This window comes from Lonchura striata, chromosome 2 (genome assembly GCF_050655825.1).
Source record: "Lonchura striata isolate lonStrDom1 chromosome 2, ASM5065582v1, whole genome shotgun sequence".
Taxonomy (NCBI): domain Eukaryota; kingdom Metazoa; phylum Chordata; class Aves; order Passeriformes; family Estrildidae; genus Lonchura; species Lonchura striata.
Window position 1 is genome coordinate 139568527 of NC_140704.1, and position 122109 is coordinate 139690635.

General features: G+C 39.2%; 1 protein-coding gene and 4 long non-coding RNA genes across 6 annotated transcripts in view; 3 read left to right on the forward strand and 2 right to left on the reverse strand.

The window, feature by feature from the left end:
• Positions 1-131, reverse strand: part of LOC144246802 (uncharacterized) — a 2458-nt gene extending 2327 nt beyond the window's left edge. Inside the window, exon 1 of one of the 2 annotated variants that reach the window (XR_013340513.2) lies at positions 13-131. This is a non-coding gene — a long non-coding RNA (uncharacterized LOC144246802). The other variant, XR_013340511.2, reaches the window with a different exon arrangement.
• Positions 132-63386: 63255 nt separating this feature from the next.
• Positions 63387-78708, forward strand: LOC146768450 (uncharacterized). Its single transcript, XR_014953025.1, has 2 exons — positions 63387-64608; positions 72031-78708. It is a non-coding gene; the product is annotated as an uncharacterized LOC146768450 (long non-coding RNA).
• A 997-nt stretch (positions 78709-79705) lies between these two features.
• KCNV1 (potassium voltage-gated channel modifier subfamily V member 1) lies at positions 79706-91654 on the reverse strand. Its single transcript, XM_021546437.3, has 3 exons — positions 90603-91654; positions 88328-88854; positions 79706-80570 (listed from the first exon to the last, which is right to left on the reverse strand). Exons 1-3 carry the CDS (start codon positions 91082-91084, stop codon positions 80059-80061), a joined length of 1521 nt encoding a protein of 506 aa, XP_021402112.2. The 5' UTR covers positions 91085-91654; the 3' UTR covers positions 79706-80058.
• Positions 91655-93611: 1957 nt separating this feature from the next.
• Positions 93612-113576, forward strand: LOC144246800 (uncharacterized). Its single transcript, XR_013340508.2, has 3 exons — positions 93612-108364; positions 109380-109425; positions 109973-113576. It is a non-coding gene; the product is annotated as an uncharacterized LOC144246800 (long non-coding RNA).
• Positions 113577-113707: 131 nt separating this feature from the next.
• LOC144246797 (uncharacterized) lies at positions 113708-116598 on the forward strand. The gene is made up of 2 exons (XR_014953026.1): positions 113708-115526; positions 115629-116598. It is a non-coding gene; the product is annotated as an uncharacterized LOC144246797 (long non-coding RNA).
• The last annotated feature ends 5511 nt before the right edge of the window (positions 116599-122109 follow it).

The window sequence follows — 122109 nt, forward strand, 5'->3', positions numbered from 1 at the left end:
CCTGCTACTTACACTGCTTCTGCTATTTTGTAAAGCAATGATTTGATCTGACAAAGAGCTTCTAGCAAAAAATATCCTGTTAATAAAATCAGAACCACTGTGCTGCACCCTTTCAGAGCGAATGTGGGCAGAAACCAGCAGCAGTTCAAGGCATGAATAAATGAAGCTGAAGTATATAAAAGCCTTGGCCATGGTAGTGCACGGTAGTATTTGCTGCCCTTCCAAGAAATTCTTGTGCAAGTATATTCAAGCAATGAAAATAAGAATTGATTGTTGACTAATTCTATCAATTTCTTAACGTGTTTCTATCAACTCCATTGAGGCTGTCTCAAAGACACTGTGAATCAGACATGTAAGTCCTTTCCTGGAGTACTATACCCCTTTTGTGAGGAACACAGTTTGTTTAAAATTAAAAGGATGCAAAAACAACTGTAAGGAGATGGTCTGAATCAAGGAAAATGCAGTGTAAAATTAGGAACACTTTTTTGTTTTTATTTTTTTTTCATTAAGTCCATGATAGTATTTGAGTAATTTAATTCCATGAAGAATAAATCAGTGGATTCTGGTTTGGACAGTGCCATCTGTCCCATGGCAAGTGTCACAGCTGGGACTGGAGAACTGGAGAAAAATATCCATACTTTTAATGAATCTACTCCCATGCTTTGAATATTGTAAGTAGAAAGAAAGTTGATTATACTGACATTCAGCTTTTTTCCCTCTTTAGTAAATATTCAGAAACTCCTAGGTAATAGGGGGTAAATAGATATGAAAAGTATAGGGTAGCAATGGAGTTAATTGCTATCCTACTCTCTAGAGACACTTATCTACCCCAGTTCCTTGGGGATTTTCCATATCTACAGTCTAGGTAGCTCTTTCTATTTTGGGGGATTTCCATTTTGTTTTCTTTGTCTCAGGAGTGCTTTTCTGCATTGCTTATGTGTGTGACTGCTTTATTGCCCTTTTTTATGTGACTCTCATTCATGTCCTTCTTTTCTGGCCACTTGCCAGCTAGAGAACAGCTTCCCATATCCCATTTATCTTCCTAATAAGTCTCTTCTAGAAACTCTTAGGGTCCCCATATAAATGACTCACAATCCCCCTGGGGAAGTAGCTGCTGTCTTAAGTGCTTCCTTGACTCAGGTGTTTGATCTTGTCTTTGTCAGATCTCTTTGGAATACTTTATTAATTCCAGAGGGAAAAGATTATCACCTGAAATCCACGTTTCTTCTTCAGTTCAGCTCGATGTTGTCCTGTTTTCAAGCAAGAGCATGGAATCTCTTGAAGCACACTGTTAAAACCAACTAATTGCTGACACTTGATCACAAGAACCCTTCCACAATGTAAATATGAATGTTTAGTTTAAACCTACAGCAGATTTTGAAAAATCACTGGGAAAAATCATGGCAGTAGGTGCCTGCACTTATGCTGGAGAAAGCTGGTTTATATTAATGACATTGATATCAAAAGGAGTGTGTTATGGAAAGGGATTAGCTCTGTTCTAATCTCTTTAATATTCATAGAATCATAGAATGGTTTGGTTTGGAAAAGACCTTGGAAGATCATCTAGTCCTCCCCGTATGAGGCAATATCATATAAAGGTGTTTATATACGAATTAATGTTCTTCTAGAGTATTTTTTTTAATCGGTGCGGGGGAGACTGCCAAGAACGTGTCCCGCACCCGCGGTGCCTGCGGGGCAGAGCGGCCGCGGCCGCGCTCGGCTCCAGCACCGCGGACAGCGCCGCGCCCGATCCGCGCCCGCCCGCTGCCCGCGCCCTTCCCCGGCGCCGGCCGGGCCCAAACCCCGCGGAAGGACGCAGGGTGTGTGCATCCCACGGCCATTAGTCTTAATGGATGCAAAGCAGACTCCAGGCTTACGGGAACCGCGCTTATGCAAGGAGCATGATTGATTATAATGGGAAATGGACTCACCCTTGGACAACTGAATAGAAGAGCTGAGTGATTTGCACCTCTCTGAATGTAACGTCGAGAGGGCTTTGGAACAGCAGAAGACACATAACATGGCAAAGCGTATTATGTATAGGCTGAGGTCCACTCAGGGTTACATTAGATAAATTTCATCTGTGGCGTAACCTGAGTATTTCACTTAGATGAGTCAGAGAGTGTGCTTCATAAAACTTATGCTCCAGGGTAGATGGCGTGAATGCAGCAATGAAAAGATATAAGCAAAATCTTATTTACATCTTATGTTGTTTAAAGGGCTGAATCTATATAGCAAATGCCAGAGTTATGATGGCTAATAACACAAGTCAACAGAGCCAACAAATTAACATGAAAGCTGATCAGATAGTCTTTCTGAAGCTTCTTGGATGATTCCAGTGCTGCTCTGTTGCTTAGCAGATGGGTAGAAGGACTGATGTTTTCTCTAAAAGCCCTGCCTTTATTGCACATGTACCTCTGGCTGTGGACCATGTCCATGAGAAAATCTCCTGATTTTCCTGCTTCCTAGATTTTGGCTCTTGATGAAAGCTCAGAGCTCATTGTTGTCATATAGTGCATGCAGAATAATTTGAGCCCTTTCATCTGAACTCAAGTATTATTGGGGCAAAAGTTAAAACAAAGGGACAATTCTTAAAAATCCATGCAGGCAAGATAGTTCAGTGGAAAGAAAAAGTGATTTTTTCTAATGTAAAAACCTGAATATATAGTAGTCCTGGTTAAGAATATATGGTCTTGATTGCATGTGTTTAAAGCAGTACTTGATATTATTATTGAAGTTTTCACATGCATGTTAAATTGGCTTTTTATGCATATGGTTGTAGCTGCTTCTCCAGTCTTGAAATGGTTTTCAAAAAAGCAGACATACTTCTGAGTAAGTGCAGCCTGTCAAGTTCTGTGCATAAAAAGGAATCATCCTATGACCTGCTTTTCTGTTCAGTGTGTTAGCTAAAATGCTTTTGGCACAAGAAAAAGAGAGATGGCTCCTTGGCTCCTTGCCATATGTATCTTTTTCATACCTGGAGCCATCAACTGCTTGACTCCCCTCCCTTTCTTACTCACTCTAGCCCTAGAATACAAAATACTCTATAAATATACATTTGCTTGTGCATTAATTATAATGGTTTCCACACCCCAATGTTAAATTTAATGTATATATGAAGTTTTCAAAAATGGGTGGATAAGAAATCCTGTCTGTAGGCTTTTGGGCAGAAATGAGATAATTCACAGTAGTATTTTTAGAGGTGCATGTGTTTAAAGACTGTTATTTTTTTCCCTTGAGCTTCACATAGTCCAAGGATGCACTGACACAGATATTCTTAAACACAGCAGTGATACGGTACTTTAACAAGCCATGATCTATGCACAAACTGAACAACAATCAGTTTGCCCTGTAGTGTTTGTGAGGGACAGAGGAGGCACGAGGAGCAGTGCCCATGCACCCCACCAGCACTCCTGCTGCAGCTGCGGCGAGAGCAGAGGAAGCGGAGCAGCCCGGCATCTCCATAGCGACGAGCGGCACTGCTCCTATTCCTATGCAGCCTCTTGCCTCAGGAATTTTTCTGTGCTGTCTCCAAACAGAACCGTGCTTTTCCCCTCAACCATCTGGAAATACAGAGATTGCAGAGCAGTCCTGTACTGCTAGACAAGACTGAATAAACAAAGGCAAATTTTATGTCGAAATGCTAAGCCACCACAAACGTAAAAGCCATAAATCTACTTGTTGAAAAGACTGTACAATAAATACTGCACTTATTGAATAAAGACTTAGGTGACACTGCATGCTTTTAGATTCTTCTGTTCCCTCCCCACTCAGGAAACTCAACTGTAAATTTTCCTGTTACTCAGTGAAAGGAGGTGGATTAGACAGTATGTTACCCACAACCATCTCTGTGAATCACTTGGAAAAATCTGTTGTTTTTTCATCAAAGAGGAAAGCAGAAATGGGATCAGATTAAATTACCTGGAATATAAATGGGGAAAAGGTAAATTCTAAGCAATATTGTAAAAGCCTCCAGTGATTTGGGACCCAGTTATTGGTGGGTACATCTGTGTGGCTCCTTGTCATCATGCTGAGCCTGCTCTATGCACACACCAGATTTCTCCACTGTTCTCCAAGCCAAGTAGTACCCAGATAACTAGTAGTGTGAATATATACTATGGTGCACTTCTCATCAGTGTTTTATAGCACAGACTTACTGTCATGCTCATCATGACTTCTGGGGTGCAGACAATGTAAGCTCAGTGTTACCATAGACAGCTGAGCAGATATACCACAAAGAATTTAATATACTTTGTTCCATGGTTAGTGCAGTAAATTTGTATGCAGAGACCACATTTCACATAACACATGCCTGAGATCCAAGTTTGCACGCACCAAGGGCTGAACATGATGCAAAACCCCACAGGTCAAAGCATGACCTTTCTCTTTGCTTATGTTTCTGAATATAATGCTTATATTTAGAATATAGGAAGTGTGACTCGTTCACCTCCACATTTTTTCCAGATTTTGTCCTTGTACTGGCACCTTTCTCAATTTATTCACCAGCACATTAATCTCTTTTCTCTCTCTGTGTACTGTAAGGTTTTCATTATTTTACTATTTGTATTGCTTCTTTTTCTGGGATTTCCTATTATGCCTGTATAGAGAATTTGGCATGGCAGAAGGATTGGAGTCCCTAAGGCAGGAAAATGTAATCTGATTTGCATAGTATTTTTCTGTAATGGTGAATCTTCCACTGAAGCATCAAAAAGAGGATTTATATATGGTCAAGGATTTAACCCATAGTTCCTAGATATGATGGTGATAAATATGCCAGAAATTCACCCCCAAAGACATTATTGCTAATATGTGCAGGAAATTAACTATTTAGAGCTGCCTGTACTAGTTCCTTCTAATTACTAGATTCTGAATATTTTCCTGGCTTTAAATGAAATGTTTTAATTACATTTCTTTTTTAAGCCGTGTGTATTTTTTTTTTCCTGAAAATACCAAGTGGTGACACATGAAACTGTATGTCTTAAGAAGTGAGAAGAATAAAGAAAAGGTTTCTGAGATGCTGTTTTTGATACTAACATTTACTGACAAGTTTGTTACACTACCCAGCAGTGCTGACCTTATTATGCCAGTCTCATCTTCAGGCAGCCTCCGTGCAGCAATGGGAAAAGAGGGTAGCCTATTTTTATAAAATACAAAGTGTTCACGGATCACAATTCTCTCTGAAGCAAACACATCTTATGATGACTTTAAAGGAATAATAATAATAATATTAATAATAATTGGGTAGTTTTTTCTTGTAGGAAAAAATCTGTGACTATTCAAAGCACTGTGCTGGATTATTACCAGGACAGATAGGCAGCAGTTTTGCCTGAGAATTCAATGAATAAGGCATTTGAGAATAAATCTCTAAGCCAGATGTTATTAGCAGCAGTATGTTTGTTTATGTGCCAAGGTCTTGGGAGCAGGGGGGCTGAAGGGATGGCTTCTATGAGGAGATACCAGAAGCTTCCCCCATGTCAGACAGAGTCAAAACAGCCACTGGCCAGAGCTGAGTCCTTTAAGCTTTGTTGGTAGTGCCTCTGTGGTAACGTGTTTAAGAAGGGTTAAAAAGTGCTGCACAGCTGTTGTGAGAGACGGGTGAGAAAATGTGAGAAAAGCAGTCCTGCAGACACCAAGGTCAGTGAAGAAGAAGGGGGAGGATGGGCCCCAGGCACTTGCAGCCCATGGAAAGGAGTGGTGCTGCACTTTGTCCCCTGCAGCTCGGGGAGGACGCTGCATGAGAGAAGGGGGATGTGCCCTGAGGGCCACTGTGGCCCATGGAAACCCCACAGTGGAGCAGATTCCTGGCAGGAACTCTGGCCTGTGAGAGAGGATCCACGGAGGAGAAGGTATTACTGGCAGGATGAGTTGAGGGCCCACCCAGGAGCAGTTCGTTCCCAAAGGACTGTTCTCCATGGGAAGGATCAACACTGGAGGTTTCTGAAGGACTGTATCCTGGAGGATGTGCCCCATGCTGGAGCAGTGGAAAAACAAGAAAAGGAAGGAGCAGTAGAGACAAAGTTATGAGTTGTGAACTGACTCCAACCTGCATGCCCCATTTCCCTGATCTACTTGGGGCAGAGAAAGTAAGAGTCAGGAAGAGCCTGGGAAGAAGGGATGGTGGGGGGGAAGGTGTTTTTAATTTTGTTTTTATATGTCTCACTTTTTTATTAACTGACAATAAATAAAATTATTTTTACTGAAGTCATGTCTCTTTTGCCCATGGTGGTAGTTGGTGAATCATCTCCCTGTCCTTAGCTCAATTTATGAGCTTTTCTTTGTTTCTTCTCCCTGCATCCTGCTGAGGAGAGAAAGATGGAATGACTTGCTGGTTATCTGGTGATCAGCCAAGGTCAACACATCACAGGGTGCTTCAATTTGAGCAAACACATTTCACACTAGCAAGTTCCTTTTACCTCTTTTAGGGGGTTAGCATTCTTAATGAGCTTTAAAAAAGTAACAGATATTCATAGGTTGCAGAGCCTTTCTGTTCTTTGGAAAATCTTTGGTCTAGCTCTCACTATCTACAGGTCTTTTCATGTCCCACTGAAAAGCGGTTCACGTTCTCAAGCTGTGTGCCACAAGTTTTAGCCCTGTCTCAGAAACTCATGGGAGATGGCAGGGAAATTGGAAATGGATGATCTTCAAGGTTTCTTCCAAAGCCAAACCATTCTATGATTCCTTGATACATTTATCTGTTTCCCAAGGTGCTTCCTTCTGCAACAGGTTCACAGAAAAATTGATCAAGGATAAATACACATCCATTCACTGCAAGCTGAGGAGCTAGCTTCAAACAGGAACATGGAATTCAAACTTCATCAGTAGTGCAAAGAGAGGATGGTTTTATATTGAAGGGCAGAGGAAAGACATCCATTCTCTCCCTTCTTAACTCCTCTATATCATGTGATGTTGCAGCCTTGTTTAAGGGAGTTAGTAGAAATTCTGAATAATTGGGTAATTTTGTATGAGTACTCCCAGGAGGCAACAATAAACCATATAATGATTGAAAGTTTGACTTACAGACTAATACAAGAATTAGTTGTTTTTTTATAAACTGATTTAATGCCTACCTGCAGATAGATTAGGATAATATGTTGTAACAGGTGATATAGAGTTATCAGAGCTTTATCACATATGGCAAGAGGACTGTCAGAAAAATTGTAATTATTAGCATACATCCTGCCAGTGAATGAACAGGCAGAAACTGAGTAACTCTGGACAGTCTTGGTGCAGTATTTTCAGTTAGAAGCACTATACCTGTGACTGCCTAGTTCAGTCCCCTAGTGAAGATCACTGCTGGATTCTCCACTGACATTGTCTCAACCATTTCCAGCTGACTTCTATTTTTCATATTTTTCTGCCATTACTGCAGCTCTGATGTAGTTCCATGATGAAACTACAATGGACATGAAGCTCCCAGAGCTTGGGAAGCTCAGGCTGGTGCATACTACCACAGAATTAGTGGCAATGAGCATTACAAACCCATCAAAGAAGTTTCAACTCAGTGCTGACTTCCCACAGAAAATCACATCAGGTTTAAAACATTTGTCTCTCTTTTCAAACTACTAAAAGAGTCTAAAAAATAATTTCACTTTCTAGGTTTAACACAATGACTGAAGATAAAGGAACAAGCAAGTGAAACAAGTTAATCACCTATGCTTAATACAGTACAGTACAGAAGAACTTGCGTTATGACCGAGAGAAAAAGGATAAAAAACATGGACACACTAGTTACAGTCTGGCTTGCTGCAACCCTGAGTCTGGTCCAGCTGGGGGGAAAGTGGGAACAATGGACTTGCCCAGAAAATAAAGAACTTTAATAGCAAAATAACAAACGTAGAAACTGCATGATCTGAGGGGCAATATCCAAAGACCAGGGGGCGTGGTGAATATAACAATATATAGGGGTATTCTGAGGGCAGGGCTCCAATCACAAACATGAACTTAGAGTATGACCTTATATGTGACAGGTCTTGAACCAACTGAGAGCAAGAACCAGAAACATGTCCTATTATAGAATAATTAACATACATTCACATCCTAACTCCCATGACCACACTCTTTTCACCATAACCTGACCAGCTATCTCCCCTTCAGGATCCTGCTTTTCATGGTCTCACGTTGATGCCTCCTGTATATGCCACCAAGGCTAAACCACCATTCATCCCAGCTGGTTGTGTTCCTACACACACTTGCTGGTAATCTCAGTGGAGATGACATAAACAACTGCCTTTTGTCACCAAGGCAGTGGATAAGTGAACCATGCTTGTGAGAAGCTTCCCCAGTAATGGCTTATCTTATATTTCAGTGCAAGAACAAGGATTTCAGTTTCCACAATTGTCAGTCTGATATGTGTTTTGATGTCTCATTCCTCCTGATGGTAGTAGCCCTGCAGAGCTTTCATATTTCAGTTTGACTCAGATCAAACTGATGTTACTGACAAGGAATGAGATCTTTAGAATATGATCTTCTGCTCTGTGAGCTCATTTTATTTGAAAGGGAATCATAGAATTGTTGAGTTTGTAAAAGACCTGTAAGATCATAAAGTACAGCCAGTAACCTAGCATTCCTAAGTCCACCACTAAACCATATCCTTATGTGCCACATCTGTTAATTATCTCCAGGGATGGTGACTCAATTGCTTCCTAGGGCAGCCTGTTCCAATGCTTTACAATGCTTCCAGGGAAGAAATGTTTCCTAATATCAAACCTAAACTTTCTTGGACACAATTTGAGGTGATTTCCTCTTGTCCTATCACTTGTTACTTCACAGAAGAGACCAAATCCCACCTTACTGCAAACTCCTTTCAAGGAGTTGTAGAGAGTGATAAAGTCCCCCTGAGCTTCCTTTTCTTCAGACTAAACACTTCCATCTCTCTTAGCTGCTCCTATCAGCTGCCAGCTGTCAGTTTCAGCATTAGAGTAGATTTATACTTTTTGCACACTAAAGAACAAAAGAAAACCTGATTTTCTGGAGACTTCAATTGCTTTCTGTTAAGAAAGCTGGGAGTCTTCTTGTTACCAAATTTACAACTTGTGCACTTCTTTGAATGAGTCAAAGTGAACTTTGGTGCTACTGCAACCAAACATTTAAAATCAGATATATGAGAGATAAAAATGGTCTAAATTCCCATAAAGCACAAACTGTAAAACAATATGTGAAAATATTATGAGTTTAATGAAGATGCATGCATACAAAGAAGGTAGATATTTGCTGTAAATTTAAGAACCAAAGTAATGAGAAAAAAAGAGTGAAATACTGAATTTACTTAACCTTCATTTTCCCAGTCCCTTTAGAATTAAGGGAAATGTGGTATATGTTTTCCTCCGATGCCAAATACTGTTGTGAAGTCCTAGTGAGACTTCGTGAGTATTGTCCAGAAATAAATTTCCCCTCCTATTTCATAAGTAGATTAGAAAAATACAAAGCTGAATAAATGTACCTTTTTGCCAGTCAGGCGCATGGATGCACCTTACCCCAAGTTGCATGTTTGAAAGAAACATTGCTTAGCTTATCTATAATTTATCATGACTACTCTGGATTCCTGTGCTTTTTATATGAAGTGATGGTGATGGCATGCTAGAAGTATTTTACTGAACTTCAAAGAAACCAGGCAAACAGAGAAAAGAGAGTGAGAAAAGTTGAACACTGATCAGACTTTCTACCTGTCAGCAGTTAATTTTAGATCAAAGATGTTACTTATGTGCAAAAACTGTAGTCCATCTCAGTAATCAAAACCATTTCTAACACCACAGTGAAAACAAAGCCATATATTTTCCCAGTGGTTTTTCCAATGTTTCAATAGGATTTCATCATCCCTTCTCCATTGACAGGAAACAGGAACCCTTCAAGAGTTCTCTTTTTATCTTCTCATCATTCTACAAAATGTCTGTGTTCTGTGAAGAAAATCTCTAGATCCACCCTCATGCAACCTCCATTGTATTCATAACTGAAAAATCAAAACATCTTAGGTGTGTGGATGGTGTCTCTCTTTCTTCTCATTAAACCCTTTTTTTCTGGTGTAGTGTAACAGACACTTCTGAACCTTATAACTCTTGGTGTGGGTTCTGCTGTGTGAGCTGATCTGAAGGTACTTTCACCCAGACAATCTTCTTACTGATTCTTCTGGGCTGGTTTTATCTGCAGCCAGTTTGTTTCAGCAGCACTTCTATTTCTACTCATAAGCATATCAGTTCTGTATATTATCTGCAATTATCAATTGCAGAATGATATGTAGCTGGTATTTCGATTTTAGACTAAAGTGTATTTTAAAATATGAGACAGCATTTCTTTTAAATTATAGTGTGGTGGCCATCCTTGATAAAGGGTTGTTCTGAATTCAATGCTGAGTACTTCTGCTCTTACATTCACAGTTAATATGAGAAAAGTAGGGTAGCAGTTATCAGACCATAAATTTATCTATAAATTCCTACTCTAACCATCACCCTGTAATCTAAAAAGTCTTAATGGAAGACAGAAGTAGCTGACAGTAAGAAAAGGTCACAATCACTAAATCACATTCCATTTGTTCAGGCAGTCTGGCTTTCCTCAAGCTTGTCATGGGGGCTGATTTTCAGTAGAGACTGTATTTTCATGCACTGTGATGCATTGAGGGACATCAGAACTCCGTAACTCACTTTCATTTTCTCACTGAAATTAAGTATTTATGCTCCTTTGCTACAGAAGAATTATAATAAATTCATGACTAGGCAGATCCTGAGAGCTGTTCAAAGCAACCTTGACTTTCCAGTCTATCTCTTTGGTTTGGCTGTGAGGTTATTATGGACTACTTACGCCTTGCTAAAGGCACTTAAACAGGTTTCCAGCTATTCTATGACCCATTCAGCTCATAATACAGAGCCATTAGGCTTGTCAAGTGTGAGGTACCTTGATATATCTGTGCTGGCTGCTCCCAGACAAATTTTTGTGCCTGGAAATGTACTCCAGAAAACTTTGCCTCCTAATTTTCCTGTGGATAGATGTCAAGCAAACAGGCATCTTCTTTTCTTGCCCTTTGAAGATGGGTGCTACATTTGCCTTTATTACAGTCACTGGGATTTCACCTAACTTCTGTGACCTTGCTATGATGATTTAGAGTGGCCTTACAATAGCAAATGGCAGATCTGGTACCCACAAACATATCTCATTGAGTTCTTTAGGCTTTTTTTACACCCACTTTTTAAAAGTGATCTCTAATTTTGTTCAAAAAGTCAGAGACAACTGTATAGTGGGAAAGTATCTTCACAGATGATCTTAATATGGGAACATTTACACCATTTTCATTATACTTGGAAGTTATAAAAGCATCTGTAAATCCAAACCAGCTTAATGAAGGATTGAAAGGGGTTAATTTGGGCTATAATAATACCGCTCCACAATCTTTAATTTAAATCAGACTACATTTATTCTGGTGTGGATTTCCTCTTACATAAATTTCAATTTTGGTGTTTTGATTTTTTGGTTGTTTGTTTGCTTGTTTTCTTGTTTGTTTGGGTTGTTTGTTTTTTTCTTAATTTGAATCTTTCTTCTGGCAGATCTATGCAGACAAAACAACTATGCCTGACAGAGTTACTCAGTAAATGTCATGCATTAAATCTGATCTGAAAACAAGTGTCTTTCAATACACAAGATAACAGGAGCTTTTGAATGTTCACTCCTTCTAAGGCATTTATTGTCTTAGCACACATCTGAATGCAATGAATAAAAATTTAATAAAATTTCATTAATTCCAGCATAAAAATGTATGCCATGCTTCAGGGGGCAGCATTCTAAAACCATACTGTGTTTGTCAGATTGAAGTTGTTAATGTATGGTGGTATGAATATAAATCCACATAGGACAGGACCATTCTGGTTTGCATGCATGAATTATCACTTATTTCTATTTTGTCAGGAAATTCAATCTTAACTAAATAACTTCCTTGCAGAGATTTTTTTTTGTGAGGTCTCTTTGTTTATTTGTTTGTTTGTTTTTTGCATTGGAGATTATTGGATTATACATGGTACTGTTGGATTCAAGCACAGCATTGCCATCTGGTCAAGGGAGGTGATTGTCCCTCTGGTATGTCCCCACCTTGAATGCTCTGTGCAGTCTGGGGCTCCGCAGTACAGAGTTTTAGAGTGTCCAGAGTAGGGTCACCAAGGTGGTGAAAGTCCTCAAGGGCAAGATTTACAAGCAGTGGCTGACATCACTTAGCTGGCACATCTTGAAGGAAAGAAGGCTGAGGAGTGACCTTATCACAGTCTGCAACTTCCTCAGGGAGGGCAGTGGAGGGAGAGGTGCTGGTCCTCTCTGGTGACCAGCAAGGGGACACAAGGAAATGGAATGAAGCTGAGTCAGAGCGGGTTCAGATTGGACAATAGGAAAAGTTTCTCCACTAAGGAAGTGGCCAATCACTGGAAGAGCCTACCCAAGGAAATGGTCATGGCACCAAGCTGGCTGGAGTTCAAGAACTACCTGGAGGGTGCGCTTAGTCATATTTTAAAATTTTATCTAGTCCTGCAAGGAGCAAGGAATTGGGCTTGATGATCCTTATGGGTACCTCCCAACCCAAAATATTTTATTTTTCTATGTGTCTAAATGTGTCTAAATAATAAGCAAAATCTTCTAGGCAGACTGATTTCCACAGGATATGCTTATACCCAGTTCCTGGGATCTGGAGAAATTTTGGCAATGCCTCTGAGCTCACATACTGGGAGCTACAGGAAAGCAGAGAATTGGTCCCATGGGGTGCTGAGCTCCTTCAAATCTTTTGGGTGTCTATGAGATTTGGGTTTTGGGAATTACAACTGGAATCTGTCTGGCTTCATGGTTCTTTAGAGACAAGCGATTTTAAGGACAATTTGTGTCTCCAAATGAGGGCAAATGCTGACACCCAGAGGCAGGATAATGAAACACGTCACAGTGGCTCATGCAAATGTGAACACTGCACATCAAAAGCTTCAAGAATGGCTTCTGGGGAACCTTTTCACATATTTACAGCTGTAGTTCACGGTAATATTGGTATAAACCAGCTCTGAGCACGCAGTCAGACTATACACTTCATGAGGTACCTTCCAGCCTGAATTGCTCTGTGATTCTGTGACTGAATTCACACAACATTGCATGTTAAGAAAAGCATTGGACAGGGGACTACTTTCAGAAAACTTCGCTTAATTCATTAGCTTAGCACCATTTTGAGGCAGAGATAAAGGAAGACCCAGCTACTTACATTATCACATAATTTTTTTCTCATTCATGTAGTATGAAGTAAGAATAATCTGCAAAAGTGCCTCTTAGCCTGAAATGGAATCAGTCTGGAAGGCTGTAAAATATGAGAAAATATTGGACCATAATGTATGAAGATATTTTATTAAAAAATATATTTGTCCACAGTAACAAGGCTAATAAAGTACCTAATGACCATTCATTGCTTTTATAAACTAAAGCTGCTGTGAGTTTGTTGGTCTGCAAAAATATTTCTAAATATTGAACAGTCTTTGCCTTACAGAAGAAGTGAGGGAAGCCTGATCTAAGGTACAGCTTCCTATTGTCATAAGGGGCCTGAATGATGATTGCCTTAGACATTGCTCAGAAGTAAATATGCATCACATAACTCTTAACTTTGTTATTATGCTTCAGTGATGGCCTTTCCTAATTTCCAGGTGCCTTATTTTATATTATTAGCAATATTTTCTTCTGATAAACATATTATCACATAGGATGAGTGTAAATGTTGGAGTTATTAAATTCACTGCAAAGACTTTAGGGATTTTGTTTTCCCTGCCTTTTTCTCACCAGAATGTTCATCTTAAAAACATTCAACTTACATATTTCTGGTTTCAGTGCACTGTGTGCACGGACATTCAATTTTTTCCTACTTGATGTGAAGCCTTGGGTAGACCCTGCTCCTGTCTTGCACCACAGCTCTTTTCTATCACTGCTGAATAAGAAGGCAATGCTTCAAGTCTGCCTGTGGCTGCTCCTGGTTTCTCCTTGCTCGACATTATCCCTTCCACTTCTACATCACTTCATCATTTCCTTTAGAAAAATTACAGAAGGAAAAAAAATCAGCTATTCTAGATGGGTTTTAATTTCTGGTTTGGTACATTGCCCATAAAACATATTTCTAATCCAATCTAGTCTTCTGTTGTCAGTCTGAACATCTTCCAACCTGTTGACAGGAACATTTTATTTCAGACTTGTTGCCAAATACTGGAAATGGATGGAGCACCTGTTACCGTGTGTGCTCTAACACATAATCATAGAATCATTTAAGTTAGAAAAATCTTTTAAGGTCCTCTAGTTCAAGCATGAACTTTACACTGCCAAGTTCACCTCTAAGCCATATCTTTAAGTACCACATCTACATATCTCTTAAATACCCTCACAGATGGTGATTCCACACTTCCCAGGGCAGTGACAAAAGGTGTCTCTGAACATCGAGAGGGAGTAAACTCATAAATGTGGGATGGGGAGTGACTTGGTGCTTCAGTGCGTGTCAGACTGGGACAATGGCTTTAACTAGAGCAGAATTAAACTTTTAGGGCCACAAGATGGCAGACGGGAACAAGGCAAGACTGCAGGGAAGGGATTTACACAGCTCTAGGTTTTCTCACCTTTGAGCGAAATAATAGTTATGAACAGTGATTAATTTACCTTCTGGGCCACAATGTGATCTCCATAACAAATAAAGGAAATGTCTTCATTGATGCTGAAGGGAAGCAGGTGGCACTCAGGACACAGCTGACACTGAAAAACTGGCATAATAATAACTCAGAGACTAAAGATGTCAAGAATCAAGTAGCATTTTGGCTTTTATAATGATGGTCTTTAAAAGAAGTCTGTTTCATAGGTACGAATTTTATACTCTCAAGTAAGACTATGTTCATTATAAAAAAACCTTTTTTTCTCTGATTTTGTATTTTTATTTTTATTTTTATTTTTATTTTTATTTTTATTTTTATTTTTATTTTTATTTTTATTTTTATTTTTATTGTCTCAAATAAATGTAGCCATCAGGATGCAATCCCTGTCCTTATCGCAGGCCATTCCCTTTTCCCTAATTTAATGCAAATAATTATGTCTCCTTTGGTGGCCAAAAGCGTGAGCAATCTTTTCTTGTTCCTGGGCTCTTCCCTGGTTAGGGCAGATAATGTTCCCAAAAAAGCTGAGGCTTTGCTGCTCTGAGCAGCTCTGGGCACCCTGGGAGCTCTTGCCCTGCCGAGGTCCATGCCATACTCACTGCCACAAGCAGCACTCGCTGGGACCTGCACGGTGCCAGGGCCATTGCTCTGCTAAGTGACTCTTGCTAACAGTCCTGGAAGCAACTAACAGTTACTTTTGCATCCAGTGCATCTGGCCTCATGGCTTACCAGTGCTTCTTTGGTTTATTTGAGGGAGGGTAGTGGCTTTGTGCAGATTTGTCACTTTGCAACATAAACAAGGAGCTAAACAGCACCAGCCTGACAGCTCTCCAGGGCACAGGAACACTGAAGTACAAGTGAAAGTCAAATACAGCAGCTTTTAGCCATTGCCCACCATCTGAAGTGGTCCTGCCTGAGGACCCTGTCTTTGTGTCCTCCATGCCCTAGGCATGAGCAGTGTGCAAAGTGGAGGAAGTGGGTGTAGTGGTGGCAAGACTTAACATGACTTGGTTTTTAGTTAGAGGCATATTTGGGACGGGCTGAAGCCGGGCCAGGGGCTTGCAGACAGGCCCTGTGTCTGGCCAGGGCAGGCTGTGGTGCTGTGGGGGCTGCAGCTCAGCCATTAGAGCCCAGTTGAAAAGCAGCTGCCATAGGCCAGGCTGGGTGATGGCCAAGCAATCCCAACGGGATGGGGGCTGCCTCAGCTGCTCCAGCTAGAGCTGGCCCTGAGTCCTGGGAACAGCCCTCCTACCCTTACCACTGCAACAAAACTTGATATTCCTATTGCTATTTTAGTCCTAATGCTTCCTGATTGGGATTGTTGCCTCCTGGCTTTCAGATAGCACTTTAAGCTTTTGATTTTACCTAGTAAGTCCTAAATAGTCAGTTGATGGCAGTTTGAGGGATGACCTGTGTTGCCACATGTAGTCTGGCTGGGAAAATGGATTCCACCTTCATATATGGAGGCTTGACACTTGTTTCCAACCAGGCAGAGTGGAAATTAGAGCAGTCTTTTATGTCCCAGCAGAGTGATTAAAAGTCCAGACTGGAGAGGTCCCTTTGGCTTGTCTAATTGGGTTGATGTGCTATCTGTTAATAATTACATATTTGTTATACCCTTGGCTCTGCAGCACTTTCCTGTTCCCCATTCTGTATTTTCACTGGGTGAAAAGTGACTGTCACTGGTTAATTGCTCAAACAATCAACCACTTAATTGCCCATCACCAGAGACTACAGTTGGATGTTGAGCAAGATAAGGGGACAGGCTGATAAGAGGAAAATCCAATGAAGTTGGATAGTGCTTTTTATCATGCCAAGATCCTTAGTGGGTCATTGCCAAGGTCCAAGTGGCTCAGCTGTGAAAACTCACCTATGGAAAAGTATTGGCACATTCACATGTAACCTGACTGTATTCACCTCTGCTGATGACCAAAAATGGTCAAGAACTGACTCTGCTGATGTTAAGAGGCATTTTAGAAGGTGTCATAACCGTCAAAGGCTCCCAAAGTGTCCCATGATCCGAAGTATTACATCATCCAGTATAGATCCTACCCTAGGAGAAGTACCTGGGTGTTCCTGAGAAAATATAAATCCAGTGGACTCTTTGTTTCATGGGCTTCTGCCACTCCCAACGGATCAAGACCAGGACCCTCACCACCAAGAAGACAAGAAGAAGAGGACAAATGAGATGCTGTCAGGATTCACGTGGTGGTGGGTATTTTTTCTATTTAATCTGTCTCTCTGTCACTCTCATTTTCTTCTCTCACTCTCTTTTCCTATTTTTTCTATCTTTCTCAGTCTATGTCACACGGTTAAATAAAAATCCACATTATTGACTCAAGCATATGGTCTCATTTGAACCTTAATTTGGACAGAGGCATCTCTCTGATAATTTTTATAACCAGTGCACACTGTACTGGTTCTCTTGGCTTGGCCTCTCATCTGAAATCTGGACATATTTAAGGAGCCCATGCAGAGATGCTCTTCAGGAAACTGTATTAATTCTGAAGGAACATTAAAGTTTTGATGGAAGCAATGAAAGATTGTCCACCTTTCTGTAAACAAATTAAAAATATTTTAAGGATGTTTTGATAGAATGCCCGTCAGATTAAGAGTTGGAGAATGACAGTAGAACTATCCCTCTTGTCTATTGGGCTACCTTGGAACCATTTTAATGTTTAGCTTGAAACAGATTTAATTTCTTGGTCCTCAATACAGGCTTTACTGCCTTATCTTCCTGTAGTGAAAGGGCAAGAATATGGAAAGATAGAAGATTTTGTGGAAACTGAGAATGAAACTCTTACTGTTTTATTCGGAAATAAAACAGTTTGTTACAGATAGATAAAGCCTCACTGAATACTGTGGAGTAGAAAAAAGTGTTGCTTTCTTCCATCTATAGATCTCCATAAAGAGCATGCTTCTATGACTGTTCTCTTTTATGTTTCCTATTTCCCTGAATATTTCATGTGGGATTTCTCCACAAGAGAAGTGACTCAGTCCATGCAAACCACCAACTCTCCCACTTACCCTCTTGTGAAGGAATATTTATTTTAGCTAAATTGGGTGATTACAGTCAGGGAGGAGAAATGTTTGCCTTTTCAAGTGGAGGAAAAGTCAGAGAACCCTTAGAGTTCTTAAATGAGATGAATAGCATCTTCTAGTTGATCCCCTTGTACCCCCAAAGAAAAAACAAACTTTAGGCCATACTGGATGTACTCTGACTTCAAGCCAGAGCGAGAATTCCTGCCTTTGCTCCTATTTACAACTGTGTTCATATATAGCAAGGAAAATATGACTCAAAACACTCTCTGAAAATTTAGAAGCCATATAATATGGACATTGGAAGACATTGAAACAGATTAGGCATCAGTCTGAAATATCTTGGCAAAAAAAAGCCAGGACTATATAATATTTCTTCTTTGATGTCTGAATCTGTGTATTCCAAGCATGGTACACTTAACAGTCATCTAGAAGTATATTTGCATGCAAATATAAGTGTATATATATGTGTATATATATATATATATATATATATATATATATATATATATATATATAAAAATATGTGTATATATATATATATGCACACACATATGAACACAGACATGCACGCAAATATCTCTCTATATGTACACATATGATGGGAGCCACATGAAATATCTGTTCTGGTATATGCATGTTGTGCTTATATTGTGCATATTGTACCTATATGTAAGTATCTGTCCATAGATATATATGCACACACTTTTTACATGCGTGTGCATACTCATATATATATATATATATATGTGTGTGTGTGTGTGTGTGTGTGTGTGTGTGTGTGTGTGTGTGTGTACACATCAATATATGGTGAATATAGATTATCTACTTGTATGTACACATACAGTATTTATGTGATTCCTAAAATTTAAGCCTTTTATGATAATATGTTATTCAGTCACCATAATTAAGCTCTTTGTTGCCTAGAGACTGATGTCAAGAATGAAAGCACACTGCTCTTAGTCTCTTTCTTTCAGGTTATCTATGAGAGAGAGACACAGTACTGAGGCAGAAATCCTGATTTTTGAGAGCCCACATAACTTTCATATTGAATATTGAAATGCCTATCCTAGTAATCATCCCTGTACTGTACTATAAACAGGATTTTTGATAGTAGTTACATTCTACTGAAATTTAAGCAAATATGATGGGCAATGAGGCATTTCTTCTGTGAAAAGTTGTGCAATTGTATCAGCCCTGAAAAAGCCAGGCAATGCCATTTCATGTTGTCATGTCCACCTCACTTAGTGCCAAAACCTATCCTCGTGATGACTTTTTAAATACCAGGACTATAGCTAAAATGTTCCAGCAGAAGAGCTGATTGAGAATCAATTTCATGGCTTTTCAACAGCAATGTGTTCCGGCACTTCAGATTTCCTGCCAAGAAAAGGAAATGGAATTTATTCCTCCTGGGCATGCAGGAAAAAGAATATTCTAGGTTGTTTTCCAAAAGAAAGATTATTATGGGATTTCTCTGTCTGTTACTTCCCTTCATTGCTGTAGATTTTAAATCTAAAGTTTAATTTCAATCATATTTAATGTTATTCTACTCCCCAAACTTTAATGAAAAATGATGGTAAGGAAATGAGAGAGATAAAATTAGTGTCTCTGATGAGAAAAAGGCTTAAGTCTGAACTTAAGTGATATTTCTCTTGTGGTTTGCAGGTTAGTCATTCAGTGTTTCATGTAGCGAGTCAGTCACCATAGGCATAGTTGGAATCAGCTGGGAGTTAGAAAAGGAGAATTGTGAGACTTCAGATGTGGGGAAAATGTACATAAATTTCAGTTTTTAAATTAAAAAAAGAATCTGTTAGAGGATAGGCTTCAGTAACTACACATATTCAGAAACATTTTTCCATATGTGATTAACTCAAAGATTTGTTTTGTCACTTACCAGCCCCATGAGTGTCCTTTGCAGCATAAGCTGGACAGAGATGCAGCTTTAGCATTAGAGAGCACTCAGGGAGGCTGTTAGGCCAAACCTGAGTCGTGTTGTCATGCCACTTGCTATAGCTAGCCACTGTAAGTGACAGCATCCTTTGTGCTATTTTCACATTCTTTTGCATGCTCAGTTTGTTAGCTGCTTCTGGCAAGTCATACAGCAATGGCTTTAAAAAACTCCTAACTTTTGTCACCTTTTCACAGCATTTAGTATAATCTAAACTGCCTTGATTGATGTTTCTTAATCAATTATACTGGAATACAGATTTTAATAATCTACAATGGAAGTGTCCTTGCAATTTTTTTTAATCCCACTATCTTTCAGAAGCTATTTTTTGCTGATATAAAAAGGCAAGGGTCAGATACAAGTAAAATATTTAGGGGATTAAAAAGCTTACAACTGACAAACACCAGAGTACATGGAAAGGATGGTTAGCAGAAACTCCATATAATAGTCCAAAAAAGCTACAATATTAGAAACTGTTCACAGCCAGTGGAGTTCTAGATAAGAGGCTCTTGCAGTGGTGCCACAACTGTCCCAGCTCTCATTTAGAGTAAGATTAAGGTTTATAAGTATTTACCAGGACAATTGCTTCTATTAAAAGCTATAGTATCCACTTAGGAACATAAGAAGGACAAGTCTTTATAATTAATCTGATTTATGTGATACCAGCTCTTTCCCATTTGAGTGTTTATTTATCACAGGCTTGTTCTATACAAGCAGATCATGCAGGCCAAGCTTTACCCTTTGCTTGTGAGGGCAAGCAGCACTTTATAGCCCACATCTATTCATTTAAATTATATCCCCTCATTAGAGGATCACCTGGTTTATACAGATAATTGGGGAGGGTTTGTTTTTCAAGCTATCCCCTGAAACATGCTCAGACATTCCTTTCTGGTAGTGTTACCAGGTGGGATAAACCAAAATCATGCAGGGCACATGTTAATGGTTAAAGAATACAGTCACATTTGACTGTTTTAGTGACACTTTGACTAGTAAACAGACAGAAGTTGTTTTTCATATATCAACCACCTTCAGCCTGAAACATAGAGCAATATAAGCTATAGTCAATACCCACCATCTTTACAGAGAACATTTAAATGTGGCATCTTTGTTGCATGACAGGTGTATAACTGGTCACATGATGAGCACATCTGTGCAGTTTCTGGAACACAGATTGAAGATGGCATTTCTGATGTACAAAGTGCATGAACTTCTGTTCTCCGGTCCTGAGAAAGACCCAGACTAGCTATCTTCAAGAGGAGTGCAAAGGAGAATTATGTCCTAATAATGTGACAAAACTGAAATGCATTCAGTCATCTCACAGCATTAGGTTGGATATGTTAAATACGTGACAAACACAATGCTGTTAAATATGGGCTTTAAGTGTGTCTGTAAATGTCTGCAGTTTGCTGAAGAGAGGGATTTCTAGCACCATTTTTTCTTGGCAATTTGGACTTTGTGCAGAACAGAAAGTGCCTATGGCTGCAAGATGCTGACACAAAACATAGGGACTAATCTAAGAAAAAGGTTTTATGTATTTTAGTTATTATAAATAAGCAGATAATGAAACAAGATAGACAGACTTTCATATTTTGATGTTTAGGAGCAAAATCACCATTATCTAGGTTTCACACAAAGAACAAAAGAAAAGTTTATTTAAAGACTGCAAAATATTTGATGTGACCCTCGAGTCTGGAAAAATCCCCTCTGCAAGAGATGAGGCAGCAATGCTTTGAGGGGAAACAACTGCTATGGGAAGGGTAGTTCGAGGGGCCAGTTTAATTCATAGTATTAATTGAAGGAGTTATGATCACAGGGAGATAAAAATAAGTCATTTTCTCAGCTGCTGTCACAGATGTGAATCTTCATGCAGCAAGAACACTTTAACTGGTAACAAACAAATACAGAGGTGACAGCAAGTGCTTGGAGCCTTATTTAATTGAGCAAGAAGAAGAAAGCACCTCTGGTACATCTGCAGGGTACTGCAAGGTCAAATTTGACTTCTCTAAGTGGAATGTATTTCCTGCCAGTAGATATTTTTCAAGCATGAAGGATTCAGGAGGGTACAGTTCCAAATATTAATGTCATTCTTAGTACATGTTTCAGTTTAGCCAAATATGAGACTCATTAATAAAATGTATAGTATTTTTTTAAGTGATCAGCCTTACAGAAATTGAAAGATAAAGCCACACCCTGGATATAAGTACCACTCAAATGTTATCTCTAATTACATGTGTCAGAAGTCCAGAACATTTATATTGTAAATGTGTAATTAATTTGCTTACTAAAAATATTTCAGGTCCTAAAAATATCTTAAAGATTAATTATTGAAACATCATTTAAAAAATGTAGGATTCAAGAAACAGACAAAGCTGGATCAGAAAAGTATTATCATGAAAAATTTTACTAAGATTTATGTTGAATAATTAAACACCTGGGAGAAGAGAAAAAAAAAACCTCCTTAGAGAGTTTATGCTTTCCCTCATGTTTATTGCTCTTTATATTTCTGTAGGGAAGAGGCAAATTATAGACATCACAATGCAAGGGTTTTTCAGGACTTTTCTACTGAAAAAAATGATAATATCTGAATATTTCTAGCTCTAAGTATTTGAAAGATAGCTGGGGTCTGTGGTTCTTTTCAGGACATCCTTTCCACACCTAACAGTCACACCCATCTCAAATTTGTATTAAACCAGAGACAGATTATTCTCTCATATGAATAAAATTATTTTGCCCTTTGAATTACTTCTTATTTGTGACTTTTCCCAGCTAAGACACAGATAGAATGTTTCTCTTATTACCAGAAGAAACATTCAGTTGGCTTTAATTGGATGATGTCTGTAAGGATAGATACATAAGAAGGAATGATCAGGGCACCTCTGAACCTAGAGGAGGAGAGAAATTAACTTTCTTATAATATTCTGTGTTTCTACACATTGACAGTGCTTCTGGTGGCACTTACAAAATATTTCCCCTCTGTACTGGGTAGTGTAAAATGAAGGCCTGCTAGATTATGAAAGTAGTGAAAGTCACAAAAAGATTTGTGGGGCTAAACTCATGTACTTATGACCCAATTTTACCTGCGGTCTTTTCACTCTTTCTCAGAATGGTGCAATGAAAATTTGTGAAGTCTAAGGCTGGGCATTTCTAATATATTTCTTCACGTGATTCCCATTATTATCTAATGACATTGCTTGTATTGCTTTGATGTTGAGACCTTAATGGATTTTATGAATAAGAAAATTTCTCCCAAGGTCAAGATCAAGAAACATCTTTACATTAGAATTTAAGCATAAATTTATGGCTGCTTAAACAGAAATTTTGAAGAAAGCAAATAGGGTTTAGCATGTACTTTGGAGATAATTAGCCCTAATGTTCTGTAGAGAGTGCCATGATGTTATGCCTCAGTGCAGCCTCATCAGCACTTTCTGGGACTCTTTCCATAAATCTTAGCTTGAAGCTCAGTGGTTCATTTTCATCCAGATCTGCTGGGTAATGTTGCTGAGGTCTGTTCCATAGGAAGCAGAATGCCAGCTCATCTTCTTCTAGGACAGCCAGGTGCTGAGCATCCCCTCTGGACTGGAAACTGCAGAGTGCAGCAGCTGCTCCCTGAAGGAGCAGATACAGAGTTTCCTGCTGGAATTGAGAAGATAAAATTGAAGAAGAATCTTCAAGTTTAGCAAAATTCATCCTATACTCCTTTTTCACATTTGGACTGTAACTCATTCCATGAGCAAACTTGTTGCAGACCAGTCTTAAAACACTTAAATTGATAATTAAAAACAGAAGTAGCATAGGCATGCAATACCACTGATCAGATAGTAATGATTACTGTTGGTTACTTGACTGACTTCAGAAATAGGCTACTGAGAACTGCCTCTTCTTAAGGAACTAAAAGCTGGTTTCTAAGGAGCATGCAAAATATCTCAGTGAAAGTAGATGAGCTACTTTTCTGGTAGCCCTCAGTGCTGTTAACCTTCAATGGGGCACAAAGCATCTCCTCACATTTCCTCGAATAAAATCAACTAGTGCCATTTAATTCAGCTATGCACTGAGTCAGAGAGGCAAAAAAACAAGAAAAAAATCAAGTTATTGCATTGAGAAGCTGGTTGTTATCTTCTCTCTAAGCAAACTGTAGTTTCATGTCTTTCCCTTAACATATTTAGTCTTTGGTGAGAACAAATGTCCCATTAAGCATATTACTGAAGTCTTCTAGGCACAAAAAAGTGAATAGTTCTACAGGTGTGCATTCAGAAATATTTTCACATTAGCTATTTGGAGTTTAATTTCCCCTTGATAAAAAGTAACCAAATTGAGAGAGCTCTGAATTGAACATATTTTGCTCAACAAAAATCTTCTTTTTTCTTATTTATATGAGAAGCTTGGCTTTGTTTTTATTAAATATCATTAAGAAACAATACTTATACTGTTTTATTATAATTTTATTTTCTTCCAATTTTGTCCTAGGAGAAAATATGCCATGGTAAATTCAAAAAGACCTTAAGGTAGCCTGATCTTTTTTCTTCCTGAAATGGCTTTAGTATTCCTGCCAAAGGCATAATCAGCCAATTACAGTAGGAAGTACACTAATGGTCAAAGCTTTTAAGTGCCTTATTGTCACAGTTCTGAAGTTCCTAGCTTTTCATTTCCTTAAAAAGGAAAAGGCAAAATAAAAAGAAAATAATGCAGCATAAAACTGTTTCTTTGGTTATAGTGGTGAAGGTGTTAAAGTTACATATGTTCAGTTTGTTTCTGATGTTTTGTCAGATGATTTCCTTTTCAACATCTCCAGGGGTGGAATATTTCTCCTATGCTTTTATTTCATCATTGCCAACTTGAGGAGTATCATTCATGTAATTGCTGCATCTACTGCCTGTATAAATTTGGGATATTCCTCATTGATAGAGAACTTTTGTCTAATTAGCTTTTTAATTGAAAACTGAAATCGACAGTCTCATTTCATATCTTGATTTGTTGACACCAATGTGAGATTTAACCAGGGAACTGTAAATTACACTGGAAGTTTGGAACAACAGAAAAACTTTGTCAGAGGGACACTGTCATGGCCATTTCATTTTCTCTCATTTTCTCTTCTCATTTTCTCTTCTCTCTTCTCTTTCTTTCTCTCTTGGGAGATAGCTGTGGATAAAGGAACATGAGTGTATTAGCTCTTGATCCAAGGTGAGTGCTACCACCTTGCTTGTTCCAAAGACAAGAACTGCAGAGAACTCTGGGAGCTAAATAACCAAGTTTGCCTATGTGTGCCTCTGTCATACAGTAATTCATGTGTTGTGGTCTGCTTATGGTCTACTTACAGCAAATGAGGAGAAATAATTCTCTCTCTGTGGGTCTAAAAGGACATATGTTGATCAGGGAGTTGCCTGAAATAATCCAGTCTATAGATGATGTTCAGAATATCCTAAGTCTGCCTGGGGTTTCTTTGTCCGAATAGGACACCCCTCTGTAAACACGTACTAGAGCCTGTACTCTGCTGCCAAAGGAATGAAGAACAATGCAGTGATAATGTCAATAGTGGCACTATTTTACTGTCTTGGACTCCAGTTTGTACTGAAGTTCCAGCATGTCTGGCAGAGCAGCACCTAGAGGTGCTGGGGTTTCATTCAGGTCCCTGTCAGTCTCCATTCTCCCTTGGACTTATGCACTGCCCATGGAGGGCTCCTAAAAGGTGAATGGGTCTTGCTGTCCACCCCCTGGCTCTCTAGTCCACAAACCATGTCATGAATGGGGGTGATGGAATCCCAGTGGATGGAAACCCCAGTGAGGAGTCCTCTGTGGGACTAGGCAAGGTATTTAGCTGTCTTAATTTCCTGTCCTTAATTTCACAGCAGATATCCCAAAAGTCCAACAATGCCCTTTTGGGTCTTTGAAATGCCCTCTCCCAAGTTAATTTTTAAGGATATCTGGCACCTCTAGGTTAGTCACAATCAGTTTTTTTTGCCATTCATTTCCTATCAGGCTAACTTCAATTTCCAGTACAGACAGCTGTTGGGATCCCCCTGCCAGACCAGAAATAGAATGGATTCTGTTCCCACATATCTTGATGGCATAATTTTTGTTTTTGTTGAAATGTTTTAATAAGCTAATGTCACTGTGGCTAAATTGGTGATTGTTATTGTGATACAACTCCAGTGAATGATAGTGAACAATAATTCCCTCTAAAAGCTTTGATAAGTGTCAGATGATGTCTAAAAATAACTGGTATCAATCAGGCAGTTAGTGGCTTGTCCCATCACATTTACGTTTTTCCACAGGTCTTCTGTGATATTGAGCTGAAGAATTGCTCTATCAAAGATGGCTGAAGAGCAGATACTGCATCTGGCAGCTGATTATCTGTTTTCAGAATTTGTTCCTTTTAATTTACATTCCAGGTGGGATTAAGGTGGGAATCTGGAGTGTGAAAACATTTTTCCTTTGTTTTTGAGGTTAGTAGCTATTTCTGTTTCAGATCAGATCTAGAGATAAAAAAAAAAAAAATAAAATGTTTCCATGGAATAAAATTACCTGATTTAGGCATCTTCAGGTAGCATATTGATGCTTTTTTAAAAATTCAAGTTAATAGTAGGGAATGCTAGTATTTCAGCTCTTCTCAAGCATGAAGATAATGCACCATGAGTTGTAGGCTTCTAATCAGTACAAAAGCTGTTGCTTACTTCAGTGCTTGTTACTTCAATCTTAGTCTTGTGATCCAGAATGAAGGGCAAACACACACTTATACAGAAAATCGTAAGTCCATTTGCTTATAGTTCTTATAGACAGGTAGCTGTAAGGTTTGAGGCTTTAAGTATTTATTCTGAACTCAGGAGTTTAAACTTTGACAAGAGTTGTGCAAGACTCATTTTTAACAAGTGAATATTTTAAAAATGCCTACTGAAGTTAATGGAGCTGTCCATCAATTTGCTTTACCTTGGTCATCAATGTAATTTTTAGGGAAGCATTTCTCGGACTACAGAGGACTGTTCATCCTGGCCTAAGATTTTTTCTCTTTTCTTTGGTTATTGAAAGAATATAAGCAATTACCTCTTCCACCTGAAGATTCTGTCAGCTCAGACACACGCTTTGGGTTTGAAAAGGGCAAATATTTACGGGACTGGTAGGTGTGTATTTAGGTGTGTGTATGACAGGCAAGTAGCATCATACTCAGCACTGTTTTCTGTAAGACTACTTTTTTGTATTTTAAACACATCAGAGGTCATTAAAATTATTGAATAGAGACACAAATCAATAGCAATTACATTAAAAATAACTCCATAGAAAAGATCATAAACATGGTTCAGAAAGCAAATCTCACTGGGCCAACTTGGAACTGTTACAGTGTGCTCATGGGCACTCTGTTCCCCCTTCCCCAGGACCCTGTGACTGATCAGATAACCCTGGACCCCTCCTTCCTGCCCCAACGGGGTTGGTGGAGAGCCAGAGAAGCCCACCCTGTCCAAAGTCTATACAGACCCCTGACATTTCCTGTTTGTCCTCTTTTGCCCCGCTCTCCCCATGGACATCACAGAATAAAGAGAGCTGCACCAACCTGTATTGGGGTAAGAACCTCTTTTGGAAATCTTTGCCTGATATTCCTCCCCCCACAGCCTGCTTACCTCTGAGCTAGCCTAGGATATTTTGGGGGCTGTGCAGGGGGGGCGGGGGGGAACATCATGGAACATCTGGTCAATTGGCTTTAATAGGTTTTTTCTGTGTTTTTCCTGCTGAGAAGTCTTCTAAGTCCACATGCAAGGAGGTTAGGCTGCTAGCTGTGCTATTTAAAAATTTCATCATTAGCATTCCTGAAGAGTTCATTTTGACACACTGGAATGGATATGATGATTTATCAGCAATATAGAATGGAGTCTCTGAAAATTTGAATCTCTTTCCATTTACTTTTGGCATAGGTAAAGCACTATCCATTTACACAGCTGAATTTCCCATGTGAGCACTGTGACTTGAGCCTGGTGGAGATGTGCCCTGCATTGCCCTCACATGCTTTCCTAGGGCTGTGTAGAGCAATTGCATCTGGCTAGCAAAAGCTATTGTAGATAAATAGTACCTGACCTCAATGATGAGCACAAAAAGAAATGTAAGTTCAGAGGAAGTACTGGGCACAGTCACTTTACACAGTGTCTGTAAGGGTGGAGAAAGGAAAAAAAAAATAGGATTTAAGAAAATCTTCCCTAAGGAAGATGCTATCATTTCTCAACCACATTCCTTTTTCTGCTCTTCTCCTCCTTGTATTATTCCTCATCCTTTCCCCACTCACTTTGTCTTTAAACATACATGGCTGCCTCTCTGTGCCATTTACTGGTGACTGGATAGAATGCAAAACTGTGGTTTTTTCATTTAGTCCCAAGTTCTAAAAGCATACTTTTTGTCTTTCAAGCCTTTTAGGTCACTGAATGTATATTTTATGACTGTTGTTGAGAGTCTGCATCTCCAAGGGTACCATCCAAAGGCTTCTAATCAAACATTCATGCCACCAAATGTTCTCTTTGATATAGATATTTGAGACAGCAATTTTATGTTCTGAAAATAAAATTGATAAGACCCTTTAAGAAATTTAAGGGTTTTAGCTTTATCAGGAGAAAAATACTCATAAATGTTGAAAATTAACAAATGTGAGTTTCTTGTAATTCAGTGGATGGCAGCACTGTATAAACAGTGTAGCTGTGATTCTTGGACTATTTGTAGTCTTTTAAGTACATGTTCAGGGTAATATTTCGATTTTTTTATTGGATTTACATTTACTAACCTCTATCAGACTAAATTTGAAAATAAGAATTTTTGCAACTGATTTTTTTTCACATTTCCCCCAGATTTCTCACAATGCCAAATAAAATGCAGCACTTGCTTAGAAAAAAAGGAGAATATCTTGTTCCTTACTCTCACTCCAACATGTTTTCAAAACACAGATTAAGTTATTCTAGGCTCTCACTATGTGTCCTACTTGCTTTATTGATGTAAATCACTTCATTGTATTCCTGGGAAACAGGGAAGGCAAGATTTAATGTCTAGAAATAAAAAGAGGCTGGTGAATTATTCTTAGCAATTAAAATTGTTTCAGACTTGTACGGTTGCACCAATAATTGCGGGTGGACAGACAACATTAATATGCAAGATTTTAGATTGCTCCAGTCATAGGGGATGCAAAGATTTATTGCCTGACTAAATCAAGCAGAGTAACAAAACATCACATGTGGTACATGGAATGAGTATGCGCTTTACTTGAGGGATCCATTATTGTATCTAAATTTGTTTTTATGTATCTACCTTACGGATCTAGGGTACTTAGGAATAATGCAAAAGCTATACATTTATCTCTTTATGCAAAAGCTATACATAGTGCCTCTAACTGCATTATACCTTTTCTAGACATCAGTGCTGGTATTTCATTTAACTTGTCAAAAATCCAGTATGGTGGGGTTTGTCTCCCTTTTTCCTGAAAAGCTCTACTTGCATTAAATCTAACTCTTGCTATTTCAGGAAAAAAACCCTAAAAACTATGAATGAATAGATCCTAAAGATCTTATTGGGCCATAAGAACTACTAAATTTACAGTTTTAAACCCATTCTATTTCTGTGTTATGCAACGATTGCTCTGCATGCGATCATTCAGGGGTATTCACAATATTTCTACCATACCCCAGGTACCCAAACCTGTGATTGCTCTCTCTTGCACATCCTTTTGTCTGGCAGAACACTTTCACAGGCACAGTGGACAGTTTGGTGCTTAGTTAAATCAGAAGTGTCTGGGTCCAGCTTATGGCATTTCACTTTAATTTTTTTAATAATTCCTTTGGCTATTTTAAACTTCTCCAGGTTAAATTTAGTCATTTTCATATGCATTTTGATGAGTTAGCCTTCATGATGAAATCTAAGGAAGTATTTCTGTGCCCAAAGCTAGACATATGCCAGAGCATCTAGGTGATTCAGTTTTGTAACTAAACATGTTCCTTCTTAATATATAGCTTAACACGAATTCATGAATAAATTAAAAAGTAAGCTTTAAAAGTCTCTGGAAATCTGGGATTTTAAAATCAAGTCTGCAAGTCAATTTTGCAAGGCATAGTGTAGCTATGATGTGTACTACTGAAGAGCAGGATTTGTTCATTAGATATATACAATTAATCATCTACACAGTCATCAATGGAAAGCAATGAGGCACCTCTAACCTTAAATGTGTCATTTCCTCTGGTGATTGTGTAGGAAAGATAGGGTGAGTTAGCTTTTGCAGGTTCCTATCTTGGGTTCTTTAGTTACACTGGGGCCCTAAGTAAGTAGTTCAGGGTTAGTCAAGCACTAATATCTGATGAAATTTCAGTCTAGCACAAGGGTTTATTAGAATAGCTACACTGAAAGTACTAGGAATGTTCTCTGGCACTGACTTCTGCTGCTGTAATGTGACTGGTATTTTTACTATTGAACATACTTTTATTCTAAAATGCTGAAAAGTGATAAAAACCTGATGACTAACCCCTAGACACATGAAAGAACTTTATAGAAAGCTCTGGCTGTCACTAACCTGATAAATGCTACTCCTGAGTGTAATTAAATTAAAATTCTCTTCACAGAATTAATGAAAAAAGTAAGAGATTTACTGGTATATGGACACTGTTTGATAACAGGTAACTAGTAAAGGAAAAGGATAAAAATGGGAAAAAGTAGAAATAAGAACAGTAGACAGAAGAAGGGGAGGCAATGGTACTGTAAAACATGGGCTGGTGCCAAGGACATCATCTATTGTACTCCCACGTGCAAGTCTGTTGTGCTCTGCTGCTCAAACTCACTTTCTTTTTTTCTTCCTAGAGTAACTTTCAAGACAGTCTTTATACAATCATATTTTATTGAGTCAGCTACATCAAATGTATTTTAGAAAGCTGCATGAATTCCTGCCCTATTTCAATTACTGAAGCCACAATATATTATTTAGAGGTCTCTGTGTTCATTTGTTTTAGTAAATCAATATATGTGTATCAAAGAAATGCCATTTTGATTTGAGTGCTTTTGAATAAATAGTATTAAATGTTGCTCTCAAAAAGAATGTTTAGAGCTTGTAAACAATAGGTGTATTTCAATAATCTATAAATGGCTCTTTCCTGTTTTGTATGATAGCTTAATTTCACAGGAAATATATCCTGTGCAATATAGTTGTATGATCTAATCTCTGGGCAGTGTAAATTTAACTTGTGTTGTTTATCCTACAGAACACAAACCAGGGTTTCTGTCCTTTATCTTGGGTTTTACATGCTCTCGGAGCAGGTAACTGAGCCTAGGTACTGAAATGAGAAGGGACATTGCCATGGAGAAGGTCTACACACTCAGGAGGGAACTTTCCCTTCCTCTCAGTCTGACAGGGGTTCTTTTCCTGTCTTTTGATACCTGCTTTTATTAATGTGCCAGAAGTGGTAGTGATGAGATTAAGCAGACCAAAAGCAATGTTTCCAGGCTTAAAGCCTTTAGGAAAATTTCAGTTCCAGTGTTCCTGTGGAAAATGGGGGACCTTTGGTGAGTAGGAGAGGAAAAGAGACTTTCTGGGCTTGTCAAACATACCAAAAGATACTGAAACTAGGAGCAAAAATGTCATGCTGGGAGGAGAGAGAGCAAAATCTAATTGGATAACTGACGTGATATAGGGATTCTTGTGGTCACTTTGACAACAAAGGAGCATTAACTTAGAGCGACATCAAACACTGCCCACTGTCCTTTCTTATGAGGGAGGATCTAGACCTAAGGCAAGCTCTTCTACTGTTACATCCTCTTACAGCCATTGTTAGTCCTGCCCTGAACAGCAATAATACATTTTTGAGGCGGCTGTCCTGGCAATTTCCATTCTATAATAACTGCTGAAAAATTTTGTTGTTATTTGGAGAAAGTGATTATAATTTGTAAAATTCTTGTAGCAGGGTAGTAATTTTTTCCTAGTTTTTCTGGAACAAATCAGTTAACTGGACTTTTAATGCAGACAATAGTGGAAGGGCAAGTCCACTTCCTTCGGTTCTCCAGTTTTCCTGGAGTAGGGACAAACTGTTAAGTACTCTGATGAAGTAGGAATATTCCAAGTCCTGGTGCCTATGTGTTCATGTACATCATGCTTTCCACCTGCCTTTGCAACAGGGAGCCAAGATCCATGTAATAATGGAGCAGGTATTGCAGTGTCTCCTTGGTGTAATGTATTCTGTGAGCCATTTAGTCTTCCAGGTGAGTTGGAAGAGTGGTAAAAGTCTGTAGAAAATATTTCTGAGAAGTGTTTAGAAGACCTATAGACTTTTTCATACTGGAGTGGCTTTATTGGGAATTTCCCAACCTGATTCACTATTTTTCACACAGTTCATCAAGTGTGCAAATGTCTGAGGATTTTACCTTAAAATTATAATTAACTATGCTGAAGGGAAGCTAAAAGGTCAAACCCCGTTTTCATCTCTTGTTTATCAGTTCCTGTCACTTGGATCTTATTGATTATACTAAACCAAATAATTAGGGAAAGAAGCATATTTTCTGTGAATGAATTGCAGGAGTTATGTGTTTGTTTGCATCTCTGTTTTCTAGACTTGCTTTGTTTCCTTGGTCTTACTCATGTGACTTTAGTAGGTTTGAATTATAATGTCTCTTAAATTTTAATAATTTACAAAGCCAAATAATTTTCATGGTTATAGATATTTGTGAATAACAGTAATGCCTGGTATTTTCTACTGAAAAATTTCTTTCAGGAATCAGCAGATGTATATTTATTGTGAGAAAGTGGAGGACTAGATGAAGCAGGAAAGCTAAAGCCCTGATAGAGTAAAACCTGCCAGGAACAACAAAGGCAGCAAGTGAAGCTTCTAAAGGAACATTGGTGATAAAAAGATGACTATGGAAATGTGCATCCTCTCTGGAAGGAAATGGGAAGCTTGATTACCTGGGATATGAAGAAGGCTGAGGTAATAAATTATTTTTTTCCCTCAGTTTCCACCAACAAGTGCTCCAGTTTCACTGTCCAAGTTGCAGAAGGCAAAGAACTGGAAAACTGGGAGAATGAGGAACCACATACTCTAGGAGATCAAATCTGAGAACCTAAGGAGCCTCAAGGTTCACAAGTCCATGGGACCTGTTGACATACATCTGCAAGTTGTGAGGAATCTGACAGATAAAATTGCTAAGCCGTTATTCATCATATTTAAGAACCTCTGTTCCTGGTAAGACCATGGAGCAAATCATCCTGGAGATTATACTAAGGTATGTGAAAAATAAGGATATGATTGGTATTACAATCAGAGAAGTGAGAGATGCCTCTGACTGAACTAAGGTGTAGACAAGACCATATGCTGAAGTCAACAATAGAGATTTTATTTAATAAATGTGAGGTAGAGAAATAGAAATAAATAGAAAATAGTGGGGAGAGTGGTAGGGAGAGAGAGAGATCAAGAAGAAGACAGTTCTCACCCATGAATCTGGTGGCATCCTGTTAGTACTTCTTCACCCTAGGTTTCTCAGTGGTGGGGGTAGGATGGAGTCATTATTCTGGGAGTACCATCTTTATACAGTTCAAGTCCTGGGTATCCATGGAGGCATATTCCTAATTTATAAGTGAAGTGAGGATTGATGTGCCTTCATTTGCATGTGAAGCAAGGATGGGCACGTCCTTCTGCATATTCTTCCTCTAAGATTTTGGGGGCTTTCAGTGGTCATTGGTGGTTGCAGATGCCATTTGTCCTAACCTTCAGGTTATCTTTGTTTGACTAATGACATGTGTATGAAGAGGTTCTTCCTTTTCCATGGTTTGGCACAGTGGCAAGTTTTGTCTGGATGCATTAAACAGGATGTGCTAACCAGCTCTCACCTCTGGCAGGCATGGAATCAGCATGTTTCTGTTGCAAATTCCTCCCTTCTGTGTTTACCTCAAGCCTGCTGTGGTGGCTTATAATATGACAAGTTCCTTCTGTGGCCTTGACAGGGTTTGAGACAAGGAACTGTGCTCTTTAAATCCTTACAGATGGGGGTGGTCAACATGGCTTCACTGAGAACAAATCATACCTGACATATTTGGTTGACTTCTGTGATATGGTTACGGTCTTGGATGAGGGAAGATCGACTGACGTCATCTCCTTGAACTTGTGCAAAGCATTTGGCACTCTTCCCCTTGACATGCTTGTCTCTAAATTGGAGAGACATGGATTTGATGGAGGGACCACTCACTGAATAAGGAATTGGCTGGTTGGTCAAATGCAGAGTTGCAGTCAATGGCTCCATGTTCAAATGGAGACCAGTGATGAGTGGTTCTTTCTCAGAGGTCAATACTGGGACCTGTTTAACATCTGTTTTGGTGACATGGACAATGGGATTCATCCTCAGAAGGTGATGACACCAAACTCTGTGCCGCAGTTGACAGGCTGGAGGGAAGGAATGCCATACAAAGGGACATGGACAGGCTTGAGAGATGGGACCATGTGAACTTCAACAAGGCCAAATGCAAAGTCCTGCACTGGGACAATCCCAAAGAAAAATACAGGCTGGGTCTGACACAGGTCTGAGATGGACATGGGTGTATTGGTGGACAAAAATCTTGACATAAGCTGTCAATGTGTGATAGGAGCTCAGAAAGCCAAATATATCCTGGGCTGCCTCAAGAGCAGCATGGCCAGCAGGGTGAGGGAGGGGATTCTCCTCTTCTACTCTGCTCTGGTGAGACCCTACCTGGAGTTCTGTGAACACCTGTGGGGTCCCCATAACAGAAATTATATGGACCAGTCAGCGCAATCCAGAGAAGGACCATGAAGATTATCAGAGGGCTGGAAGAGTTCTCCTATGAAAACAGGCTGAAAAAGGTGGGATTGTTCAGACTGGAGAAGCGAAGGATCTGAGGAGACCTCAGAGCAGTCTTCCAGTAAAGAAGACAAAGAAGAAATCTGATAAGGTGCTTTTTCCAAGGGCAAGCAGTGATAGCACAAAGGGTTTTTAAATTGAAAGAATGTTGGTTAGATATTGGATTGGATATTAGTAAAATATTCTTTACTGTGGGTGTGGTAGATACAAGACTGGGTTGTCCAGAGAGGTTGTGGATGGCCCATCCCTGGATGTGTTCAAAGCCAGGTTGAGTGTGGCTTTAAGTAACCTGGTCTAGTGGAAGGCATCCATGGCAGAGGGGTTCATGGCACAGGTGTTGGAACTGGGTGGATCTTTAAAGTCCATTCCAACCCAAACTGTTTTATGGCTCTGTGATTTTATTGTAAGTACCATTCAACAAGGAGAAATAATTCAGAGCAAGGTCAGCCTGTTTTGTTTCCGAAACCTCAATGCCATATTGCCGTTATAATTCTACTAAAATGTTTTTTCTAAATGAGAACATATGTGTTTTTCTTAAAAGTTAACATGGAATTCTACAAAGCTGGTGCTTCATGATCTTAAAATAATCTATGATTTGGGCTGGCACACAAAGTGAAATTCCATTCCCTTCCTTCTCTATAAGCAGTCTGTGGGAGTTGTTTTGCTAGTGGAATATGTATACAATAAAGGGACATACAGGAATTCACTGTTTTTGTAGTTACTATGTTGAATATTTTAACTGGGACAGGTTCACACCTTAGGCCAGTAGCTGACATAGCCAGGAGTATTAATTTGTTATTTGTTAATTTAAGACAATGTAGTAGCTCTCATGTAAACCTTCAGGCAAATCACTCTGCCTGTTGTCATTAGTCCACAGTGTGTTGCCATTAGTCCACTGTGTGCTGGCTTTGCCTTGTGCTATAAATGTTGTCACCAGTATTATAAATGTTGTCTTGACTAAATATTTTGATGTATTTAAAACCTTATTTTAGACATATAAAACAAAGGAGAAATAATATTTCCTTAGCTGAGCATGTTTTATAAGGTGAAATATCAAGGGTTGAGACTCATCAAGGCTAAGGTAATGGCAGCAAAGGGACATTTCCTCATCCACGTTTTTTTTTTTTTTTTTTTCTTTTTTGTTTTTTTTTTTCTTTTTTTTCAATGCATCAACAGCTTTTCTTGGAGAAAAAAATCAAAAAGATCTCTCAGAGGAAAATTGACAGAATGCAAAATTATTAACTCAGAAAAAAAACCTGTCCAGAAATTATACTTCATATATTTCTTGTTCGGTTGTGGGCCAATGGTAACTGGGTAACCATGTTTTATTAAACTAATAGAGGTATTTTTTAGTAGATCCTGCTGTCCTTGCCATATGGCAACAAAATAACAAAGAACACTACTTAATGGAAGCAAGAAAACAGGGACATATGCACCTGCTCTTAGTACTGCTTCAGAGGTAAAATATTGCTACTTTTGCCAACCATGATGACATTAAATAACAGTTTTTCCATGAGAAATCAGCATTTGCTTTTTTATGGTTTAAATAAAAATGTAGTGCTGCTCTGAAAGCCTGAGACACTGTATAATTACAGGATACAGAGATGGGGACATCTTTCTTTTATCTTGTAAAAACAAAAAGCTTTTCTCTTAGCTCTTTAGGTGGAGTATTCACTGGGGTATCTTACTACAAAGTTTTGAGCATTAAAAAAGCTGTGAGTTGAAGAGATTCATATCATTAGAGCATTGGAATCATCCCTACCTTTGGTGGTAACTTTGAAAGTAAAAACACAGAAAGGAGCTCTATGTTTTAACCTCTCCACAGTGCAAAGCAGCAAAACTACTCCTTTAGTTCTGCCCATTTCCCTTCTGCTGGCACCTGAGCCTGGCACTGCTCAGCCGTGGCTCTCTGGGCACAGACCACCCTGCTGCAGAAGCTAGCAGAGATGCATGCTGTCCTGGAGACTTCTCCTTCACTTGCCCACCTCAGCCGTGGCTCTGTCCCGGCTGACCGCACTGGTGAAGCTCTCTGTTGGAGTTTGTGTCTGCAGGGGTCTTCCTCAGTGCTCCAGAGGCATGGGGCAGATGTGTGAGAGCCACCATGTATTCTCAGAGCTTGTGTATCTGGCTCTGCAGCTCTGCACTTGCATCTTGTCACTTCAAGGTGTTTCACCACATACTGCAAGTTTGAGCTCTTGTGTATGTTGAACATGTGGTATTTCACCATGGTGAGAACGCGTGGCTATGCAAACTCCCGAGCACTGAATTCAAGCTATAAACTGTTAGTATATCAAAAATGTCAGTGTGTCAAAAAGTATCAATCATGTTTCATGATGCTAAGTTCCTCTTGAAAAGAAGGAATCAGACAATTCTGCTTTCAATCAGCTAAGCAAGGTCCATAAATGAATTTCAAAGAAAATAAAGTTTCACTGCAGATGCTCTTGCTGTAATAAAAAATACACATTTTAACTTGGGACTGAAAAACAATGTGAGAATTGATTTTTTAGGACATTCTGAATGGAAAAAAAACAAACCCAAATAATTATTTGTGGACATTTCTGCCATAAGACTGAGGTAATTATTGTTGATAACATATTTAAACACAAATACTGTGTGTATCAGCCCAGAGAAGCTTTAGTCATGGGATGGATTGCAGAAGTGCATCCCCACCAACTCAGGCTGCACTGTGATCTGGGAAATGCTCCTTAGGCTTTGGCCCTGATGAACTGCATTTGGATTAAATCCCTCTTGTATGTTACAATAAAGCTGATAAAAATCCAATACAAAAACAAATTTTCAGATCCTGCTCAAACTGACCACATTTTGTTGGTATTGTTTAGCATCTAGACTTGAAAATGAGCAGTAGATTATTGCAATCTCTTTGAGCACAGTTTATGACAAGTGATGGTTAGGGAGACTTAAAGTGTCAAAAATCAGACTCTTGTGTTTAGATTGGTTTTGCTAAGCATATTAGAAAGTCTTTTTTCCATGGCAGGGCAGTGGGAGAAATTACTTCCTAAATTACTTTTTAAATGAAATATTCTGATGAAAGCTATTAATTTTGAACATTAAAGTTTCTAATATTTCTGCAAATATTAGATTAACTCTGAAAAGCTTATTCATAAGCAGAAATTCTTCTAATGTTTTATTTGTTTGATAGATCCTATATAAACAATTAAGGAGATAATGATTTCTCTTGCCTTGGATGGCTTGAATGAGTTTGAATTGTAAGTGGAAAAACTGTAAATTACAATGATTTTTAATGTTTGCTATAAAATCATCTTGGTGATTAACTAATAAGAGAAACAAGCAATCAATGGTGTTCCACTGGAATTCATTAATCTATTCCAACAGCTGAACTAGCAGGAAACCGAATTGATTTTTTGAGAATGTTGTATTTTAAAACCCATTGGAAATTAAACTCCAAGCAGGGTATTTCCCTTTCCCCGTCCCCTCCAGTGAGAAAGGGAAAAATGGCAGAGATTATGGGTTACGATAACAATTTGCTAGAAAAACAGCGATGAAAAAAACAAACAGTAACAGCAACATTACTAATAACAGTGTATAAACGAGGGTGGTTACATGCAAAAAACTGCTTACAGAAGATGGACCTGGTGCTACCATAGCCAGTGACACATGGCTTCCTGGGACAAAGGAGAAAATGGCCAATGTCACCGCCGGTGCTTTCCCCACAAGGCCAAGGGAATGAAATCCAACAATGGACACACCCACCAAGATGAACCGTTTGTGTCATGTACAAGAAAAGGAAGAAAATGGGGTTGGTTCAGGGTCATGTTCCACTTTTCTTTCACTCAAAGCCACATCCTCAGTGATGAAATGATGGCATAAAATAAACAACATGCCCGCACAGCTCCAGGCTCCAGCTCCTCATGGCAACTATGATAAAATTAACTCCATCCGGTCCAAAACTAGGACAAACACTAAAATTCCAGCATCAGGCAATTGGAGAGACATTCCATGTCAAAACCCCCTTAGTCATCCCATTGTAAAGGTTTTAGGCATAGCCAGCCTGTGGAAAACATCCCACATTTTGTGCAGCACAATGTACATGATTAGTTAAACAAAACACAAACATTTTAAAAGGCAAATAAAATCCAGCTACCTGTGCGTGTGTTATTGAGTTTGAAAAATTCTTAAAAGACTCATATGAAAATATGCCAGTGTTTGATGACACTTCCTTCTGCAGCCCCACACACAGCCTAAGAAACACACATTTGCCACAGCTTAGGACATCGACGCTCTTGTCATTCACCTCTGTGTGACCAAACCAGGCTTCTTGCCCTTACTTTTCAACTTTTTGTTTTCTCGTGAGTTTTCTGCTCGATATTTTGATTACCTCACTCCCCAGCTCTTATTTTCTCTCAGGTCTTCTAAGATTTCTGTGCTTGATTAGCCACATATGTGCCTGAGGTTGATTTGTCTCAATTGCAGTTACCCCTAGTGCAGTAGAAGGAAGGTTAACCACTTCACTTTTGAGCCAGTGACTCCAAAGAGAAGTCTAAAAGCTCAAATCAGTAATGGAAAGATATCTGACAAGGGCTATGAGGAATAAGCAGGTAATTTTATATTTACTTTAGGATGCTGTATTTCATATTTCATCAGGAAAATGTACAATGATGCCTCAGTAAAAAAATATGTTCTCTTGTCTGCAGTCAGTGATGGTGACTTATTGCAAACTAAGAACCTTATTCCAGATAGTTGACGCCCGCAAAATGCTTTCTAGAGTCACTGGAGTAGAATGGCTATAGAGCTCATTTTTGAGTAACTACGTCAAAGACAAGCTCAAGATTTTATTATGCTGTTTATTTTCAATCTATGGTAAAGTCCTTACATTTAAAATAACTCAAAATAAAAATGATCTGATGAGATAGGACACAAGAAAAATAACTTTTGAAACAGTTGGAATAAATTAGTTTTGACTCCAAAGTTCTTTGACATTGGTTTGTGGACCTGGGAACCACTCATTGCTGGCTAGGCTGGAGTTGTTCTGTTCCTCGGCCATCTGTCTCATCAAGCTGAGTCTGCAGTGGCAGGGGAGGAAGGAAGGTTTCCAACATACATTCTTTTAAATAAATATATTTTCACAGGACATTATGCTTTATACAAATCAATAATTGCCTATCAGAAAACCTTTCCACTGTAAAATATCCAGCTAGCCTTTTATTTTGAGATGGCAGAAGTTGTCTGGAAAAAAACCAGGACAGTATCTCTAGAGTATGTTTGAGATCTTCATTCAGGTGACAGTGTTCTAGTGCTTTGCCTGCTCAAGTCTTTGGGAAAAATCAATGCAAGAGTATTCTCAAATGAGTATTACTGGCTCAGCACAGGATGTAAAATTCAGTCTCTTTGATAAGAATGTTACTGTATTTGGATGATAATATTCTTCATGTGGCTAAATGATGGACAGCATAGACACAATTTTAGACTAGTGCAAAGGACATTATATCTGTCCATCTTCTGAAAATGGACATCTTCTGCAATTAAATGTCCATCTTCTGCAAAGGACATTATATCTGTCCATCTGAAAACTTGCTGCAGATGTGCCTGTGACTGTATGTCAGTGAGGTTAATCAGCTGAACCACTGACATCTGTTTATAGGAAAACTACAACTAGGGCATGGAAAACCAGCTGGAGTATAAAATCTAAAGTGCTTGTAAAGGGTCATAATTCATAATCAAATCAGAAGCAAACAAAGATGTTAATACAGATTTGAACATGCAAAGAAAGAATAAAAATAAGCTTGATGCATGGTAGGGGCATGGAGCAGCTCAGTGCAAATGTGCACATTCCTTGCTTGTAGCTTTTCATCTTGCATGTTCCTTTTCCCTTAATGGCGACATTGAAAACTAGAGGGATACATTGTGCTATTGGCAGAATCATCCATTTAATTTCTTCAATTTCTTTGTTTTTAACGTAAATAGATCAGATCCCCTTTCAGCCTCTTCTATGACAAGTGTACTAAAAATGAAGTAATGAAGCCACTGCCTGCACCCTGTCCAGAGATGTATTAGAAAGCATTCACAAAACTGAAAAAATCGACATTTTTCTGATGACTACAGGATCAGATCTGCACAAGTGGTGATGGGTTGATGTCTCACCATGCATAGCAGAATGATTTTTATGCCGAGCTGATAGGGCAAGGCTCTAGAAATGCTGAGCTGCTTTATAAATGCTACCCAAACCAAAATGCTTCCTGTTAAGTGTCCTGTGCACACTGTGGAAACCTTTGTATATATATATGAAAACAATTGCTGCCCTGTAATCCCAGTTCAAGTGTCCAGGCCCCTGAGGCCTTTGCACTTCGGATACAATGAAAGCTGTAGCCCTTTGCAAGCAGCCACACAGTATAGTAAAAACATGGCAAAACCTGGATGCGGGAAGAAATGATGGTCTGGGTCCAGATCAGAAGGCTGAAGGATCTGCTTTATTAAAACTATACTATATGACATTAATATATTATTTAAAGAGATACTATACTATTCTACATACTTCTTACTTACCTATCTAACTAACTACCAAAACCCCTGACTCTCTGCTGAGTCCCAGACACAGCTGGATCCAATTGGTCATTGAACCCAAACAACCTTCACCAAAATCCAATCAAGCAATCACTTCAAGTAAACAATCTCCATACCACATTCCACATGGGGAAAACAAAGGAGCAGAGATAAAGATTGTTTTCTCTTCTTCTCTCTGTGAAATCCTGAGGGACAGAATTATGTCTCTCTGTCCAGAGAATGTGAATGTCACAACACAGAAGTGGATTGTAGTCTTATATTTCTTGCTAATTGCCTATGAAACTGATATAAGAGTTTAAAAGAAGATTTGTGGCTGCAAACTTGCAGCCTGAAACTATACTTGTCAATAATTGCACCATAAAGGTTCTGTTTCCAAAGTCAGGCTCATTAAACAAGTGACACAGAGTGACAGGTCCTCAGCATATCTGACACTAGGCCTCTTGCAAAGTGCCAGTGCCTTCACTTTTAACCACAGGCATTGAGCTTAAAAGTCTGGGACCAGAGGCACACAGTATACATAAAAGTAGCTCTGCCTGAGTTCAGGAGTGCATCATCCAAGACCTGGCACACTGGCCATTCTAGTCCCTCAAACATACCAATGTTAAATATCCTTACTCAACCTAGAAGAAAGCTGTGAAGCCTGGTGTACTAAAAAGTTCACAAGGTTATCTTAAATCCCTTCAGAGGCTATAAAGAAATGGAGGGAAATATTTTTCAACAGTCACATTTCCCCTCTTAGTTCTTTGGAAAAAACCCCAGGCAGTTGTTGATAAAGAATTGAATCACATAAGGCAACTTATTCTGCATTTGTAATCTCTTGGTGAGTATAAATCAGGCTTTTTTTACAAGACAGATGGATAGCAAGACAGATGGATATGAAGTCTCTATGTGCTTCACATAGTTATGCTCTTATAAATATCTTCAAATATAAATATCCAGTAGCATAAAAGAAATGGTAAAATTATTGTCACTGATGGAGAATTTAATATAGACCAGTATGTATACATGTGTATGCACACATGTGCCCCTATTTATACACACAACAGAGTAGATAATATGTATGAATAGAAGTCAAAATTTCAGATTAGAGTTTTTCAGATAGCAATTTGTTGTTAATCAGAAATCCCTTGGCAAAGAATTACTAGACCAGAGAAACTGTGGATGCTCCCTCCCTGGCAGCTTTTGAGGCCAGGTTGGATGGGACTTTGAGCAACCTGGTTTAGTAAAATATGTTCCTATCCATGGTGGGGAGTTGGAACTTGATGATCTTTAAGATCCCTATCAGGCCAAGCTGTCTTATGATGCTATGAACCCTACATTAATAAATGCTTGATGAAGAAATAATGTATTCTTCTTGAAGAAATAATGTATTCTTCTCAGCATCAGGATATGTACATTTATTAAATTATGATCTTATTCAGAAGTTAATCTGAGATGCAAGTTACTGATTTTGTTGCAATAGCTAGTAAGTATCCTAATTTAATGGGCAATTAAAACACATTAATTTACATTTTGAAGGCACAGAAATATTTTTTTTTCCTTCTGAATGAGGTTTGTAAATATGGTTTTAAAAATAAATTTCCTTAATGAAGCAACCAAATGAATATTTATATGAGTGCATACTAACTATTAAATATTACTGCAACAAGTAATTGAAACAGCTGTGGAAGGACTTATGTTTATGACTGAAGTTAACTTTTATTTTTAAGCCTATTTTAAGATCAAAGATTGCAAGGTAATGATGTGAAAGTTAGTGAAACGTACACATTTGAATTGCACTGGAAGTTTCATGTTTGTGAAGGAGCTTTGATTCATATTGAAAGACTCATTTGAGAGAAAGACGAAACGTTGAGATTAGTTGATCCCTTGTCTCTGACTTAAGTCAGCTGCAAAATGGCCTAGAGAAGCCAGGCTGTTCAGTCTGTTTCAGAAAAGGATGACCCTCTCGGACATGGCACGAAGGCTGTTGGTAAGTTGCCTAAAGCAGCTGCTCAGGGACCTTTTCAGCACATCAGTTCCTTCAGCATGCACCCTTCACTGGTGCTGCCTCTGTCCAGGGGCTGCTGTGGGGTAGAACTAGCAGCTTCTCAAAAAGAAAATACTCAGATTGCAGAGCCTGACTGCTGGATATGTCAGGACACAGAACTGCAGGTGATTCAGGGCAGTCACCTGAGCATGGCCTTCCACTTCACTGTAACCCCTACAAGGGCTTCCAGAGCTAACTCAGAGGCTTGCTGCTTTCCTTGCACACATGCTTTAGTGGTCACTTACATATTCGTGCTCCACCTGAATTCCCATTGCTTAATCATGGATTCCAGGTTCATTCATTGTTTTTCCATACTCAGGGAGTCCTCTGGTATTCTGTCACTGTGAAAGCAGTGTTCCAGTTTAATCTAATTACAAATCAATTTCCCAATAAATTTAGGAGGATAAGCCTGAAGAAAAGAACAGGTCTGTCCATGGTGAAGCAGTAGCCCTAAGCTTCATTTCAATTTGTAATCCATAATATAAATTCTAGATGCTTTCATCACATACTGAGTCAACCAAGAAAATCTTGTGATTTAAAAATTGACTGTCCCCTTACTGTCACACAAACAAATAGATGGGTACAATCCTATTACAGGACTACTCCTATATGGTTGCAGTTGTGCTTCTCTAGACCTCTCAATCACAAAATTAGGTTTGTCTCTTTAACAGCAAATTAGGTATTATTGTGTACAAGTTCTTTCCTTTATCTCTGAAGGAAAAAGGAAACTGAAAAGAGGTAACTTTTTTCTTATTTTTATGTTTATCAACATTTGTTTTCATTAAAATATAATTTAGGGACATCCATTGTTTTATGACTATAGCTGGTACAGCACTTTATAAGCAAAACACATCAGAGCTGTCATCAGCTAAAGAATCCTTTAAGCAGAACTCCCAACCCTGCTTTGATATAAAGTCTGGCCCTGTTGCAGAAAATTTGTCTGCTAATACCATTTCTGGTACTCTTTTAGCAAAATACTGAAGGTCAAAAGCAGCATAAAAAAGTATGGATGCTTTAATAATTAATTGCTAGATGTGGTCTACTCTGGTGTGAGGTTGTGAAGCCCTGAAATACCAGTTCTGAAAGAAGCACCTTCCCAACATTCTCCTTTTGGAGTCTAATCTAAAATATCACAAATCAGCACTTTTCTGACCTGAATTTCCATTTTCAGCAGCAGGAAGTTTCAGAAGCAGGAGGTTTCAGAACATTGCTATTTGAGATAATGCATATACCACAGCCTGAAAAGAATTTGATTGCTTTATATGATATTTGATTACTTTTCAGTTATAAGATATGATATGACACACCAATACACAATGTCTTTCTTGACAACACAGAGATGAAATGTGTGGAATGAAAGGGATTAATATGTCTTCTGAACATGTAAGGCTGGCTTTAAGCTTCAGCAGAATAATCTAATGAGAAAGAGCAGCTGGTTTTCCTTTAAAACAGCTATGTAAAGCAGAATGGATGCAGAATGTACAGAATAATCTAAAAATCCTTACAATTCTTAAAGTTCTGTTGGAAAAAAATATTTAAAAATAAGTTCTCTTTAAATCTGTATTCTGGAAACTTCTTTTGATGGGACATACATTCACAAGTTTCAGCTAACATTGGTATTTCAGGCTCTTGTATGCAGATACCTGTAACTATTTCCTCAAGAAAGAAATTAGTGGTTTGTGGAGCTCTGTGGACAGAAGGACGAGGAGAGGAGGGGAAGGGAGGGGAGGGGAGGGGAGGGGAGGGGAGAGGAGAGAAGAGGAGAGGAGAGGAGAGAAGAGAAGAGAAGAGAAGAGAAGAGAAGAGAAGAGAAGAGAAGAGAAGAGAAGAGAAGAGAAGAGAAGAGAAGAGAAGAGAAGAGAAGAGAAGAGAAGAGAAGAGAAGAGAAGAGAAGAGAAGAGAAGAGGAGCCTTGCTACCCAATTCTTTTCAGTCAAAATTACAAGCAAAATGGAAGGAAGCCAAATAGAGTACAGAAAAAAAAATCTGCAACTTTTTCCTGCTGTCTTTACAGTCTGCATATTTTAATTGCTTTACTATCATCATGAAGAGCCATTATTACTGGGTTAAAACTGCCATGTCTTGCATCCATCTCTACTCCAGCCATGTATTATTTTTGGGGAAAAAAAAAGCACAACTGGATCTATATTTTGTTTTACATGGAGATTTGCAAATCTGAGGCTGGTTGGAAGGAGATTTCTCCTTCATGAGTGCTTATAAATTACAGGGTATCTTTTCATTTAAAGCCAGGAGAACCTTCTACAATTTTCAAGGGAATGGAAACCCCAGACTTTAGACCATCTTTAGAGGAATCAATCTCATCCCAAACTTCAGTCTTCTGTCACTTTGAAAGACTGAGCTTGCCTAATTTGGTAAACCAGCTTGGGAACGATGATTCAGAAACCCAGTTTAGGCACTTAGTCAACTGAAGTGCATGGCCTCAGAGTGTGTGAGGGAGAGGACATGGGCATCTTCTGCAGTTCTCATTGCTGGGGAACTCATGGCCCAAGGCTGCTCTATGGACTGAGGGGCATGGGGGAAGGGAAAGGAAAGTCACCATTTGGGAATAAGCAGGTGACTGTGTCCTGTCTGTGCTGTGTTGCACACTGTCTGTTTGGCCTGTAATGACAACCACGGAAGAGGAGCAGACATGAGTGAGTGCCTGGGGAATACCTGAGCCCGTGGCACATCCTTCCCTGCTCTGTCTCTGCTCCAGGGCATCTCCCTTCCAGCCCCTGGGCTCTTTCTCAGCCTTTCAAAACACAAAACTGAAAAACACTTCTGCAAATTCTAAATCATTTCTGGTTTCCATAGCCAATAACACACACACAAACAAACAAACAAACAAAAAAAAAAAAAAAGGAAAAAAAGACAAATTATGTTGTGATGTTGTGTATTTTTTCTCGCAAAGTAGGAGAGTCCTTACAGAGAAAGTTGGACTCCTCTTGGCTTCAAAGGGGTCTTCCTGTCCAAGGTAACTACTTCATCATCCAGACAAAGAAGAAACTGGGTGGTGTGGAGCAGAGTATTGTGCACATTTAGCCTTTTGTGGGGAAGAAGACTGGTTCTGGAGCTGGTGGTACATATTTTCCCTTTGGAAGAGAAATGAGCCTGTCTAGAATTCCTCTTTCTGCTCTGCTTTTTTCTTTCATTCTCTGATTGTTTCATGTAATTGCAGCAGTGGTCTCTGGGGCAAAGCCATGAAAAAAGGGGACTCTTCTGACATTGATTTTTAAGAAGAAATTTGTTTTGTTCATCTTAATTCCTTCAAGGTGTCACTACAGAGCAAAGTTAAGGTTTTTTTGGTAGCTCAAATAAAATATCCTTGTACTTGGATAAAACCCATGTACAAGGAAATCCTAAATCTAATACAAGAAGCAAGTCATTGTCTACATGCACCTCTACTTTTTATGATATCCTTGCTCCTATACTGGTTGATGATTTATTAACTATATCAGAGTTATTAAAAATTGAAAGGCTTTGATATTGCTTTTAGCTGGTAGAAATTATATAACAGCTATTCCAGATCCTCAGCCATGCTGCAAAATTGGTCCACCATAAGGCCCAGAATGAAATTAAAATGAGGTGTAAATAGTGAATGTTGCCAGGTGACCTTCTGAAATATTTAATACAGCCTGACTTAAAGTTTATTGCTTTAAACCTGAAATGTGTGTAATTTCACCCAGGCAGCATAGTCTTGAGATAAAAACCTGATGACTTTGAAAAAGTAGCTTGATTTTGTACATAAATTTTGAGTGTCAGTTGCTTTTTCCTCAAGGGCTGTGTGAAGTTTATTGTTTCCTCTTGGTCTGCCCAAGTCAGGTGCTCTGAGGTTTATTTTTGATCTCAGTGTTTCTAATAACTAGTGTAAGAACTGGCTAGAAACACCACATTTCTCCTTTAAATATATCAGATTTTCATGAATTTTAAGGAGCAATTTCTCCAATTCCCCATATTTTCTTAATTTTTCTTTTTGTCCTCTGCCTTCCAGTGAACCCAAAACACTCTTGCAGATTCAAGATGCCCTGCAGTTCTAGGTACTCCCATGGAAGGAGAGCTGTAGTAAAAATTCTCCAGCAACAATAATGTGCATGAAATTCTTTCATAAACAAAGCCCTTATATTGAAAACAAAAATACCATGAAAATTATTTGTACCTTCTTTCCAACACTTTTATGTGGCTAGAGTGGTGTAAAGATTCTATCAGGTAGCTAAAGTTTAGGAATCTATAAAATATGGATATCTATACAAAAGTATAGGTATACATACACAAAATTTTCTGGGGTTTCAAGAAATTTTTTTAGCCCTCACCCTAACATCTCCTTCCCTTTTCCCATGCTGCTGTCTGATTTCTGTCAGCACAGCTGCCAGGGCTGGCAGAGGGATCTGGCTGAAAAAGAGGGATTTTTCTTTCCTGGTTGGGATCTGACTGCCAGGGGACAGAAGAGCCCTAGGGCAGCCTGTGTGATGAGCAGGGAGCAGCTGGTCAGAGATGCTGACAGTGGGGGAACATCTGAAACCAGAAGTTGAGTCTTAATCACTATTTCAGGATGATGTTTCTTTCCTGTCATTTATAGCCTGGAAAGACTCTGCTGATCTTAAACAAAGACTATAATATATTTAGTGTTTATTTTTAATCATAGTTTCGTTTTTGGAATCTATTTTATGTACCTGAATACTTTAAAAAAGTATTAATTAACTTTAATTAAAGATATTTTATTTAGCTTTAAGAAAGTATTTAAAAATGTCAGCACAGAGAAGAACAAATAACAAAGAAAGAATGGTTAAAAGCTTTTAGCTACTAAATATTTAAATATGACTTCACTTAAAAAAAAGATCATGTTTCCATTTTGGTAAAAAATGCCTGAAAATAAAAGCCAGGTGGTGTGCTGAGAAAGATATTCATAGTAAATTTTATTTCTTTCATTATGACTGAAACCCAAAAATATCTATAGGCAAGCCAAGTATGAAAAATTGATATTTTAATGAGCAAGTGAGGTCATTTATATGGGAAGACGCATGAATCACTGACTGGGTCTATCTGGTGGACTCACTGTCATTCCCTTCAAGTATTATAAAGCTGTTAAATGCATATGCCCTATTGAATTAATATGAATAACCAGTTTCATCCTAATACACATAAAATATATTAATATTCTATTAGATTTGCTAAGAAGATTGGAAACAGATTTTGCCTATTGGACTGAAACATCTTTCATATGCAACTATAATTTGAAATCAAACAAACATTAATAAAGCTGAAGTTTTCAGCAATTTTTAAAATGAGGGCCATAGTTTCAAAATGATAATCACAATGTGTGTGTTAAATCTTTTTGAGAAGATATTAATCTCTGATCTCACATTCACTGCCATGTTCAATCCATCATAAAAAGGACTCTTTGCTTATAGTTATTAATATGAGAACCCACAAAGTCCCCTATTCCCTTGGGATTAATCCGAACACTCTCCTATTTTGCATATTCACACTGCTTTGAAAGCAGTTTCAGCCAGACAGGAAAACTGCTAAAGGCAATGGACTTTCTTCACTGCCAGGATTCCCTGCCCTCTGTTATTAACAATAACAGGAGCCACACAAGTTTTCATGAATGTGGAGGACTGTCAAAGCAGCTTTCGGAGCACACAGATGCAATGAGCCCTTTTGGGGTCAGGTCGTCCTTGCATGAGCACAGGAGTGGCTGCTGCCAGCACAAATCCATCACTGCAAAGAGCCCCAGGAGCTGCACAACCCAGCTCTGTCCCCTGCTGCTCACACAGTCTTCATCTTGACCACTGTGTCTTCTTCTTCCTCCGCTTGTCAAGGTCTGCCATGCCTGGCTCCACTGCTTTATCCCTGCTGCTCCCTGCACTGGGCTCTGAACCTCCTGCCTGGCCATGCTCTGCCTTGTCCCCACAGACCCCACCAGGCTGTTCTGTGCTCCCTGCTTCTGGTGGCCCTACACTCATGTCCTTCTCATACTCCTGCTGCACAGGACAATGGATGGTTATCAGTGTCCTAATCATAACATGGAATGTTCCCTATATTCAGTAAAATACATTTTATCCAGCACTGGCCTGGTGCCTAAGTGAAACTACTGAAGCTAAAAACAAGCTAAAGTTTAGGAGAATGGAAAAGGGCACCAGGCGATCACAGCAGTTTGTTACTGGCTCATTACTTGCTCAGATCACCCTGAGACAGAGATGCTGCAGTTACAGCAGAGAATTCCCAGATGCAGAAGTTGGGTGTTCGTTGCCAACCTATAAAATTTTTAATGTAAATATTCATATCTGCCCTCCCTTGGGTTTGTCTTGAAGAAATAGCACTACTGACTGCTTTGTATCCACACAGCCTCTCCAACAGATACCAATCTTTTATCAATTACCTCACTCGAATGTTTTCACATGAACACTGCAATGTGAATTACCATTGCCTCTGTAATTGTGCATGAAGGAGAAACTACTGTTCATCTGTCCTTTCCTGAAGCCAGCAGGAGAGCAGTGCTCATTTCAGTGGAATTATGTCAGCTGACCCTGCTGAAAACCAGGTGCTGTGATTTTATGTGTCCAGAATAAGCTTAGTGTGTAACTGTGGTATTAAAAAGATGTCAAGATGCATACTAATAGTTTAAAGGGTGGATAAAATGATCCCTGAGGATCCTTCAAAACTGGTATTTTATGGTGTTTTATAATAGTGGTAAATCTATCAGTGTTCACATATCTCCATATTAACTATAAGGAAATTAATAACTTTTGTGTTTTGCATGTGAAAGGCCTTCTGTGTTAAGGATGATTTATTTTTTCTATTTAATGCTCCTGGGATTCCTGAACAGCTGTCAGCTGTACCAGAGCAGAAGAACATGCCTATTAACACATTGCCAAGCAGAAATTGCATTATACACCACTGCATCTGTTAATTGCATTTGTCAGTATTTAAAATTCAAATAATATAAGCATTCAGAATGGTGTTGTTAATATGTGGTAAAATTTCATTTCTTCATTTGTCATTTCAAAATATGATTTTGGTCTTGGTTTGGTTCATTTACTGTAATGTTACTTAAATGGAAAGCACCTACAATTCCAATCTAGTTTTATGATTTAGTTAAGAAAATAATGCCAGTCAAATACAATCCTAAGATTAGTCTTAAGCAGTTCTTAAAGAACATATGGAATATAGTTGTGGCTTAGAGTACTATTTGAATAAACAGCTGCTTATGGCCCAGGTTTACCCTTGTGACCTGTCATTTCTGTTTCAATGAAGCTGGCTATCAGAAATGGACTGAAAGGTGGTGAAGCTGTAACATATAACACACACCAACATAATTTATGCTGTTATTTAGTCAGTACAGATGCCTGTATATCCATGACAGATACAGTGATGCCACATGACTACTTTATTCTTTTTCTTCTCAAACCACATGAATACAGAAATATTTCTCTAGACTTTTGCTTAACCTTCATCATCAATGAAGGAAGAGAAAAAACACTGTCCTTCGGTGGACTGGTTGGTGCTTGAAGCTTCAAACTTTGGCTAATTTGAAGGATGCAATCTTGGAAGTTGCCACATTTCTAAATGATCATACATAGAAATTACAGATAATACAGAGATGTCTTTTAGGCATATTGTCTAAAAACAATACATAGAGACATCCTGCTTGCATCCTGCAGCTCCATGCGTTTCCTCGAGTGACTGAATTCTCTGGATGATCAAAAAGTCTGTCTTGGGAGGTGACCAGACTCTCAGTTTTTGTGCTGTGAAAGTTAATTGTTTTGCTATTAATAAAACAAGTTATGCTATATGAGGAGAAAAGGATCAATTAAATATTTTTAATTAAACTCTTGAGTTCAAAAATTCTATGCTACTATTAAGCTAAGTTAAAGCCTCATACAATCATAGAACAGTCCAGGTTAGAAGTGAAGTTAAAGGATTATCTGGTCCAACATTTTGTGGGAAAGGAAGCCTTAATGAGATTACCTAGCATTGTGACCAACTGCAATTTGAAATTGCATCCAAAGAACATTTCCATCCACTTCAGTTTTTAAAACCATGGAAGAAGTTCTCACAATCTTCTACTAATTTAAATGGAGTCAGGATTAATTCATAAGAAGCAGCACTCCATCATGGGGTGTTTAGCAAGTGGTAATAACTTCTTTGGGAGTTCCAGAGACAGTGGAGTCACTGTCTCTGGAACTGTTTAAGAGGCATCTGAATGTAGCACTTTGGACTGGTTAAGGGGTGATTATAGTGTGCTGAGTTGATGGTGGAACTAGATGATTTTAAAGCTCTCTTCCAACCTTTGTGATTTTGTGATTTTTTAATTCAACTTTAACATTGGAGGTTCTAATTAATCATGTTTTCATTCAGGAATGTATATCCCAGCTGACAATTTTCTGAATGTCATTGCACATGAATGTCATTGTGATTTCAGAACATCTCAAACTATAGAAATTACTTAGGCTTACTCTTAAAAATTCCCTGTGGACAGCAAACTATTTATCACTTTGGTAGTCATCTTCCTGTGCACTTGAATAAGAAATTTGTGTTGCAAATTAGTCAGTTTCATAATGTTTGTCAAGATCTACTTATGAGAAATTGTACAATAAAACCTGTTGATTATGTTTTATAAAGTTTCAGTGTGAGAATTGGATGAAAATCCTTTTGTTATAATTCAGACTTAGGAGAGAGTGGAGCAGGATGACAGTGTGACCTGTGTACATTTCAGACAATGCTTTGCCACCAAGGAAGTGGTTTTCACCAAGGAAGTACTCAAAAGCATTGTAGTGAAAGAGAAGACAGGCTTAGCCCAGAGAGTGGTTAAGATATGAGACACTCCCTCTTAAAAAAAAAAGAGAAAAAATTTTAGGAAGCCAGACCTCTCTTACTCTGAGCTTCATTAGTGGTTGTAGACATCAAAGATACTCCACACCTAACTAAATCTGCACAGCTACACATGATGGGAATTTTAACAAGTGCACCAATGGGAATTAGACCATGCACTTTGTGATGTTTAATTAAACTTAATATTTCATTTTGCTATGTAAAATGCTATGTCAGGTTTCTTCAGTTTGGTTTTTTTTTTAAGTAACACTGAAAATGTTAAATTGTGTGAAAATATCTATAATAATGTATCCAGAGGTGCTGTAGATTAAGGGCATTTTCCTCACCTACTGTCAAACAGGAGAAACAGCGCTTTTACCCAGGATTTGTCTAGTGGTTGTTGAGCCTCCCCATAGAACATCAGAAATGGTGAGGCAGAGGTGGAAAGATATTGCTGCTTATTTCTCTACTGTGTATGAGCTGGAGACAGATGCTAAAAACTATTTTGGAAGCTGTAGAGGTCTGAAGGAGGATTGACTGCCTTCCTACAATAGTTTTGCTACTCTCCACTTCCAATGGTTAAAGTCACTACAGATAAATTAAGGACATTTAATTTATTGCAGGAATACACAAAGCTTTCTAAGGATTGGATATTTACTTGGTTTCAGAAACTGCATCATTTTCAGGTTATGCTATCCCTTTACACAGCCTGTGAATGTAATTTGGAAGATTCTGGAAAGAGGAGAAATATACTTTAAAAAGTTATCTGAAAAACGAATGTTTAAATTATTAAATTGAATCACCTTTGTGAGTACTGTTGCTTTGGTTCCCCAAATTTGGACTTGATATTTCTTTCTCGCCAAACAAATTTCATGGGAAGACATAATTTTACAGCCTAAATTTTATCCAAGTGCTTTCAGAAAGGCTTAATGAAGGAGAAGCAGTGGTATATGGACATAATTGGAATTTAATAAATTTTAATATGCCTCTCAACTTATGCAACAGACAAAATATTTCCAGCAATCCAAACTTTCTATTATAAATTTCCAGTAACATTGGAAGAAACATTGTGACCACAAAAATTTTCTGCAGTAAAGAGAAGGCGGAGTGGATGCTCATTTTGAGGTGGTCTGTAACTGAATGATTTGATTCTTTTTCACCTCTAGAAAGAGCTGGCAAAATTTGAATGTTACCCTTATAGTTTGGGAAATTAAATTCTCTCTAGGAACTCCAGATGAACAAGAGGCTCACTGTGCTGAGAAAAGTCTAACGTAAATATTATACAGACAGTTGAGAAAGCATATTTAAATATTTTCTGAAAGCTAAGTCACATTCAGTATCTAATAGATATTTTTTAAAATAAAAATATCTAAATGAAGGGATGAGGGAGTTAGGCCAATGTTACTAATGCTGTTTCTGTGTTCCAGTTTCAGGTAGGAAAAGCTGCTCTGTGAGCTGCAAAGCAAATGTTTATCTCTACTGACTACATGTTTAGATCTACACACATCTACTGATGTGTGGCTTACTCTCCTCAGTACTTAATTTTTAGTAGAATGACCATTAGGGTAACAAGTGCACTTTTTAGACACTTGGGTGTAACCTCATTCTTTCCCTAAAATTACTGGTACCTGTAAAGAGATGTAGCCCAATCTGTAAGGCACAAGATGGAAAGGAATAGGTCTTTCTTATCACCAGCATCAAAGTACTCCAAAGAGGTAAAGGCACTCACCTATTCCTTGGGTGCCAGGTATGAAACAGATCCCATCCTACTCAAGTGACAGGCCTGGAAGCAGAGGCTTCCACCACCAGGGAGAGGAGAGACCTGTGCAGGCTGGAGCTGGTGCTCAGCAAATCCTCCAGGATGAAAGAAACTCTCAGCAAACCATCTTGTGAGAACACAGACCATCAGAAAAATGCAGTTCGTCATTGCTTGCCTCTTCTTGGCAAGGGTTCTCTTGGTGGGTTTTGATTAAAAATTGAGTGAAACTCTGGTTTTGATACTCCCCACATATATTTTAAATCAAGTTGATCTATTTTTGTGCAACTGGAAACAACTCATTTTTAGAGCTATGGGATATAAAAGTATGTGAGTCATATTTGTAGAGAAATTGCACAGTCCTGTGCAGTTGAATAACTATTATCAAGTCTATTATAAACTGTATGATAAACTATTACAAAATCTAGACAGGATAACTGTCTCCTGAGAATGAAATTTAATTAGGTACTTGGAGACAATTTGAACTGGTGGATCTTAAAATGAAATTAAAACTAATTATGAAACACTCACATAGAGTTTTGGATAAAGTGAAAGAGAAAGTTTAATTGACAAAAAATAAACTAGGAGAATGTCCTGGGAACACATATTTTTAAATAAAACCCAAAGACAATTAGAATCTTTTGAGGTACAAGAGAATTAACAAAACATCGATAATGTAATAATTACTGTAAAAACCATAAGTGCTGGTAAAGTGTTTCAATAATTGAAATATTAAAGCTTTTTGAAACTGAAGATATGTTGGGATGTCTTAAGACAGGTTCTTTAAAGAAATATTGACCTAATTTTTTTTGCACAGCATTTTTTGAGTTCTGACTTACAATACCTTAAAGAAAGGGGTTTTCAGAATATTTTAGAGAGCTTTGTACTTGGGCCATTTCAAAGTGGTGCACCTCAGAAGTGTGCCAAAGCAATTGTCACTCCTCAGAACATTGATCTTCTATATGAATTTTGTGTTTATCTGTGTCCTCAAAGTGGAAATATTTTAAAATTCATTCTGGGAACAATAGTGCTTCTCTCCAGCTATGCCAAACCAAAGTGAGTCTGGGCTGCAATCCCAGATAGCCAAGACATTGTACTGTAAAAGGTACTGCAGAGCAATGTGTCTCTGAGGGTTAACTCGAGAGGAAGAGTAGATTTCTTAGGATTTAGGTGAAATTTCACACCTAAAGTAGTATGAGTAAGGGAGGTCTAGTCAGAAAAATCAAACCCACCATTCAGACCATCTTAACATAAACATCAAATGCTTGGCTGTACAAAAGTTCTCTAGATTAAATCACAGTAATACCTTGTGATTTGATTGTCTAAATATGGTGACCCATCATTAAGGTGTCCCACAGTATCCTGTCTAACCTCCTGAAGTATTTGTTGCAGAAGTTCTTGAGTCTCATGTAACTGCTCCTGTCACATCTGCCAGTACTGTACAGATATCCTAGAGACACCTTGAGTATACAAGAGCATCTCAAACAGCACAAGATCCTTCTTATTAGGCAAATAATTAAACACCTACAAGTCTGCTGACACAACAGCATTTCAAATCTAACATCAGATGTGTGATATGCGTGTTTTAAGATCTTAATTTATTGACAAATCCCATACATTGACTGGTGTAGCTCAGCTGGCTATGTGTAGGTGGCCATTAACATCTGAGGACCCACTGGGTACCCGAAATGTTAATGAAAAGCTGCAGTTATGACACAGCTCTCTGAGAGGCCACCACTTTTCCCCGGTGACAGCTAGCAGAGAATGGTCTCAAGAGCCCAGGTGCATCAATAAGTCTTAGTGGTCTTGACTTAGCCTCACCTGAGACCTCCACCCTCACCCATGGGCCCAGAAGCATTATCAAGTGCAGATGTGAAGTTTTGTTCTCTGCCTCAGCTAAACTGGAGTGCTGTTTTCCAGCCCTGCCATAGCTTCGCCCTGCCTGACCTTGCAGCTGAGTCCTGCCCCAGAGAGGTACACTGGATGCTGTGTCTGCTCTCTGCAATTACATCAGCTCCTTTTAGCAGTAGGTCACAAATGGCCTAAAAGCCTTTTTCAGGGGAAGCAAAAATGTGAATCCAAGGAGAATGTTTCCATGATGGTTGCTGTTAAGAGTGACTTCTCCCCAACTCTTGGGAGTTCTGTCTGTCTGTGTTCAAAGGCACCCCAGAGTCAGTGAAGCTCCATTATCAAGATGAAGACTTTCTGATACAATTCCATAATGAAAAATCTGTGTTGTGAGTTGTTCAAAAGAGTAGGCTGTTTCCAGCTGTCTCTGGAGCACTAGGGAATTTAAATGATAGCATTTTATCCAGACCTTATGTTTGAAAATATCCTGTTTTCTTTCTTCTTAGAAGGGAATACTAAGATGTGGTTAATTCAATTCAAAATCTTCTAAACACAGTCCATCACATGATACCTGACATCCTTTTTTGTATAGCTCAAGAGTACAGTGACACCTCAATATACTTCTGCACCACAGAAACACACCTTCAGGAGTGATACAGGAGACAGTGAATGGTTCTGTTTGTTAAAAGGGAGGGTCAGCTATGGGCTATCTTACACCACTTTTTTTTTTTCTTTAAATAGTTCTGCAGCAGAGAAAAACATGGAGGATTATTTACAAGACAAGCTGTTGTAGCACACTGACTCAGACCCTGTGCTACTGGCAGCTGAGAAAAGATGTGCAGCCAGCACTGAATCATCTGGTTACAATTCTCTCCATTTGTTTCCTGTCCAGCATGTTTTTGAAGCATGTCTTTAGTACAGCTGGCAGCATGACTTCCACTGGGTGCCCTTTCCCAACCACAAAGGTTGTAGAGGAACAAGCCTTTAGGCTCCAAAACTCAGAAATCTATAGTAAAATCTTCACTAAGTAGCACTGCTTCTGTTCCTCAGAGCAAGCCTGGCCTTGCTGTTTGGTGTCCTTGCCCATTTTCTGAAATTCAGTGGCCCACTCTGTGCTCTTTTATTAGGATGCAATTCCTAAGTGCTCCCTTCAGGTGTCTCCTGGAAAAGGCTCCTTTTACCTTTTAGCCTGTCCATTTGGTTGTGCTTAGCTCCATTTTTCCATCTCAGCAAGGCAGTGCTTGGGGGTATATCCTGCCACATAAAGGAGCACAGGTTTGGAGCTGGGAACTGGGCATGGGTGAATAGGGACAATTGCTTTTCATGGACACCCTCACACGTGTCCATAAACACTGGGTGATTCGGAATCCTTCCTCCACAGCTGGGCCAGTTGCCTGGTGCCATAGGAGACCCTTTTATCCAAGGACACTGGCTAACAGCTGTGCCTGGCTGCCTCACCAGTACTGCCAAGGGTTTCCAATTTGTGGGGGGTGCATGTGGACAAATGGCAGGTCCTTCTACTCCAGCCTTCTTTTTCTACATTTAAGCATTATCCTCTATAGTGAAGTGCTATCAGTTCTTTTATAAATTTAATTTTCTTTTAATTTTTGCTGTATAAGAACAGGACAATAAATTGCCACAAGGCACCAACCTGTTTTGATTCAGTATCAGACAAAATGCTTCCCACTGGTGGTGCTGGTGTTTGTTAGAGTAGGTGCTAAAGGCTCACCCCTTCCATGCAGAGGGACATGGGGGCAGAGGTCAGTGTGGGGGTTCCAGTGTCCCAGTCAGAGACAGGAGCACCAGCCCCAGCCCCCAGTGCTGTCCCAGGAGCATCAACCCCACAGGTCAGGTGAGACCCAGCATTTTGGGTCCCCAGAGATGTGACTCTCTGGGGCCCTGCCCAGACTGCTTGGGGGAATTCTCTGTTCTGCAGGATGGAATTCATTATGGGATGCTGGGAGGAGCAATCTGAGGTTGTGCAAGAGGACGTAAGGGGCCAGCTGCCTGTGGACAGCTTGCTGGCCAGTACATTTGTCTGGCTATGGCCTTGGCCCAGCCAGCTTGGCCAGTCCTGTCATCTCATTAAGCTCCAATACTCACTCCTTTCCTGGTGTGTGCTCTCTGTTCTCTGTGCTGTGTGTTTGGGGCTTGAGTGCAGCACACTGGGGTTCAGGCGTGGGCCAGAGGCCCTTGTGTCTGAGGTGCCACAGCTGGGGAGGCAGAGCGTGGCTGCACGTGTCAGCATGGGGTGACAGCAAATATCAACCTGCTGAGCTATACAGTGCATTCTCTTTTGCCCATAACAAGGCTTGGAGTGTTAAACAGTGAGGAATAAATTAATCAGGAGAAAATGCATTAGGTTTCTTGAGTTTGGAGGAATTTTGGAGTTTCACTCACAGTGGGGAGCAGGGATAAGTCACTGGCAGAGAAGCTGAGCAGAGTGGTCAGTCAGGCTTTGTAAAAAAAGCTTTCTCACTCATAACATTTCTTTGTTGTTCTGATCCAGTTTAAGTCACTTAATAACAGTTAAAAAATAAATTAAAAATATGGACAGTGTGACAGTTGACACCATCAATGCAAGTCCTGAGTAGAGCATGTGGTGTTTGTACCCCTTTATTTCTTGGGTGTGCTGCCAAGAAAGCTGATTCAGGTCTCCCTTCAAGGAGGGAGCCCTGCCATTGCACATGCTTGAATGAATTTCCTGCTTGAATGCCCTCAGAACTTCTCCAGGGGATCTCCCTAAATCCCTTCTAAGTGGAAGCTGGCGATTTGAACCTGCAGATGCTCTCAGAACTATCAGGTCTCACTTTCCTAAATTCCCCCACTGAACACTGAGCTGCCTTCTCATCAGGTCCCAGCCTCCAGGTCCCAGCATGAGGCTCCTTGGGTATTGGTGGGGAGAAAGTGGAGGAGACCCTGTGCAGAGGTAGGGTTTTGCTCATCATAAAGGAGGAGCCTTGCCAGAGAGAGCTTTCTTTAGCAATGACCTGTGTCCTGTCCCTTCCCCTGGGCAGGGGACCTCCAGCAGTGCCTGGGGTATCAGGCTGGCACCATCTGTGTCCTACATCTGGAGGTGACCTGGATAACCTAGGTGGGGCAAACATGATCTGTGACTGAACCTTTTTTGATTTTTCTTTGTTTGGACCCTGTTTTCATGGGCATCAGCCTTACCATTCTGTTTAGAGCTCCAGAGAGTTTTGTATCTATTTTCTGCCTGTATTTGCAGAAGTTCTGAAGCCTGTGTTCCTGTGCTTGGCTAACACCAGTCCATGCTGGGGTAGATGTGTGGGACACCTGACAGATTGAAATGTATCTGAAGACTGCAGCTGGCTCCTTCTTGCTTCATACTTCATTCTTGTTGTTGGTTTTATTTTTTTTTTTTTATGCAATGGGATTGCACTAAAAGTGAAAACCACTCAACTCTCAATAAAGTGAATTGGAGGCTGCAGCTAAAAAGGGAACTTAAAATTAGCCCTTTAAAATAAGGTTTTAAGCTGAATGCTGATTTTGCAAAAACTTGTACAATTGAGAAAGCAGGTAGAGACATGGCCAGGTTAAAAGCTCCAGAGCTGCCTGTCTTTTACCTTCTTTGCCTAGCAAAATAATGCTAAGATGCACATTAAGGTATAATTTATGAGACAATGGGTTGCATGCATTAAAGAAAGAAGCTCAAAGATGCAGCTGTTTATTTATCTCTGACATTAAAGCAAACAAGTGCACATAATTCATAAAAGAAAAAAAAACATTGCATTCTTATGTGAACAGTTCAATACCTAAATCTGATTTCCTTGAATGCTTTTGATTTATTTGTGGATTTTTTTTTGTTTGGATCTTTAATTAGTTCACAATGAGCTCAAGTTCTGGTTAATTTTACTCTTACTTATTTAAATTAAATGGTAAATAGAAGGATAAAGTTAATTAAATATCTCCTTTTCAAAATATCTTTGAACACTTGTTTAATATGAATGATTCTGGTTTTTTTTTTTTTTTGTAAGATCCTACAAAGAAATGTACATTGTAAGAACTCAATAGGATCTATTTGAAGAAAGGAAAAATAAACAGCAATGTCCCTCAAAACCCAAAGATTAACATACATCAGCGATACATTCAGATAAAAAGCCATAAACTCTTTTTTTGTAATTTAAGATATAGGAGTTTATACCTCTTTTCCATGAACAGAAGTCATTATTTCAGTATGCTCACCTTTGGGATTATTGTTTTCGCTCTTAAATGGTTTCATCAGCAAATTTGATTATGGCTCCCATCTGGCATTTCTTACATAATGCTTTGCCTTTGCTTTAGTGCACTCATTAAGGTAATTATAAATCAAAGTAATTCCTGAAAATAAACCTGCATGCAACTACTATGTTCCTACAACTTTATTACTGTTTGTATCTGTGGCACTGAAACTGTCAGGACTAAAGGTTCTTCACTGCTTGGCTTTTTTCCTGTTTGTTAAAATGCTCTTGCCACTTGTTATTTCAGGCTCATTGCTCAGGCTTGTTTAGGAAGAAAAAAACAAGGTCTCCTAAATGGATTTAAAGGCACTGAAAATGCCCTACAATCCTTTTAAAAGCAAAAAAGGCTTTTAAAATCAAAGAAGTGTCTGCTTTTGAATCCAGCTGTGAGATTTCCTGTAGCCAGCACCTAGAGAGCCCATGACAGACAAGATAGCTATGTCAATAGTGCAGATTTCCTCAGTGGTTTTATCCAGTCCTATTCCTGGTTTCATGAGCAGCTTTACCCTTCACCTCATCCCCGTTTCCAGTTGGTAGTTTATTATCTTAAATATGAAAAATCTTAAATCTCCCATGTTAGTATTTCCAGATGAAGTGTCCTAGAAAGGGATTGTGTAGTACACTAGCTGTTGGATAGATGGCAAAGAGAAATCCAGAAAAAATAATTTCCCTCTGGGAAAATGACCATGTTTTGTCTAATTTTTTTCTGATCTACCTTTCAAAATGTACCTTCACAATTTTCTCTATCCAATATTGCCATACTTTCAGAAGAGGAGCTAGAAAGCCAACAAATTTTTTATTATATATTAATTTATATAACAAATTAATACAATTTTTATTTTATGTATAAACTTTGCCTCTAAAATCTATGTCACGAATAAACCCTGAGAGATATTATGCTAATGCTCCAAAGTCTACTTCAGAGACTTTTATATGAGTCAACTTTTATTTTTGCTCTATGAATTCCTCAACTACATCTTTGTGATTTCTGAGACCCATACCGCATGAAAAAACACATTAATAAGAAATCCTCTAGCCTCTTAGTGAGATTAATTTTCCTTTGTACCTCAGAATGGTACACTAATGTCACAAAACACTGAAACAGCAGTTCCTCCACTTGCAGAAATAACTCCTTTCAAAGAATTCATCCCTCTGCCAAGTAAGCAACTAAGTCAAAGGCAATTACTGTTACCCCTCAACAACAATGTATTAATGGATGCCGTCTTAAATGCATATAGGAGAATTTAATCACTGAAACTTTAATATTTTATAATGAGATTTGGCTATCAGAACCCATATACACAGACATAAGTCATTAATCACTCTGGAGATATCAAATTGAATATATATTGGACAAAAGAGTGTTATCAACAAATTTACACCGATGAAAGCTTTTGCACATAAGTTATTTATTTCTGAGACAATGCTATCTCACTCATTTGGATGAGTAATTGTAAGCAGTTTCTCTGTGAAATGCTGTTATGGTTGATGTATTTGACAGACAGAAAAGAGTAATATATTTTAATATTTTTTCTTTGTGTGGTACATTCTCATTTTCCTGTAGCTCTCATTAGCATTTCTATCTATTGTGTTTAATTTAATACTATAATCTCTGAAGTCCTATTAAAAACAGTCCACATCACAAGTATGTATTGACATAAAAAAAAGGGAGCTCTTGTTAGGTTATGCTGCTTATATTTCTAGAACAACTTTGGCTGTCAGAAGGAGACATTTCTTTGGCTAACTGTTGCCTCAGATTATATGGTCAGATGACCTTGTGGCAATATTTATCAGCTTTTAATGATCCACTGTTTTATGAACAGAGGAAGAAAACAGACAAACAAAAAGTGATGAAAGCTATATCAAAAGGTTTCCTTCCAGTCAGCTTTTAATTTAGGACTTTTCAGAGCAATGAGCTGCAATACTATGTTTAAAAGAACTACTTGCAATGCACAATTTCAATTGCTTCTTAATAAATTAAAATGAATATATTTGAAGAAAGTCAAATTTGTTTCAGCTTGCTGAAGATCAGGCCCATTCAGCATTTAGAGAAGTGTAATTTGCTTGAACCTTCCCAGCTCAGCAGAGATGCTCCACAAGTCTGTCTGCATTTTTGTTTAAGAGTGGTCTCTGAACTCCCTTGAAGGAAATTCTTAAATTGTCCAGACTATTTCAATCCTGTGACATGTCAATGACCTCTTATGTGTGGGCTAGGAGAGTTGGAAGCCCTGAGAAAGCTGCACAGAGTTACTGCTCCTCATTGTGGCCCCTTGAATTGTGAAAACCAAAACTCCAGGCTTGGCAAGGTCCTCGTCACCTGTGGAGTTTGGTGCCTGGGAAAACAAGTCTCTTCATCAGCTACATCCTGGTAAACTTGTTAAACCTTTTTTAGTCCATCAAACGACCATCTCTTTAGCCAGTGAGTTGTAAGCCAGAAAGATTGCTCTCCGGAATATAAAATGAATCTCATTGAAAGGCTTTAACAAGGGAGGACCACATGCACAACTATAGCTTCAGCCAGAAACTGCTTTCCTCTTAGCTGACTAGTGGGCAGCCACTTGGTGATAGGCAGCATCGCTGGAACACTCAACACTTTTCAAGACCTTTGACTTTTACAGACAGTTTAACCTGTCAAGGGCTTCTGCTCTGCCACTGCTACCCAAATGCCAAATTCAATGTTGTCAGAAGACCAAATTTTACATAACAAACTCCCACACCTTAAGAATATTAGAGTGACCATTCTAGAGAACTAAGCTCTCATCTCTCAGAGTTACCAAGTGGATGTCTTGTGAAGAATATGTTACATAGAAAGGCAATTGTACATACTGTTTTCTCTGTGTACTTCTCCAGCCTCTGTTTTTCAGTCTATGTTACATATATATGTATGTATATATTTAGCAATGTTTAATGGTTTGTCTTTAACTAACTTGTCAAGACTTCTCAAATCCATCCCGCTAGAAGAAGCTTAAATAGTATTGGCCAGTGACAGACCACATAGATAGGAAATTAAATTTATATTAAGCCCTTTGGCCCCTTCCAGCGTATAGCTGCACTGATTTACTCTCTATTTTTCCAGAAGGACTACTCAGTCCAGCTGCATCTTTTTTAACCAGGTCACAGCAGCGTCCATGGTCAGCATGTAAGAACACTTGTACAGATTCAATCACTATAGAATAAGCATAGAAATTGGTAGAGAAGCACAAATAGAAATACTATCTGGTTAAAAATTATCTCATGTTGTATGGGCATTGGTGCCTTTATTTGATGCTGGTACTCTGTTACCCTTTCCTCTGTCTGGACTTGGGTTGTGGTGAGGATGAACAGTACAAAGACAACATGGATCATGACTCCATGCTATCCACTCTGCTTTTCTCTCATGTCAGGTGGCAAAGCACAGCAATGGTGCAGTTCAGTGCAGTCTGAATGTATCAGAATGACTGACCCTTTTGGGGTGACAACATTTTCACACATCCTCTTCTGCAAATAATTTCCCACCTACTTCTTAGTCCCAATACTTCCAGGCTCTGACAATAGTAGTGGAGCAGCGATTGTGTACAGCGGATGGGAGCTTTTGTGCCTTACTTCTCTGTGGCAAACAGTTAGCAGGCAGTGGCTCACTGAGAGCTGGCCCTGATAGCTGTGGGAAGGTGTTGCCCTGGTTCTGTTGTAAAATGTTTTTCTGTCCTCTTTTGAGTGACCACTGCATGGCAACTGCTGGCCTGTAGCCACAACCCCATGAGGGTCCCCAGTGCAGACAGCTCTGTGCTCTGGACAGTGCCAAGTCTCTGTGAACAGGGGCTACTGTCACAAACATTTCGGTTTTCTGAACTCAGAACTGAATATTCACAATATTCAGTATTGTGGAATTAAACTTGTATGAAACTTTAATCTCCCATGGACTTCAACAATTTCCCTCTTGCTTATGCAAAGAATAACAGTCCATGACTGTAAGGACCATTCAGTCAGAGGGCAGCCCATACTCACCCTTTTTATAAATACCACCTGCTTCCCTCTGTAAAGGACTCTCATAGATCTGATTGGAGAAGATACCTGTGGATTTGGAGAAGATTCCCACTGTTGATACCCAGCAGCAAGAAAACACAGACTCTAGAAAGTGCTTTTTTTTATGGACCACGAAGATTTAACTAAGTTTTTGTTGTATATGATAACAAAAGAAACCTGAAACCCAACAGGCAATTTATAGTGCTTTAGAGCCGTTAAAATCCTTTGTATATTGAGTATGTACAATATTGCATAAAGCATGACAATTTTATATGGTAAGTGTTGGAACTCAAAATGTCTCTCAGACATTTTTAGAGGTTCCAGGCCTTGGCCAGAAGCATTTTAGACCCTGGCAGGCAGCTGGAAGCAGCTGTGATTTTGAGTTTGAGCCATGGAATGAGTTACCAACTTTGGAGGTGGAACAAGCAGTCACAAAGGATTAGATAGTATAGTAAAAGTAGTTACACAGTAGAGAGAAAATTTTTTAGTATTGTACAGGGGGGTTTTAGCACATGTACAGGGGGGTCTTTACTTTGTACATGGGGGTCAGAAGTTCTAAGATGGAGGAAAGTGGGCTGATCCTATTCTTCTTTCTTGCCTCCATGTTCTTGGTGATATCGGCACTCACAGATTGGTTTAGAATAGAAAAGCACTTTGTAATATAGGTAGTAGGTATTGGGGGAAAACTATAAACATGTAATACATAATATATCATATAAAATATAGCAGCAGCCCTGGGCGGGGGGAGAGAAGAAGCAGACAGCAGACAGGGAGGATGTCAGGGTGTGTGTGTGCCTCTGCCCAGGCTGCTGACCTAACAGCCTCAGCCCGAGAAGACAATCTTTTAGATAACTCACAATAAACTGCCTTGAGACCGAACAGCAAGAGCCTGTGGAGTTTTTCTTTGGAAGAACGGGTTGGAGGAGAGGCTTTACCACCATATGAGACCCCAGACAAAGCCCGGGGTTCTTGCAGGTAAGTTTTAAATAACATTTTTCTTATTACTATTTCACAATTTCTAATCTATGAGAATAGCTCCTCATCACTGCTGATTCACTACTAGTAACTTAGTGCCCTTTCCCACTGCTTTCCACTCACAAAAAGTAGAATAGCAAGATTTTCCCATAGCCTCTAAGTATACATGTTCTCTAATCTTCACTGTTTGCCACTGATTGCAGTGAGAATGAGATGTGAGAATGAGAGCTGCATTCTCAGTTAAAGAGAGCAATGTAAGAGTTCAGCAGTGTAGGCAAGTAAAAAAGAATTTTCCTTTTCCCATAAAACAGTTCTCATTTTAAGAATGTCTTGCTGAGAAACATATCAATTAGATAAATCCTCTTCCCCGTTTTAAACAACTTTTAAACATAATTTGAAGCCATTGCCAAGAAATTCCAACTCGCTTAACATGCATGTTTAAAATAACTTTATATAGTAAAACAGAAAGTGAAAGCCATCTACTATCATGTCTGTTGTATGAGTTAATCAATGCCATCTCTAACATGCTGTTATGTTGTTGTTGCAAAAAATGTTGTTACGAACATCTCAATTGCCAGTCCCTGGCTCATTATTCAGTGTGGTGTGGTTTAGTGTCCCTGGAGAGGCAAATGGTTCCCTTCATGCAGCATGCATCAGTGTTCTATAACATCTCTGGTTTCTTTTTACTGATATATTTAGTTCTGAAAAAATTTTTTTACTCTTCATAATTACCATTTTCTGGGATCCTATCTGATCACAATATAAGCACATTCATCCCTAAGATATATTTCTGTGGTGTTAAAAAACCCAGAGGAAGGGCACTACATTTATATTTTTGAATGTGTACTGAAAACATTTTTCTCCACAGTGAAATTTGTTGGATTTTTTTTTTTTTCAAATTAGTGTTTAAGAAGTAATTATTTTGGTATAATTGCTAAAAACAAGAAAACAAACCCTTGAAAAAACTGAATTGGGGTACACTTGTGTCGTTAATTAGCCACTTGGCAGCCATCAGAAAACATTATTTTTATTTCTGTAAACAATTACTAGTATTTTAGGAGGCATCTGAGCACCCTAGTGATGAAATGGATGAACAGATACTAAAGCAAAAATGTGTTTTCTGAAGTGTAACAGAATGAAAAGTTGCAGAGAAACAGAATAATTGGTTGGTTAGTTACAATACACTGCCCTTCAATGTCCACTATTGAATTAGACAAGTATATTATTTCCTTTATATGTTGTATACATATCCCAGGTCGATCCCCTTGCCCAAAATTCAGTATAGTGAAAACAATATTCTTTAATCTTTTAATATTCTGGTCATATGGGCAACGTAACTTCTGAGTAAAAAACTGTACATGCTTAATTAATATTGCAAATTTTAAAAAAAGATCAAGGATGCAAATTAAGAGAATAAACCCAATATATCATAATTACCTCTTAGTTGTTACTGAGCAGGTCCAGAGCATGAAAACTCAGTCTTCTACTCCCAGCTTTTCTGTTTTTAACACATACCATGACTGCAAATTTCAGTGCTTATTGAATAATTTATTACTCTTAGTGTCAATATTCACCTTGTATCAGAACAAATGTTACCTTAAAGCAAACTAGTCTTATTTTGCTTTTACTTTATATAGCTATGCTAATCAATATCATTTGTCTTCTATCAAACATTAGCAGGTTGAAATGAAGTGTCTTTTCTTGAAGACACTTCAGGTTACCTTACAGTGGAGTGATGTATTATGTCTCTCTAATGTACCATTCAAAAGCACAACAGGTGCTCATGCAGACCACAGTTGTTCTTTTCTAGATCACAGATGCCTTCTGAAGGCAATTCTAAAGCATATGTTGGACAACTGGCTTATAGCACAAAAAGGAATTCCTCTATACAACAAAGAAAATTGGGACATAATATATAGAAGGGATTTTGAAACAACAACCACTGTTGTTTGAAAAAACAATTGTTTTTGGGTGGTGAGGTGCAGCTAACTTGAAGGAGTGAAATTCATTCTCATTTCTTTGTCTCTCAACACATGATACATGGTATTTGTCAGATTCTTGACTCTTACCGTGAAGTAGGTAGTCCAGAGACTTTATCCTTTGTGTGATGCTTCATAAGCTCCTGGTGCAAGCACAACAATGTTCTGTATTGAGAGCAATTTTCCTAGGAGTGCCATCATTTAGAACAGGGAACACAGGAAGGTTTGAGAGAAAACTCCTGCCTGGTGGGTCTTCAGAAAGCAGAACAGTGCTGGGTGCTGAGGGATGGATGTGGGACTGTGCAGCTGTGGACAGATAGTGCAGCATGCTGGAGCTTGTGTAGGGAAATCAGTATCCCTCCTAAATTTAAATATCAAAGTTTCACAACATTTATTTTTGTTTTGCATTGAAACATGAGTGAACTGGCTGAAAAGGAATGGAGGACACTAAACTAACCATGCTAATAGCATGGTTAATATTTTCCTTAGGACTTTGATACTCAGGGAGGAAACAAAGGCTACCAGACCAGCATTCCTGTAAAGCTAAAGAGATCCTAGCATCCAAGGAGACTGAGGAGCATCACAGAGGGAAGGAGAAGTATTCCATAAGCTTTCTTGCTTTGAGAAGTGTGAAGATACTGGAATACTTATACAGGAAAAAAAATCCTTTGAAGGTGGAATGTCAATGAAGGAGCCAAAGGAGGGAAAAGGCTGTGGAAAGAGAGTGTTTCTTAAACTGTGTGGCTTTAGGAGAAGATCCTACATGGAACACACTGATCAATTTATCAGCTTCTAAGAAGAAATGCCCCTGGAGAGGAATAATCTCCATAGTATGGCATTTTGGGAAGAGTAATGACACACAGTATCTTATATGAATACTTAATACAGAGCATACAAAACAAAATAACTATTGTCTGAAATGGTTAAAGTGTTCTGTGGAGAAAAATATTGAAAAAGAAATCTGATCCATTGGAGCCTATTATAACACCCATATCCTCACAGAACAGAACAGAACAGATTTGCACTCTCACCGCCATCTGGAATGGAATTATGTTAGCAGTCACTAAAAAATACAAATTAACTATTTCCTGCATTTCTGTAGTGCAATGCTTCCTTTTTCTGATCATGTCTCCTGTTTGGTTAATCATGACAACTTTAAAGTGATTGTGTGAATGTCACATTTGCTTACTGTTCTGATCAGAAAGAGTAGTAATATCTGTGGAAGAGATACGTGAAATGTGAAAGATAATTCAATATGAGTCTCTCTCCCATTAAGTTGATGGCCTTTACTAAGACATATCTGTAACAGATGCTGCTTAACCTAGCTAGATTATATAGTCTTACAACTAAAATGAACATCAGGTATGCATGATCAGTCTTTTACAGGTGTTTAAAATAACATACTTAACATGCAAATCAGGAAAAATCCAGATAAAATTTAAGGATATAAATTTTTTAATGAAAGAAGAGAGACCTCAGTAGATCATGTATTTGCTCAAATTTGTTATTACAATTACCTGTTCTCTTTAAAAACAGACCTGCATTTGATGTGCAAATTAAAAACCTGAGTTTTTCTCCTTCTTGGCTATTTGCTATTTACAGGAAGTTGTGGAGTAGTTTTGCATAAATAAACTTCAAACTGAAGGCTGTTTGTGAAATGCTCACTTCAATGATTCAGTAATTGTGATTCATGTTTTGTAGCTAATCACTCAAAGCACCTGGCATTACTCCCCTCTGTAGAGCAAGACATGGAACGAGGAATGTATCATTTGCTTTCTGAATTGATGGAAGAAATAGAACTAAAGTTTATGAAAACATCAAGTTCTGTAAACTTTTTAAGATTATCTGATGCCTGATATAGTCATAAGAAACCAGTGAGGCCGAAGAAATAAGATAATAAATAATAAATAATTTAGCCATTTGTCCCAAAAAACCCCAGAGACATGTTTTGCTCTAAATAGTCTTAAAATCTGCTTTGGTGAATTCTCCTTATTCCTTAAGTTTTGCAGATTTTCATCTGGTTTATTCCATGAATGTCTCCATCTGGAGGACATGAGCTACATGGAACTGGAGATAAAAAGACATCCTGTAAAACATCCAAAATAATTATGCTCAGAATAATTCCACCAAAAATTATGCATTTAATTATTGGAATTACTTATAGTGAGGAAGGACTCAGAGAGCTGAAGAAGAATTTTTATTTTAGTGAGCAAAACAAGAAAACAAATGAATTATTAGTTCCAGTTTAATAAATCTTCCCAGAAAGAACCATAGCTCTCCAGCTGCAGCCCGAATAGATTGATTCAAAGCAGTTCTAACTGGCTTCAGAGTGAAGACTTCCTCTTAAATCTGTGTGTTGAATGGTTAGACAATAAATTTATTGGTGCCAAAAATGGCTGCAAAGGAATTATTCAAATCTCCATGACTTTGAGTTCTAAGATGTGTCTAAACCAGAGCTACTCAATCTAAAGGTCTCTTCAGCCAATGGAGAATAACAAACAACTCGACTTTAAACATCCTATTTTAGATGAAATTGCTGCAAATAGCCATTGAGATGAGCTATGTCAGTGTAAGGTTTTCTACACAGTGCTTATCTAGGGTTAGGGCTAGGTTAGACTCCCACTCCTGGCTATAATACTGCTCATCCATATTGAGAGTTCTGATGAGAGTTTTAAGGCAGTAGATTAGAACCCCTCTCCTTCTTTGGACTTTTCAATCGGTATTATATAGCTGCCGCAGGCATATCAATGCCCTGAAAGAGTTAATGCCAAAATAACCCTTTATTCTAAGTTATTAAGAAAAGATAGGGGATATTACTTTCAAGTAAGATGTAGTCATCTTACTCTATGAAGATCATCTCTTCAGATTTATATAGTTTTCAGGTTGCAGATGAATGAAATATTTCTGTAGGGCATTATAGACTACAGGTTTTGCAGAATTCCCTATATGTCTTCAATGACAATCAAAATACTGATTCCACTCTGTAGATACCATAATTAAATTAAATGTTATTTTTGTCTTATTTCAGGAGGAACAGGGCCCATGTGGGTTAATAAATGTGTTGTCATAATGTTAATAAATGTGTTGTCATAAGTGCAATATTTCTGCACTTCTAACTGCAGAAATAACATGTCAGTTTCTAACCAGATGACCTAGTGAAGCATTGCAGTTTAACCTCTTTCTCACATCTTATGTCAGTCAAGGACTAATGTACTTACACTCCAGAACAAAACATCCAAATAGCATTTCAATCAGGGAGCCTGCAATGGCAGGAAAGAAATACTGTCTGGCAAAACTTTTGTTTCTAATCACAAAACCAAGAACTGGTGTGCTACTCATGATCACCAGCATTGTTTACAACCTTGGTTGCTGTGGGGATGGCATCACATGAATACTGCGATGGGGACTGAATCCTTCCGGCAGCACAAGTGGTTTTCAAGCAGCCTCTAATTGCTTGTTTACAAAATACTCCATAGTTTTCTGAGCACACAGCCCAACAAAATAGGAATAGACTTATAGAAAGTCTCCAGCATTGCCTTTCTGTGTACAGGAGAGAAACTGATTCCAAATTAGAGAAAAGGGGAGGGGAGGGAAGGGGAGGAGAGGGAAGGGGAGGGAAGGGAAATCATCAGCTCAATCAGGTGGTCAATGGCATCTCTGCAACCTACCCACACCAGCACAGCTGCACTGGTGGAGCTGTCTCTCCACTTCCAGGCCCCAGAGCAGCCCTGAGATGCTGCATGAAAAGGCTCCCTACAAGTTGCAGACCTGTTGCCCCTCTTCTTAAGCCGTGGTTTGGTGTGACTCCAAAAACATCAAGAAGCGTCAACACACTCATTGAATCAGAAACTGAGATCCAGCAGCGATGGTACCTTCCCCAGTATCCTGTCACTTCCTCAGGTCTGGGTGGTACCTCTGAAACCTCTCTGCAGCATCTAGGAGGGATATAAACCTTGCTGCTAGGCAGTGTAATCCATGCATTGAAGCCCCTTGCAACAGTTGCTGCTGCTCCTCTAAAGACATTTTGGACACCGACACTGGCCTTTGCCAATCTCCTCCTTGGAAAGACAGGGTTATGCCTATCATTTTTATATAGCTTGAATAAGCATGGAAGATGCATTTTGGATGCTATGATCCCTGGCTTTAAATTGGTTTCTGGAGGTGTGGAAAGGACCCAATAAATAAAACAAATTGCCACTCTTGTGGTGTCCCTGTCCTTTCTTTCTGGGTTACACTGCATTAAACTCATGCCAGAAACAACCAGCTGGTTCACTAACAAAATACTTTGTTTTCTTTTATTCTTGCTCCCTTATCATAATACTGAAACTGTGTGTCAGATACCAACACTTCTCAGGTATTTAAAGCAAACCTTCCACTTAGCTTTTTCCCTAGTGTAAAATTTGCCCCAAAGGAAAAAAATATTATTTCTACAATGTTCTTCAGGAGCCTTTCAGTGCCTGTTCCATGTGCCCTGAAATGGGAATGGAGGAGGTGAACCTGGCAGAGGTTTAACATGTTTCTGCAAGGCTTCTGACTGTTCATAATATTTTGTGTTTTAAACAAATGCTTCATATCCTCTTATTTAAGAAAGGGGGGGGGGGGAAGACTTAAAATGTCAAAAATTATTAACTACTCAGTTTTCAAAAAGAAAGCATACACTCTGCTACAGTGCTATTTCTCTCACTCAAAGCCAGATATTGTCCAGATGTATCAAAATTTTCAAGTGTTTAAGTTTACACACCTATCATGGCAAACCAGAATCTGACATGATCAAATGTCTAAGGCTTGCCCAGAGTACATAATTAAGTGAAACTCAAAAATATTAGTAGCTTGCATGGGAATTGTTGTATGCTGGACAATTGGAAACATTTAGTGTCTGAACCTGGATTTCATATTCTGGACTTGTCTTAACTCTTCTGTAGTTTCTAACTTTTTTGTCTGCCTTAGCCAAGTCTCAAACTACACTTCAGTCTTTTAAGATTTTATTTTTCCTTTCAATTATTTTTACCTTTACCCAACTAAAATGTATTTTTATCTTGCCTGCCTTACTGAGGTTCTTAAATGTCTTTGCTAAAATCTTCCCTTTAATTAGCAGGTTATATTTTACCTTGCTAATTGGACACCTCTGCATGGGAAGGTGAGGAAATGAAACTGTCTGGAAAAAGAAAGCACATTGCACTGTCTATAACTGAATTTGCAAATAATGCTTTATCTCTTAACACATTCAAATTCTATCATGTTTGTTCCCTGGGTTAGTTCAGTGGCATTGAATAGGTCCTCCCAGCTACAGGTAGGCTAGTTGGCCCTCTTCCACAGTTTTGGGGGGGCTGGCTGGGAAAAAGGAGGAATAGGCAAGCTGGAGACAAAGCTCTGATGTGCAGAGCAGCTCCTTCTGCCTGCATGACTTAGTCTTATTTAATGACCACTTGGTTTTATTTTGCAGACTGGAATTGGATTGCAGGATGCCATGTCAAAAGCTGAAGCTTTCTGCTCTCCATAAAGCATCTGTGCTCCACAGAGCTTCTGAAACTGGCCCCTGTGTGACACTCCTGTTATTACACCTGCACTGTGTTCTCCTGCTTATTACTCCTATTACTGCACCACAGACAACATCATTCCAGTGTGGTTCTCTGAAGGTACATGTCTCCCTGGCAAATGTAGCTCTGATCCGAGATGTTAAAATGCAGGTGAGAAAAGCACATCTTTTCAGAGACTGAAAAGATGATGTGAAGGGAAGCCTACCATGAATAAGTAAAACTGTCTCTACCCACCAGCTGGAAACAGAGCTACAGTTTGTGATGATGCTTGTGATAGGAAATGCAAGCAGTCTTTACTGAAATACTGAAGTGTCATTGGAAAGTGACATTCTTAATACGGAAAACTACTGTATAAATTACACTTAATGCATTTGATACAAATTATATTTGTCTTTAAATATTTTGCTTACTCAAGTTTTGAATTCTAAGTATATGAAATAATTGAGAGTGAAATGCACTAGCTCTGAACCAGACTGAAATTTTGGTTATAGGTGAGCACAAGAGCTTTTTCTTTCCCTTTTTCTAAATTTTGGCTTGTGTACTGTCACATCTGCTGGACAGATGATGAGAGCATTTGCAGCATAATGCAGCCTCTGTGTTGTAGTGCAGGCCAGTGGCATTTTGTTAGCTCAGCCTGCCAGTAATTCCATTGTGATGCTTGGCAAAAGCAAACTGGATTAATCTCCATATTGAAAGAGTGAGTCTGCATAATAGAGGCCATAACTTGGATGTTGGTTTTGGTCCCTTTTGTGGCTGAACCACATATGCAACTTTCACACATCAAAGCCTCTTATAAGAGTGTTGGCTGGGAAGTGGGCCAAATTCATCTTCTTGTAATTCCATGACATCAGTACACTTGCCAAGGGGAATATGTCACATTATTCCTACAATTAATCCCTATGAAGGCTTTAGGACAACCTTTTCTCCTTTACACTCTCAGTATGAATACTGGGTTTGTTTTTGTGCAACACATTTGGGTGGAAGGCTCTTTAGGAAAAGGCTGTGTTTTGACTTAGTGCAATGCTTCCACAATGAGATCAGGCCTCTTGGGTGGCTTTGTGGTAGCAGTTCTGTGTTAATGAGGGGTCAGTTTTGACCAGCTATAAGCACACAGCTTCCAGTAATTTGGAAAACTGTGGTTCTCTGGATTCCTAATCAAGGCCATCCTTTCACCTGGGGAAAAACCAGCAAACTCACTTCTTTTGACTTGGATTTTGTTTCTAGTATAGGAAAACAGAACACAGGTCCGTGGGGTAGGTTTGTCTACATTTTGACAGTGAAAGGCTGTGATTGGCAATTCTTCCATCTGTTTTTTGACAATTCCTGCCAGGAAGAGAAGATAGGAAAGTTAAATGAGAACTGACAGCGGAAATAAAAAAAAGCAGAAACTGTAAATAGATTAAATCTGATCTTATTCTTTTAACTTGATGTTTACTTCTTACGAAAAGATGGGTTTTTGATGTTGATCTACAGAAGAACAATGCACATATGAAAGCATGTACTTACATATGATTCAGGGCAGAGGTGTGTATGATATACATTGCTGAATGGTAGGATGAGGTATGTATTATTAGTGTGTGATCTAATTTGTGGTATGGACCTATGATGCATGTCAGTTAATGAGCTGAGAAGAATTTCCTCCTCTGCAGAAACCATATGTTCTTCTTTTTTCATGAGACGATATGAAGACTAAAACACACAAGGTCAGTCACAAAAAGACATTGGTAAATCTCATCTGAAGAATGTCAAATTCTTATTTTAAATTAAAACTAATTTAAATTTAAATTAATTTTCTCTTTCCTGTTCTACCTTCATTATTTTTCTTCTTGTATTTTCAGCATTAATAATGGCTTAATCTGTCTGTTCATGGTTTCAGTAGTAATAACTTTTATCATGCATCTCACACATATCAGAAAATCTGTGGATTGACTGCATGGAGCCTGTAACTCTGGCAGTTTCCAAAGGCTGTGATGATGTTGCTGGTTTAGGACAAAAAAAATGTAAGAGTTTATGGATGTTGCTTCACTGGACAGCAGTTCTTAAACAAAGAAATGTTCATCTTGGAATGCTTTTCCATAATTTGACATCTGAATTGCACAATATATTTCATACCTCAGGCTGAGAGTTACAATTCAGAAATCTGTAACATAGGGCCAGCTGTAAAGAGTGAATTCATTAGTTATCTTTTAACTATATCCAAGCCAGTTGCCTTTTTTTGTTATGTTGAAAAACGTGTTTAGGAAAAGTCCATTCACTGTGCTTATTTTTGTGGCAATTGCAAGAGGCTGTTCTGAACTGCTTTTAAGTTCTACTTAGAAACTTGTTCATGCATTAGGTAGTGAAGAGTCATGCACACTTTAGCCATTTTCCAGGATCTATCTCTGCTGCAGAGTTGCAAACAGAACTGCCTTTGTGAGTAAACCATAGGAAATGAAATGCCTGTCACAGCTTGCAGGACCACACAGTAATAGTACGTGACTTACAAGCACTTTTAATTTTATTGAAATCCGTACAGAAGTGAGGATAATTAGAGAAAATCTTACATCTGCATGGTCTTTCTTTTCTTGACAAGGAAGAGGATTTAATTTGCAGAAGCTGTTACAAAGGCCTAGTCTTTTTCACATCATAATGAGCATTAATTAAATACATAATCTGAGTTAGATGAACACAGCTATATTCTTCTTGTAAGACCCAACCTAACTTCAAGCTATTCTAGTTTCTTTTGTATGTTGTGAATCCATCTCACCAGCTGTTTCTTGGGGATCTGAGAAAGACTGGGAACAACTGAGGTTTACATTGACTAGTGTTGGGCCTGTTTTTATAACATTGGGTGGGATCCCTTCCTGATCCTCATTCCAGCTAAAGGGGCTCCTGCTATCTGTAAAGCAAAAATGCAACATAAATAAAACATGTAATAGTACCCCAAATACCTTTAAATAGGCTTTGCTGTAAGTTTAGATGGTTTTTTTGTTTCATGTAGAAATCCTATAATAGGACAGCAGGCAAAACCCACCTGCACAAAATTTCCCTCCTGTTTTTCTGTGGGAAGAGATGTGTCTGCTCAGGCTTTTCGACAATGCAAGTGAGAGGCACAGGCAAAATGGACTGTGCTCCTCCTGCTGACAGTGCCATTCTCTAGGAGAAGTGCCAGCCCTATACATCATAGTAGTTTTTTTTTTTTTTTTCTGAAAAGATTCTATTTCATATATATAAAAACAACAACAAAGTAATTATAACTAAATTGTTCAGCTTAGTATTTAATTAAAATCCATTTTATAAAGGGATGACTTCAGTTACTGCCTGATCATTAGGTCAAACTCAGTATAAACCAAATTTAAATGCATCCAAACTGCTACAGAGTCTGTGGCAGCTGTGCTTTTGTCTGGAGATGGATGTGACTTCTAGTATTTGTGTTTATATAAAAGGAAAAACTGCAATTATTACAGGGCTCATTAGAACTCTCTCAAAAAACAACAAACCCCTCCCCCTGCCTCTTTATTGACAAGAGGCTGCAATTGAATAAGGCATTTCGGTCTTAGAGACATAATTAACTCCAGCCCTACTCTTTGGTGAATGACCTTTTCAAGCACCCAGAGCCCTGAAGACCCCTGTCTGCAATCAGAGGTGTGACTAGAGCCTGCTCTGCCCTTTTTGCAGTGAGTCTGTGTGGGGAGAGCACAGACAGCTGTGTCTGGAGACATCACAACAGCTGCTCTAGCACAGTTCGGATGGTGAGCATCTGAACAAAGTGTGTCCTGCTAAAGCTGTGTTTATGCATGAATACTTCAATGGAGCTTTGAGAGGACAATGCTGTAGCAAATAAGAAAAACATGTCACTCATCAATCATAACAAGATGAAAATACTTCGCTATGTCAGAAAACTTAAATTACTTTACAAAAGACCTCTTAACTTTCTCCCTTCCTTTTTGCTTCTTTTTATTCTCAACTATATTTGCCATTTGTGCAATACCACAAGCTCAGTTCTGACCAGCAAAATTCCCCTCTGAAGGAAAAATTGCTCAATTTATATAATTAATATCAAGTTTCAATTTTGAAGTTATTAACTTACTAACAACATATAATTAAAAGTGATCACTGAAGTATGCATTCAAGATCAAAACCACGACAAGACGTAACATGTAAGATACTAGCAAACATGAATTTCTAAATACCTTTCTAAAACACCCCAGAACTGATCAATCCCTCCCCCCTCAGCTACCAGCACACCTGCCCCTCCTGGACACAAGGATTTCCCAATGTGATGGTCTCTGCAACCTGGCCCTCCACTATATTGCTGGAGTACCCCCAGTAACCTGTCCCTGTTTTCCTGTGCTGGAGTGCCCAGCATGGCACATTACCCAGATCTCTCATCAGGCTGAGGAGGAGGACTATCTCCCTTGACCGCCCAGCAATGCTCTGCCTAATGTGACCCAGGAGGCTGCTGCCTTTCTTCAAAGTAAAAATGAAACAATTTTAGTGATGTTTAAAATTTTTTGGTGGGTTTGGACTACATTGGCCCAAAGGAAAAGCTGTCCCTAAGCATCTATAAACAAAGATGAAAAATTTCTCAGACTGTTTACATTGTAGTCTGTGCCCCTACAAGAAGGCTGAAGAGGAACTTTTTGCCAGCCAATGTAGTGACAGAATGAGGAAGAATGGCTTTAAACTGAAAGAGCTTGGTTTAAATTAAATTTTAGGAAGAAACTCTTCATTATAAGGGTGGTAAGGTTGGCCAGTGTTGGAGGGTATGGATTAAACTGTCAAGGAGGACTGTAAATCAGTCAAGTGACCTTGCAGCCAGTGAACAGCACGCCAGTGATTCTCTAGTATGGACCAAGTTTAAAGACGTCTGCATCTTCTTTATGAACCTTCACTGAGGTACTGATTTTGGGTCCCTCTGAAAGCAAGAGAACAGGAATAAATAGACTGTGTTCTAACAGTGACTTTGCGGCTGTCTCACCTGCCTGCTTGTGTCAACACACACAGCTACAGAAACTGTGGATGTCCCATCACTGGAAGTGTTCAAGGCCAGACTGGATTGGGCTTCGAGCAACCTGGTCAAGTGGAAAGTGTTCCTGCCTACACCAAGGGGGTTGGAGCTAGATGATCTTTAAGATCCTTTTCTTCTCCAACTGTTCTATACATTTCCATAATTTTCACTACTCCTGATTCTTGTACTAGGGAACCAAGATAATTGAAAGGCTTCTTTCTGTCTGCTGCAGCTACAGCCCTTGATGCCAGTTTGTGAAAATACTTGGTGTTTAGATCTAATATACTCAATTTTCAGCCAATGTTACCAAATATGTCTGCCAAGTTTGCTGCAGGATGGCAGAACAGAAGTGAGGACAAAAGGTAGCTTCTTGTCTTCAGTGTGATATTCTAAAGATAGCAAAGTTATAGTCTTTATTTGGTGCTTTAGTGGTGGCTGAGCTGTTTCCCAAATCTGTGGTAGCACATACATGGTGTACCTTCATTTTTTTAGAGTTGTGATGTCCTGTACTGTGTGTTTCTCAGTATGAATGCTCTGGTCCTTCTGTCTCTAAAAGCTGAAAGCAGAACTGGCCTTCCTCTGTAAAAAGATTTGCTAGTCTCAGCCCATAATGTGATAGATAACTGTTCTGTGTAAACAACATGATTGACAATCACTACTTGGGAGACTGAATTTAAAATCAAGAGGTCTGAAAACAGAGGTCAAAGCAACTACTTGAAAAAGTCTGAGCATGTTTCTCCCATGGGCATTTCTAGGAAACTATCTCCAGAGATGGTCAAAGGAGTGAATCAACAAATAAATCCCAGAATATTTCTCTCATTCTTTTGAGTCTGTCATAAAAAACACAGGATGCAATAAAGCAGCCTTTCCCTAAAGAGAATCAGCTATCTGACTGCATTTCCTTTCTCAAACACAGATCAGATGCTGTACAAGACAGCACAAAAGACATTACAAAACAGCCTTCCCACAATGAAAGCTTCTTCCTAATTCTCTATAATTAGAATGACTTTTGAATGAGAAACAGACTGTACAATTTGTGCAGCCTGAGAGACTTCCTGCTCCAAAGAGCTATGAAATAATAACCTAGAGTGGGCTGCACCAGACCTTCCCCTGCACAATTAATTTTGTCTCCTGGACATCACTGAGAGTTTTGTGGTGGATTCATAGAGTATCTGAGGAGAGGAGAACACTGGGATAATAAAGTTGCTCTCTGTTTACCACAGACCATGAAGATGACCTACAGATTTTCACACCTAGGCAATCTCTGGTGGTGTCCAGTGTTTATCTTCATTCTGATCCTGGTGACAGTTGTGTGTGCTGCATTGGTCCCAAATCAAAATGCTCACCGATGCCAGATGACAAACCAGAAGAATAATGTAAAATCCTATTCAGTTTGCATCAAGGTGCCTTGAAAATATTGGTTGCTGCATTATGTTTATACCATTATTTACAGGGAATGACAAAAAACCACACTCATTTCAAAACAAGTATTATTCAATGTTTATTAAAAGTGGGTTATTTCACCCATTCATATATGCTTAAATGTAGTTTAAGCCTTCTATGTATGTAAATAAATAAAGCTTAATAACACACAGTTAATAGAGGTATCTTTACTGTTTATATTGCCCAAAAGAAATACGAAGTGTGAGAGGTTTGTGAAGTTTTAAATTTAACCTACTAGCTGAGTTATATGCATTCTATGGCTATGTCATAGTCTAGATTAGTGAAATTATATTAAAAAAAAAAACTTTATTTGCTATGAATGGTATTGGGCTACTGGAGAGGTGGGCTGTGGGAAATTGGACCAAAAATATCTTTGATTATTTTAGGTTTTTACTTTGATGACTACATAAAGTAAGTATTCAGTCCAACAAGTGTTCATTTTTCCTTTGAAACAAAATATTTTAATTAAGCATTTTTCTAATAATGACTCAGTGAAGATAATTGAATTTTAAGAAGTCTGGATCATTTAGAATACCTACGATTTAATGGGAGACAGAGAAATCACTGGCTTGTTATCTTTTACAATTACTGTTTCTCCTGTTAACCAGTGATAACTTGAGCACAAAAACTGCTTATCTACACAAATAAGTCATGGGAATCAAAACACATAGAGAAAGCATAGTTCAAACTAATTTTGTAAATTATTTCTGTATTGCAAAGGCTGTATTAGCTCCTGCAGCTTCTGAAGTAACTATTTATGCTGCTCTGTATTATGGCACTTATTTAATGACTGTTTTGTACTTTGCTATAGATCTTGCATCTCCTTGATACTTCCACCTATCTCCTAATACCCATTATATATCTGGTAGCCCTTTTCTTCTCTGCAAATAAGGAAATTCCAAACCCACCCCTTCCTCCCTCCCCCCAAACCTCATGCTACCCCAGAATAACTTTTTTCATGCAAATAGGGTAGAAGATGGGGATAAAAAAGGGGATCAAGATTAAGCCCATTATAGGAATGTCATCCTAAATGTATTCAATACTTCATTTTCTTAAGACTTCCCTTTTCAGTTTTCCTTAATGACTTTGACTTTTGTTCTTCAAGTGCAAATACAAAAACTAGGCTTTTAAAATTCGAAACACTCTGGCAATTTTCACCAAGACTTTATTATGACACATTATTAGGGATTTAGATTAGACAAATGCTTGCATCATTGTTTTACTTTCATGGATCCATTATTTCCCATCTCACTTACCACGACCCAGTTCTGAAAGTAGGTTTTAGAGTTCCTTGAGAGATTTCATGCTATGTATGCTGCCTTTTGTATACAACAGATATTTCTGTCTGTCCATGTAAGTAAAACTCCATCTGGAAAAGCAAATACACTGTGTGGCAAATAATAAAATAAGAGATACTTAATACTAAATTTCTGAAGCAGTCTATGTGCTACACAAGGTTTAATAACTTCAAAGCCAAAACCAAAAATCATCACACCCGAAGTCAAAACCAAAATTCATCTGCACCACTGCTTCTTGTACTTGCTCTCTCTCTGCTTTTTAACCGCAACATGTCCATGACGCTGCGTGCGTATACGTCTCGCAAATTAACATTGATATTTGAATCGCTGGATGAGTTCTTCATGAGTTTCTTTAAAGCTTCACGCTGCCGAAGAGCAGCTTCTTTAATCTTCAGTGTAAAATAACAGGCAGAAAAGCGGTCATTTATTATCGCTATTGGCAAAGCCAAAACCAGGATTCCTGATAGTATACACATAAAGGCTACTACCTTACCAATGGTAGTGTCTGGTCTAATGTCACCATAACCAACTGTTGTCATGGAAGTTGTTGCCCACCACCAAGCACCAGGGACACTTGTGAAAGTTGTGCCTGGCACACCTTGCTCAACAAAGTACTCCACAGTGGAAAATATAGAGATTCCTACAGAGAGGAAAAGAAGCAGAAGGCCAACCTCCTCATAGCACTGAGCAATAGTCATCCCAAGAGACCGCAAGCCTGAAAGACAAGAAATGCTGTCAGTGAGTTGATTCATGTAGCTGTCATTATATCTTTGCAAAACATTTCTTACTTAAAGGCTGACTGCTTTGTATTTTCTTTGAATGCTGGTGAACATGTCTTGAGAATCACAGACTCACTAACACCAGAGAGGATCTCCAAGGTCATCTAATCCAACCTTAAACTGAACACCAGCTTGTCAACTAAACCAGGTGACACATCCAGCTGTTTCATGAACACTTCTAGGACTGTGATTCTATCACCTCCCTGGACAGCCCATTTCAAAGCTTAACCACCCTTCCAATGAAGAAATTCTTCTTTATGTCCAACCTGAACCTCCCCAGCACAGCCTGAGGCTGTTTTCTCTTTTCTTATTGCTTGATGTCTGGGCGGAGAGGCTGACCCCTCCTTTCAGGTAGGAGGTAGAGAGCAATAAGGCTCCCCCTGAGCCACCAGGCTGAACAACCCCAGCTCCCTCAGCCACTCCTCATATGATTTACTCTCTTGATCCTCCACCAGTTTTGTTGCCCTTCTCTGGACATGCTCCAGTACCTCAATGTCTTTCTTGTAGTGAGGGGTCCAGAACTGGACGCAGGATTTGAGGTCTCCCACTGCTGAGTACAGGGTGATAAATAGTTTGCTAGTCCATTTGGCCACACTATCCAGGCCATGATACCATTGGTCTTTGTGGACACTTGGGCATAGCTGGTTCATGACACCCAGATCCTTTTCCACTGGGCAGCTTTTAGCCACTCTTCCCTCAGCCTGTTGCACTGCAACAGGGGTTGTGATGCAAGTGAGAACCCAGCACTTGGTTTTAGTGAATTTCATACTGTTGATCTCAGCCCATCTATCCAGCCTGCCCAGATCCTTTTGCAGAACCCCCCTATATCCTCCAGCAGGTCAACTCCTCCACCCATCTCAGTATCATCTACAAAATGACTAAAGGGTAGGATCCGATTCCCTCATTTGGATCATCAATAAAGATATTACACGGGACTGGTCCCAATACCGAGCCTTGGGGACTCCACTACTCACTGGCCACCAACTGGATGTGGCACCATACACTAATTCTCCCCAGGGCCAGTCCTCCAGCCAGTTTTTACCCCAGCAAAGAGTGCATCTGTTCAGGCCATGGGCCTCTCCAGTTTCTCCAGCAGAATGCTGTGGAGACAGTGTCAAAGATTTTATTGCAGTCCAGGTAGACAACATTTATAACAATTCCCTCATCCACTAGGCAGGCAATGTAGTCATTAAAAAAACCCAGGATGATCAAGCCTTGGCTGAACTGTCCTTTCTTAAACCCACAGCTGGGCCTGATCCCCTGGTTATCCTGTACATGCCATGTGATCACACTCAAGACCATCTGCTATATAATCTTCCCCAGCACAAAGATGAGGGCTGTAGTTCCCTGGATTATCCTTCTGACCCTTCTTGTAGATGGGCACTACATTTGCTAACTTCCAGTTACCTGGACCTCCCTGGTTAACGAAGGACGCTCATAAATGATGGCAAGCATCTTGATAAGCTTTTCTGCCAGCTCCCTCATCACCCTCGGAAGAATCCCATGCCCATGCGCCCCATAGACCTGTGAGTGTCTAAGTGGCACAGCAGGTGACTAACTACCTCCTCTTGGATTGCTGGGGGTCTATTCTGCTTCCCATCCCTGTCTACCAGCTCAGGGGGCTGGTTGCCATGAGGATATCCACTCTCTCTGTTAAACAATGAGGCAAGGAAGATATTAAGTACTCCAGCCTTCTTCTCATCCTTGGTGATAATGTTACCCCCACCTCCAGCCAATAAAGGACAGAGATTTTCCTTGGCCCTCTTTTTGTTGGTAATGTACTTCTAAACCCACTTTTTCCTACCTTTCACACTGGTGGACAGATTGAGTTCTAGCTGAGCTTTTGTTTTTCTGATTTTCTCTCTACCTAATGGAATCCTTGTACTCTTCCCGAGTTCCTCTCCTTCTTCCAAAAGTCATAAACTCTCTCTTCTCTCTGAATTCTGGCAGAAGCTCCCTGTTTATCCAGGCTGTTCTTCCTCTTTGGATTGTCTTTAGGCACACAGGTACTGTCTGCTCCTGAGTCTAAGATTTCTTTCTAAAAAGTATGCCCAGCCATTCTGAAGCCCTCTGTTTTTAAGGGCTGTTTCCTAAGGGACTCTGATCCAGTGTCCTGAACAGGCCAAATCCTGCCTGTTGAAAATCCATGTGAGAGGTTTTGTTTACCTCTTTCCTCACTTTACCATGAATTGAAAAGACTCTTATTTCATGGTCACCATCCTCATGATGGCCTCTGATCATATCTCTCACCAGCACTTCTGCTGGTCTAACGAGGCACTGACCCTGGTAGGCTAAAAAGAGGTGCTGCTCTAAACAGAAGCTGGGAAAAAGTGATTTACAGAAATCACTTTTTCTGTAATTTACAGAAATAGATCACAGCATCAGACTGAACATCTGACATCATTGGTATTTTCTTAATAGAGTATAGGAATTCTTCTCATTACTTATCATTCAAACTATAACACATCTGTTATAGTTCAGATTATAAGTACATATATACTTATACATAATATCTGAATTATAACACATATAATTTAGTTAAAATAAACTATCTCAATTTATTTATTGGCGGTAAGAGAAGATCTAGCACCACTGTACTTAAAAACACACAAAGATATATGTACTTGGAGACTGAATGTGCCAAGCCTCTGTTTTCCAGCCACTGTCCTCTTTTTCTCTTGGACCAAGGAGCCCTTAGTTACCAAATTTGTGTTGCTATGTGAGTACTTAGACTCCAGTTCAGTTCACTCAATAACTTTTTCTTGAAGGACTGCTTTTAATCCTTTTATAGTTGTCACAGACTCTCTTCGACCCTTCTTCCCACCCCCCCAAGCCCTATCACTACCTTGTATCTGTAGACATCAAACAAATGGTTTTCCAGTAACAGCTGCACTTGTGCCAAACTCAAGACAGCAAAGCCTCTCAATGCAAGCATGGAATCCTGTTAATAGACCATGTACTGCACCAGTCCTTTTGCCCCTGAGCTGCACAGGGAGTCTCTCTAACTCCCTATATTCCTCTCAGAGCTACTGCTTCTAGGCTAGAGTACCCCACAAAAGCGAGCAGGAAAGTAAATCCAAAAATAGTGCAATGGATAAATATTGCACACATAAAGAAAGAAGGAAGATAACAGGGTACCAATTCAGTTGAGACATATAGGAGACTGAAATTATCTTTTGAATTACTCTGGATTAGTTTTTAATACTGTTCCTTAAAAATGTGAGATGTTTTCTCTAATAAATGAGAAAAAACATAATGCTTATGAATTACCCTTCATTGGTATACTTCTCACTAAAGTAGTATTTGCAAAACAGCTTACTGAGGCTCTGCTTGAAGATTTCATGTGCTCGTTAATGCTATAGGCAATTTTGATTTTTTCGACAGTCTCAAACTACAAGATGTTAACATTTATTGCTTTTGGCTCTTTCCTTTCCCCTGCAGGTCTAATGGGTTTTAGAAGTTTTATGTACAGCAAACACTGGAAGTACACAGTAGAGATTGGAGGCAATGTTGGGGTTTTCTTCCCATGCTATCTGATACTAACTCCAGTAAAGCACTTACCCATATTGAGATCTTGTATTACAATAACTATGATCTGTAGAGTCTTTATTACAATGATATAGATTAAATCTCTAACACAAGGGGAATAATATATATCAGTGCAATATTTTCTCTGTAAATATGACTGCTTTAATATTTTGGAAACACTAATATTAGCAATGCAAAAGCTCCGTGAGACAATTGCAAGAACTCAGTTCAAATTCTCATCTTCCAAGGAAGGTAGCCCTTGCCCTGTAAAACTTTGTACTGAACAAGGCAGAAGAGAAAGTCCTTTCAGGTGAGCTAGGAAGAAGGTACAATTTAAAATTATTGCTGTAGCACTTCTTTTCAAAGCATAAATGAATATTATAAAAGCCAGGGTTTGTACCTTATGATGAGTCTTGAGAGTATTATAGCTAAAATAAAAAGCAAATATTTCACATAAAATAGATTTAAATAAGGAAGAAAAGAACAGTAACTGTGAACTCTTTGTATCACATTATGACATTCTAACTTTTCCTATGGTTAGTTATTCTAAGTGTTAAGGGTCTGATTTTTAATTTTTATTCTTAGTTCTAGTATACTAATCTAAAATTAAGATATAGTTCTTCATGTCTTTACATGAAGTCAGGAGACATTTCCAGGAAAATTTATGAATCAGAGAAGTTACTGGACTCCGCAGCTCATTCTAAGGGGAATCAGTTGGTGTAATGACATGTATAAAGTATACTACTATATATCACTTTGTACCTTTTAAAAAATGTCTCAGAGTCCTGGCACATGGCCAAACTAGGGCTGTTCCAGCATAGACACCTCAGCAAGTCTTACAGCTTCTCGTGAGAACTCCTTGCCAGGAGCTGTGACAGTTTGGTTACTCATGCTTGTAAGGTGCTAAGGTGCTGTAACAGAGTTGGTGTGAGGCTGGCAAGCAGCCCCAGCCCTGGTAGGAGGAAGAAGAAGCATTTCTGCCATGCAGGTCAAGTTCAATCTCTCTTTTGTCCAAAGTGACTTGGCAATACAAGCTGATATTCAGGGGCTTCAGTTTATACAGCGTTTAAATAACCCTAAAGTTTTGACACAAAAAGTGCTGAAGTTTCAACTTTTTATGACTCTAGAGGCACAATGGCCTTAAATATGCTATGGTCTTCTCTCAAATATATGTTCATTGCCTTTGCAAGCAAGATGCTCACACCCTACTTCTCCTCAAGAAGTCCCCCTGTACGTGCTTCCTAGAGACCAGCAAGGCTTCCCTGAAAACATGGTCCCAGGGGAAGGCAACAGCCGAGGAGCATCTGAGAACATGACAAATGCAGGTTCAATTCTATTCTTGAAGTCACTAAAATACATAATTTTGCTATATCAGAGGAGTAGTCTTGCCCTCTATCTACACATTTTATGGACAGAGGTACTACTGATTTCTCAGTGGCTCCTTGAAGAGATATAGTACTTTGCATAAGTAACTGCACACTCACACCCATTTAGCCTGAGTGTTTTTAAAATCCCATCACTCCAGTGAGCTGGCTTCAGCTTCCAAAGGGGCAGAAATTACTTTTTTCATTTCTTATTTTCATTCTTGTTCTTGTCCCACAGAAAGGGTTAAGTTGCTATTTCTTGAAAGTGAACAAAATAACTGTTTTTTTCACCTCACTCATCTCTGGCCCTGACAGCAGGGCCAGACTGCTGTTGTGATCCCAGCTTTGCTATGGCTCCACAAAGTACCACAGAGATGTTCTTGTGGCTCTGAACACTCCTACTTGTGAAACAGAAGCTGCTGCCTGCAGACACAAATCTTCTGCTCTTGTATTCATCTTGCCACACGAAACAAGTGAGCAGTGCCTGAAGCTTTGTCTGGTCTGAGACTGTAGGAATTGTAGAGAAGCCTCACTGGAAGGTTCCTCTCAGATCCAAGGCAAGAGAGCAGAAGAGGTTTAAACTGAGGTTTCTCAGGACTGTCTAGGCATGTGCAAGATGGATGGTCTCGATGCATGATACATATGGGGCTCATCTTGTATTAGGAGCTGTGGTAAAGGATGTATTTAGAAGCACATTAACAAACTTCTTTGTACAGGAGATCAGAACAGTGAGTTTCTACATTTAAATCATACAGATTTGATTTAGCATTCTGCAACTAAGTAGGCAGCAACTGACCTACCAAATAAACATCACAATGGCAGTAACATTACTCCGAGTGGTTTAAATTGATACAAATATTGCTTCTTGCACCTGAAATTGGCATTTTGATTCCAGTAAAAAGAAGACAGCACACCTCCAGATCACGACACTACATTTTTATGTAATTAATTCACTTTTACCTAACATAGAACTATTGAATTCAATGCCACTCAACATTGTGATGTAAACTGTGGTAAATACTGAATAATTAATTAAAAAATATATAAACCTAAGTGTTTAGACCATCCTTGAAAGTATGTGTACCTGAAGTTAGCAGTTATAAAAATATCTGAAACATCCAATTTTAGGTTAATAGAGCCACAAAACAGAGTGACAGAATGAACACATTCATTCTGTAAGAGTAAATTGCAATAAAGTGAAAACTTAAGTTGAATCAACATACTTTTGGAAGACCATTTTGTTAGCACAAAAGTGCCCTGATGAGATAAAATCTTTTTCTTATTTTCAAAACACAGTTAGAGAGGATGGCATTCACATTACAACTACCATCAAAAGTGTGTAAAAGCATTGCAAAACACCTCTACCAAACCCTGCAAAACTTATAATGAAGCAAAACACATTGCCAGACTGAATCATTATAAACTTCCTCTCAACTGCTTCCTAAGGGACTGTTATGCATCAGTATAGGCATAATTTAGGGCAGAGAGTAGGATTAAGATACTTCCCAAACCACTATGATTATGCTTATGATTATGAGTAGTATCAAAGCTACTCCCTGCCACTGGCAGGCAGGTTTGCTACCCTTCAGTGGTAACAAAATAAGACTCTTTCTGCTGCTGGGAGCACACAGTAACTCCTGCTGAATTTGGGCCAGTTCACAGAGAGGGCTCTCCAAAAATAAAACCATTCCTGCTTCATGGCTGAAAATCCTGAAAGGGAACACTGGATGCATTTCAAGTACAATCACCACTGTCTTCAGAACAGCTAATATTTCAAGATAGAGATCATTATTTACTACTAGGATTTAATTTTTCAAAGCTACTAGTGTTGGCTGAACATTTCTCCTGTAAAATTCAGCACCTTCTCCACGATTTAGGTGGGTACATAATCAAATCAGTTTGAAAATGCCAAGACAGTTTTTATTCTTTCATTTAGCCAGGCATGCACATGCTATGAAATAGTAATAAAATCAGGGGAAATGCTAGAGGAAATTAAACACTTTCCAATCATTTCCAGCTTCCTCTGATAAATTCCCACTGGAAAATGTTAACTTTTATGCCTTCCTTTCACCAGAGGGAGCACACAAGATGGTTCACAGAAATGCATTTCACCTTCCACCCCACCCCTGGCTTGCTATTCATTCACCTGTCAGGAGTGCCAGGGCAATAAGTGCCCCAGGCCTCTTGGTGAACGCTGGCTGAGCCTGGCACTGCTGCTCTGCATTGCCCCTGATGGGCTCCATATACCACTGGAATACCAGTGGGTTCAATGGGGCCAGAGAGGCTCTCAACCCATCACCTGAAAAGGTTCTAAACAGTTTCCTTGAAAAATTCTCCACTGTGGTTGTTTTCAGGATCTGTGACATGGACAAAATGATGACATAATTCTTTGCATATGCTTTTAAACAAACAAAATTGCGACAGCTGTCATTAGTGGGCCTTGGAACATACAAAAAGTCTGGGCTGATGATCTCTGCTTCTTCCCTAATAAAATCAACACACATGTATGTTTTAAAATTAATCACATTATGAATGACTGGTGGATGATTTACAGCATGCAACACTGAGGTCTGTTTATGTAAATGTTCAATGCAAACAATATACAAAGCTTTATGAAGAGCTAAAATTTTTTGAAGAAGGCCCTTGTCACTCAATTAGAACATTCAAAAGTGAGATTTTCAAAAGCCATTGCTGCTAACAGATTGTGTCATGCAATGCACACACAAAAGGGAGGACTGTGCCCAGGGACAACTGTTGCAGGCAGTGAAATTGAGAAATATCATAGCAATGGCCAAATATACCTGTTGAATGTCTTCCCAGCTTCAACATCCGCAGGGCTCTGAGAAGTCTCAGCACTTGGACAATGCGCCCCACGTTCTCCAGCTCTTGGGAGCTCTCACCACCACACAGGCTCTCTACCAGCAGGGTGATGTAGAAAGGCAAAATAGCAAGGAGATCTATGATGTTTGCCACACTCCTTAGGAAGTGGCACCGATCTCGTGCACACAGGAGCCTCAGGACAAACTCCGCTGTGAACCACGCAATGCACAGGTACTCTAGGGCATCCAGCAGTGGTGGGGCCAGCCAGCTCAGCTCTACTGAAATCAAAGCCATGTTGGCAATTGACACAACAACAAAAACCATGGACAAGGTGCCAAACGTCCTGGCTGCGGCAGAGGAGCCAGGCTTTTCCAAAACTTCCCAAAGTTTCTGTCTGACATTGGGACAGAGGCTACCGGAAAAATCCTCTTCTTCATCTTGGGCATCCAGTTCTTCTGCATCTTTCTTGATGTCTAAGGCTTCACTCAGCTCCTTCCTCCTGAAGTACCTGCCCAGGAACACCCCCGCAAGAGATTTTGAATACCAATACACAGATGCTTGTCTTATCATTTACCATGCAAATCAGAAGAATACACATTAAAGTTTACCTTATGTGAACTCAGAAAACCCTAATATCAAGCATATGGCTTATATTGTTGAGCTCCTGCAGCATATTTCCACTGACTGATACACTTCTATTACCCCATTTCACATCAGTGATACATTCTACAAGCAGAGTAATTTTACTGGTAGTGATTTATTTATATGGATCATGTTGACCACAGTAGGATCTGCACCACGACTAACATGAATTCTTAGAAGCAATCCTGGCACAACCAGATTCTCTGTTTTTAAACACTTCTTGATTTGTTTACTTGCATGCAATTTTTATTACACTGGTCCATATTTGCAATAGCAAAACTGAAGGCATAATTAAAGCCACACAGTTCATGGGTAAACTTCTGATCAATACACACTAAGATGACAATGTATCTTTCTTTAGATAAATGGGCTCCCACACAAAGTGGACAAGCATTTGTACTAAGTAAAACTTACAGACTGTAAATATATATTTTGTCAGAGTAAGAGTATATTTAAAGTAGTATTTTGTCAATCATAACCATACTCAAAGTACACTTTAAAAAAACCCTTTTTCTTTTGTATCTTTCTTTTTGACTGCTGTGAAGCTCAAGCCTTAGACAAAGGTGTTGTGCAATTTTGCCTTCAATACAGTTAGTCCTGCATATGTCAAAAAGGCCTGTAGCTCCATGTATCACTAAAGCAGTAGGAACATTCAGTTACACTTACCAGAGAAGGAAGAAAAGGATGAAAACTAGGCTCCAATTTTCTCAGTTGAAGAACTGAACCATACTAGGGTAGGATATCTCTAATATCCTTTTGGGATGGCATTACTTCTTTCTTTCTAATAATTTTGACGTAACTGCTATAGCTAAATAGCAGTTACGCTCTTTAGAAAATTCATTTATTCAATACTAAAAAATCCAAACCAGTAACATTGAATATGGTGGGAAATTAGCTGCAAATAGAATTAACAGAAACATCCTGGGGGTGGTTCAGTCAAAACCCACCTTGTTCCAAAACTGCCTGTTATAATTTGTCTCCAGCGAGCCATGTTCCCGCTGTTGCTGCCCCCTCCCTGTAAGCTGCTACATCCACGTGCAATGCTTCCTTTCATGGCTCCTCCTGGAGCCATGCCACCCACACTCAGCCTGGCAGGTGACCAGCCCCCCTTCTGCCTCTCCAGCTTGGATTTGGAAATCCTTCAAAATTAAAGTGCAGGTGGGCAGGATCCAAATCCTCCCAGCATTGTGCCCGACTCCACATCTAATCCCTCTATGATAACCTCACACTGAATGACTGAAGGGGCATCTTTCCTTTTACAATCTTTTAATCTCTGGTATTGTCCTTTTCAACATTTTGAGCTTCTAGGGCCAGTTTGAAGCCACTACAGGACATCCCAGACTCTGATCCTGTTGCTGTCTCACTATCTTGACCTCGCTAGCAACCTTTCCCACAGTAAATGGTAACTGTGACCTCACCCAACACATCTCACATTTCTGACACCCATCTACTGCTAGAGCAGCACTTGGGGCTCAACTCACACAACTTTTCCTGCTACCTCACCTATCCCCACTGCTGGATCTCCCACCTGAGAGTACCTGAATGCAAGTCAATGTGGAACTCATCTAGCCCACAATCCACAAGATGAGGAAGCCTCCTCTTCTCACAACTCACCGGTCTCTGCAGCAGGAATCAATGCTGAGCTCATCCAAACCCCAGTACTGGATCTCTTGCAAGAAAGAGAGTGCACAAAGCTGCTCCATCACATGCAGCCTCCCTGTCTGGTAGTAATTCAGGATGTAGTGAAATGCCTGTGAGCTTCGGTCAAAGAAGTATTCATTCTCCACAAGGTTGGCATCATCACAAAGCTCAAGGAGGCCAGAAGCCACATCCCGGGCAGCAGAGACCACGACTGCCAGTTTGCCAAGACGGGTGTCAGGGTAGCAAGACAAAGTTTGCTGGGACATCACAAAGCGGCTGCCTCCTACATTGATAGTAAAGCAGTCCAGAGAAGGGATGACCTTCTGGAGCAGGGGAGCCTGCTCTTCCTCACTGGAGAAAACACTGGACTCTAGTGAACCCAGGGATGTGCTACTCCCTGGTTCCTCCAAGGATGCTTGGGAAGAAAGAGACATGCAGCAGGGAGGCGACTTCATCCTGTAGCTGCCAGCAGCAGCCCACACTCTCCAGGATCAAAATCACGACACGGCTGCAGAGAAGGCTGCCCCGCCTGCGGGGCGGCCGGGCCGGGCTCGCAATGTTGCCTCTGGCCACCGTCCCGGGGACCCCGCGCCGCTCCCGCTGCCCGCGGGCGGTGGCCGGAGCCGGGCGGAGGTCAGGCGGGCGCGGCGCAGCCCGGCGCCGCCCGCACCCGCGAGGATGCTGCAGGAGCCCCGGGAGCTGGGGCGGCGTCACCTCGTGCTGTCCGCCCGCGACGGCCCCTCCGCTTCAGCGCTCATCTCCGGCCGCTGCGTCGGGGCAGGGGAAACCCGCCGGGACGACACAACACGGAACGCCGGCGACTCCGGGCAGCGCCCCGACAGTGGCCCCGGGGGCCGCCGGCCAGCCCGTCCCTCCCGCCCCGCGATCGCTCTTCGGCCGGGGCTGCTGCGGCCGGAGCCGAGCTCCGCGAACGGAGCGCCTGGGCACGGCTGCCGCCCCCGGGCCGCCCGGCCGCTCCCCGCCCCCGGCCCGCCTCACCTGCCCGCCGCCCGGCCGTGCCGCCCCCGGCTGCGCCTCCGCCCGCTCCCCGGCTCCGGACCTGCGGCCGGCGCCAGCGCCTCTCCATGGCGGGCCCTGAGCCGCGGGGGCCGGCGGGGCGGGGGGCGCGGGCCGGGCCGGGCGGGGCCGCGCCCTCCCCGCGGGGCCGAGCCGCGCCCGCCCCGCCCCGAGCCGGGGCCGCGGGGCCCGGCGGCCGCAGGTGCGGCGGGAGTGCCCCGAGCCCAAAGGGGCTGCCCCGAGCCCACCGGGGCTGCCTCGGGACACCCCGGCGCTGCCTCGGGACACCCCGGCGCTGCCTCGGGACAGCCCGGCGCTTGCGAACTTCCCCGAGCCCGTTCGCAGGGCGGCTCGGAGCTGGCCCTCCGCAGTGTTTGTAACCCCAAACGTGTCGCTAAGCAGGTAACGTGTCCTCACTCAGACTGCTCAAGTCTCAAGTCACTCCCGTAAAGAAGTGACTGGAAATCATTGGGAGTGAGCGAGCCTGTTTTAACCGAGCTGCACTCAGCCTGTTTTCAAAAATACTCTGGAATCTCTTCGTTACCGTCCTGTGCTGACTTTGTAGGTCTTCAGTTCAACAGTGCAAAAATTTAGCTCACTCTCCTCATTATACTTCCTTTTCTCCTATGAAGCAGTTATTTCTAACAAATACTTTCTTTGGAAATTCGTGCTTTCTGCTGCCTCTGACTCCTCGCGAGGGTGGGCAGCTGCCGATATTGCAGTGGAACCTCCCAGGAGGGGAAATTGTGCATGTAAAATGTGGCGTTCTGTGTCATGCCACCAGCATCATGTGACATCTCACATCGCTTGTTGCATACAGCTGTGTCCAGTTATGCACATTTCTATCATTTACCTCAGAGAGGTCTCATGGAGTTTCATCTTTTGGGTACTGAGTAATCCATATTTCAAATGAAGCTGAGCTGAACATTTATCATATTGCAGAATTACAACACCCACAGCAACCTCTCTCTACTCAGCACTTGCTGGCATAGAAATCTGCTTAACTGACTGTTGGCAAAAAAATGCACAGATCAGAGAGAATCCAATGGAGAATAACAAGGGTGGAGTTTGGAAGTCATGGCCCAGGAAGAAAACACAGAGTGGGATAGCTACAGTCGAAGGGTGTGAGTATTGTGATAGTCTTCAGACATGTAAAATGCTGCTCACAAAGACTGTTGACTTTGGATGAATTGGATGTGTGTACAAGTAATGGAGTTGAGCAGCAGGAAGGATATTTAGGGTAGCCATTAGGAAAGCTTTGGTGAAGCAGTGGAAGAGGTACATTTTTGTCTGTCACAGGTCATCAGTGAGCTGGCTGGACAAGGATCTGTCAGGAATAGAAGATGTGTGGTGCTGCTTTTCCTGAGGTAATCTGGAAGGGTTGGATGAACTTGTGATACCCTTTCCAGCTCTATAATGCTGTATTTTAAGTGTATCATAAAGAAAAATACTTATTTTCATAGATGTTTCCCTTTTATTGTTTTAAACAATCAAACAATTTAAATTAATAGACACAAACCTATGAATTAATTTTCCTTTGAAATATCAACAACAGCTGTTATGCATCAGGCTTTCAGGAATCACTCATTTTTAATCCAGGATTGCCACTCAGGAGTGCAGTCCCTCTGACAGATAGCACTTAAGCCAGCACTTAATTAAAAACAATAATTAAAAAAGTAATTAAAACCACCAGTCAGACCAATTTAACAGCATCAATGAGAAGTACCTCGGAACAGCGAGATGCCTTAATGACTGTAAGAGACCCCTAACTGTTCAGTCATTAAACTGCTTACTCAAGCTCTTTTCAGTAGTCATTCTTTCCATCAGCCAAAAAGACTTTTTCAGGAATATTTTCTCCAATAGAAGGGAGATTTGAAAACACTCCCCTCCCATCATGACTATTCAAGGGATTACTTCAGATTCACTGGTGTTTCTAAGAACCTCACTACCAGTTTTGACTTTGTCTAGTCAAAGTCAAAACTGCCTCAAATGCCTCATTAGAACTGTAGATAATTTGTTCTTAAAATACTCTGATGCATAATTTCCAGTGCATGTATGAGACCTTGAGAGAGCAGAATCATTTTTCTGTTTACTTATGTCCTTTATGGAATAATGACTGTATACAGCTGTGTATATTTCTTTCACTTCAAACTTAATTTTTTGCCTGATTATCAACTGTTCAGACCAGAGTGTTTTCTTCAAAAGAGTAGAGGAAAGCCATATGTTAAGGATATGCTTTCCTTTAGTTTTTGCATTCTTCAATGCACTTCTTACTGCAGGAAAATGACATCAGTAAAATTCCGTTTGGAACTTCCAAACTGTAAACTCACATAATCACAATTAGACTGGAGATATATACATCATATAAAACCTTACTTCTGAGTGCTGTTTCTCTGCTAGTTGTAAATTTAGTTTTTTACTAAAAAAAGGACTTTTAGAAAATTGTTCTGAAAATTATTTTCAAATGTAACGATAACATAAAGCTGGAAGATTTCAAAGAAATTAAAAAAAATTGTTTTATTAGTAGAAAGGCTCAAAACCAGAGGATTTATTTTTCTTCTAGTAGAGACAGAAGAAACAGGTTTTACTGGTGCATATTTCATTTTTGGGGAAACTCTTAAAGGATCTGCTATTTGTCATTACTGCTTATTTGTACATGAGAAACTAAAGTAACAGCTTCCATAATTTTATTATTCCCTTGGCAAACCCTCTCAAGCAACCATGTTCATATACCCCTAGAGTAGTAGCAAAAGCTGTTATAAGAGAACAAGGGGTCATTTGGTCTTAATCAAATCACCCTTCCAGTGAAATGCTGCAGCTGAAGTGAACCACAGATATTTCCAAGGTGTTTTGGCTCATGGAATTAGTAGTGTTGGACAGAACCATGTCTGCCTGGTTCAGATCTGTGGTTCAGACCAAAGGTACTATACTGCTTTGTCATGTCAGAATATCTGAAATGACTGAATGCTAATGACATCTGTCTGAACTACTGTTTTTACCAATGCTCCTGCTGATATTTCCCTGATGTGATATCACTGACTGAAAAAACAGATTTCATTATTTCAAGACATGGTACAAAAAAAAGATTTGATGGAATGCTGAAATATGAGTTGCAACCCAGTATGTCTGTTGTGGGAGTTGAAAAATTTACTTCAGCAAAAGAGCCAGCTGTTACAAAAACCTCTTTTATAATCTGTTTTCCTGATTTTCTCTACCCGTGTTGAAAACTATGATTTTATGGCGATTGTGTACTCACTTTTTTCAGCTGGTGATATACACAAAAAAGCCAGGATGTGCAGGTCCAAACATTTGTCTTTTCAAATAGGCTTGATTCTCTTCATACAGAAGTAGTGCTTCATAATCAAGTGATTCTTAATTACTGTAATTTCTCACATATTGTATTTCCAAATTTTTTAATATTTTGATCTCATATTGTTTTGATTTGATTTTGATGTGTTTTGGAATTTAAAATGTAAATGGTTCCCCTGGTCCTTATGTAGTAGAACAGAGGGAAAGCATTAGGAAGAAGTATGATATGTAGGGTATTTCTAGGCAAACTCCCTCCAGGAACACCTTCATAGTTTTCAGTGGCACAGGAATTTGATAAGCAGGAGGCTGCATGAAGCCTAACATGTTTAATAATTTTTCATGGTGCTGTAAATTCTCATTTGAGTTAATTGGTTTCAGTGTTGATAATTCTTTGTTTAAGGTTCTCCACAGTTTAACTGTGTACAGGGAGAAAGATACCACTGGACTGTTTAACTGTCCTCTGTTCTGGTGTTGTGATTGCTGAATAATGGTGTCCTATTCATGTTACCAGTACCATTCATGATTTTGCTGACATCTACCATACAATAGTCTCTGGGGAAGGGGTTAGTTATAATAATATTTGTTTAGTTTTTATATGGATACAAGATTTGTGAGTAAATAATCACAAGGTTAAAATTCATGAATGTTAGATGTATCACTATTTGTCTGTGACAAATTTTGTACAAGATGCAAGTTTTGAGCCTTGAATTCAACTGCATTTAGGATGAGACATAATCTGTATCATAAACTCCATTTCTTTCATGTAGATCAAGAGTCACTCCCGCAAATGACTGCAAAACCAGTGGTACTGGCTACATCCTCTGTTGAATATTTCCCATTGGTTAGTGTAGGGCTCTTCAGGACCAGTTGTGGTTTTTACAACCTAGGTGTCTGAAGCCTGTCTTTCATATAGTCTGAGAGCTGCTGTAATGTCACTCTTGCAATAACAGGTGAGAAAAGATTAAACCTAGAAATTCTCCAGACAACTCTCTGCTGTTTCCTTTGACAGGTGAAATAAGAGCTTATTAACACAGCTTTATTCCCCCCAGGAATATTCTGCTTTTCTTGTGGAAATGGTCCAGTTGAAACCAGCCAGATCTCACTTCCTTTGAGCTTGCTGCACGGAATAGACAGATCAGAAGTAGACACACGGTTTGGTTCACACTGTGTGAAAACAGTTTAAGAGAGTATGGAATCAGGGCTATGTTAAGAAAGCTGTTTTCAGTATCTCTGAACACTACCCACTTGCAGACCCTATTTATTTTCTTGCCTTTTACAATGTGGTAGGAAGTAAAAAAAGCATAGCTGGGGAGGTAGTTCTGTAGCGAAACTTACACATATGAGCAATTCTTTTTTCAAAGTAAGGGCCAGTTTTATATCCACCAACTATATAGGAAAGCAAGTTGCTGATATTTTCTGATGAAACTGTAATGGAAATGGGCATTGATACATAAAACTGAGTTTCGTAAACACTATGTCTAATGCTAGGCTGGATGTTACTTTCATTCTTGCTAGATCAGTGAAGGAGATTAATAAGAATAAATTTTAATTTTAGCTGCATTATTCCAAATCCCCAAAGTCCTCTGAGATGAATAAAAGATATGCAATTAGAACTGACTGTTGACCTATCTAATGCATTTTGTAGGAGCTATTACTCCATCATCTTATCACTGAGCAGGCAAGGAAGATTACATATATGTATCAAGAGGAAACAGGCCCATGCTTTTACTCTGGAAAAAAAACTCTAATAATTTACTATGCAAAATAATGCCTTATTCAAAATAAATTTTTAAATAGATCAAGGAAAGTGAAGTCATTCAACACAGGATGAAATTTTAATCAATCAGCTGAGATTTAAATGGATATTATCAGAAACAGAATAAACATTAAATGCATGCAACAATCTATATATTGCTCTTGATACTGTCCCTGCCTAGAATTACTTGTTTTATTCAGCAGCTAAGCTCACTGCTCCATCAACCAACTAGCAAAGCTTTCAGTCTTCTCCTTAACTTGAAATTACTTAACCTTACATCTGAAATATTTTAATTTGGCAAATGTCAGTTCCTTTCTGCTAGCAGTTCAGGTAAACTATGCAGCTCTTAAATAAGTTTTGTATTCATTCTTTCCTGTGGTCTGTTCCAATGATTACATTTTACAGTTTGTGTTTCTTCATTAGCTTCTCCTGTGCTAATTTACTGCAAAGACTTGCTTTCCTTCATGACCACTCACACCTTATTATCTGAGTTATTTTTATCCTGAGTTGCAAGTGCTTATCTCAGCACACTGTAGACTGCTGGGCTCCTGTCATCAGTGCAAGAACCTGGCTGGGCCATCTGCTGGGAATTTCAAACCAAGATCAATTCTCACTGTGCTTCCTCATGGACACTTGTTACACTCCCATGTATAACTTGGTGTTGTTAATGTTAATAAAACATCCACACATCCATTTTTAAGTTGAATTCTTTTGAGGATTCTCAAAAATGAAGGCTTTTGGAGGAATTTCTGTTATTAATTACTTTCTCATTATCACTTTAGCAGAGATGGAAGACAATGATCTTTTAAAATTTAAACTTCTCTCAGTCAATAAAAACTCTACCCTTCAAAGAAAATGGCTTCTAAATCTGTGAATATTCATTGTATTATGTACCAGATCATGATCTTCCAATAGCAAACTGGAAAACAACTTTATTTTTCCATTTATAAAAGTATAGAAAGTATGACAGCCAACAGCAAAGATGTCTTCTTTAAGAGTAACACGATCAATTCCAGCCTATAAAAATATTACTTACTGTGTCTCTGACCTGGAATGTGGTCAAGCTATGTGGACCTATTTGAAAGCCTCTCAGTATTATATTGAGAGGGCCATCATGTGCTGGTTTTGGTGTTGAATTAAGCTAAAGCCAGTCTGCTCACCAACCCCAAAATTAACATCGTGATAGTGATGCAACTGGAGACATGTGGCTGTCAGTCAACTGCTTTACACTGTATGGGTCCAGTCCCCTCTCATATGGTTAGATAACATATTCCTCCTTGGAGTGTGAGGAGATTCCTCCCTTGGGTAGAGATTGCCTCCCAAGGATACTCAAAGCTGAGTAAAGGAGATCTGTCCATGAGCACTGGTATGGTGAATTACATCAGTCTCTACCTAATTGCTTATTTTTGCTAGCTTTAATATAGTTGCTTTAATGTAATTGCTCTAATATAGTGCACTATCATATTCAATACCATGTATAACTACTAGTTTTAGCTTTTAGAATGTACAGCAAATAATTTAGTTAACATTTTTGCCTTGTCATATGGCATAATAAATAATTACTTTTATCAAAATAAATCTGGTTTTCCATCATTAATCCTGTGGGACAAAGTTACTCAAAGTGTTAATAAAGTCTGGGGCTAAGATTGAGAAGGAGTTTAGAAAGCCAGGGGTCATTTCTGCACCTCATGACTCAGCAGGGCTTCTCTAATAAACTTTGTCTGAAGCTTCCACTCCCACCTGTGACACTTATAAATTAGTAGCAATCTCTAAGCAATTTGTTTAAGGCAAAACTAGGTATTATTTGAGAATTTGTATAACATAACCAAGTTATCAACCTCAGGCAACTTTAAAATATTGAGTCATTCATAAAAACTTTTTATTATAATAACTTATATCTGTATGTCGTGGTGGGTGGTGTTCAGAGTGCCGTGACCTTCCCAAAGAAGTGTCTTGAAAAAGACCTCGGGGGCACAGGCGCGTCTGTGCTCAGGCCGGGTGATTTCAGCTCTTTGATGTTCTAGTGGTGCAGAAGGAGAGACGGGGGGAGAGCCTTTATTGAGCTTCTTCCACAAAGGGATCCAGGCCCAAAGACCCTCTCAGGCAGGGAAAGCAAGGGTTTATATAGGGATTGTGATGGGTGGGGCAGAACACCAGGGCCAATGGGATGAGGGCACAGGGGTGGAGCGAGGGAGAAGGGCCAATGGGATACAGTAAATCTGCATGTCACAGCAAGGCATGCTGGGAGAAGCCTTTTTTCTAACCCTAACAAAGGTGGTTATCACTTGAGGGGTTTTCCCTCCAGGGGAGCGTTGTCAATTCTTTCCCTGTTGGTGCACCTGCTTCCACATCTGTACTAATGGAAAAACATCCAATCCATCTGTCTGTGTAATTAACAATTTTATTGCACCACTGAACAGGCAGAATAGGTCAGTATCTGAAAACAAACAGAAAAACCAGTACAGGCATGTCTTCATACAGAGGGAAACATCATAATGGAAAAAAACTTGAGATAATTTCATTTAGTGCAAAAGAGAAACGTGTTCAGGCACCTTCTCTGCTGAATTTCACCGGTGTTTTCTTTGCTCCACAATCCTTCAGTTTACATTTTATGTATTAAATAATTTCCTTTCAGCTGATAATGCAAAACCTCATACTTGGTCTAGTGTGTAAGATGCCTGTTTACCATCTTTGCAGTCATACAAATTATCATAAAAGCCTTAAATTTACAAAATTAATTTTGGTAAATTGACCTCACGTATATCCTTTAGCTAGATTAATTACTTTTGTAAGAGGAATTGTGGTTGTTAAGTGGTGATTATGTGTAAACTGACTTCCTGTGTGAATGACTGCATAACTGACCAACTATCTGCCTATGAGAAGCAGAGATTTCTTTGCCCTGCCAGCCTCCTTTAGCCTCTTCAGTCAAAGAAGAGAAATAGAAGATTCAAAGAAGAAATTATTTGTTGTACACACATCTGCTTTCAGATGGGATGAATCATACCTCACCAAGGTCCATTTGTCTCCCCTGATGGAAAGGGAAGGCTAGACAACAGTTCAGATAAATTATTAACATATAGGTGTCTATGGTTTGTCAGACTAATCTGACCCTAGAGTATTTTACTATTTTTATTATCTTTTGGTGAAAAAAATGCTCTACTACTTATATAAATATATTTATTAATTCTTAACAACAAAAGCATTTATTATATTTTATTTTTTATAGTTATCTATTTATTAACAAGTACCATACACTTGTTTAGATAAATTTAGAAAGCATTTAGCATTTAGAAAATGCATTTTATTTTTGACATAATTTGTTCTGCATGTCACAAATAATTTTAGAAATGTGGTATTTGGTTAGTCCTCACAACATTACTGTGAAATAGGTAAGTACCATTATGATTAATTACAGTTAATTGCTGCCATGTGCAATTAAGTTGTGCTTCCCCAGAACACTTCATGCTTCCAGGTGATTGAACATTTAGAGGGATAGGGATCCTATGGGACTACATGAAAAAGTGCTGAACTTTGTGCAGGAGCTATTCCTTTCTGTTTCTGGGTGCGTGGAAGGGAAAGTGTGTTTGTTGGCTTCTCAGCTCATGATCTGGAGTTTATTTGTACTGTACAAGGGCTCTGTGTCCTCTGGAGAGCTTTTGGAATGCATTTCGGAGAAAACTTTCATGGATATAAGCAGTCCTTATTCCTCAATTTCAGCCTGTCACATTTGCATAAATAGTATCTCATTAATTAGTCAGACTAAATTTCCCAGCTTTCAACTACTCCAACAATGTGATCTGAACACTTGCTGGAAAAGTTCTTATGACATGTACACTTGACTGTGGGTGTGGGAACTAATTATGTTTTGTAACTATAGTGGTTTAACCCCAGCTAGCAGCCAAGTCCCACTAAGCCACCAGCTCACTCCCCCACCTGCAGGATCAGGGAGAGAATTGGAAGAGTAAAAAATGGAAAACTCAGGGATATAGACAGTTTAATGAGGAAAGCAAAAGCCACTCACACAAGCAAAGCAAAAGAAGGAATTAATTAATGCCCCATTTCCAGGGGCAAGCAGGTGCTCAGCTGTCTCCAGGAGAGCAGGACTCCATCTCAATAATGGTGAGTTGAGAAGACAAACCCATCACTTCAAACATTCCCTCCCTACTCCTTCTTCTCCCAGCTTTATATACTGAGCATGTCACATGGTGTGGAATATCCGTTTGGTCAGTCTGGGCTGCCTGTCCTGGCTGTGTCTCCTCCTCACCTCCCATGCACCCACAACCTCCTCACCAGTTTGTCAGAACAAAAATCAGAAACGTCCTTGGCTCTGTGTAAGCCCTTCTCAGCAATAACAAAAGTATCTCTATATTATCATCCTGTGTTCAGTACAAATCCAAAACACAGTCCCACACTAACAGTGAAGAAAGTTAGCTCCACTCCAGCCAAAGCCAGCACAATATTTTTTTTTAAGGAGAGCACTGGATTCTAAATTATCCAGTCACTTCATATTACATCTGCACAGTAATAAGTAATCATGGTAATTTCTGTTCAATAGCTAAAACCCACCTTCTTTATTGTAGGCTTTTTTTTGAGGAGAAATCATCTGACAGGCAATTCCCACACAGCATTAGTAACTTTTTCTTGATTTTGTTGTATGTTTAAGAAAACAAAGAATGAAGTATAAGCAAACATGTGAAAGTAATCACCTCAAATATGCATAAAACTAGATATCATAAAACTAGATATGTAAGTTGATTCCCCTCACTCATGGTGTTCCAATTACAGTTGTTTAGTTTAAATATCTTTGCTATTCACTTATTAAAACTCCAAGAGACAGTGTTTTTATAGATGTCAGTAGGTGTATGTTTATGGGTATAAGCCTGTCAAAAAAATCTGTTTAATGTCTCTGAGTTTTCTAAGCCTTTCATTGTTGTCAGACAGATTTTCCTAGGGGTGGTGATGGGTGTGCTGATCAATTTAATTCCTTTTCTTAGACTATATGAGACTTTGTATAGCTTGGATCAAGCGTGCAGTACTCATAAATAAGAAAGAATTCATAATTCATCAGACTGCAGGAAGTCTCCTTATGTGTTGATAATAATGAATTCACAGACAGACTAATTCAAAGTTCTAAGTAGCTAAATACTCAGGTTTTGTGTTCCACAGACAGTTTCTGAATGAATTTCAGAACACTGAATAATTCTTCTCTAATTTCGAGAGGAAATCCTCTCTTCTTCCTTTGGTCTTTTGCTTCTGTGTCTTGAACTAAGGTTTGTATTTAGAGTACAACCTTTTTCTCAGCTTGTCTGGGAGCAAATACAGTTCAATTCCCCTGTAGACAATACTGTACATCAAAACATTATTAATAAAGTATATTATAGCAGTAATAACCTTTAGTGTCAATAAAACCACAAATAACCTTGAGTAAGCATAAAATATTACAGTCATATTGACAAATGAAAAGGAAATAGAATCCAGAAGAATGTGGGTATTCTATTGTAATATACAAATCTTCTCTTCTGTAACCATGTTTTGTTGTACCAAGACTTTGCCTAAATGGAATGGTAAAAATCCTGAAAGGCTCATATTTTCCCATTCTCTTTCCCATACAACTGTTTCGTTTCTGTAATTTCTTTCCTTTCCACTCTAGTGTGCTTTCTATTGGCCTTAATCATGCTACTGTTCTTGATAGTTCTCAACTTCTGACTCAGTGGAATAATTCCTGACAAGAACACTGTCTTCTACGAATGCTGTAAAACTTGTCTTCAAGAAGAAAATGTGTAACTTTAACATGCAAATAAATGGAGTTATTTCAGGAAGAACCCATGAAGTCAAGCACACATGTATGCTTTTCTTTAATTGAACATATATAATCCTAATAAAAGAGAGGGTGTGTTTGATAAATATTTGGGATGTGATTCTGCAAAATAATCCATTTTGTCTTTGAAAGCATAGTTAAATTTATGTGCCTTTGTTATTGTTTTACTTGGTCATTTATAGTAGGAATAATTTTTGCTTAATGAGTAAAAATGTTTTAAAAGTAAATGGGAGAAATATTGAGAAAACACTACTAAGCTATGAATTTTCTGTGAATTCACAGATACAATGAACTTTCATTCTCTGTACATTATCATTGCTTGCGACAAAAAAACTTCAGTGATCTTGACTAAATTTTGTTTGCTTTAGATTCTACTTATAACACTAAAAAGTTGTTCTAATATAATGAATCAGTTTTAACTAGATAGCTCTGATTTTTGGAACAAGTATTATCTTTCAAGCTTAATTTTTATTTTCACTTGAATTCCCCTCTGCATGAAAAATTTAAAACCAGCCAGTGGCTGCACCTTATGTAAGTTTTGTGTTCCTTCCCAGTTTCAGCTTTCATATTTTTTTCTAGGCTTGTCTTGCATTGCTTTACCTTTCTTTCACAGAATCACAGAATTGTTAAGGTTGGAAGAGACCTCTGGAGATCATCTAGTCCCACTCCCATGCAGAGGCAAGGTCACCTAGAGCAGGTTGCACAGAACATGTTCAGGTGGGTTTGGAATGTCTCCGCAGAGGGAGACTCCACAACCTCCCTGGACAGCCTGTTCCAGTGCTCTGCTGCCCTCAACATAAAATAAGTTCTTACTCTTCTTGAGCTGAACCTTCTTGTGTTTTATTTTATGTCCATTGCTGCTCATTCTGTCACTAGGCACCACAGAAGAGTCTGGTGCTACCCTCTTGACATCCTCACTGCCTTTGAGATATTTATATGTATTAAGGAGATCCCTTCAGTCTTCCCCATACTAAACAAACACTACCCTTTCTAATCTTTTTATCCTGAGATCATTAGGTTTAATAATATTGACTCCTTCTTGCTGAGATTTTAATGACTTCCAGAGTAATTCCAGTGACTCAGGGTTCAATTTGTTCATCAAAACTGACTGCTTTGAGCTACTTCAGTAACATGCCTGCTAACCCTTTTATGCTTCTCTCTGTGTGAGGGAAATCTCTGCTTCTTTGCTTCACAACAATTCCCTTTCCATGACTCCAACTAAGTTGTATGGCTAAGTTCTAGCTGCCAGGTCTAGACTGGATGTCATTAACTAAATCTAAGACAATTCATTTTTAAAAATGTAGTTTATAGCAAATTTTATCTCTGGCTGTGGTTAATGATAATTTTTTATTACTTTTAAAAAGTGTGCCTCCCTTTCTGTTTTCTAAATCAGCTTTCAAATTGTCTAGATGAGTGTTTATGTTCTGGATAGACAGGAGAAGAATTATTCTTCCCTGCTATTTTCCTGCAGCTTACATATTCACCTCAGCTGCATCTTCCCATAATGTTACTTGCCTGTGTGCATCTCAGACTACCCAATGTGTACAGACAGGCATCTGCTTGGCCTCCACTTGTTTCCTTGGGGGAGCACAGATATTTTACACATTTGGCCTCACATCTGCTAATTCTAAGCAGGTATGTCAGGTACCCTAAGAAATATCAAATGTCACTTGCACTTAAAAAAGGGAGTTAAACCAAAAATATCTTTGTTAAAACAATTTAAATACTTTATAGTGAATGAGTAAAATTTCATATATAGGAAGTCAAGCCTCAAAAAAATCTCATCTAAAGCTAATTATTAGTTTTCCCCTACCCAAAGGATTTCCTTGAAATAAAATATTATTTGAAATAAAATAAAATATTTCCTTGAAAAAATATTACTTTGTCTGAAGCAATTCCTTTCCAGCTCTTTCTGGTTCCTTTATTTTTGCTTGTAAGTTATCAGCTTCACTTAGTGAATGATTAATGAATTCTTAAAATACAGTACACCAGAATCCTTAACAGAAAATACTCATTTTTTCCTGGCCTATATCTTCTGTTTAACATCCTAAAGATCTTAGTGATTCTTGATTGCACTATAGAAGTATGTAAAATATAATGGTGGAAATAAAATCCCAAACACTCTCCTATATTACAAGATCAGTAGTTTTAGCATTGCAGTGTGATTCAGAATACCAGCACCACAATAGTACACACTTTGGAGCACAGAAGAGAGAAAGAACATTCTTGTATTTTTCAAAGTTTTTAAAGAGAAAAATGTGCTAACATATTAAATACACCATGTAACTAGGTAGCTTTGTTGTAATTAGCATTGAAATATAATTGGGATACAAAGTTACATGAGCAAGTTTAAAGGTACTGGGCCAGATTATTGGTTGGAATAAATTGAAACAAGATGGAATAAAATAAGATAAGCTTTTTCATCTTGAAGTATTACTTTTATGCATTTGGGAAGTTAGTTTGCTAACTTACCTGAAGGAGAGGTCTTGCTGATAGCAATACTTGTTTGTGCTCTTCACCCAGCAGTATATGCCCTTCGATGAATTTAAAACAGCATGGGCTTGAATTTAATTTAGTTTAAATTTAAATTGTACAATTGATTCCTTTTTACTTTAGTTCAATCTTATATGGCAGCAGAATAGCTTGGAACATAAATCTCCTGAAACCACAGGAACTGGCTTTTAAGGGACCTAGCTTTACAGATTGAAGCACTTGGGTTGCTTGCTTTCTTGGGTTTTCTATGTGGTCCTTAACTTCCTACATCTGAGAGGAGTTTTGGTACAAAAAACAAATTTTGAAAGCACTAGAAAGAGAGCTGACCCTCACTAAAAGAATTTGAAGAACAGGTCTCAGCAGCGTCGGTGAGATTTGGCCTTCCCCTGGGAGATCCAATGAGAAGCTGCTTGTGCTACACATTCGCGATGGTGCGTGCACTAATGGCATGTTCAGTCCACGTCCTATAAAAAGGGAGACTTTTGCTTCTATGACTTTTTCTACAGGCAATGTATTCATATGGGATCCTGAATAGCCCAGAAGTGAAGCAACAGACAAGAATTTCACATCCTCACACTCTCACAGGGGGCTTGAACACCATTTCCGTAGATTTGATGGGGAGATGGGGACAGGGATAACACGTTAACATCAGAGAGAGCCTGGGGAAATTAATCTAATTGAGTCCCTTGAAAAGTGCACAGAAATTTACCTACTGTTATATGGAAGCCACTACTGTTTTGTAATTTAATTTAGCAAATCCTGACTAGAAAAAATTTGGGATGACAGAAACACAGTGATTGAAGTTGGAAGACACCTCTGGAAGTCATGTGGTGCAACCCGCCTGCTCAGCTTCTGTTTGTTGCACTTCATTCCATGTTCTGGATGCCAGCAGAAACAGGAGAGTGAACACACAGATGCTGCTGAAGAGACCTAGATCTATTTTGGAGACATCCAGTAATGGTGGAGGAATATCACACATTTTAGTTGCTGCACAAGGGTCCAGATCAAGGCTGAGGCTGGATCTGGCCTTTTCTTTTGTAATGCAATGCCTGTGATACAACTGTAAGATATTATACCAAAAAGCCAAAATGTCACAAACTCGGCTTTTCAGTTACAACTCAAATACATAATAATAGCATAATTTTAATAACAAATTAAAATACTTCTATAAGACTCTTGCAGTGTTTAAATTTTTGAATTAAAAAAAAAAAATAATTTGTAAGTCCCAGTGCAGACCAAAAAGAATGTTTATGTATCAAAGTTTCCTCTGGAATAAAATTCTCTCTACCTTTATTATGGATATTTACCCATGTATTACAAATCCCTACTTCAAGTTGTATGATTCTTTTAAAAATCTGATGTTATTTTTCTGTGTTCTGTCTTGGCTTCATAATTTCCATTATATTAGTGAATAATCTCATTTTTTAAATTGTAATACAAAGTTAAATATATGTTTTAGATATCAAACATGGAGCATGTGATTTGGGGGCTTTTCCAGAGGTGGTTACAGATGATACTTCTACACAGAACTGTCATGGCTGTAGATATTGGTGTTTCAGAACAGCCAGACTGCTCCTCCTTCATTAAATGCTTGAGTACTTCCAGCCTTTTGGTAAATCTTTCAGCAAAAAGCTTTTGCTTTCAAGAAACAGTCAAAGTTGATTTTTCTTTGTCATTACAGCTTTCATACATTATACTGTATGTGAAAAGAGAGGAAATTTCAGTCTTGTGTCTCATTAGCTAAGCAGTTTTGTGAGAAATAATTATGTATGCTTCAGCTTATTTCTTCAGGGAATATAGAACTGAAAGGATGGCTAAACAGAACAAAGGGGATCATTGCAAGTGTATTGGCAAATGCAATAGCTCAAATCAAAGGATTAAAACTTTTCAAGACTCAAATGGTGGATCAGAAATGCAGAAGAATATTTAGGAAATTATGTTTAATTATAATGTGCAAATTTGCTTGTCACTCACTTTTCAGTTCCATTATCTAGGAGTAAAATCTGAATCAGTTTGAACAGGAAATGATTGTACAAGTTTTGATGTGACAGTGCCACCTGCTGTTACATTATGCAATTTGAAAATAATTTTTTGAGTAGTTTAGACACTTATTCTCACTATCAAAAGACACACAAGAAAGTTTAGCAGCTGTGGTGTTGAGCTGGTAGCTTTGTGCTGAGCTGGTAGCTCTAGGTTGTATTTGGTACTACATTAAATTTATTATTTTTTATATGTAGCTAATTTGAGAGAATGGATAACTTAATTGGGAGGGACCCACACATACTCATTCCTCTGAGAAATGACCGGTGACTGTTCATGGCCTGTAGAAGGAGGAGTCCATGGGGAGAATTAGTGGGAGCTACACCTTCCCCCTGATTCAAGAGCTCAGCCTGGTGCATCTGCTCTCTGAGTGCCCACAGCATTTGGCAAAGTCTGCAGGAGCCTGGCTGCAGCTCATGTGGAGCTCAGGAACCTTCATACCTTGGCTTGCTTAATGCTGCAGTTCTGATGGACCAAGGGCAGATCTGTTGGCACTCAGGATGCCAGGATAAAACTTAGGCATATGTAGAACATAGGCATCTCTATAAAGCAAAATTCTTTGAAAAGAAAGAGTTTGGATTAAAGCACCTGCAGCAACAGTTGAAAATCTCATTCTCTATCCTTCAATGTCCTTTTCAACCTATGTTCTACACATGAATAGAAGAGTGGAGAAACACCAAAGCAGCACAATATAATATTTGTGCTGTGGATGCGTTTTGGATATATATCAAGCTGTTCTATATTATTTTCTGTTTCTATATTTTTAATGGGCTTTGATCTTAGCTGAGATCAGGTTTTTGCAAGAAAACACCAGGATCTTTATCTCAAGTAGTGATAGGTAATTTTAAATCCAGTAATGAAAATATAAAGGTAAGGTTGTTTTTCACTTTGTGCATTAGTTTATCTGGATTGATTTTCATTTGTTACTGCTCACTTTCATGAGTTTCTTTTTCTATTTCCCCAACCCTACCCACTATGCTTTTGCAGTTATAGGCCTGAATATCTTAGAGGTATTAGAAAACCAAATCACTTAAGCATTTTCATTTTCCAGATAATTTTTGAGCATGTTGAAGTACAAAGCTTCACACAGACATCTAGAGGATCCCGTTGTTTCTCTCTTTCCATTGAAGAAAAAAAAAACCAAAAACTAATTCTTTTGCCTTACTTTTGTTTTATAGCCTTAGAGGAGATCATTATCCCTATGGGGACTTCCCTCTTACTTCACAAGAGCTTACTGCCTGTAACTGGATTTGGTGGGCAACCCTGCTGAGTGCTGTCTGAGGATCCTGGAAGATTATACCAGTTAGGTTTTTCTACCATTTATTTGTGAGGCATAGCTTCTCTTTACAAAACTATGTTGATTCTTCTACAAGATATTTTTATCCAAGTATCAACTTTTTAATTCTATGGTTCATTATACTTTCTAATAATTTGCTTTGTACAGTTTCAGATTTAAGTCACTGGGGTTACCAGAGTAATTTAAAAAAAAATTCATCATGTTTACTACTTTCTATGCTTGATACTGAGACAGTTTTAACTGCATGATTACATGTGGCATGAATTGATTTCCTTTAGAACTTGTGGGCAATGGTATTGCTTGTCTTTGGCTGTCGTTTCAGCCTAGCTGCTATATTTACAGAGTCCAAAAATATAGTCTCAGAATTGTCTGTGAAGTTATGTCTTATAATTACATACTTGAACAATCCCACATATCCTGTCTCCTAGATTTGCAGCTTTTTAGGCCTATCTGAGCATGTCACAGCAATGCATCTGATGCTATCTTGGTCAGGCAGTGATACTGTAGTGATATTACTGCCTGTGACAGATATTTTGTGTTATGAGCTGATATGGCAAACTAATTTGTCTGTTTTGACTCTAAGTATTCTTTTATAAATGACTTCTCTGTTACTAGAACAACATCTGTCTGTCCTCTGTACGTCTTGGAATGGCAAAATCTCTATAATAATAACATGTGCCAATACAGAGATTTTTGGAATCAGTGGACATTAGTGATAAATATTTCTGAATATGCTAATAGCCCTTATCTACATTTTCAGATGCCTATCTAGATTAATTGCAAATTAAAAATATTCAAAAGTAATTTTCTTTCCTAATAAAATTTTTGTAGTCATAACCAAATCTACTGTTATTGAAATCATAATTATGGACAGTAGCATATTTTCTTAATGCATGACCAATCAAATAGATCTAGCAATTATTAAGGTATCAATGATACACATTGAGGAAACTCCAGAGAGCTTCATGTGTTAAGTTTCCCTGAGATTTTTTCCTCACCTGTGGGCTGCTCCATCCACAGATTGGCTGATTTCCTTCCTTTCCACTGGCTGTGCTTTCAAACTAAGGTAGGTGTTGTCTTACCATTTAATGTCTACATCCCTCTGTTTCTAGGATTTTTTGACAAAATTTCTTGCCAACAGTCATTTGCTTACCACAGTTTATCAGTATGAAAAGTCTTCAAAATTCTTCATGCTTATTACTGGCATGCCTATGTCACTGATGATGCTAAACAATCTCAGACTAATGGAATTTATGCATATCTACCTTAGCCTTAGTCCTCACGGATTATGTACTACTGAAATTTCATTAAGCATTTTAATTCTCCTTGAGAACTATAGGTGAATTTGGGTAAAATTGGTACACAGCAGTACACAGAGCACCTGAGATTTCAGTTTAATGTAGTTCCATTTATATGTATTCTGCTTACAGCATATAGCAGGAGTTTCTAGATCATAACTAGATCATGTCTTGATAGGATTGATCATGTCTTGATAGAAATTAGTGTTTTCTTTCTAGGTTTCCAGAATATTAGGTGTTAAGGACACTGACAAAAATGGAAATTAATTGTCTAATCATTTATTCCTTTTGCTCATGTTGACCTGTTGGAGCAAGTCTGGAGGAGGGCCATGAAGATTGTCAGAGGACTAGAGCAACTCTCCTATGAAGACAGGATGAGAGAGTTGGATGAAGAAGAACAGGCTGCAGGGATACCTTGAAGCAGCCTTCTGTGCCTGAAGTGGGCCTATAAGAAAGCTGGAAAGCAGCTTTTTCCAAGGGCCTGTAGTGACAAGGGCAATGGCTTTAAATTTAAAGAGGGTCTATTTAGGTAAGAAGAAATTCTTGAGGGTGGTGAGATATTTGAACAGGTTGCTCAGGGAAGTTGTGGCTATACCATCCCTGGAGGTATTAATGGCCAGGCTGGATGGGACCTTTTCACCTGGTCTAGTGAAAGGCATCCCAGCCCATGGCCAGGTGTTTGGAACAGGATGACTTTTAAGGTCCCTTTTAACCCTAACCATTTCAAGATTCTGTGATTTCTACTCATGCCTGTTTGTAGGTTTTCAAATAGTGGTTGGAAAAGCTCCATTTGTGCAGATCTCTTCCTGATTCATGTGTTTAGGCCGAACAGAAATTGCAGTTACCATGTCAAATAACTGAAAATTTTTGTGATATTTCTTTGTATGGGCACAATGAAGCTGGCCTTTTCCAAAACTGGTTAAAAACCTCAGAATTCAAGTGCATTCAGTTATAAGAATTTTTAAAATTCCTTCTTTGCTAAACAAACATATGCGTTATAAAAAGACCCCCCAAGACAATAATTCTAACTGATCTTAGTCAAATCATGGAAGAGTGAGCAACTTCTAAATCATGTTAATTAAACCAGGATATTTAGATAGCTATTTAATGCATGACATACATGATACATTAAAATAAAACCAACAAACCAGGACAATTAATTCAAATGGGTTTCCAGACTACTACAATGGTCTGATGGAAGTAAATATTCACATCCTGCACCCTTTCTGCAGCTCTCTGTCAAAACCACATACCCCTGAGAATGTGAAATGCGGCCAGAGCTGATAAGACAAACAAATTATATTTCTCAGTAATTTAAGTAACTGATTCTTCACAGACAAGCACTGCTCCAGGCAATTTTCCCAATGGTATAAACATATAAATGAGGTTAAAATTGGTGACCTAATAAAGTGAAACTTAAGCAAGATGTAATTTTCTATGTGTCCAGGTGGAAATCTTCATGTATGTCAGTGTTACATATTTACAATAAACATTTGACAGTGGTAGACTGCCATTGTTCTTAAAAGGGACCAGAGATCTTCAAGGAAATTGCAGGAACCCCATTAGTGGAGCCACAGCCCAGAGAAGATGATAAAGGAAGCCCACCTAGTGAATGTTCAGTCTCAGGGGAATTCTCCTGTCCCATGCAGATACACACACACATCACACATCTGGCTGCAGAGATCAGGACAGGAAGCAGTGCTGTTCCTGGCACCCATTCAAACACCAGCAATCACACAGACATCACCACCACTGTCAGCAAGTGTTCTTCCTTGAGACCACCAGGGCAGGGCTTTCCAGGCAGACTCTGCCACAGCACACACATCCATGGGTCACTCAAACACCGAAGCAGTCTGTCCCCATCATGTCTGGCCAGAGTCACTGCCCAGGGCTTGGGCCCCGTTTGTCCATCCTCCAGCCCTGACCTGGCTGGTCTAGGTTGAAGTTCTATAGCAGTTGTCCCTCAACTCATAACAGGACAGACAGAAAAGGTGCTTTTATCCATCCTCCTCTCCAGTTTCCCATGCTTCCTCCTCAAGTGAGCTTACAGGCACAACCTCTCAGTGTCCATATAGTGTGATGAGGGCTTCTGGATGATTAGGAAAATTGGCATACTTTCAATGATTACTATGTAGGAAGGTGGTCACTTAGCAAGAGGGGATAACAATACTATAGAATAGTATGGATTATATTTTCATTTTCCCTTACAGAAAACAAGAATCATATTGCTGCTTTTGGTATTTGGATGAATGTGTCAAACAAAACTGGACATGTACTGTCATGATAGCACAGAGCATTTAACTCCAGGCATCAGTACAGGCTGGGGGATGAAGAGATTGAGAGCAGCACTGCCAAGAAGGACTTGTGGCAGATCAAAAGCTGGACATGAGCTGGCAATATGTGCTTGCAGCTGAGAAAGTCTAAAGTATCCTGGGTTGTATCAAAAGAAGTTTGACCAGCAGGTGAAGGGAGGTGATTCTGCCCCTCTACTTCTCTCTTGTGGGTCTCTAATGGGAATAGTGTGTCCAGCTCTGGCATCCTCAGCAAAGGAATGACGTGGGCCTGTTGCAGTAAGTCTAGAGCAGGGCCAAGAAGATGGGCAAGGGCTGGAGAACCTCTCCTGTGAGGAAAGGCTGGGAGCTGGGGCTGTTCAGCCTGGAGAAGCCTCCAGGGAGATCCTAAAGGAGCCTTTCAGTAATTAAAGGGGGCTTATAGGAAAGCTGGGAGACAGAGATTTTAGCATGCCCTGTTGCAATAGGACAAAGGCTAATGGCTTTGAGCTAAAAGAGGGTGGATTCAGATATAAGGAAAAATTTTTTTACATGGAAATTTGTGAAACACCGGAACAGGTTGCCCAGAGAGGTTGTGGATGCCCCATCAGTGGAAATATTCAAGGCCAGATTGAATAAGGCTCTGATGTAGTTTAAAATGTCTCTGCTAAGTGCAGGGGGGTTGGACTAGAGGAGCTTTAAGGGTTCCTTCCAACTCAAACCAGTCTATGACAGCATGATTCTATGATTGCCTTAAAGTGCAGATATCTGGAGGAATGGACAGAAGGGAACATGAAATTAATTTAGTGTTTGCATGTTTTTCTCTCTCTATTTCTTTCTATTCAGTGACTACAGAGAAATGTGATCGTCTCCATAAAATGATTGTGTCTACTTAAAACATGTGTCTGTTACATGCATTGAGAGTACAGGGAACCAATACTTAATGTCAAATGCTTCCAACCATTTGGGATGAGTGGATTTTGCATATATGAATACAAATCTAAACAGAATGTAGGTTGGTGAGATCTCATTTTTTATTAACTTCTGAAGAAATTAAATTGTTCTTTCACCAGTGACACTGATATTAATTTTATTTTGCTAACTGCAGTCTGTGATATGTATTCCAAGATTATTCTTTCCTGAAGGTTTTTTACTTCATTTCAGTTAAAACTGCATTTCATTTCTACCAAATAATTCATTAGCTCTGTCTCTCATGGGTTAGAAAATAACAAATATTGTATTAGAGGATGAAGAGGAAAGAAAAATATTATTTTTCTTTGACTTCACTGCCTTTTTTTTTTTTTTTATTCTAAAAGCTTTCTGAAAGCTGCCAGGAAGTTTTCTAAAATCGTTGGCTGAAGGGTGTTATAAAAGCACAAAAATACATCATAGTTACAGAATGTACTCACCTCTCCTGCCTTCTCCCTGCTCCACAGAAAACTACTTTGTGATTGATTAAACGTTTCATCTTTGGTTTAGCATTTAATCTGTCTCAGCTGTCAGTAATTCTGAGTGAAGTTGAAACAAATGTTCTCACTTAATTTAACAAGTTTCTGTGTAGTAACTGAAATCACCTGAAAAGGAACATTCTTTCACCTGATTGAATGTGAGGTCACAGTTAATCAGGATGCCTGGTGCACTTGGTGTTTCTTGAGGGTCAAAAAAGAGCAGCATAAGGTAAATACTTTTTAAAGCAGATCTTAGGAAGGGACAGTAACGGTGAAACTTCAGAGACCCATGGTACACTCCTCAAGCATCCAAAGCCCATCACATAAAGATCTAGTCATATGTCTTAAAAGTAGCATTCAGATATCTTCAGAGATACCTTATAGGTATCCTAAATAAGTTTTCACATGAAAAAGTGCAAGTAAATTGCAATCTCTGCAAGGGGTTCTGCTTGTGCAATCACAGCTGCTGAAGAGGTATCTAGGACTAGCTGACTGCCCTCATATTCTGTGGAGATCAATGGTAGCCACCAAGCTTAAACAGTCCTTAAAACAAGGTAATCTGCAAGCATTTACCTCCCTCTGTTGCCTTTAGTGGTAATTAATTAGGTGCCTTACTTTCCATAGCTAAGTGAAATGGAAGGATTAAATGCTAAAGTTTGATTTGATTTAAAATCTTTTGAAAATAATGGTCTTCAAATGTGCAGTGTCAGACAGCTTTAGCAATGTTACAAACATTATGTGTGATTAATCTTTAATCTATTCATCACATTCATTACCCTCCAGATTTCATCATGTGGAGGTTTTTTGTCCCACTAGACATGTGACTTCCTGAAGGACAGTCCTGTTTTGCTCTTGCTCTTCAAGAAAGCTTTGAATTGTAATTGCTCTGTTTTGTATCATATGAAATCAAATGAAAAATGAGGCTTCTGTATGATCCAGAATCAGAGTTTCACACCAATAGATGTGCTTTTTACTTGTACTTAAAATGCAGCTATAAGAACTATAGGTTGCTCCTAAGCAATACATCCAATTGTTTCTTTATTTTATGAAAACTTTTTCTTATGAAAATCTTTGACCAAATGCATAGCTTAAACCTTCTTGTTACAATAATTAAGTTAATTTCATTATTAGACATGTAGGCACACTTTTTTTCCTTCCTCTTTATGCTGTCTCCTACTTGTCAAGAATAGTATCAAACATGGGAGGAAATTACTAATCAAAATATATAGTTTGACTTATTTTATCCAACCTATAGTGAACATGTTCTTCAATGCCTTTTTCAGTTAGTTTCCATAGTTGCATCATGGCTACTGTTGTGAAACACAGGCATCTGTCAGGGAAATCAGTTTTATTTTAGGAAGGAAAATTCTGCTCGACGTTTTTCATGTGTCAGTGTGAAATTTCACTCATACAACAGCTACATTAAATTACTTTAATAACAGTGGCTATTTCAGTTTATTCTGGCTGGTGAGGGATGTCCAAGTTCCTGAGAACTATCACCAACATATTCCCATAGCAAAGCAATATCAGCTCTTATATCTAAACTTGAATTCATGAACTCTTAACATCTCTTGTTCAAGAGCATGTATTTTTGACTAATATATTTTGTATGTGTCATATGCTAAATGACACGGTGCTAGATTCTATACATATCCAAGGGTAGCTGAAGAAAATGAATCCCCTTAAAAATGCTTATTTTGCTTCAATCTGTATTTACATGACCTTTTCCATGCCAAGAAGTGTGTAAACTGTAGTTATGAGGCTGGAAAATACTTATCCATATTGCAAAGTCATATTTGGCATAATTGTTGGCAGTTTCATCAGGAAAAAACCTGAAGACAGTAGGTCAATCCCCAGAGCCCCTTCAAAGCAGTTAGCCTCAGTCTGTCCCTTGTTCTTCAGAATCTTTTCAGGGGCTGGGGACTCCATGAGTGTCGTGGTTTGACATGGAAAGAGAATTTTTCCGGAAGGAAGAGGTCAATTTAGATATTGACCAATTGAAAGTAGACACGCCTCTGAGAACATAGAGGGGTTGAAAGCAGAATTCCCAGGGGAACTCGCTCTCTTTGGTTCCGGTCAGCGTGCAGTGCAAACTCTCCCCTGCCCAGCCACGAGCTGGGTGGGGGAGGGGAAGCCCATGGCCTGAGAAAGGTAGGCCGAAGGCCCCAAGGGTGGTGGAAGGACTGGAACCGGGCTGGCCCCTGCAGATGGAAGGGTAGAAGAAATCTGGGATGTCTCCATTTCCCCCCCCAGAGTTCCTCTCCCGAGAGGGAGAGAGAAAGCCGCAAGGAAGGAGGAGCGGGGGGAGCTGCTGCAAGGTGCCCAGTTGTGTGGGAGTTGCTGGATGTCCGGGCATCGAACCATCCTGGGAGTTCGGACTTTTAACCCTTCCTTGAGAAATGAAAGCTTTGTGAATTTTCCTTTCCCCTCATCGAATTGAAAGAGAGGAAGAGGGACACCTTGGACCCTGGGATGGGATGTTGGGAGGAGGAATTCTGGATGGGAGGGGGACAAGGAGTGGCTTTTTGGCTGGACTTTCCGTGTTAGCCACAACCTGAACCAAATCTTCTCCTTCAAGAGGGACTGTGTTTTGGGACGATGCCAGTGAGTCAAGAGACCTGCTTCAGCTGGGAAAAAGACAAAAGTGGAGTGAACAGAGAAAAGGTTAGGGGGTTTGTGGTGGCGCCGCCTTGCCCTGGAAAGGAAAGAGAAGAGAAGAAGATCTCTGTTCTTGAGCCCTCGGCCCCAGGGGAAAATGGGGGGGGACTGTGGTCCCAAACAATGAAAAACTGAACTGTTGTTTTCTCCCCTCTTGGCAGGGCATCCTTGAAAGGAAAAAAATCCTAAAGGCAGTCTGACCATCCATGCATTGTGGTGAGAGCACTGTGCATGGAAAGGAGAAGGGTCACCATGGCAAACTTTTTCTCCGGGCGGTGCCATGTGTGACATGGAAACACAGGATGTGGAGCTGTGTTTCTTGGGGGGTCTGTGGCACAGGAGAGACTCTGTTCCCTCGATGGACTGAGTATCGATTGCTTGGACGGTGGAAACCTGATTGGGGTCCAGATTGTGTCTCACTGTGGTTTGTTGGAGTTGGGTGGTTGGGGGAGGAATGTTTTGCAAGGTTTTCATTTGGATCTTTGTGTGTTTTTTTTTTCCCCTTCTTTAGTTTTCTCTTTTCTTTTGTAGTAGTAGTTTAATAAAGTTTTTTTCCTGTTATTAAGCTTGGGCCTGCTTTGCTCTATTCTAGATTCCACTTCACAGCATTCAAGGTAGGGATCACATTTTCATGGGGGCACTGGCATTGTGCCAGCGTCAAACCATGACAATGAGGAAGGCAATGAGGAGGGAACTTTTCTCACCTCTTTCTCCTCTTGCAGGCAGGCACTCATGACAATATGTGCATAGTATTCATTCCACTCCTGAAAAGAATTCAAGTATGAAACATAACAAGAACTTGAGACTTTTCCCTATTCTCACCAGACTTTCTTTTAACTAGGGTGGCTCAAACATCTTTCATTTGACACATGGGGAGCTTTCTGCCTATGACAGTTTGATGCTAACGAGACTGTCTTTTCCTCTAAGATGTCTGTGTTGTCAGAACCCAGTATAATCTTCTACAGGTACCCGTGGTCCCAGTCAGGCATTCCAAGTATTGAATTGGTCTAGATTGTTGGCCAGATATTCAGCCTTTAGCTTCAAGATCCCAAGAGTCTCTCTCTAGTTTATTCTCTGTTTTGGTGCCTAAGGATGTGTTTGAAGCCAGTGTGTTTATAACAGTAGCACATGCATTGGCTAAATATTACTAATAGTTGTATGTTTGTACAGACCCCTGAGACTTTTGATGAAGAAGTAAAGAAAGTTCTTAAGCTTTTATTCACATTGACTCTTCATTTGTCTATTAGTCAATGAAGAAAATAACTACAGCCTTTGGTTGTCTGTGATACTTGGTTTCAGCACACTTGACTTGACATACTCTAATATTGATGTATGGCTCCCAAAGAAATAAATTATGTTTAACATGTCTCAGTAATGCAGCAGCTATAGAGAAAATAATGGAAGAAATAAACTTCATTCAATGCATCAGCTGAACCCAGGCATAACTGAACCAGTGAACAAAGGACACTTGGGGAAACAACGAAGGTAATGCCAGCTTTTGAGGAATAAAACAAAGCCATCTCATCCAACTAAGCAAAGAGTGGGATCAGAACCACTGTCTCAATGAAGGCATCAGCTCAATTGAAGAGGATTTAATACGCAGACTAATTAGCAGGAGAAGTAAGAGAATAATTTAACCAGTAGAAGATAGAATAATATTTAATGAAAGAACAATGTGATTTGTAGCCAGTGAACATTATTGCCTTTGCTAAAATGTATAACACTGAAAGATTTTTATAGTCAGTGTTCTGGCTTTGTGTAATTGCCATCCAGATCCCTTTTCTTCACAGAACAATATATAAATCAAATACCTCAACTCTGTGTGTGGATTAGCTTCTTGCACACAGTGAGAGGACCTGTCCTGGGACAAGATTTTTTTTCATGAGAAGAGCACAAAATTTTTCCAAAGGGTATTGATTTCTAGTGAAGAGAAATGAAGTAGGAGGCTAGGAGTGTGATCAGCCGGCAGCTGCAGCATGGGTGGGCACAGTGTGCTGTTCCTGCTGGTGACCCCAATGCCCTGACACTCCACGGTTGTGCTACAAGTGTTCCTTGCTGAGCATCACTGCTGCTCTTCCACTGTTTGTACCATGTGTTTGGGAGCCAAGTGAATGTGGTTTTTGTTTCATTTCTAATAAAAGGCCTTGTATTGACAATCAGGGTCATGTATTACCCTGTTTTAATAATTGTGTACTGGTGAAGTGTTTATTGTCTGAGCTGTTTGAGCTTAACCTCTGGAAATACTGTATGTGGTATAGACCTAGGTCTGTATGTGGTATGGACCTAGCTTTCCATGTGGACTCTCAGACTCCCATGAATATAATCAACATGCTGCTGAAATACCACACCATTCTCATCCCCTCCAGCCCTTCCCCAATCTGCTGGAGGAATGCTGACAATATTAGCGTCCAAGAAGCACTGGAAGGGTAACCATAGCACCAGACAAAAGGTGTGGTTAACAAGAAAATTATTTCTTTTGTTACAAGAATCTGGGTGTCTTAGATGGTTGGGCATAGTCAGCAGAGATTCATGATTTGTAAATTAGCCCTAACTGGCCTGACTGCTTTGTATGACCAAATACCAGGATTTTTAGATTATGGGACAGTAGTAGATGTGATATTCTTTATCAAGGCTTTCAACATTGTCAGCCACAATATTCCTATATCCAAGTAGGGATATTACAGAGTGGGTGGATGGGCAAATAAACTGTAAAAAGACAATTTGGATGATGAGTCTCAGAGAGTGGTTAGTGGGATGGACTTTACCTGATAAGTTTCTTGCGAGGATACTGCAGGGATCTGTCTGGTTCACATCCCACGTAATATGCAGCAATGACTGTGAGGAGGTTACAAAATGTGCCCTCATCAAGTTTGCTGATGACATGAAACATAAGGTCCAGTATGCTCAGTGTCCAGATTTCTCTCCAGAACAACCTGGACAAGCTGGAAGATGGGGGCAACAGGGAACATTTTGAACGTTAACAGTGACAAATGCAAAGTCTTGCACCTGGGAGAGGGAGTTCCTGGAATCAGCAAAGACTGGGGACTGTGGGAAGCCTGACCAGGGAGCAGCTCTGCAGGAAAATAGCTGAGAGGCAGCAAGCTGAACAGGAATCTGTGTGCAACAAAGAAAAGCAACAACACCCTAGGCTGTAGTCTCTTCTAGTCAGCACTGCTTAGTTCTAGACCTGTGTATCCAGGATTTGAGTACCCCAAATACAAGAAAGATATTAATGAACTGGAGTGTGTTTATCAGAGGCCCACACAGCGGTCAGGGCTGGAGCACTTGCCATATGAAGAGGTGCTGAGGGAAGTAGGTTTGTTCAGGAAGGGAAGAGGTGGCTAAGGGGGAACCTAAAACCAACTGGTCAGTACCAAGATGGAAGCCATAAAGAAGATGCAGTCAAACTCTTCACAGCATTGCTGGTTGGTGGAAGAGATGTGGTAGACATGTATTTATGCAGGAGAGACTCCATCTGGGAATTAGAAGCTTTTTCTCTATGAGGGAAATTGGTGGAATGTGTTTCCAGAGAGGTAGAGCAGTCTCTGTCCTTGGTGCTTTCTTGGAGAGTTACTTCTTCCCTTGATAACTTTTCATCAAATCAAAGGGACCAATTCTGACATGCTTAATTCTTTAAGAAACTTACAGAATGAAAATTTCTAAATTATTGGAATAAACCGATGAAAGTAGTGGAATATAACATTTTTAGTATCTTTTAATGATTATCAGTTTTATCACAGTATTTGTGATTTTGGTTTTGTATTTCTAGTTTGGTGTCCTTTCTTGCTGAAAGTCCCTAGATAGACATACAATTGGTTATTAGGCAATTTCAGTACCTTAATTGACTATTATATTTAATTGTGTTTACAAAAGTTCAAGACAAACAAACCTTCTCTAATAGGTATGGGGATGTTGATATAATTGTGCATTAATAATGTTTAATTATATTTTGCACAAGAGTAGCATCCCTAGACACCAAGCAGGAAAGGGGATTATATTTTGCTAGACAGCAAGCAAACAGGGTGGTTCTCATGCAGAACTAATTTGGCACTGTAGAAGATGTCCTTTTGCTGAAGGGAAATGGAGGTTTAAAATATGGGTTTTTATGTGCCTAGTCTTGAAATGCCATAAGGGGATGTCAAAAACTACCAAAGGATGACCTAATGTTTTACAAGGATATTAACATCTGACAAAAACATTATGCCATTTCAGTAGAGAAAGATGGTTTCACATGGATTGATTTTTTGTTGGTGTTTTTTTCCTTTTTCCAGTAAGAATTGAAAAATTTCAACAAAATGGGAATTTGTCAAAGAAGGAAATTTTCTACTGAAAAAAAATGTTTTGAAAAGAGTTGTTCACTTGTGTCTTATAACTACATTCTGGAAGGGAGAATTGGAGAGATGAGCTTTAAAACCTGTACTCATCCTCAATGTAAAGTTCCTGATGTTTGTATACAGAAGAAATAAAAAGAAAAATTTATAGACTAAATTTAGAGTTGTAATAAAATCACATGTGACTGATATCTTCCCTTTCTGAATGGATCTAAGAGACACATCCTACCTATGCTGGATGGTAACATACAATTTATTCTGCTAGCAGTGAATTGTGTCTTGTGCAGCTTTAATAACTCCATGGGAATGCAGCAGGTGTCATATAATGAATAATAGATGTATACTTATTTGGAAGTAAATACTGTCTCTTCCAAACAGCAAATTCTTCTGGAGGCCAGAAGTCAGCCAGATGAGCCATAAGAGATCCATTCTGCTTACCTTCAGTATATTTCACTGCCATCTTTTTCCTGCTCATTATGGTTTTCTCTCTCCTGTAAACATTTGAAAAAGCTGACAAATGCAAAACATGCTATGTTCAGCAAGCATTGTAAAATACTCCTTGAGGTGTAAAGATGTTATAACACAGAGTGGGAAAAAAAAAAGAGTTTTCTTAGACAGAGATGAAAGAGAAGGTTGCTACCTGTAATTAGTTTTTGAGGCTGTACTTTGATATGCTTGTAAATTAGTATATTCACTGGAAAGTGATGGCCACTCTTACCTCCTTTATGCCCCAAACTATTTATTTTCACTCTCTGACAACATTTTACTTTAATACTAATAAAACATGATACTTGCTTACTTTTCAGAAGGCCAGTGCTCGAGCTGGCTTACTGCATGCCTTCATAGATGAAAATGTTGGCCTAATGTGAAGAAGAGGGAAACTAGAACAGGAAGAGGAAGACAACATGAAGGCAGAGTCTCTTTTTACCAAGCACAGTGGAAAGATAAGTGCACATTAAAACTACAGATCATCAGTAAAAAAGTATGTATCAGATTCAGGACCAAATAATATGCAGGTCAGAGCAAAGAACTGAAGTATAGTTTTGTTTCTTTAGAGAAGTTTGTTAAAGTGTTGCTGCCATTAGCCAAATCAGTTCTTCACCATAGGCTGCAGGGTGGACCTACGAAGGGATGTGTTGGAACAACCCAGGATTCTGCACTGAACCATACAATGGGTGAGCATAATTTGACAGGACTAAATCCCAGTTTTTCAGAATTGGATTGACTACAAAAATTTCTTTACTCTCAGTGTGTGAGTGTCTGGAAATTAATGTATGAAAAGAAACTGGAAAGTGTTACAAGGCCTAAGAAAATATACTCAGATGACAGGGACTGTATTATGTTAAATTACAATCTCCCACACTGTATTTTATATTTGGATTAAAAAAATAAGAAATGTATTAACACCAATCTTAGTAACAGCCTAGAAAAATATATTTCAGTTCAAGTAACTCCTATACTAAAATTAATGCCAAAAAGAGAAAAATATGTATTTTATTTCACTTTTATTAGATAACTGAAAATATTAACTTCAAGTAATCTTAATTTAAAATGTGGAAACAATTAAAATATCAATACTGAGTAAGTTATTGTAAGGCTCTACTATCTTGAAATCTCCCACATACTGTCTAGATAATATTCCACTTACTTATATGTGGAATATTTGTCTTGGAGGAGTCAACAAAAGATCTACAGCTACTTAGAGGTTACTTGTAAAACAAAAGTAATTGAATGGAAAGACTATA

Bases quoted from the DNA above. Each gene is read 5' to 3' on its own strand.
- KCNV1 (XM_021546437.3), bottom strand. From the start codon at position 91,084: ATGAAGTCGCCTCCCTGCTGCATGTCTCTTTCTTCCCAAGCATCCTTG. The intron at 88,855-90,602 runs GTGAGTTGTGAG...GTTCCTGGGCAG, and splicing joins GATTCCTGCTGCAGAGACCG to GTACTTCAGGAGGAAGGAGC. The intron at 80,571-88,327 runs GTATATTTGGCC...CTTGTCTTTCAG, and splicing joins GCTGGGAAGACATTCAACAG to GCTTGCGGTCTCTTGGGATG.